This window comes from Pinus tabuliformis, chromosome 1_2 (assembly GCF_031772625.1).
Source record: "Pinus tabuliformis cultivar Carrire ecotype Pingquan chromosome 1_2, CPIR1, whole genome shotgun sequence".
Classification (NCBI taxonomy): Eukaryota; Viridiplantae; Streptophyta; class Pinopsida; order Pinales; family Pinaceae; genus Pinus; species Pinus tabuliformis.
The window spans coordinates 760,129,289-760,251,184 of record NC_142298.1 but is presented as its reverse complement, the minus strand read 5'-3'; the positions used below and the strand labels follow the sequence as shown (position 1 = coordinate 760,251,184).

The following is a 121,896-nucleotide window of genomic DNA, read 5'->3' as shown; positions in this document are numbered from 1 at the left end:
TTGAGATTTTGCACCCAAGGTGTGTGTGTGAAATCAAGAAAAGGAGTTATTGTTTATTCATTGTTGCAAGTGGTAACGTCCTCAAGGAGATAGATTGCTAAGGTTGGATGGTTGTCCATGAGATTTTGGACAACAATTTTTATATGCACTAGTTAGGGCTTCATCTTATGCAGAGAGCCATCCTATGGTCTATCCAAATCTCAGTGAAAGAATAGCCCAGATCTTTGATGAATGAAGAGAGTTGAGACCCTAGAAAGGAAGGTTGATGACTCTTTGTTCTGGGTAGAAGTTTGAGACAAAGGGAGAACGAGAAGGGTGATGTAGTAAAGGAAAAGTTAAGGCCTGTTCTAAGGTTTGAACAACAATTGTAATTAGACCTAAGAACAGGGATATAGAGTGCATCTTATCACTATTGGTGGGTTGTTTGAAGTAGCCCTAGATTTGGACAATTTAAGGAAACAAATTGCAAAAGAAAGCGCAGGCTTGGAAGCCCTAGATTAGTCATGGTGTTGACTGTGTATGGCTAATTTTGGAATCCCTTTAGAATGCATCTTATCATTGTTGGTGGCTTGTTTGCAATAACCCTAGATCTAGACAACTTAAGTACACAAATTGCAAGAAAGTTCAGCCTCGGAAGCCCCAGATTAGTCACGGCGTTGACTGTGTATGTGTAATTTTGGAAGCCCTGAGGGTTGAGCTTTGAAGGATGAAAGGGCAACTGGAGCATCCAGGAAGTTGACAAGTGGGTAGTCTAGAAGACCTCAAGTACAATGTTCATTAAGAGAATCAATGGGTTGTTACGAGGTAGAGTAATGGAGCCCTAGCTTAGCTTATGAAAGGAGCCATATGGTTGACAAGAGGGCATATCCAAAAGCCCCAAGGAGTAGACTTCTTAATGGCGCGAGAAGGCTGCTAGTGGGCAAATCCGTGAGCCAAAGTTCAGTGACAGAAAAGCAGTTCTGATCATTGATAGTGGCAATTCAAGATGCAAGTTCAGTGATCAGTAGATAGGGAGACAAGGTGAAAGGGCTATAGTGCATGTTGTCAACAAGTAAGTCAAGTGTAATTTGTTTAGGGTAGATTGGTGGTCATAGCAGATGACACCAAGCCCTAGTTGTGTCCTTATATCAAGGTTGTATGTAAGGGCCATGATCCCTAGTATGGGATCCCTAAGACTGTTGTATTAGAGTTTCTAACATAACAAGTAGAGGGTTTTAAAAGTTAAAAATTGTCATGTGCACTAGTTGATTCACTGACGTATGTTATTTTGTTGTGAATAGTAGAAGTGTTGTCGCATTTGAGTGTGTTTGTGTTCGAGATATTAGACTCAAACCAGATTCTTGAGTGTCGTGGAAAAATCAACCAGCTTACGCTTGAATTAAGCGCACACAAACCTGCCCTCCGTTGGCTAAAATTATAAAAGCAACAGTCATGAAAAATAAGCACTAAAGATGTGAACCTAAGTATAAATTTTCTATTACATATCAAAGTTTTAGGAAAAACTCTTTAATCTTACACACTCGAGTAAAATCATACTATAGTATGAAACCATTACAAAAGAAAAAATCGTGGTGCAAAAACCAAATATTCAAGTGTATTATAGGACAACAATATTTTGTAGAATAAAAGTATGGCTCATCGATTCTTTGTGGCAAGATTGAAGAATTTCTATTGTATCTTCAACACTTGACCTTTGTATATTATACATTGCACCATCCTAGACACTGCAACTATAGTCACAAACTAATATAATATACGAGATCACAAATAAACCACGAGAGAAAATGACTAACAAATATAGAAAGCGATAAATTAATCATACACACACTTGTTCGCCCTTGGCTAATGTTATAGCAGCAACAACCATGAGCAATAAGCCCTGAAATTGTGAACCTCAATATAATGTTTCCCTTTATTCTGCATCAAAGCTATTGGAAAATTTCAAACCACACACTCATTAACAAGATCATACTACCCTGAATCCATGACAAAACGATAAATCGATTTGCAAAAAAACAAATATTTCAGTCGATTAAAGGACAATATTATTCTGTAGGAAAAAAATATGGCTCACCAATCGTCCAATTTAAGTTAGTATAATGTCTAGGGTATCTTCACCTTGACCTTCATAGACTATAAAATTGTGGTTGGTCACTACACAAAGTGAGATCGATATATTTGAGTGTGAGACCACATATAAAACATATAATAAATTGAAAATCAAACAAATGCATTCACAGATGAGCGAAAGATAATTGTGAGTAAAATGCATTGCATTGCATATAGTTAAGGTGATTCACCTTCATTTATGAATGATAACCTCCATCTTATATCTTTGAATTTCTCTCCTTGCTGCCTTCCTTTCCTATTGCACATGCAATAAACAAAACCATGACCAACTACAAGAAATGAGAGAAAAATGTAAAAGAAAGCTAAACGAGTACAACAAAAAGCATGACCATGCTAAAAATCAACAAAAACAAAACATGTTGCCAATAACAAACTAAAAATTGCAAACTTCCCCTTTGCACATTATCTCTACTACAATGTCCTCTCCTCAGCTGAAAGGGAAAAAAAGTGGGGTGAATAACATTCAAATCCAAACATAGATAGTAATGGTAAGCATAATTCAAAACCAATAGTTATTCATAATAGCAAACGCACCTCCTCCGGGGTTCACTATATAACGATAAACACTCCATTTTGTATTCCACTTATTCGTGCTCAACCAAACAAGGCATCTACAACAAATACATAATAAGATATTAGAATCAATATACAATTTAAACTGGAGAACTGAATACAATAATTAATCAAAATATGAAACATACTTGTCTTTGAGTTTTGTTATACAAAGGGGGGCAATCCATTTTGTATTTCATGTATCCATAATTTTGATGGATTGAACTAAATATAACTTACTACACACTAACAAATGCGCTTTAATTGCTTCAGTCAAAATTTACACTAGAACACATCAAATTCATGTAATTATTTTAGTAAGAATTTAGACCATAACGCATTGAATTGCCATGGTGGGAGCCCTTTCTCAAGAGTGGGCTTTTGAAATAGAAAATCGAGCAAACTTACTCTAAGAACTTGTGACAAGGGTTAGCTAAGATAGCCTTGAAGCTATCTACATATCAAATTGTTTAGAGTAATTCAATACAATCATGTCATAGTAATTTGAATGAATAATCTTCTGCATACACGTGTGAAAACCAACATTTTGGCTGTTTGTTTCAGAGATTCATAGTGAGGAGACTATTTGTTATTGCAGAGCATGCCAAACACAATTCTATGACTATCGCTAATGCTTATGGTTTGGAGATGGTTTTTGATGCCTTCTAGGTGATTTCAGGGCTTCCTCAATTGCTCGACACTTGTAGGTGATTTCAAGGCTTCCTCAATTGCTCGATACTTCTTCGTGATCTCAAGGATTTTCAATTGCTTGTCATATGTCAAGAGGAAAGGGTTACTAGTTTCGAGCTAGAACTTCTAGGAAAAACATCTATTGTTTCTGCAACTTCTTATTTAGATAGTAGATTTCTGTACATAAGGTCGAGCTATGGAGCTTTATAACTTATTCAATTGCATCAGTAGTTAGTCGTTTCAAGCTCGCAAATATAAGTTTTCAAAAGATTTGGAAATATCGATCTTATAACGAACTTTTGTATTTTCAATGAAAGTCAAGCATAAGGTCAAGTTGTTCCCTATTTCGAAGCATTTAAAGAGGGTTTTTTCTAACAGTCCACAGTCATGAGCACACATCAACAAATCTACTAGGAATAAAGGAGATTTGGTCATATTTTATAGTACCCACAGGATTTTCTATAATTGTAGTCACAATGTTTTTCAGGTTCTTTTGGTCACAAAAGTGGTAATATTGTCTATATGTAAATTGCAGAAACATTTGGTCATTGAGTTTGATATAAATCCCATCGGCGATGATCCTATGTGGGTTAGATGGGCATATATTTAACTTTATATTTAACATGAGCAGAGGGAAATTATCTGATAACAAAGAAATTTCGCTAGGTATGAAGGCTATCAATCTTCGCAATTTTCGGTCTAGGAATTCAATGCATATTTTTGTAGTGCCACATAGGAGTGACAGGCTGACAGCTGCATACAATAGCTATGCCAATCATGGTAGCTTATGGTTTGTTGCGTTTGACAAAAACAAAAGGGCCATGGAGCATTGTGCAGGTTCGGTGGTGATTTAAACGATATTTGGAGCGTACAAAAGGATTAGGCCACCCATGCATGTGAGGAGAATCATTGTAGAAAACACTGGTCTCCTTATGTTTGTGGGCAATATAGCTCTCCTACACCTTGCTAGTTACCAAATCAGACAAAATGAATCTCATAATATAGGACTTTAGCGCATAGTTTTGGTCAACGAGTTGCCATACAAGAGAACTGCTATCTTCTTCACAAGTTTTTCCGGACGCTAATGTCGCTTATACAAACTATGAGTTGGTGATTATTTTTAGTTGGAAATTGTTTTTAGCTTAAAGAACTCCAATACAAAGGTGGCCTTCTCATAGCTATCGTGACTTCTTTCTCTGTTCGTTCCACGACTATAAAAATACTTCCGTTTTATATTTGTATGCAAACATTGATCTCCAATCTCTTCCATTCTGCTAGTAGGCATAAGCAATTGAATTAACAAATCAAACAAAATGAATCTCATAAAATAGGACTTTGACGCATAGATTTGGTCAATCAGTTTCCATTCAGGAAAACCGTTATCTTCTTCACATGCTTTTCCCGACGCTAATGTCGCTTATACAAACTCTGGGTTGGTGACTATTTTTTGTTGGAAATTGTTTTTTGGTTAAGGAACTCTGATACAAAGGTGGTCTTCTCATACCTATTGTCACTTCTTTCTATGTTCGTTCCACGACTATAGAAATCATTTTGTTTTATATTTGTATGCAAACATTGAGATCCAATCTCTTCCATTCTGCTAGTAGGCATAAGCGATTGAAACACCCAACAATGTATAAAGTCGCACAGTTGTTTGCCTACAACATCATGTTTACTTCTACACAACACAAAATTAAAGGGGTTGCGATGATATAGAAAAATGTTTTGGATTTACATCAAACACGATCTCAAAGAGTTTTTTGGAAGAAAGTTATCATTGAAGCTTCTCAGCATATCTCAAGATCGATTCCAGCAATGGAAGTGCAAATTTAAGTGAAATGTGCTTCTACAGGACTAGATCTCTACTGATGAAGGAATAATCACTCTCAGACCACCTGTGCTTGGGTTTGTGTGAGTTTGCGTCGAAATAGGTTTTACCCACAAAAGTCTCTATTGATGAAGGAGTCATCACTATTAGACCACCTATGCTTGGGTTTGTGTGAGTTTGCACCACGAAAGGGTTTTGCCCTTCTATGGACAAAGAACGCAAGCATTGAGATTTTGCACCCAAGGTGTGGGTGTGAAATCAAGAAAAGGAATTATTGTTTATTCATTGTTGCAAGTGGTAACATCCTCAAGGAGATAGATTGCTAAGGTTGGAGGGTTGTCCATGAGGTTTTGGACAACAATTTTGATTTGCACTAGTTAGGGCTTCATCTTATGCAAAGAGCCATCCTATGGTCTATCCAAATCTCAGTGAAAGAATAGCCCAGATCTTTGATGAATGAAGAGAGTTGAGACCCTAGAAAGGGAGGTTGATGACTCTTTGTTCTGGGTAGAAGTTTGAGACAAAAGGAGAACGAGAAGGGTGATGTAGTAAAGGAAAAGTTAAGGCCTGTTCTAAGGTTTGAACAACAATTGTAATTAGACCTAAGAACAGGGATATAGAGTGCATCTTATCACTATTGGTGGGTTGTTTGGAGTAGCCCTAGATTTGGACAATTTAAGGAAACAAATTGCAAAAGAAAGCGCAGGCTTGAAAGCCCTAGATTAGTCATGGTGTTGACTGTGTATGGCTAATTTTGGAATCCCTTTAGAATGCATCTTATCATTGTTGGTGGCTTGTTTGCAATAACCCTAGATCTGGACAATTTAAGTACACAAATTGCACAAGAAAGTTCAGCCTCGGAAGCCCCAAATTAGTCATGGTGTTGACTGTGTATGTGTAATTTTGGAAGCCCTGAGGGTTGAGCTTTGAAGGATGAAAGGGCAACTGGAGCATCCAGGAAGTTGACAAGTGGGTAGTCTAGAAGACTTCAAGTACAATGTTCATTAAGAGAATCAATGGGTTGTTACGAGGCAGAGTAATGGAGCCCTAGCTTAGCTTATGAAAGGAGCCATATGGTTGACAAGAGGCATATCCAAAAGTCCCAAGGAGTAGACTTCTTAATGGCGCTAGAACGCTGCCAGTGGGCAAATCCGTGAGCCAAAGTTCAGTTACACAAAAGCGGTTGTGATCATTGATAGTGGCAATTCAAGATTCAAGTTCAGTGATCAGTAGATTGGGAGACAAGGGGACCCGCCAGATGTGTTCAAGGTACATGGACTGAAAGGGCTATAGTGCATGTTGTCAACAAAAGTCAAGTGTAATTTGTTTAGGGTAGATTGGTGGTCATAGCAGATGACACCAAGCCCTAGTTGTGTCCTTATATCAAGGTTGTATGTAGGGGCCTTGATCCCTAGTATGGGAGCCCTAAGACTGTTGTATTACAGTTTGTAACATAACAAGTAGAGGGTTTTAAAAGTTAAAAATTGTCATGTGCACTAGTTGATTCACTGACGTATGTTATTTCGTTGTGAATAGTAGAAGTGTTGTCGCATTTGAGTGTGTTTGTGTTCGAGATTTTAGACTCACACCAGATTCTTAAGTGTCGTGGAAAAATCAACCAGCTTACACTTGAATTAAGCGCACACAAACCTGCCCTCCGTTGGCTAATATTATAAAAGCAACAATCATGAAAAATAAGCACTAAAGACGTGAACCTAAGTATAAATTTTCTATTACATATCAAAGTTTTAGGAAAATCTCTTGAATCTCACACACTTGAGTAAAATCATACTATAGTATGAAACCTCATGTACAAAGTTCATTAAAGGAATCAATGGGTTGTTACGAGGCAGAGTAATGGAGCCCAAGGTGTGGGTGTGAAATCAAGAAAAGGAATTAGTATTTATTCATTGAATTCCCCTGGTGGGAGCCCTCTCTCCAAAGAGAGATTTTGAAATAGAAAAACAAGCAGACTTATCCTAAGAACTTGTGACAAGGGTTAGCTAAGATAGCCTTGAAGTTATCCACATATCAAATTGTTTAGAGTAATTCAATATAGTCATGTCATAGTAATTTGAATGAATAATCTTCTGCGTACTCATGTGAGAGCCAACATTTTGGCTATTTGATTTAGAGATTCATAGTGAGGATACGATTTGTTATTGCAGTGCCTGCCAAACCCATTTCTATGACTATCGCTAATGCTTATGGTCTGCGGATGGTTCTTGATACCTTCTAGGTGATTTCAGGGCTTCTTCAATTGCTCGATAATTCTTGGTGATCTCGGGGATTTTCAATTGCCTGTGATATGTCAAGAGGAAAGGGTCACTAGTTTCAAGCTAGAACTTTTGGGAAAAGCATTTGTTGCTTCAACAACTTCGATAGCGGATTTGTGTACATAAGGTCAAGCTATGGAGATTTATAACTTATTAAATTGCATCATTAGCTAGTTATTTCAAGATCACATGTAGAAGTTTTGGAAAGATATGTAAATATCGATCTTATAATGAACTTTTGTACTTTAGATGAAAGTCAAGCATAAGGTCAAGTTGTTCCCTATTTTGGAACATTTAATGAGGGTTTTCTCTTACAGTCCACAATCATGAGCACACATCAACAAAGCTACTAGGCAAAAAGGAGATTTGGTCATATTTGATAATACCCACTAGATTTTCTATAATTGTAGTCACAATGTTCTTTAGGTTCTTTTAGCCACGGAAGGGGTGTTAAAATTGGCAAACAATGCCAATTTCACCTTAGGACAACTCATATGATGAAGATGATTATTGCGTTGTATTCATCTTTTCGAGAGGTCCAATTTTGATATAAAGATCATCTCATTCTGACAAGCAGAAATGGAATTTTGAATTTATTCTTTCTCATGGACAAATTGTCAAGGTCAGCCTCAGTCAAATGTAGGCTCATGAAGCCCAATAGATGTGTCTCCTCACCCTCAACGAAGTGTATAAATATAAGTGACCCCTCTCTCATTTGGACATCATATCAACTCATGACATCATCTTCTCTCTCCTCTCTTGATTGGTTCGTACAACTTGGAGGCTCTACTTCGCACGTGTGGAAGAAGATGAATTTCTTGATTGGTTTTGGAGGTTGAAATTTTGGAGATTAGGGCATGCGTTGACCAACGTGGACTTGGGGTATTTGTCCATGTGTTGACTTCATTTTTGTGGGCAGAATTCTGATTTCTGCATGCCACATTCATTGGCGTGAGTTTTGAGGTGTTTGGGGACTGTTTGACTATGTTGACTGTTGTGTTGACTTTCTGGTTTTACCACATAAATAAAAGCAAACTTTGACTAGGTTGACCGAGCTGATTTTGGGTTAACTTTGACTCCCTTGGCAAGTCGCATTCTTCTGCTGCTGATCGAGCTGCTTGGAGGACCTTTTGGGGCAGCTTTGACCATTCTTTATTTTCTGGTTAGGGCAACATTAACTGCTGATTGACTACTGATTTGGCAGAACTGTTTTGGGCATGTTATTCTGATATTTGTACTCTCTCTCTGTTGAACTATTGAAGAATAATAAGAAGATTTGATCAAAGGGTTTCCCCACATTGGGGTTTGTCCCTGGCATCTGCCATATCTTGTGTCCTCTTGTCTTGGCTTGTCTTTTGCACATGTTTTTATGTTCTATCTGCATTTACTATCAATGTGTTTAAGTTAATGTGCTTTCTACTAGATATAATTGGAAATTGTCGTTGGGTTGTTAAAGGAACATTGAAGTAAATTGTGCTTAACTATAGAACATACCATTGTTATCTAAAATCAACATGGTATCAGAGCTTAGGTGAAGACAATGCCCAAGCAAAAGTGAAGCAAAGAAATCACGAAGGGAAGTTGTTGGACAAGGACTTGGAACTAGTCCCAATGACAACTACATCTTTCTTCAAATCCAAGAACAAGCTTAAGGACAAATCTGACTATCATGCATGAAAGATGACTCTAGATTTGACTTTGGCAAAAAATGGTGCTATGGACTATGTCAAAGGAAGAATAGTAGAGCCTCCTTCAAATGCATTTGCTGCTGCACAAACCAAGTACAAGAAAGGTAAGGTTAACGCTAAGAACATTATTGTTGATTCTATTCATAAGCCTTTGGTTGCCTATATTTTTTATTTGGAAACATCTAAGAAGATGTATGACAAGCTAGTTGGGATGTTCAAAGTAAATAATGCAAATCAAGTTCTCTTTCTCAAGAACAATTTGAAAGACATCAAGATGGATAGAGGAGAATCCACTCAATCCTACTTCATGAGGATTACCGAGATCAATAATGATCTCCTAACTATTGGAGAAGTCATTGGTGACAGAGAGCTCACTCTTATTGCACTTGGAAGCCTTACAAGAGATTCTGATGTGTTTAACACTACCATCCTCAACAATGACAGGATTTCGGGATTTGATGAACTATTGGCTAGATGCACTCAAAAAGAAATACGGATGATGGAAAGAGACAAGCCCTCAAATGGAAACAATCCTACCGCCTCCGCCGCTCATTCTAAGAGAAGGAACAATGATGGTCCAAGGAATCAAGGATAAGGGTTCAAGTTGGGATTCAAAGAAGGAAGAAAAGGAAGATACTTCAATTGTAACAGGTTTGGCCACTTCACTAAAGAGTGTCCTCACAAGAAGGATACTCCAAGAGATGATGACAACAATAACAACAACTTCAAGGGAAATGGCAATCAAAGGAACAATAGGTTCAATAACAAAGGAAAGAGGAATGCTCCCGCTACTCAAAATGGAAATGATCGTCCTCCCAAGAAGTTGAGAAACTCCAGGTATGAAGAAGTTAATGTTGTAAAGCAAAAATAATTTTATCTTATTTCTGCCCTCACCACCGCCTCCCCTTCGAATACATTGGATCATTGGTTGATTGATAGTGGTGCCTCAAGGCACTTCACTGGGTACAAAGAAGCTCTCTCAAACTTGGTTGAAAAGAAGACGAATATGGAGATTATACTTGGGGATAATGCCACTTATCCCGTGAAAGGAATTGGGATTGTTACTCTTCACTTAAATCAAGGTCAAACCCTCCACTTACAAGAAGTGTTATATGTACCTAATATGAAAAAGAACTTGGTCTCTATTTCTGCGATGGAAGACAAAGGTTTTAAGGTGACATTCGTTGATGAGAAAGTTCGTGTTTGGCAAAGGAACCCAAGAGATGCATTCACTCTTGGATTCAGGGTTGAAGGTCTCTATCAAGTTGGAGGAAGTCCGTTGGGAGCAATGACTTGTGACACTTCTCTTCAATCCGAACTATGGCACCAGATATTTGCTCACCTTCATTTCAAAGCCTTACTTGATGTAAGGAAGATGGTCACAGGGATGCCTGAATTCAACTTGAATAATGAAGGTGTTTGTCAGGGATGTGAAGATGGAAAACATACAAGGGGACCATTCCCCTCAAGTGAAACTCAAACCACCGATATTCTTCAGTTGGTCCATTCTGATCTATCAGGTATGTTGCCCGTGACATTTCTGGGTGGATATTTGTACTATGATATTTTTGTGGATGACTTCTCTCGCAAAACATGGATCTATTTCTTAAAGAAGGATGAAGTGTTCAAATGGTTCCGCTCTTTCAAAGCCGTGGTCAAGAATCAAACAGGGAAGAAGATCAATTATTGAGGATTGATAATGGGACCGAATATGAGTCAAATGAATTCAAATACTATTGTAGAGAAGCCACTCGTGTGAAAGGAAAGACTTATGCACATGAGATGTGGATAGCCTTGACCAGTCTTTACCAGAGCTCAAATGAAAACAGAAAAATGGTCCTAAAGGAGAAACTGAAGGCCATTAAAATGGCTAAGACTGACAGTGCTACCACATACCTCACAAAGATCACTTCAGTGAGAGATGAGTTGGCAATCATAGGTGAGATCATTGCACCCACTGAGTTGGTGAGGATTGCTTTGAATGGTCTTCCCAAGACTTGCGAGAATTTTGTGGATGCCATTGTTGCATGGGAAAACCTTCCCAATTGGGAGAGGTTGTGGGATGATTGCATTCAGAATGAGATCAGAAAGAACCATCTTGGGGCAGCCAAACAGGTGGAGGAGGATGACAACGTGGCATTGTTAGCAAGAGGCAAGAAGGGCAGAGCAAAGAAGCAAGCTTCCAACAGTGGAGGCAAAGGCAAAGGTAAAGGCAAGCAAAAGAACAAGGAGAAAGACTATTCCAAAGTCAAATGTTGGAATTGTCAAAAGTTGGGACGTTATGTTGTTGTGTGTCCGGAGAAGAAGAACAAAAAAGGGAGAGACAAACCCATGGCAGCTTCTGCAGAGATAGAGAGCTTCTCAGAGACCTTTGATCGGGAGTTTGGGTTCATAGCTTGTGAGGCCACTAGTGCAGGATCACCTGCCATATAGGTTCAGAGGGAGTGTGCACTCTCCACTACTAGCAGAGCATCTTATAGCATTTGGTATGTTGACAATGGCACTTCCCGCCACATGACAGTAGTCAGAGAGTACTTCTCATAGCTTTCAGAGGATGATATTGATATGGAGGTAGTACTTGGTGATGACAGCATGGTTAGAGCAGTCGGTGTGGGGACATTGGCATTTGATAGGGAACCCAAACCTCCCTTGAAAGTGTCAGATGTTCTATATGTGCCTGGAATGAAGAAGACCCTGATATCCATCTCAGGACTTGAGGACAGAGGGTATGATGTGTCGTTTAGGAGAGGGCAGGTGCTTATATATCCTAGGGGAACTCCAGCTTCTTCAGCTAGAGTGATTGGTGTGCACCATGCCAAGGTGTACAAGTTCTCATTCCAGCCCCTAATGGCATTGAGTAGTAGCACCCGAGAGAGGACCGACAACAGATCTAACAATTCAGAGTTGTGTGAGATTTGGCACCGCAGGATGGGGCACATGTATCATGGGGCCTTGAGTACATTGCGGGAGATCACCACTGGTGTGCCAGATTTCAGTTCTTATCACCTTGATGTATGCAAAGGATGTGTTGTGGGGAAGTCTCCCAGATCCCCTTTTCCCAGCAATGACAGCAGAGCAACCGGGATCCTTGACTTGATTCATACATGTGAGTGGTCGAATGTCTCATGTATCCTTGAGTGGCTATGAGTACTATGTTTTGTTCATTGATGACCACTCCAGGAAGACCTGAATTTATTTCTTGAAGACCAAGAGTGAGGTCCTCGATCGGTTTCAAGAGTTCAAAGCTCTTGTGGAGACCCAGACAGGTAGGAAGATCAAGGTCCTCAGGTTGGACAATGGAGGGGAGTATACCCTTGGTGAGTTTGTTGATTTTTGTGCTGAGGCAGGCATTAGAAGGGAGTTCACAATTCCTTACAACCCCCAGCAAAATGGGGTTGCGGAGAGGAAGAACAGATCCATTATAGGGGCTTCCAAAGCCATCCTTCATGATCCGGGGTTAGCTTTATTTTTGTGGGCAAAGGCCTACAACATTGTTGTGTACTTGCAGAACAGGAGTCCACATCATGCCTTGGGGAATGTGACTGCGAAGGAGGCTATTTCTAAGATGAAGCCTGATGTTGAGCACTTTCGTATCTTTGGGTGCCTTGCATATTCCTATGTCCCCAAGGAGAACAGGACCAAGCTAGAGCCCACTACAAACAAGGGCATCTTTGTGGGTTATAGCGAGGCCTCGAAAGCTTATCAGATTTATATTCCTACACAAAGGAAAGTGGTTGTTAGGCAGGATGTGAAGTTCGAGGAGGAGAGAACTTTTAGGAGGTCACGAGAGTTAGAGTATCCAGAGTCACCAGACCCTCAAGAGCAGTTGAGTTAGTCATAGGGATCCAGTGGTCAGGGATCAAGAGGTACATCGATTACAGTGTCAGGTCCATTAGTGAGTAGTGGCTCTCAGAGTCAGGTGGGTGGTTCTTCGGGCAGCATGCAGGGCAGTCCACAGAGCAGTTCACAAGGTAATCCACTAATGGATAATTCACATGATACTTCAGCATCTACAGGCACAGATTCAGGCATGAGGTTAGTTGGCAGGCCTTCAGGAGTTCAAGCTTCTGATGATGATGAGGATTCTTTCACTCCGATGGGAGAAGTATGCTCAGGGAAGAGGAAGCCCAAGTGGCTTTAAGATACGTTGTGCGAGGCCACATCAGTTGCTGGGCCAAAGAGACAGGTTAGAGAGAGTAAACCACCTGAGCAGTTCTATAGTTACATGGCATTGGTAACAAGCATTGTTGACTCCGAGCCTTCTAGTTATGAGGAGGCAACCAGCCAGCAGGTCTGGAGAGAGGCCATGATGGAGGAGTATTCTTCTATTATGAAGAACAATGTTTGGGAGGTAGTGTCGAGGCCTGAAGGTAAATCAGTTGTTACTTCCAGATGGCTCTACAAGATAAAGCATGCTGCAGATGGCAACATCGAGAAGTTCAAGGCTCGATTTGTGGCGAGAGGGTTCTCACAGGTAGAGGGAGTTGACTATGAGAAGACCTTCGCTCTCGTAGCTCGGTATACATCTATTTGCTCCATTATATCGATTGCGGCAGAGATGGGTTGGAAGATCCACCAGATGGATGTGAAGACCGCATTTCTCAATGGCTTCACTCAGGAGGAGGTTTATATTGAGCAGCCGCAGGGCTTTGAGGTGCTTGGGAAGGAGTCCCATGTATGCAGATTGAAAAAGGCACTCTATGGCCTGAAGCAAGCTCCTAGAGCTTAGTACTCAAGGATTGATACATACTTGCAACAGTTGGGTTTCACAAAGAGTGAGGCTGATCCGAACCTATACTTCATTGTGGTGGGTGATGAGCCTTTCATTCTGGTGTTGTATGTTGATGACTTGATCATCACTGGTGCAGAGAGACTCATTGAGGGTTGCAAGAGAGATCTTGCTTCAGAGTTTGAGATGAAGGATATCGGCTCGATGCATTATTTTCTAGGATTGGAGGTCTGGTAGGAGGAGGGGTATTTCTTCCTGGGACAAGGGAAGTACATTGTGGATATTTTTAGCAGATTTCACATGGAGGACTCCAAAACCATGTCTACACCTATGATCACTAACTGGAAGTAGCTTCACGCTTCTGATTCCGAGTTGGTGGATCATACTCTATACAGACAGCTAATTGGTAAATTGATGTATTTGGTCAACACTCGACCAGATATATGTTTTGCAGTTAACACTGTGAGTCAGTTCATGTGCGAGACCAGGAGAGTGCACTAGGTCGCTGCAAAGCACATTCTTCGGTACTTGCAGGGGACTATGGATTTTGCTCTGGATTATAGACAGGGTGATGGAGTGAGACTGGCAGGGTACACAGATTCAAATTGGGTAGGTTGTGCTTCAGATAGGAAGAGTACTTTTGAGTGTTGTTTTGGGTTGGGTTCAGCAATTGTGTCGTGGATCAGCCAAAAACAACAGTCAGTTGCATTGAGCTCAACTGAGGCAGAGTATATGGCTGCTAGTTTGGCTAGTCGTGAGGCCATATGGCTTCGCAAGATGTTGTTTGGTCTATTTGGTCAAGCATTGAGACCTTTAGTATTTTACTGTGATAATCAGAGTTGCATAAAACTCTCGAAGAATCTAGTTTTTCATGACAGGTCAAAGCATATTTAGATCAAGTATCACTTCATAAGAGAATATGTCCAAAAGAAAATTGTCAAGCTTGAGTACATTTCCACAAATCAGCAGGTAGCGGGCATTTTCACCAAAGCCTTACCACGGGGGAAGCATGTCTACTTCAGAGACAAGATGGGAGTGGTGAGGAACACTTTCCTCGGTAAGAGGGAGTGTTAAAATTTGGGTACCAGAGGACAAGTGGTTCCCTAAGGCTTTGATCTTTGGCCTAGGGAAAAGTGTCCAAATTTATTTGTACTTTTCTCCTAAAGTGACTTTATAAGTGGTAAAGTCAATTTAATTTAAAAGTGACTTTATAAGTGGTAAAGTCAATTTAATTTAAAAGTGACTTTATAAGTGGTAAAGTTACATTCTAATTTAAAGGTGACTTTATTAAAGTCAATGAAGAATTAGAAAGTGAAAAAGTGACTATGGAAATAAAAGGCTAAGTGGGTCTTTATTTAAGTGGGTGAGTTAAAAAATAGAAAGTGAGAATTAAATGCACATTTATTCTCATCCCTAGATCTAAATGAATCTCAACCATTAGATCTTAGGGTAACCCAAAAGGTCATTTAGAGAGTAAAAGGAGAAGAGAAGAGAAAAAGATCAATTCATTCTTTCATGAGCATTTTGAGAGAAAGAGGAGAGAGCAAGGAGAAAATTTCTGAGCAGTGAGGAAGTGAAAGAGAGTAGCAAGAAGACATTTCAACAAATCAGGGCAGTAGCATTTATTGGCACACATCCCAAGGCAAAACCATATAGCAAGAAAAAGGCACAGAAATCGAGGAAGAGGGATAGCAGCAAGAGCACAACTTTCGAGGCAGGTTTTGGGCATGATTTTTTAGGCATCTGTACTGTTGAAATCTGTGTGATCCATACAACAGGGTCCAGACACGGTTTTCGAGGCAGGTCGTACAACATTTAATGTTGTTTTATTGCTGGAAACATTTTCCGTTTTGGCAGTTTGCTGATTAGCACGATTTTCGAGGCAGATTTCAAGCACATAAATCAAGATAAGTTGTAATTTGTGGTTGCTGGAATTTTTACTGTGTATTTCAGTTTCTCTGTAAAAGCATTTCAGGAAATAAAGAAGAGCTCTCAAACTGCTTTTCCCCAAGAGTTGTAGGGGGGTTTTTCCAGGGTCACATTGACCAAAAATCACTATGTTATTTTCTGTGTATGGCTGTCATAATTTTGTTGTGTTTTATTTCAGCAGTTTCAATAGTTGTGAAATCTCTAAATTTGTGTTTTTAAAAAATATTGTCATTTCCAGATTTTAGAATTTTTATCATGCTTGGATTTAAAACTAAATGCATGGAGTGATAAGGACAACTGATAACCGGAGTGGGGGTTGAAATTATTCAGAGAGGATTGATAGCTATGTTATGAAGTTGGGATTTACAAGGAGCGATGTTGAACCAAACCTATACTTCAAAGTTGAAAGGGACAGAGTCTCATTCTAGCCCTTTATGTAGATGATCTCTTTCTGACAGGTGATGGCCCTCTCATTCATAAATGCAAGAGAGAGTTGGCTTCCGAGTTCGAGATGAAGAACCTAGGACTGATGCATTATTTCCTAGGGTTGGAGGTCTAGCAAAAGCCAGCTGTGATTTTCCTTTCTCAAGGAAAATACAATGTGAAGTAACTTGAGAGATGTGGGATGGTGGATTGCAAGTCCATGACTACTCCGATGGAACTCAACTTTAAGAAGCTATGTGGAAGTGTTGTTGGGCCCGGATTGGCGAACCCTTCTGAGTATCGTAAGCTTGTGGGGGCCCTTATGTTTTTGGTCAACTCCCGTCCTAACATATGCCTCGTTGTGAACGCGTTGAGTCAATATATGGTTGAGCCTCATCACATTCATTGGATTGTTGCTAAGAATCTCTTGAGATATCTCAGGGGCACAATCCACTATAGACTGAGATACACTATCGGGAATTTGAGGCTACATTGATATACAGAGGCTGACTGGGCTAGCAGTGTGGTCGATCGTAAGAACACATTTGGGTGTTGCTTCTCTTTGAGGTCTGCTTCTATTCTTGGATGAGGAGGAAGCATAAATAGGTTGCACTAAGCACCGCCGAGGCCGAATACATTGTTGCAAGTATGGCGTGTTGTGAAGCAGTTTGGTTGAGGAAGCTCTTCAATGAGCTATTTGAGCACATGATAGATACCACTGTGATCTTCTACAACAAATAGAGAGGGATTTGCCTATTAGAGAATCCTGTGTTCCACAACTGCTTAAAGCACATTGATATCACGTACCACTTTATCTGGGATATGGTACAACGGGGAGCAATAAGGCTCCAACACATAAGGACGAATGAGCAAGTCGCAGACATTCTCACTGAGCCCTTGGGGGCATGAGGTACTTCTCGGAGCTATGAGAGACCATAGGGTGAGTGGTTCACCTTTGTTAAAATTGGAAACTAGGGCCAAACTCCACCTTGGACAGCTCATATGATAGAGATGATATTTTTATTGGATTTCTCTTTCAGAGATGTGCAAGATTGATCTAAAGATCATCTCATTAAGACAAGTATAAATGGAATTATGAATTTATTTCTTCTATGGACAAATTGTCAAGGATGGCCAGAAGTCTAATGTAGGCTCATGAAGACCAACAGACATGTCTCTTCACCCTCAACGTTGTGTATAAATAGAAGAGTCATTTTCCTCATTTGGACACTCACCAACACACATCTTTCTCTCTCTTCATGTGATTGGGTCGTACAAAATAATAGGCAGCTTGTTCTTCTCCACACATGCAAAGGTTTGATTGGTTTCTTGTTCTCTACATTGACCGAGTTGCAGCCAGGTTTGACCAACGTTGACCGGGCAGCATTTGACTTTGTTTGAATGTGTTTTTTGTGGGAAATTCTTTGTTTGGGCAGGCCACATATTCTGGAACAAAAATTGAGATTTTTTGGGCAGGTTAACCAGCCTTGATTGGAGCAAGTTTGACCGTAGCGTTGAACTGTGTTGACCAACTTTTACTGAGAATTTATGGACTGTTTTGGGCTGATTTGGATTGTCCCTAAAGATCAAGTTGATTGGGTTTGACCAAGTTGATTTGGAGGAAACTTTCTGTTGGTTTGACCAACATTGACTTTCTGGTTAGGCATCTTGTTGACTGCAGTTTGACTGGACTGTTTTGACTGTGTTTAGGCAAGTGAATTTTGTATATTGTACTCTCTGCTGAACTTTTGAAGAATAATAAGAAGATTTGATCAAATGGTTTTCCCCACGTTGGGGTTTTTCCCTACCATCCGCCAAATATTGTGTCCTCTTGTCTTGGCTTGTCTTTTGCTTATTGTTTATGTTCTATCTGCATTTACTATCAATGTTAATGTGATTGCTAATCTAGAAATTGATATTAGGCTAATAAGAAAAGCTAAAGTAAATTTCTCTTAAGCATAGAATATACCATTACTATCTAAAATTAACATGGTATCAAAGCTGAGGTAAAGACAAAGCCCAAGGAAGAATGAGAAGAGCAATCACTTAGATTTGTTGGACAAGGATAAGATTCAATGGCCTCCTCATCTTACTTCAAACCTGATGACAAGCTCCATTATAAGTCTAATTATCGTGCATGGAAGATGTCTCTTGATTTGACTTTGGAAGAGCCTGATGTTATGGACTATGTTCAGGGAAAGATTATTGAACCTCCTTCAAATGCATTGGTTGTCGCTAAGACGAAGTACAAGAAAGGTGAAGTCAAAGAAAAGAAGATCATCAAGGATTCTATTCAAAAGCATTTAGTTGCTTACATCTCCGATTTGAATACATCTAAGGAGATATATGACAAGTCGGTTGGCATGTTCAAAGCCAGCAATGCAAACCAAGTCCTCTTTCTCAAGAACAAGTTGAAGGACATAAAGAATGGAAGAGGAGAAGATATCCAATCCTACTTCATGAGGATTACCAAAATAAAAAATGATCTTCTTTCAATTGGAGAAGTTATTGCTGACAAGGAGCTCACTCTCATTTCCCTTGGAGGTCTCCCTCGCGAATGGCATGTGTTCAACCACTACTATCCTCAACAATGATCGGATTCCAGGTTTTGCTGAATTGTTGACTAGATGCATTCAAGAAGAAACAAGAATGATAGAGAGAGACATGCCTTCAAATAGGAATGATCCTACTGCATTCTCTACTCATGCTAAAAGAAAGAACAATGCAGATTCAAAGAAGTAATGTCAAGGAAGATCAAGATTCAAAGATGGAAGAAAGGGTAGATGCTTCATTTGTAACAGGTTTGGCCACTATGCTAGAGTGTCCTAATAGAAGGGATACACCCCATGATGATGACAACAAAAACTGCAACAATTTCAGGGGCAACAACAATCAAAGGAATGGCAGATTCAACAACAAAGGAAAAAGGAAAGCTCCTGCTACTCAACATGGAAATGGTCGACCTCCCAAAAGATCAAGAAACTCCAAGTATGATGAATCTAATGTTGTAGATAACAAACAAAAAGAATTTTATCTTATATCTGCCCTCTCTACTGCCTCTCCTCCAAATACCTTGGGCAATTGGTTGATTGAAAGTGGTGCCTCAAGGCACTTAACTAGGTACAAGGAGGCTCTTTCAAATCTGATAGAAAAAGATACAAATTTGGAAATCATTCTTGGAGACAATGCCACCTATCCCATGAAAGGAGTTGGGAATATTACTCTTCAATTGAATCAAGGTAACATCATTCATCTACAAGAAGTGTTATATGTACCCGATCTAAAGAAGATCCTAGTATCTATCTCGACGATGGAGGACAAAGGATTCAAGGTGGCATTCATTGATGGAAAGGTATGTGTTTGGAAAAGGAATTTCAAAGAAGAATTTACTCTTGGATTCAGGGTTGATAGCCTATATCAAGTTGGAGGAAGTCCACTAGGAGCTATGCCTTGTGACACATCTCTTCCATCCGAATTATGGCACCGAACGTTAGCTCATCTACATTATAAATCCCTACCCGATGTAAGGAAGATGGTAACATGTATGCCCAAATTTAAAGTAGAACATGAAGATGCTTGTCAGGGATATGCCAAAGGAAAACATACAAGGGGACCATTCCGCTCAAGCGATAGCAAGACTACCAACATTTTGCAATTCGTTCATTCTAATCTATCTGGTATGTTGCCCGTAACATCCTTGGGAGGATATTTATATTATGTTATCTTTGTGGATGACTTATCTCGCAAAACTTGGATTTATTTCTTGAAGAAGAAGGATGAAGTGTTCTCATGGTTCCACGCTTTCAAAGCCTTGATTGAAATTCAAACAGGGAAGAAGATCAAAATATTGAGGACCAATAATGGAATCGAATATGAATCAAATGAGTTCAATGACTATTGTAGAGAAGCTGGCATTAAGAGGGAGACTACTACATACTCATAAGAAAAATGGTGTTGTTGAAAGGAAGAATCGTTCTATTATAGAAGCCACTCGTGCCATGCTTCATGATCAAGGCCTTTCGAAGTTCCTATGGGAAGACGCTGCCAACACTATCGTGTATGTTCAAAATAGATGCCCTCGTCAAGCATTTGACTCCAAAACTCCCGAAGAAGTTTTCACTGGTAAGAAACTTGATGTTTCTCACTTTAGAATTTTTGGTATCCCCATGTATTTTCATGTGCCAAAAGAAAAGAGAAGCAAATTGGATGTATCTGGGAAGAAAGGAACATTTGTGGGCTATAGTGAAACTTCAAAGGCATATAGAATCTATGTGCCTCGTCAAAGAGAAGTGGAGATAAGACATGATGCCACCTTCGATGAAGATGCTGCCCTTGGGAAGATTAGGAACCTTCCTATTCCAAGGAAGGACAAAGAAGCAGATACAAGAAAGCAGGAGAATGGCAGGATGAGCCGATGCCCGATGTTGAAGAACCAATGGATCCCATTGATCCACCTTCCCATGAGCCCTCCTAAAAAAGGAGACCCTCATGGCTTAGGGATAGTCTCAAAGATGCCGAAAGACATATTGCACCAAGGGGGATATTTTGTGAAAGTAACAAACCGAATAGGTACCAAGGGTACTTAGCTACCATGAGCACCATTGTTCAAACTAAGCCTTGCACATTCGAAGAAGTTGTGAAGCACCAAGTTTGGAAGGATGCTATGAATGAAGAATATGTGTCGATTATGAAGAATGATGTCTAGGATGTGGTCCCTAGACCCAAGGATAAATATGTTGTCACCTCGAAATGGCTCTACAAGATAAAGCATGGAGCTGATGGAAGTGCTAAAAAGTTCAAGGCCAGGTTTGTTGCTCGAGGCTTCTCTCAAAAGGAAGGTGTGGACTATGATGAGATATTTGCACTAGTTGCCCAATATACCACCATCTGCTCGATCATTACCCTTGTTGCCTCTCGAGGATGGAATTTACATCAAATGGATGTCAAGACTGCCTCTTGCATGGTTCACTTGAGGAACAACCCGAGGGGTTCAAAGTTCTAGATCGAAAGACACATGTATGCAGGTTGAAGAAAGCCCTATATGGGTTGAAGCAAGCTCCCTGGGCTTGGTATGAGAGGATCGACATATATCTAATGAAGTTGGGTTTTACAAGAAGTGAAGCTGATCTGAACCTTTACTTTAAGGTTGAAAATGATAGACCTCTCATCTTGGTACTTTACGTGGACGATCTCTTTGTGATTGGTGCAGAACCTCTTATTTATCAATGCAAGAGGGAGTTGGCTTCTGAATTCAAGATGAAGGACCTAGGATTGATGCAATACTTCTTAGGCTTGGAAGTCTGGCAAAAGCAAGGTGAGGTTTTCCTTTCCAAGGAAAATATATTGTGAAGTTACTTGAAATATTTGGGATGGTGGATTGCAAGTCTGTGACTACTCCGATGGAACTTAACTTCAAGAAGTTATGGGGAAGTGTTGTTTGGCCCAAATTGGGAAATCCTTCTGAGTATCGTCAACTCGTGGGGGCCCTGATGTTCTTGGTGAACTCCCATCCGGACATATGCTTTGCAGTGAATACATTTGAGTCAATTTATGATTGAGCCTCATCACATACATTGGATTGTTGCCAAGAATCTCTTGAGATATCTCCGGGGGCACAACCACCTATGGACTAAGATACACTGTCGAGAATTTGAGGCTCCATGGTTATTTTGATGCTGACTGGGCTAGCAGTGTGGTGGATTGTAAGAGCACATCTAGATGTTGCTTTTCACTAGGTTTTGCTTCGATATCCTAGATGAGCAGGAAGTAGAAATCGGTTGCTTTAAGCACCGTCGAGGCTGAATATATTGTTGCTAGTATGGCCTCCTGTGAAGCTGTTTGGTTGAGGAAGCTCTTTAGTGAGTTGTTTGGGCATGTGCTAGATACCACCGTGATTTACTGTGACAACCAAAGTGGGATTCGTCTTTCTGAGAATCCTATGTTTCATGACATCTCCAAGCATATTGATATCAGGTACCACTTTATCTGGGATATGGTACATCGGGGAGCAATAAGGCTCCATCACATTGGGATTGATGATCAGGTCACATATATTCTTACAAAGCCCCTAGGGAAGGTCAAATTCTTAACCTTCTATGAACGACTTGGAGTCGTGGAGAGAACCTCTTATGAGGGTCCCGTTTGAGTTGGATATTGAACTCTGGGAGCTCTGGGGGGCTTGGGGGTACTTCTTGAAGCTATGAGCGACCATAGGGTGAGTGGTTCACCTTCCCTTAGTGGTGCGCTATGTAAAGTGGTTCACCTTCCGCTGTGATACCCCATGATGGTTGATATATGCATAGAATGAATGGTTCACCTTCTCCTATGGCATATGAGTAGGATGAGTGGTTCACCTTCTCCTGTCGATACATCCTATCCATGCAGTCTAGGACTCATGGGAAGTACCTCTTATCTGGCCAATGAGAAAGGAAATAAGGATAGGGACCATAGTACTATCGATGGATGCATTGTGTACTACCGTACTTCCTATGCTAGGATGTTTGATATTGATCTAGGATCGATGGAGACTGACTTCGGGCCAGCGGAGATTGGTATGATACACTCTCGATCATTTCTTCTTCATTATTTCTTCATGGTTCAGCAAAGCAAAGCAAGGATGACAGAGATGGTATAGAATGACAGAAGGTTTGGCAGGTGGAGTTCTCTCTAGTTGAGAGGGAGTGTTAAAATTGGCAACTAGGGCCAAACTCTACCTTGGACGGCTCATATGATGGAGATGATATTTTTATTGGATTCCTCTTTCCGAGAGGTGCAAGATTGATCTAAAGATCATCTCATTTTGACAAGTATAAATGGAATTATGAATTTATTTCTTTTATGGACAAATTGTCAAGGTCGGCCAGAAGTCTAATGTAGGCTCATGAAGCCCAACAGACGTGTCTCTTCACCCTCAACGTTGTGTATAAATAGAAGAGACATTTTCCTCATTTGGACACTCACCAGCACACATCTTTATCCCTCTTCATCTGATTGGGTCATACAAAATATAGGCAACATGTTCTTCTCCACACGTGCGAAGGTTTGATTGAGATTTTTGTTCTCTGCGTTGACCGAGTTGCAGCCAACTTTGACCAACGTTGATCGAGCAGTGTTTGACTACCTTTTTTGTGGGAAATTTTCTGTTTGGGAAGGCCACATATTATGGCACAAAAATCGAGATTTTCTGGGCAAGTTGACTAGCATTGATTGCAGCAAGTTTGACCACAGTGTTGACCTGCGTCGACCAACTTTGACTGATAATTTCTGGACTGTTTTGGGCTGATTTGGATTGTCATTGAAGGCCAATTTGACTGGGTTTGACCAAGCTGATTTGGAGGAGACTTTCTGGTGGTTGACCAACACTGACTTTCTAGTTAGTGCATCTTGTTGATTGCAGTTTGACTGGACTATTTTGACAGTGTTTGGGCAAGTGAATTTTGTATATTATACTCCCTCTCTCTGCCGAACTTTTCAAGAATAATAAGAAGATTTGAGCAAAGGGTTTTCCACACGTTCAATTTTTTCCCTAGCATCCACCAAATATTGTGTCCTCTTGTCTTGGCTTGTCTTCTGCTTATTATTTATGCTCTATCTACATTTACTATCAATGTTAATGTGATTGCTAATATGGAAAATAATATTGAGCTAATAAGAAAAATTGAAGTAAATTGCTCTTAAGTATAGAACATACCATTGTTATCTAAAATTAACAACCTTCCCCTAGTGGTGCGCTTGATACAGGGTGAGTGGTTCACCTTCTCCTGTGATACCCCTTTATGGTTGACATGTGTGTAGGGTGAGTGGTTCACCTTCCCCTACCCGGACACTTGCATGTAGGGTGAGTGGTTCACCTTCCCCTACGATTGACATATGCATAGGATGAGTGGTTCACCTTCTCCTATGGCATATGAGCAGGATGACAGGTTCACCTTCTCCTGTTGATGCCCTGGCATACATCCTACCCATAAAGTCTAGGACTCATGGGAAGTACCTCTCATCTGGACAATGAGTTGGGAAAAGATGGTTAGGGACCATAGCACTACCAATGGACGCATCATGTATTGTCGTACTCTCTATGACTAGAATGCATGGTGTTCAACAACTTGATCTGGGATCAAGGACTAACTTCTGTCAGTAGAGAGTGGTATGATGTTATGACTCACTGTCGATCACTTCTTCATTATTACTTCATGGTTTAGCAGAGCAGTGCAGAGCAGAGCAGGGTTGTTATGACAGAGATGGTCCGGGATGACAGGATGGCATGATGACAGATGGATTGGCAGGTGGAATTCTCCCTAGTTGAGAGGGAGTGTTAAAATTGTAAACTACGGCCAAATTATCTGATAAGAAGGAAATTTCGTTGGGTATGAAATCTATCAGTCTTCGCAATTTTCGGTCTAGGAATTCAACACATATTTTTGCAATTTCACATAGGAGTGACAGGGTGACAACTATATATAATAGCTTTGTTAATCATGGTGGCTTACAGTTTGTTGTGTCTAAAAAAATAAAATAGCCATGGAGAAGTGTGCAAGCTAGGTGGTGATTTCAACGATATTTGGAGCCTACAACAAGATTAGGTCACCCATGCATGTGATTTGGAGCCTACAACAATGGTTTCTTTATGTTTGTGGGCAATATAGCTCTCGTACACCTTGCTAAACTTGCTAGTTACCAAATCAAACAAAATGAATCTCATAAAATAGAACTTTGACGCATAGTTTTGGTCAACGAGTTGCCATACAAGAAAATTGTTAACTTCTTCACAAGTTTTTCCCAATGCTAGCGTCGCTTATACAAACTCTGGGTTGATGATTATTTTTTGTTGGAGATTGTCTTTAGCTTAAAGAACTCCAATACAAAGGTGGTCTTCTCATGCCTATTGTGACTTCTTTCTTTGTTCGTTCCACGACTATAAATATCATTCCAGTTTACATTTGTATGTAAACACTGACCTCCAATCTCTTCCATTCTGCTAGCAGGCATAAGCAATTGAAACACCCAACAATTTATAAATCCGCACAGTTGTTTGGCTACAATATCATGTTTACGTCTACACAACACAAAATTAAAGGGGTTGCGGTGATATAGAAAAATGTTTTGGATTTACATCAAAAACGATCTCAAAGAGTTATTTGGGAGAAAAGTATAATTGAAAGCGTCTCAGCATATCTCAGTTTGATTCTAGCGATGGAAGTGAAAAGTTAAGTGAAAAGTGCTTCTACAGGACTAGATCTCTACTGATGAAGGAGGCATCAATGTCAGACCACCTATGCTTGGGTTTGTCTGAGTTTGCACCACAAAAATGTTTTTCCTTTTGTAGGAACAAAACTCAATCATTGGGATTTTGTACCCAAGGTGTGGGTGTGAAATCAAGAAAAGGAATTATTATTTATTCATTGTTGCATGTGGAGAACCCTTAGAGGAGAAAGGGTGACATAAGGCTATGATGAAGGGTCTTGATCCAATGAAGAAATTAATTTTCCTTAAGTTAAATGGGGTTTGTCTTGGGACTTAGTACACAAGTTGTGGGTGTGAAATCAAGAAAAGGAATTATTATTTATTCATTGCTGCAAGTGGAAAACCCTTAGAGGAGCAAGGGTGACCTAAGGCTACGATCAAGGGTCTTGATCAAATGAAGAAATGAATTTTCATCAACTTATTTGGGATTTTTCTAGAAACTTCAAGTCGGCCAAGGCTTGGAAAGACACCTTTCGAGGGAAAACTCTACCCTCATGAGAAAACTATAAGAAGGGAAGTTGTGAAACTCATTTGATTATACAACAAGTGCAATTCTTCTCGAGTGAGGACTGATCCAAGGAAGTTGCATACCTCAAGAAGCCAAGCTAGATAAAGAGCAAGAAGAAGGGTTTCGTGTTTGTCCTTTTGTCTCATGCTCTAGTTCAGGTTCAAGGAGGATGCTCTTTGAGTTTGGTGAGGGTTTCAGTGGGCAAGTCAGTGCATCCAAGTAGTGGAAGAGACTTGTGGAAAAGGGTTGAAAGTCCTGGGTCAATAGCAGTGGTACTTCTGTGATCTAGCCGCAAACTCTTGTACCTTAATAGAGGGACAAAACACCTAGAATAAGCTTGTTTTGGTATGTTGTGAGGATTGGAGGAAAGTTGGAGTAACGTCGCATGCCTTAGAGGACCAATGCAACAAGTACATGTCTAGAAGAAGGGTACCGCAGGTCTGAGGTAACCCTAGATTTGGGTCGCAAAGATCTATAGCAAGGTCTAGGATATCAGTCAAGAAATGGATCAAAACGGTGGATAATTGGAGTCTAAGTGGTAGCGTCCTCAAGCAGGTAGATTGCTAAAGTTGGGGGGTTGTCCATGAGCTTTTGGACAAGAGTTTTGATATGCACTAGTTAGGGATTCTTCCTATGCATAGAGTCATCATATGGTCTGTCCAAATCTCAGTGAAAATAGAGCCCAAATCTTTGATGAATGAAGAGGGTCGAGACTCTAGAAAGGGAGGCAAATGACTCTTTCCTGTGGGTAGATGTTTGAGATGGAAGGACAACGAGAAGGGTGATGTAGTAAAGTAAAAATTAAGGTTTGTTCAAAGGTTTGAACAACAGTTATAATTAACCCTAAGAACAAGGATATAAAACGCATATTATCACTGTAAGTGGGTTGTTTCGAATAGCCCTAGATCTGGACAATTTAAGGAGACAAATTGCAAAGGAAAGGGCATCCTTGGAAGCCCTAGATTAGTCATGGTGTTGACTATGTATGGGTAATTTTGGAATCCCTTAGAATGCATCTTATCATTGTTGGTGGGTTGTTTGCAATAGCCCTAGACTTGGACAATTTAAGGAGACAAATTGCAAAAGAAAGGGCAGTCTCAGAAGCCTAGATTAGTCATGGTGTTGACTGTGTATGGCTAAATTTGGAAGCCCCAAGGGTTGAGCTTTGAAGGATGAAAGGGAAACGAAGAAGGCTAGATGTGGTGTGACTTAGGAGCAGCATTTTGGAGTATCCATTATGTTGAAAAGTGGGCAGTCTAGATGACCTCAAGTACAGTGTTTATAAAATGAATCAATGGGCTCTTAGGAGGCACAGTAAGGATCCCTAGTTCAGCTTATGAAAGGAGTCATATGGTTGAAAAGAGGGCATATCCAGAAGACCCAAGGGGCAAACTTCTTAATGGAGCTAGAAGGTTGCTAGTGGGCACATATGTGAGCCAAAGTTTTTTGGCACAAAAGGAGTTTTGATCATTGATACTGGCAGTTGAAGATGCAAGTGCAGTGATCAGCAAATTGGGAGGCAAGAGGACCCGCCAGATGCGTTCAAGGTACATGGACTAAAAGGGCTATAATGCTTGTTGTCAACAAGTAAGTCAAGTGTACTTTGTTTAGGGTAGATTGGTGATCATAGCCGTTGACACCAAGCCCTAGTTGTATCCTTACATCAAGGTTATATGCAAGGGTAGTGATCCCTAGTATGGAATCCCTAAGAAAATTGTGTTATAGTTTGTAATATAAGTAGAGGGTTTAAAACATTAAAAATTGTCATGAGCATTAGTTGACTCACTGATGTATGTTATTTCGTTGTGCAAAGTAGAAGTGTTGTCGCATTTGAGTGTGTTTGTGTTCGTGATTTTAGACTCTAACCAGATTCTTGAGTGCTGTGGAAAAATCAACAAGCTTACACTTCAATTAACCATACGCATACCTGCCCACCCTCAACTAATATTATAGTAGCAGCAATCATGAAAAATAAGCACTAAAGATGTGAACGTAAGTATAACTTTTCTATTTCTTTCATATCAAAGTTTTAGGAAAAATTCTTGAATCTCAAACACATGAACAAGATCATACTACCTCGAAACCATTACAAAAGGATAAATCGTTGTGAAAAAAGCAAATATTTCAATTGTATTAAAGGACAATAGTATTTTGTAGGAGAAATGTATGGCTCACCTATCCTTTGTGCCAAGTTTGTATAATTTCTAGTGTATCTTCATTACTTCACCTTTGTAGATTATACAATTGTAGTCATTCACTACATAGAGAAGATCATTATAATTGATTATGAGAGCATATATAGCACATAATAAATTGAATAAAAAAAAAGTAGAGTCACAAATTAGCAAAAGATACTTTTAAATGAAATGCACCGCATATAGGTATGTTAACTCACCTTCATTTATGAACAATAACCTCCATGTTCTTTGTTTGCTTCCTTAATTTATTTCTCTATCTGCTTCATTCATTTCCTTTTCCACACCCAACAAATGAAACCAAGACCAAACTACAAAAAACGTGAAAAAAAGGAAAACAAAGGAAAACGAGTAAAACACACCCTACAAATGAAACCAAGACCAAACTACAAAAAATGAGAAAAAACAAAAAAAGGAAAATAAGTACAACTCAAAGCATGGCCATGCTCAAACTCAGAAAACAAACCATGCAAAGAAGAACAAAGAAAAATTGCAAATATCCCCTTTGCACATCATTTCTCCTACAATGTGCTCTCCTTTGCTGAAAAGAAAAAAAGTGGGTTGAATAATGTTAAAATAAACAAACAATTAAGAATGGTAAGCATATTTCAAAACCAATAATTATTCATAATAGAAAACTCACCTCCACTAGAGTTTGTTTTATAACAATGGGCATTCTCTTTTGTATTCCACTTGTTCGTGCTCATCAAAACAAGCCATCTACAATAAATACAAAATAAGATATCAGAATCGTTATATAAGTTAAATTAAAGAGTCGAACGCAATAATTAACCGTAATAAGAAACACACATTTTTTTAACACTGTTATATAAAGGGGACATCCCATTTTGTATTTCAAGTATTCATGCACAATGGAATAAGCCATTTTCACTAGATAAAGGAAAAATATTAGATTTCTAATGGAATTTAAACTAGAGAGTTTGAAGGTATGAACTTGTCATGCAACTTAGTTCGATTCCAGTTATATTTTGTGCTATATCTCAAAAAAATATAAATTTTATAAACTAGTTGTACTTCTACTACGAGTAATGCAAACAATGTTTTCATAAGATGTAATTTTTTGCGGAAAAGGAATCTAAGCATATCTAAACATGTAGAACACACAAAATACCAGGGTCCACAAGGCAGTAGTGTTGTATGTTAGCACGTCGGTTGATTGGTCGAACAGTCATTATGCTTGTCTGCTCGACCTTACCCATCTCCTCTACAAGGCACGTTGTGTGGGGGTGTGCATGTGATGTGGGGCAAGAAAACATGCGTTGCACCATTCCTAGACACTACAAGGCACGTTGTGTGGGGGTGTGCATGTGATGTGGGGCAAGAAAACATGCGTTGCACCATTCCTAGACACTGCATCTATAGTCACTCACTGCATAAAGTAATATTATATATGAGATCACAAATAAACCATGAAAGAAAATTAATAACAAATATACAGAGCAATAAATTAACCATACACATACCTGTTTGCCCTTGGCTAATGTTATAGCAGCAACAACCATGAACCATAAGCCCTAAAATTGTGAACCTCGATATAACATTCTCCTTTATTATGTATCAAAGTAACTGGAAAATATCAAACCTCACATTCATTAACAAGATCATACTACCTTGAAGCCATGACAAAAGGATAAATCGATTCGCAAAAAACAAATATTGCAATCGGTTAAAGGACAATATTCTTATGTAGGAAAAAAATATGGCTCACCAATCGTCCAAGTTCCGCATTTGTAGAATGCCTAGGGTATCTTCACCTTGACCTTCATAGACTATACAATTGTGGTTCGTCACTACACAAATCAGATCGATATAGTTGAGTGTGAGACCACATATAATAAATTGAAAAGTAAGCAAATGGATTCACAAATGAGTAAAAGATAATTGTGAGTGAAACGCATTGCATATAGTTAAGGTGATTCACCTTCATTTATGAATGATAACTTCCATCTTATCTCTTTGATTTTCTCTCCTTGTTGCCTTCATTTCCTGTTCCACATCTAAAAAAGAAAACCAAAACCAAATTACAAGAAATGAGAAAAAAATGTAAAACAAACCTAAACGAGTACAACAAAAAGCATGACCATGCTAAAACTCAACAAAAACAAAACATGTAGCCAATAACAAACAAGAAATTGCAAACTTCCCCTTTGCACATTATCTCTACTACAGAGTCCTCTCCTCAACTGAAAGGAAAAAAAAGGGGTGAATAACATTAAAATCCAAGCATAAATAGTAATGGTAAGCATAATTCAAAACCAATATTTATTCATAATAGCAAACACACCTCCTCTAGAGCTTGTTATATAACGATAAACACTCCATTTTGTATTCCACTTGCTCATGCTCACCACAATAAGACATCTACAACACATACGTAATAAGATATTAAAATCAATATACAATTTAAATTGGAGAATTTAATGCAATAATTAATCATAACATGAAACATACTTGTCTTTGAATTTTTTTATATAAAGGGGGATAATCCATTTTGTATTTCATGTATCCATAATTTTGATGGATTGTAGTAAATATAACTTACTACACACCAACAAATGTTCTTTAATTATAGTCAGTATTTAGACCAGAACACATTTAATTCAACAAATGCCTTTAATTATTTTGGTCAAAATTTAGACCATAACACATTAAATTCCCATGGTGGGAGCCCTCTCGAGAGAGAGAGGGCTTTTGAAATAGAACATCAAGCAGACTTACTCTAAGAACTTGTGACAAAGGTTACATAAGATAGCCTTGAAGCTATCAACATATCAAATTGTTTAAAGTGATTCAATATAGTCATGTCATAGTAATTTGAATGAATAATCTTATGCATACTCATGTGAAAGCCAACATTTTGGTTGTTTGTTTCAGAGATTCATAGTGAGGAGACGATTTGTTATTGCAGTGCCTTCCAAACCCAATTCAATGACTATGCTAATACTTATGGTTTGCATATGGTTCTTGATACCTTCTACTTGATTTCAGGGCTTCTTCAATTGCTCAATACTTAAGGTGATCTCAGGGATTTTCAATTGAATGTCATATGTCAAGGGGAAAGGGTTACTAGTTTCAAGCTAGAACTTCAGGGAAAAACATTTCTTGCTTCAACAACTTCTTATTTAGATAGCATATTTGTTTAAATAAGTTCGAGCTATGGAGATTTATAATTTATTAAATTGCATCAGTAGCTAGGTGTTTCAAGCTCACATGTAGAAGTTTTGGAAAGATATGTAAATATCGATCTTATAACGAACTTTTGTATTTTAGGTGAAGGTCAAGCATAAGTTCAAGTTGTTCCCTTTTTTGGAGCATTTAAAGAGGGTTTTCTCTTAGAGTCTGCAGTCATGAGCACGCATCAACAAAGCTACTAGGAAAAGAGAAGATTTGGTCATATTTGATAGTACCCACTAAATTTTCTATAATTCTAGTCACAATGTTCTTCAGGTTATTTTGGCCACAGAAGGGGTAATATTGTCTATCTGGAAATTGGAGAAATATTTGGTCATTGAGTTTGATATAAATCCCATTGGTGATGATCCTATGTGGATTGGATGGGCATATATTTAACTTTATATTTAATATGAGTAGACGGAAGTTATCTGATAAGAAATCAATTTTGTTCGGTATGAAAGCTATCAGTGTTTGCACTTTTCGTTCTAGGAATTGAACGCATATTTTTTCAATGTCACATAGGAGTGACAGACCGACAACTATATACAATAGCTTTGCCAATCATGGTAGCTTACAGTTTGTTGTGTCTGAGGAAATGAAAAGGGATATGTAGTAGGGCGCAAGTTGGGTGGTGATTTTAATGATATTTGGAGCCTACAACGAGATTAGGCCACCCATGCATGTGAGGAGAATCACTGCGGAAAACATTGGTTTCCTCATGTTTGTGGGCAATATAGCTCCTGTACACCTTGTAAAACTTGCTAGTTACCAAATCAGACGAAATGAAACTCATAAAATAGGAATTTGGCACATAGTTTTGGTCAATGAGTTGCAATACAAGAAAATTGTTTTCTTCACATGTTTTTCTTGACGCTAATGTCGCTTATACAAACTTTGGGTTGGTGTTTCTAGCTTAAAGAACTCCAATACAAAGGTGGTGTTCTCTTAACTATTGTGACTTATTTCTCTATTCTTTCCACGACTATAAAAATCATTTTGTTTTATATTTGTATGCAGTTATTGACCTCCAGAGTCCAATCTCTTCCACTGCAAGTAGGCATAAGAGATTGAAACACCCAACGATGTATAAAGTCGCACAGTTGTTTGGATACAACATCATGTTTACGTATACACGACACAAAATTAAAGGGATTGCAGTGATATAGACAAATGTTTTGGATTTACATCAGAGACAATCTCAAAGAGTTCTTTGGGAGAAAATTATCAATGAAAGCTTCTCAGCATATCTCAAATCGATTCCAGCAATGGAAGTGCAAAGTTAAGTGAAATGTGCTTCTATAGGACTGGATCTCTATTGATGAAGGGGTCATCCCTGCACACCACCCATGCTTGGATTTGTTTGAGTTTGCACCACAAAAGGGTTTTCCCCTTTGTGGGAAAACAACCCAAGCATTGGGATTTTGTACCCAATGCGTGGTTTTGAAATCAAGAAAAGTAATTATTATTTATTCATTGTTGCAAGTGGAGAACCCTTAGAGGAGCAAGCGTGACCTAAGGCTACGATGAAGGACCTTGTTCAAAAGAAGAAATTATTTTCCTTCAGTTAGTTGGGATTTGTCTTGGGATTTTGTACCCAAGGTGTGGGTGCGAAATCAAGAAAAGGAATTATTATTTATTCATTGTTGCAAGTGGGAAACCCTTAGAGGAGTAAGGGTAACCTAAGGAGACGATGAAGGGTCTTGATCAAATGAAGAAATTAATTTTCCTTAAGTTAGTTGGGGTTTGTCTAGAAACTTCAAGTCGGCCTAGGCTTGGAAAGACACCATTAGAGGGAAAAGTCTACCCTCATGAGAAAACTATAAGAAGAGAATTTGTGAAACTCATTTAATTATCCAACAATGCAATTGTTCTCAAGTGAGGGTTGATCCAAGGAAGCCACATACCTCAACAAGCTGAGCTAGATAAAGAGCGAGAGGAAGGGTTTCACGTTTGTCTTTTTGTCTCATGATCTGGTTCAGGTTCAAGGAGGATGTTGATTGAGTTTTGTGAGGGTTTTAGTGGGCAAGTCTGTGCATCCAAGTAGTAGAAGAGAATTGTGGAAAAGGGCCGAAAGTTCTGGGCCAAAAGCAATGGTACTTTTGTGATCTAGTCACGGACTCCTATACCTTATTAGAGGGCCAAAACACCTACAATAAGGATGTTTTGGTATGTCGTGAGGACTGGAGGAAAGTTGGAGTAACACCGCATGCCTTAGTGGAGCAATGCAACAAGTACAAGGTTGGAAGAAGGGTACCGCAGGTCTGAGGTAACCCTAGATTTGGGGCCGCAGAGATCTGTAGCAAGGCCTAGGATATCAGTCAAGAAATTGACCAAAACGGTGGTTGCTTGGAGACTAAGCGGTAGCAATCTCAACGAGATAGATTACTAAGGTTGGAGGGTTGTCCACAAGGTTTTGGACAACAATTTTGATATGCTCTAGTTAGGGCTTCTTCCTATGCAGAGAGCCATCCTATGGTCTGTCCAAATCTCAGTGAAAGAATAGCCCAAATCTTTGATGAATGAAGAGTGTTGAGACCCTATAAAGGGAGGCAGATGACTCTTTGTTGTGGGTAGAAGTTTGAGATGGAAGGACAACAAGAAGGGTGATGTAGTAAAGGAAAAGTTAAGGATTGTTCAAAGGCTTTAACAACAGTTGTAATTAACCCTCAGAATATAGATATATAACGCATCTTATCACTGTTGGTGGGTTGTTTGGAATAACCCTAGATCTGGACAATTTAAGGAGACATTGTAGAAGCAAGGGCAACCTTGGAAGCCCTAGATTATTCATGGTGTTGACTGTGTATGGGTAATTTTGGAATCCCTTTAGAATGCATCTTATCATTGCTGATGGGTTGTTTGGAATAGCCCTAGACCTGGACAATTTAAGGAGACAAATTGCAGAAGAAAGGGCAGTCTTGGAAGCCCTAGATTAGTCATGGTGTTGACTGTGTATGCGTAATTTTGGAAGCCCTAAGGGTCGAACTTTGAAGGATGAAAGGGCAACCAAGAGGGCTAGATGTGGTGTGACTTAGGAATAGCATTTTGGAGCATCTAGAACGTTGAAAAGTGGGTAGTCTAAAAGACCTCAAGTATAGTGTTCACGAAATGAATCAATGGGCTGTTAGGATGCAGAGTCATGAAGCCCCAGTTCAACTTATGAAAGGAGCCACATGGTTGACAAAAGGGCATATACAGAAGATCCAAGGAGCAGAGTTCTTGATGGAGCTAGAAGGCTGCTAGTGGGAAAATCTGTGAGCCAAAGTTTAGTGACAGAAAAGGAGTTGCGATCATTGATAGTGGCAGCTAAAGATGCAAGTGCATTGATCAGCAGATTGGGAGGCAAGAGGACCCGCCAGATGCGTTCAAGGTACATGGACTGAAATGGTTATAGTGCGTGTTGTCAACAAGTAAGTCTAGTGTACTTTGTTTAGGGTAGATTGGTGATCATAGAAGTTGACACCAAGCCCTAGTTGTGTCCTTATATCAGGGCTATATGTAAGGGTCGTGATACCTAGTACAAAAGCCCTAAGACAATTGTATTATAGTTTGTAATATAACAAGTAGAGGGTTTAAAACGTTAAAAATTGTCATGTGCATTTGTTGACTCACTAATGTATGTTTGTGCAAACTAGAAGTGTTGTCGCATTTGAGTGTGTTTGTGTTCGTGATTTTAGACTCAAACTAGATTCTTGGGTATCATGGAAAAATCAACAAGTTTACACTTGAATTAATGATATGCGTACACGCCCTCTCTTCACTAATATTGTAGTAGCAGCAATCATGAAAAATATGTACTCAAGATGTGAACCTAAGTATAACTTCTCTGTTTCTTTCATAATAAAGTTTTACGAAAAAATTCTTGAATCTCACACACATGAACAAGATCATACTACCTCGAAACCATTACGAAAGGATAAATTGTTGTGCAAAAAGCAAATATTTCAATGTATTAAAGAACAATAGTGTTTTGTAAGAGAAAAATATGGCTCGCCCATCTTTTGTGCCAAGTTTGTAGAATTTCTAATGTATCTTCACCACTTCACCTTTGTAGATTATACAATTGTATTCGTTCACTACATAAAGAAGATCATTTTAGTTGATTATGAGAGCATAGATAAAACATAATAAATTGAATAACAAACAAGCGGAGCCACAAATTAACAAAAGATACTTTTAAGTGAAATTCATTGCATATCAATATGTTAACTCACCTTCATTTATGAAAAATAACCTCCATTTTCTTTGTTTGCTTCCTTCATTTCTTTCTTTGTCCACTTCCTTCATTTCCTTTTCCACACCCAACAAATGAAACCAAGACCAAACTAAAAAAAACATGAAAGAAAGGAAAACAAACAAAAACGAGTACAAAACACCCAACAAATGAAACCAAGACCAAACTATAAAAAAACATGAAAAAAAAGGAAAACAAACGAAAACGAGTACAACACACCCAACAAATGAAACCAAGACCAAACTACAAAAAATGAGAACAAAAAAAAAACAACAAAAACTCAAAGCATGGCCATGCTCACAATGATAAAACAAAACATGCAGACAAGAACAAATAAAAATTGCAAATATCCCCTTTGCACATCATCTCTCCTATAATGTGCTCTCCTCAGCTGAAAGGAAAAAAAAGTGGGTTGAATAATGTTAAAATATACACACAATTAGTAATAGTAAGCATATTTCATAACCAATAGTTATTAATAATAGAAAACGCACCTACACTAGAGTTTGTTTTATAATGATGGGCACTCTCTTTTGTATTCCACTTGTTCGTGCTCATCAAAACCAGCCATCTACAACATACACAAATAAGATATTAGAATCGTTATATAAGTTAAACTAAAGAGTCGAACGCAATAATTAATCGTAATAAGAGACACACCTTTCTTTAAGACTGTTATATAAAAGGGGAGAGTCCATTTTATATTTCATGTATTCATGCTCATTGGAACAAGCCATTTGCACTAGATATACAGTAACATATTAGATTTCTATTCCAGTTCGATTCCAGTTATATTTTGTGCTATATCTCAAAAAAATATAAATTTTATAAACTAGATGTATTTATACTACGAGTAATACAAACAATGTTTTCAAAAGATGTAAATTTTTCGGAAAAGGAATCTAAGCATATCTAAACATATTGAACACACAAAATCCCAAGGTTTTACAAGGCAGTAGTGTTGTATGTAAGCACGATGGTTGATTGGTTGAAGGGTCAATATGCTTATCTGCTCAATCTTACCCACCTCTTGTACAAGGCACGTTGTGGGGGGGTGTGCATGTGATGTGGAGCAAGAAAACATACGTTGCACCATCCTAGACACTACAACTATAGTCACTCACTACACAAAGTAATATTATATATTAGATCACAAATAAACCACAAGAGAAAATGAATAATAAATGTACAGAGCGATAAATTAATCATACGCATACTTGTTCACCCTTGGCTAATGTTATAGCAACAACAACCATGAGAAATAACCCCTGAAATTGTGAACCTCAATATAACATTTACCTTTATTCTCTATCAAGATCATACTAACTTGAATCCATGACAAAAGGATAAATTGATTCGCGAAAAACAAATATTTCATCTGATTAAGGAAACTATTCTTATGTAGGAAAAAGATATGGCTCACCAATCGTCCAAGTTGCGTTGATAGAATGTCTAGGGTATCTTCACCTTGACCTTCATAGACTATACAATTGTGGTTTCTCACTACACTAAGCAGATTTAAATGAGTGTGAGACCACATATAAAACATATAATAAATTGAGAAGCAAGCAAATGGATTCATAAATGAGCAAAAGATAATTGTGAGTGAAATGCATTGCATATAGTTAAGGTGATTCACCTTCATTGAATGACAACCTCCATCTTATCTCTTTGATTTTCTCTCCTTGCTTGTTTCCTTTCCTATTACACATCCAATAAATAAAACCAAGACCAAACTAAAAGAAATGAGAAAAAAATGTAAAACAGAGCTAAACGAGTACAACAAAAAGCATGACCATGCTAAAACTCAACAAAAACAAAACATGTAGCCAATAACAAACAAAAAATTGCAAACTTCCCCTTTGCACATGATCTCTACTATAGTGTCCTGTCCTCAGCTGGAAGGAAAAAAATGTGGGGTGAATAACATTCAAATCCAAACATAGAAAGTAATCATAAGCATAGTTCAAAACCAATAATTATTCATAATAGAAAGCACACCTCCTCTAGATTTTGTTATATAACGATAAACACTCCATTTTGTATTCCACTTACTCGTGTTCACCACAACAAGACATCTACAACAAATACATAATAAGGTATTAAAATCAATATACAATTTAAACTGGAGAATTGAATGCAATAATTAATCATAATATGAAACATACTTGTCTTTGAGTTTTGTTATATAAAGGGGGATAATCCATTTTGTATTTCATGTATCCATAATTGATGGACTGTAGTAAATATAACTTACTACACACAAACAAATGTGCTTTAATTGTTTTAGTCAATATTTAGACTAGGACATTATGAATTCAACAAATGCCTTAAATTATTTTAGTCAGAATTTAGACCATAACACATTGAATTCCCATGGTGGGAGCCCTCACTCCAGAGAGAGCTTTTGAAATAGAAAATCAAGCAGACTTACTCTAAGAACTTGTGACAAGGGTTAGCTAAGATAGCCTTGAAGCTATCCACATATGAAATTGTTTAGAGAAATTCAATATAGTCATGTAATAGTAATTTGAATGAATAATATTTTGCGTACTTGTGTGAAGGCCAACATTTTGGCTATTTTTTTAGAGATTCATAGTAAGAAGACGATTTGTTATTGCAGTGCCTGCCAAACCCAATTCTATGATTATCACTATTTCTTATGGTTTGTGGACGGTTCTTGATACCTTCTAGGTGAGCTCAAGGCTTCATCAATTAATCGATACTTCTAGGTGATCTCAGGGATTTTCAATTGCTTGTCATATGTCACGGGGAAAGGATTACTAGTTTTAAGCTAGAGTTTTTGGGAAAAAATTTGTTGCTTCAACAAGTTCTTATTTAGATAGTCGTTTCAAGCTCACATGTAGAAATTTTGGAAAGATACGTAAATATCGATCTTATAATGAACTTCTGTATTTTAGATGTAATTCAAGCATAAGGTCAAGTTGTTCCCTGTTTTGGAGCATTTAAAGAGGGTTTTCCCTTATAGTCCGCAGTCAAGAGCATGCATCAACAAAGCTACTGGGAAAAAAGGAGATTTGGTCATATTTTATAGTACCCACTAGATTTTCTATAATTGTAGTCACAATGTTCTTCAAGTTTTTTTGGCCACATAAGAGGTAATATAGTGTATCTGGAAATTGGAGAAACATTTGGTCATTGAGTTTGATATAAATCCCATTGGTGATGATGCTATGTGGATTGGATAGGCATATATTTAATAAGACAAGAGGAAAATTATCTTATAAGAACAAAAATCCATTGGGTATGAAAGCTATCAGTCTTCGCATTTTTCAGTCTAAGAATTCAACACATATTTTGCAGTGTCAAATAGGAGTGACAGGTTCACAACTATATACAATAGCTTTGCCAATCATGGTAGCTTACAGTTTGTTGTGTCTGATGAAAACAAAAGGACCATGGAGCATGCTAAGTGGTGATTTCAACCATATTTGGAGCCTACCACCCATGCATGTGAGGAGCATCACTGCAAAAATTATTGGTTTCCTTATGTTTGTAGGCAATGTAGCTCTCATACACTTTGCTAACCTTGCTAGTTACCAAATCAGACAAAATGAATCTCATAAAATAAGACTTTGGCGCATAGTTTTGGTCAATGAGTTGCCATACAAGAAGTGTTTCCCGACGCTAATGTCCCTTATACAAACTTTGGGTTGGTGATTATTTTTCATTGGAGATTGTTTTTAGCTTAAGAAAATCCAATACAAAGGTGGTCTTCTCATACCTATTGTGACTTCTTTCTCTGTTTGTTCCACGACTATAAAAATCATTCTGTTTTATATTTGTATGTAGGCATTGACCTCCAATCTCTTCCATTTTTCTAGCAAACATAAGTGATTGAAACAACCAACAATGTATAAAGTCGCACAATTGTTTGGCTACAACATCATGCTTACGTCTAAGCAACACAAAATTAAGGTGTTGTGGTGATATAGGAAAATGTTTTGGATTTACATCAGAGATGATCTCAAAAAGTTCTTTGCAAGAAAAATATCATTGAAAGCTTCTCAACATATCTCAGATCGATTCTAACAATGGAAGTGCAAAGTTAAGTGAAATGTGCTTCAACATGACTAGATCTCTACTAGTGAAGGAGTCATCACTGTCAAACCGCTTGTGCTTGGGTTTGTGTGAGTTTCCACCACAAAAGGGTTTGCCCACAAAAGTCTCTACTGTTGAAGGAGTCATCATTGTCAAACCACCTGTGCTTGGGTTTGTGTGATTTTGCACCACAAAAGGGTTTGCCCTTTTGTGGGCAAAGAACCAAGGCATTGGCATTTTCTACCCAAGGTGTGGGTGTGAAATCAAGAAAAGGAATTATCATTTATTCATTGTTGCAAGTGGAGAACCCTTAGAGTAGCAAGGGTAACCCAAGAATACGATGAAGTGTCTTGATCAAATGAAGAAATTAATTTTCTTCAAGTTAAATGGGTTTTGTCTTGGGATTTTGTACCCATTGTGTGGGTGTGAAATCAAGAAAAGGAATTATTATATATTCATTGTTGCAAGTGGAAAACCCTTAGAGGAGCAACGGTGACCTAAGTCTACAATAAAGTGTCTTGTTCAAATCAAGAAATTAATTTTCCTTAAGTTAGTTGGGATTTGTCTAGAAACTTCAAGTTGGCCTAGGCTTGGAAAGACACCCTTTGAGGGCAAAGTCTACCCTCATGAGAAAACTATAAGAAGGGAAATGTGAAACTCATTTGATTATCCAACAAGTGCAATTATTCTCGAGTGAGGATTGATCCAAGGAGGCCACATACCTCAAGAAGTCGAGCTACATAAGGAGCAACAAGGGTTTCGTGTTTGTCTTTTGTCTCATGCTCTGGTTGAGGTTCAAGGAGGATGTTGGTTGAGTTTGGTGAGGGTTTCAGTGGGTAAGTGTGTGAATCCAAGTAGTGGAAGAGACTTGGGGAAAAGTGTCGAAAGTTTTGGGCCAATAGCAGTGGTACTTTTGTGATCTAGCCGTAGACTTCTATACCTTATTTGAGGGCCAAAACACCTAGAATAAGGTTGTTTTGGTATGCAATGAGGATTGGAGGAAAGTTGGAGTAACGTCGCATTCCTTAAAGGACCAATGCAACAATTACAAGGCTTAAAGAAGGGTACCACAGGTTTGAGGTAACCCTAGATTTGGTGTCGCAGAGATCTATATAGCAAGGCCTACGATATCAGTAAAGAAAATGAACAGAACAGTGGTTGTTGGGACGCTAAGTGGTAGCGTCCGAAAGGGGATAGATTGCTAATGTTGGAGCGTTGTCCATGAGGTTTTGGATAACAATTTTGATATGCACTAGTTAGGGTTTCTTCCTACGCAGAAAGCCATCCTATGGTCTGTCCAAATCTCAATGAAAGAATAGCCCAGATCTTTGATGAATGAAGAGGGTCGAGACCCTAGAAAGGGTGGCTGATGACTCTTTGTTGTGGGTAGAAATTTGAAATGGAAGGACAACAAGAAGGGTGATTTAGCAAAGGAAAAGTTAAGGTTTGTTCAAAGGTTTGAACAACAGTTGTAATTAGCCCTAAGAACAGGGATATAAAACATATCCTATCACTATTGGTGGACAGTCTTGGAATCCCTAGATTAGTCATGGTGTTGACTGTGTATGGGTAATTTTGGAATCCCTTTAGAATGCATCTTATCACTGTTGGTGGGTTGTTTGGAATAGCCCTAAATTTGGACAATTTAAGGAGACAAATTGCAGAAGAAAGGGCATTCTCGGAAACGTTAGATTAGTCATGGTGTTGACAGTGTATGGGTAATTTTGGAAGCCCTAAGTGTTGAGCTTTGAAGGATGAAAGGGCAACTGAGAGGGCTACATCTAGTGTGACCTAGTAGTAGCATTCTCGAGCATCCAGGACATTGACAAGTGGGTAGTCTAGAAGACCTCAAAGTACAGTGTTCATGAAAGGAATCAATGCGTAATGGAGCCCTAGATCAACTTATTAAAAGAGCCATATGGTTGACAAGAGGGCATATCTAGAAGACCCAAGGAGAAGACTTCTTAATGGAGCTAGAAGGCTGCTTGTGGGAAAATCCGTGAGCCAATGTTTACTGAGAGAAAAGGAGTTGTGATCATTGATAGTGGCAAGTGAAGATGCATGCTCAGCGATAAGTATATTGGGAGGCAAGAGGACCCGCCAAGTGTGTTCAAGGTACATGGACTGAAAGAGCTATAGTGTGTGTTGTCAACAAGTAGGCCAAGTGTACTTTGTTTAGGGTTGATTGGTGGTCATAGCAGTTGACACCAAGCCCTAGTTGTGTCCTTATATTAAGGTTGTATATAAGGGCCATGATCCCTAGTACAGGAGCCCTAAGACTGTTGTATTACAATTTGTAATATATCAAGTAGAGGGTTTAAAAAGTTAAAAATTGTCATGTGCACTAGTCCATTCACTAATGTATGGTATTTCGTTGTGCAAAGTAGATGTGATGTCGCATTTGAGTGTGTTTGTGTTCGTGATTTTAGACTCAAACCAGATTCTCGAGTGTTGTGTAAAAATCAACAATCTTATGCTTGAATTAACCATACACATACCTGCCCTGCATTGGCTAATATTATAGTAGCAGCAATCATTAAAAATAAGCACTAAACATGTGAACCTAAGTATAACCTTTCTATTATTTTCATATCAAAGTTTTAGGAAAATCTCTTGAGTCTCACACACTTGAGTAAGATCATACTACCTTGAAACCATTACAAAAGGACAAATCGTTGTGCAAAATGCAAATATTTAAGTGTATTAAAAGACAATAGTATTTTGTAGAAGAAAAGTATGGCTCACCCATCCTTGGTGCCAAGTTTGCAAAAATTTTTGTGTATCTTCACCACTTGACCTTTGTAGATTATACAATTGTAGTCATTCACTACATAAAGAAGATCATTATAGTTGATTATGAAAGCATGGATAAAACATAATAAATTGAATAACAAACAAGTGGAGACACAAATTAGCAAAAGATACTTTTAAGTGAAATGCACTGCATATAAGTATGTTAACTCACCTTCATTTACGAACAATAACCTCCATTTTCTTTGTCTTCTTCCTTCATTTCTTTCTCTGTCTACTTCCTTCATTTTCTTTTCCACACCCAACAAATGAAACCAAGACCAAACTACAAAAAACGTGAAAAAAAGGAAAACAAGTACAACACACCCAACAAATGAAACCAAGACCAAACTACAAAAAATGAGCAAAATAGAACAAAGGAAAATAAGTACAACTCAAAGCATGGCCATACTCAAACTCAGAAAACAAAACATGCAGACAAGAACAAAGAAAAATTGCAATATCCTCTTTGCACATCATCTCTCCTACAATGTGCTCTCGTCTGCTGAAAGGAAAAAAAAAATGGGTTGAATAAGGTTAAAATATACACACAATTACTAATGGTAAGCATATTTCAAAACCAATAATTATTCATAATAGAAAACGCACCTCCCCTAGAGTTTGTTTTATAATGATGGACACTCTCTTTTGTATTCCACTTGTTCGTGCTCATCAAAACAAGCCATCTACAACAGATACAAAATAAGATATTAGAATTGTTATATAAGTTAAACTAAAGAGCAGAATGCAATAATTAATCATAATAAGAAACACACCATTCTTTAAGACTATTATATAAAAGGAGAGAGCGCATTTTGTATCTCATGTATTCATGCTCAATGGAACAAGCCATTTGCACTAGATATACAATAAAATATTAGAGTTATAATAGAATTTAAACTAGAGAGTTTGAAGATATAAACTCATCATGCAACTTAGTTTGAGTCCAATTATATTTTGCGCTATATCTCAAAAAAATATAAATTTTATAAACTAGATGTACTTCTACTACGGGTAATACAAATAATGTTTTCATAAGATGTAAATATTTCAGAAAAGGAATCTAAGCATATCTAAACATATTGAACACCCAAAATACCAGGGTCCACAAGGTAGTAGAGTTGTATGTTAGCACGATGGTTGAAAATAGCAGTGATATTTTCTTCTGCGGCTTATTTGTGAAGGTTGCAGTGTGATTTTTTTAGTATTTATCATAACAAATAAATTGTTAAATTAATTAACAATTAGAAAAATAAATTCCAAATGCTGCAATAGGATTTCAGTTTTTGAAATTTTCACACTGCCAAGACTTTGATAGCGGATGGAAGAAATGGAAGAACGAAGCAAAGTGTGTGACATGAGTTGAGTCAGAAATTGTACTAGATGAAATCTGAGCTTGTAGATCAACAATTTTGAAGTATGCAGCTTACACAAAACCAAGAATTTAACGAGAAGATTACCTCAATAAGAGGAGGAGTTTATGGAGTCAAGTTTTCATTTGCTTCTAACGGGAGCTAAAGGACTCGTATCAGAGGGGATCATATGTAGAAAGAGTTGCCTCCGTAACAGAGGGAATAGTCAGCGAGCCCTGTTTTAGCTTCAAAGGGAGTTGATCTTTGAGTCTAAGATGATGGACTATCTTTGACATTGTCAGACTAGATAGCTGGTATGTTGAAAGACAACAATGGCAAAGGGAGCAACTTGAGTAGGATATGCCTCAATCTGAGAGGGAGCACTCGATTAGGGTGACCAAAAAGTATTTGTGATCTAGTGTAGGGAGCAAAACAATGTAGTTTACAAATTTTGGCCCCAAAGTCCAACCCCTATTACATTCTAAATGATAATATTTATAAGAAATTACAAAGCTACAAGCTGTTACAAGCTTTAGGAATAAAATCTAACAAACTTAAAATAGACAAATCTCTGATTTGGTGCATAAAATCAGGAACTGAAAAGAGTTGATTGCCTTCAAATGTGGAAAAAAATACACAGTTGTTGAGTATTCTGCCAGTCGTGTCCTTTGAATGCTTTAAACCTGCGTGAAGATACTCATTGAATTTCTAGAAATAATCCTCAACCTACTGATCCTTCTCCTTGAAATCTGAGATATATGTTCCACTGTTGCCATAAAATCTGGAGATGATCTTCAAAGTCCAAGATATGCATTGCCATCTAGTTTGACCAGTTGTTATACAATATATCATTGAGCATTGTGTTTGACTTAATAATAATAATCTCCTAATGAGACATATTACCAGACTTGCTAGACCTCATTAAAATAATTTACCACTGGGATTAAACGAATTACAGAGAATAATTGTAAAAATAGTGGAAGCACTATTTACTTCATTGTCTCCCTCTGATCTTTCATATTTTCATGCAAATGGTTGACCTTATGAGAAGTGTGGCGCTAAGTACACTAATTCTATCTTAAAACTCTCATCTCCACTTGTGGAATAACCTGAGATTTGGCTTGAACATCTTGGAAATACACAGGGATGACTCCTCTTAAATCAATAGTGCTTTATAATGAATTAACAATGGCATATGGACGAAGAACTTTGCTAGTTTTTTTATTTCATTTATTTATTTTTAACTAGGTTGTTCAAAAGTCAAATAACAATGGTGTAACCAGGCAACTCAAATTCTTTATTGTATGATCTTAAGTTACTAAATTGAAGGAGTTTGAGTTCCCAAGCAATGTCCTGTGTGAGTTTGAGTTCCCAAGTAATGTCCTGTGTAATTAACCGAACAGTCTCTGCACTCTTGTATACATTTTCTGCGTTGATGACAACCTGTGCATATGCATTGCCTCTGGTGTATTCCTGATTTTCATAGGAGTTTCATCTCACATGCTTTCATAAAAGTTGATGAATCGATCAAAATCATTAACACGAAGCATGATTTGACAAAGTGGCTCTGTTGTTGGATCAATTTGAACAAGCTCAAACTGTAACCATCTAGATTCTTCACAAAAGCTATCACTGTGCTCTCCCATTTAACATGACCTGGTTCTCTTGTGACATTACCTCTTTTCGTTTGAATATTTTCAATCAGATTGGAAATATTTCCAATGCAATTTCAAAGTGTCCAAACCTTGTTTCAATATTGTAACTTTTGACTTCAGAATTACATGCCAACTTTTAAACAAAATGAGAGTCCTCTGGTTCATATCCAAGGAAATCGTTTGAGTATTTCTCCTTGGGAATGTCTCTTTGTCTTAACAGCTTCATTCCTAAGCATGAAACATCCATTATAGAATTTTAATGTTTCTCTCTAAATTGCTAACTCCATATCTGAAGGCTTTATTGCTGTCACTGCCACATCTGGATTTACAAAAACAGTCTGCATTATAGACTCTAGGGCCATGAACTGTTGAAGGAGTAAAAATTGAGAGCCACAAACATTTGGAGGATATTTGTTGATGGAGGAATGCGGACAGGAAGGACACACACTGATAAATTACATACACCATGACTGGAACTGTATTAAATACCAAACCTGCTCCATATGAGTTGTAAAATGCAAGGACACTCACTGCTAATTACATATACCATGACTGGAACTGTATTAAATATAGACCTGCTCCATATGAGTTGTAAAATGCAAAAGCTAGGTCCACATAATAGGAAATCAGTACCGAGTACCATTTGAGGGGAGGGAAAATGGGAGGTATTACTCCAACAGAAATTGCTGCAAAACTAACATTACTAGCAGCTGCTACCTAAAATGGAATTCTGTGTTTCATAAATATCTCCTCTTGCCTTTGTTCCTTCACTGTTTTTGCATTATCATTAACTTGAACATTATTAATGAGAGGAATGCATTTCATTTAGTATACTGGGTATAAATTTCCTTACTAGTGATGCTTATTATCTTGACAAGGTTGTACAACCCATGGGCCATCACACAGAATATGAGAAATAGCTACAAACACCTTATGCCCATACAGGCCTTTGAAGTCATTGCTATGAAGGTTTGCTAGCTACCAGTCACCTGCACGTTTGCTGATAAGATGCTACAAGCAACCCCAGAACATTATTGCCCCAAGCAAAACTGAACAGTTGACATTGTGAGGGCAGATAAGGCCACATCCATTGTCGGTTGGACTAAAGTCAGAATAGAATGTGTTCTTGTATGCTTCCAGCCTTTCTTGCAATTCAACACCTTTCAGATTATGAAAACTATTAATCAACAAATATTAAAGAAGGATTTTTAATGTCTTTGACCCTATTTCCTAGATAGTCAGCTTCAATTAACTTATATGTTTTTTGGTCCATGGCAATCATTTATGTCCCAAAACCACCTGCACACCAACCAGCAGGAGCAAATTAACATTGCCTTTCATAGCTTCCTGTTCATTCACCCAGGATCTGCAATAAATATCTAACCTAATGGCTTCTTCAATCTCAGGCCCTTATTACTATGGATTTGAGTGTTGGAAATTTTGAGAGGGGGTGGAATCATTATTCTCAGCAATTAGTAACTTATTAATCTTTTCATAGCATTAGTTAATCTTAAGTAGTATTTAAAAACCATAAATAAATAGTAGATAGTGAACACAAAGATTTTTAGGTGGAAAACCCCCTCCAGGTCAAAAACCTCCGAACGCTTTTCTAATAAGTTGTTTTAATCTTGAGCTCCAACTAAAAAGAAAGCCCCAACTTCTTAGAACTCTAGAAAAACATTCTTCTCCAGCTCCCACTGGAAGGATGCCCTAATGCCCTGGTTTTTTCAGCAGTCAGTTGAAAGGATGCTCCAACACCCTAGCAAGCTGCAACTTGCTCTAGCACCACCCTACTACCCTGAAATGACAAAAATTTAATACAATAGTGAGGGCTCTCGTACCAGGGATAATGGTCCACTTATAATGATATATAATGACTTCACTTCAACTGACAAAAACCCTAAGACCTAAACTCTTGTCCCAACAACAAACACCTAGACTAAATGACTCCCACAACTCCCGGTAAAAAAAAATGTTTTAACAACTTTTACAAGACTTTAAATTTACAACTGTACAATGTAAAATGTCTCTGAATTGCCGATGATGAATCCTTGAGGGCCTTACTGTTGTAGTAGATGATGAAACTGCTCTGCCATCTCTGCCCTTGTATTGAAAAGATGCTTAATATAGATTGCTGCTTTAGTGACACTGCAAAAGCCACCCCTGGAGTTATTTCTGAAGAAATGTTTTCAACTCCACATGCAATCCTTTCATATTGTACTTGATGCCACTGCTATCAATAGTGAAGCTCTTGTAGATGCCTTGTCCTAGGATGGGTACCCAAGGGACAACTACCAGACCAAATGACAACGATGGGACAAAGGCCCATTGTCACCACAACCTAAGTCCCTTTCTTAGATTTTCACCGACAGGAGGAGTCCCAATATTCCTCACTTGTGACAGATGTCTCTATGATAGGGTTGAAGTGTGGCAGGGTGGCTCATTCAATGGAAAGGCTCAACAAAAGTGCAAGCTTTGGGAGAAGCTAGTAAGGCTTTCCACGAAAATTCCCTTTAAATAGATGGTTACACGAGACCTAGGGTTGAGATATGTAATAAGATAAAGGTACATCCAAGGTCAAGGTAAACAAGAGAAAAGGCTATGAAAAATATACTTTAACAAGTACTAAATCTCAACTAAGTTGAAGGATTAACTTCTAGGGTTCCCTCTTGGTGTACTAGCCAGGGTATCAATTATATTGAAATTCCATTGTCGAAATTGGCTCAAAACTTGTGGATTCCTAGGAGAGATACTAAGTAAGAATCTTGCCTGCACGAAATTCAAAATTTCCTCCCTAAAATTTCGCGCCAAGCCCTAGATGGTCTCCTTATCATTAAAGGGACAAAGAAAAGAGGAAAAAAGAAGGAAAATTTATGGATCATGACCACCAAGGGACTTGACTAGTGCCTAGACCATTGGGAGTATCGAGTTATGGGTGCTTATAGTAGGTTAAATTGACCTTCAAGGAAGCTAAAAGGGGAAGCCCTAACTACCCCTTTCAACAATTAGCTCTATTACCATTAGTTAGTGGAGTTTCATGGATAAATTATGACAATTTTCCACTAGGAACATTCATTTCATACCATCAATGAGTAACACATGCAAAACTTCCCAAAATCTCAATTTCGCACCATATCAAGTAAATTAGGGCATAAATCTTCACTATGAGAAAGCATTCCATGCATTAGACATTTACATAGAGATATTTAACAAGAAAAAAGAGGCACGCACTAGAAATATGAAATATATCCATCTATCGATAACGCATTTAGAAGCTCCAAAAAGATAGCAATACGTCCATACATCAAACTGCATCTCAAAAACATCCAAATACTCTCCAAAATTGCTGGTTTGGATCCTCTAATTAGGCTAGAGAAAATCCTATGTGTGATGATTTAAGAGAGTGTAGCTCTCTCTTATTTATAGGGCTTTGACCATGTTTAGGGAGACCATGCAATCTTGTATAAGATACAATCTGTCTCCTATAGATCATCTGCAAGGGCTCTAATGATGGTGTAGGGGATGCCATATTGTCTTACAAGTCTTGGGTCAGCTGCCAAGTGCATGGTATGTTTGTGGGGTCGATTGGGCAAAGGTGAACCCAGTGCATCTCCCTCGTCGAATGAGAGCATCTCAAGCATCTCTGACCATCCTCAGGGGTCCATATAGTGTTGTCTACTGCTGTGGAGGCCCATGGCTCTCAACACACACCATACATGTGCCAATGTAGCCCTCTGGAGGATTAGGAACTCGTATAGGGAGACCAAACCCAAGATGGAGACCATCTGCAATCCTGGATAAGATCCAATGCATCCCCTAGCCTTCCAGTACAACACGTCATTAGAGAAATTGAGTAAATGGTCTTACTAATCATGGACCACAGGTGGGGACTTCATAATGGCCTGCCCTTCCATAATGGGCTTTGGGATGTGCCAATGTCTCCTAAACTCCAAATGGGGTTAACCAAGTATCCTGTTGGGTGGTTTCTACTTCTAAAGGTGATAATATATTCAAGGTACATCCTTCAAAAGGTGGCAGCATGTGACAGATAGGTTAATGAAGTAGGGGATGAGAAGGGGAAACCTTGGGCCACACGTTGGGGTACAAGGGTAGCTAATAAAAGGGAACCCCACACTTGGGCTTATAATGTATAGGGGGGAGCAATCGTGGTACATGAGGTGCCTTGACCTTGATTTTTCCTCCCTTCTTTATATGCCTTTTTCTTTTTTATGGTTTTTTTGATTAACTGCTCAGGGCTCAAGGGGTAAGAGCATGATGCATAATATATAGCAGTGAATACCCCCTTTTAAGGTAGGGCGGTTCATTGCCCACCAGGGGTTGGGAGTCGGAACAATCATGGGTTCCTATATGATGAAGGAGGTTCGTAGAACCTATAGGAACCAAGGTGATGGCCATGATGATGGGGTAGAACTCATTTATTGGCTTTTGCCCACGTGCTAATTGTGTTTGTCTTGACCATCTTTTGCATTTTGTAGTACATTTTCTTGTTGAATGTGGCCAATTTTGCTTTTGCTTTTCTTTTTGGCTGCATCAACCTCCGGGGCATCATTCCAAGCTTGACCCAAGGTGTGGGCAAGGGGAAGGAGAGAGCTAGCTCTATGTGGACCCAATGGAGGAATGTGGACCTAGGTGGGAGAAATGATGAATGGGGTAATAATGAGTGGAAAGGGGATAATATATGCAGATGAAGGAGCAAGACCACACAACCAAAATCAGGGTTTCCCGCAAAATACCATCCCTAAAGCCAAATGGTCAGTAAAAGAGATCCCATTGGACTAGAATCCAAGGTTAATATCCAAAAGGGGTCTAGGGGACAAGAACATAGACCTATCCCATTCTTTCCGCCAAATCCCCCATTAATCCATGCGCATAAGTGTTTGTGGTAAGCAAACTACAATACTCAATTACCAAAAGACGAGGCATACCTTTAGGTTCGGGAGGCCCACCTTCAAACATACGATCACGGCAGATGGGTGAGGGACCACATGGATGGCTCAGGTGGCAGAGAAATGGCACAATGAGCTAATTGGTGGTTGCAAGGGGTTACTGGCTGCTAGCTGAGGACCATCTTGGGGAAAAAATTCTCCAAGGGATATCACCCACAAAATGGTGGGTAATACACCTCAAATACTTGAGGTAGCTCAATATACACCTCCTCAATGACTCCATTGAGGAAGGCTATTCTCACATCAATTTGAGAATAACAATCCTGATAGATGCATATTTGAAGTAATGGGAATAACAATCCTGATAGATGCATATCTGGTGACAGGGGCAAAATGTCTCCTTGTAGTCTACTCCCTCCTTCTAGGGGAACCCTCTCGCCGTATTCCTTGCTTATACTCCTTGACTTTGCCATCAACAACATGTTTGATCTTATACATCCCTTGAGAAGTGACCATTGATTTCCCCTCAAGCCTTGACGCAATTTCCCAATCATCATTTTTCATTATGGAGTTGTATTCCTCCACCATGGCATCCCTATATATTTCTTGGGATGTTGCCTTCTAAAAAATGGAAGGCTTTGAGCCACTGATGCTGCTCATCAAGGCCATATAGCTAGAAAATCTCCGTGGTGGTCTACTCTCCTTGAGGGTGTTGCTAGGAGCCTCTACATCTCCTCAACATCTCTCAAGGTTTGCTTGGCCCATCTTAGTGTACTCTTGACAGAGCTTGAAGGAACCTCGCACTCCTTTGACTAATTAGAAGACTAAGTCCTTGTTGTTGGTGTTGTCGGCCCTTCCTCATCCTTAGGAGCCTATTGCTCCTGATCCTCTGCCATTGCTAGATTTGTACCATGTGACCTTCTAAAGGTCCTACCCTCCTCGAATCTGACATCCCTGCTTACGATTGTCTTCCTTTGTGTTGGAATGTAGACCGTGTAGGCTTTTGAAGTCTTATTTTATCCAACAAATATGCCCATATTCACCGAGGGCTCCAACTTAGTCCTCCTTTCTAGATGTATGTGGACAAAAACTAGACTATCGAAGATGTAAAAGTGGCTCATCTGCGGTTTCACTCTTGTGAAAGCCTCCTTAAGAGTCTTGTCCTCCAAAATCTTGTGCAAATTTTTGCAAATAGACATTCATGTTGCATGCCTTTGTCTACAAAAATATAGACAAATCTTGATCATGGATCATAACCCTTGTTGCCTTGATGATGGCCCTATTTTTCCTCTCTGCCACCTGAGGAGTCTTGTCCTAAAGAATCTTGTGCAATTTTTTTGCAAATAGACATTTGTGTTGCACACCTTTGTCCATAAAATTATAGACAAATCTTGATCATGGATCATAACCCTTGCTGCCTTGAGATCGCCCTATTTTTCCTCTTTGTCACTCCATTCTATTGTGGATTATATGGCATTGTCAGCTCCTTCTCAATCCCTACCTCCTTGCAGAAATTATTGAAATGGTTGGAGTTCTACTCGTCCCCATTATCCAACCTTAGGATCCTAATCTTATTCTCTGTCTAGTTTTCAACAAGAGCCTTAAATTCCTGAAATCCACTGAAGACCTCATCCTTGGTTTTCAAGAAGTATATCTAAGTCCTCTTGGAGAAATTTTCTATGAATATCACATAATACCAATAGCCAATCACAAACTCCACTGACATAGGACCACTCACATCTTAATGTATTAGATCCAACACACCCTTGGACCTTCTCTTGTTGCTGGGAAAAGTAGCCTTGGTATACTTTCCAAGTGTGCATCCCTTGCAGACTCCATCCTACTCTACACTGAACTTCGGAAGGCCAATGACCATCTCACGTAACAATGGTAAAACTCTAGTGCAAGTGACCCATCCTCCTCTACTATAGCTTGCACATTTTTTCACTGTCATGCACTAGGTTGTGTACTGGTTGCCCTCTAAATAAGTACAAGTTACCCTCTTTCCCTCCAATCACTCTCTTCGATCTAAGGTTAGATCCCCTCGACTTGACAAGTACCTTTCTATTAATTTTTGTAGCATCAAAGGTGTTCTAGCCTCAAAACTTTGTGGAGAGGCTAAAACACAAGAGTTCTCCATAACCTAGAAATCGTTTTTGGAAATTCCATCTAGAAGTGGTTCAATTAGATTATTAGCATTTTTAAAATATTTCCTAAGTTTAAACTTAGGAAATCTAGTTAATTAATCCGAATTAATTGAGATAAGGTCTGAATCATTTTTTAATATTTCCTAAGTCTAAACTTAGGAAATCTGGTTAATTAATCAGAATTAATTGAGATAAGGTGTGAATCATCTACAAACTCACACGGATTTAATCTTGGTCGTTGGAGGTCCAACAAAAGATTATAAGAAGTCAATGGGTAGATGGAGAACACACATAGATAGATCGATTTCCTTGGAAAGTTTGATTTTCCAGAGAGCAATAGCAGTTGTCGGAAGAGTTTGAGCTAGAGAAAGAAGCAGAGACAAAGAGGGGCAGGGACAGTGAAGTCGAAGGACGATTTTTCTAGATCCAGTGAGTACTTTCCAGAGAGGTCGAGATTTTGTCGAGGAGGCTCCTGCGTGGAGGCAGCACAAACCCTCAAAGGGCAGTTCAATTTTTGCTGAGGAGAAGATGTCTTTAGTACCAGAGGCCGAGAAGGGGTTCCAGAGTGTCAAAGAAGTGTTTTCCTAGTTAGCAGCAGGCAAGACGACTAGATTGGCAGTCGATTCAGGCAGCATGTGTGATAGGCATCTTCAGTGTGACGCAGAGCCTGCGTAGGCCAAGTTGGACGACTAGCTTTTAAGTGGCAGTCAAGTGCCGGGATTGCTCGGAGTGAGGGTAATTTCCCTCAAGGAATTTTTGCCAGTATTTTCTTTGCAGGATTTCCAGTTTTCGATATCCATATTGTACTAAGATTATTTCACTATTGCTTAATAATTAAAGCCCTCAGCTGTTGCACCGGTTTTCCCAAGTTGGGTTTTTCCGGGGACTTTTGTTCAAAAATAATTGTGTCAATTTTTATTTGTGTGTGTTAGCATATTTCTTAGTTTTTAGCGCTATTATTTTTTGCAGTTTCATTTGTGAAGATTGCAATGTGATTTATTCGATATTTGCCGTAGCAAATAAATTGTAAAATAATTAACAATTAAAAGAATTAATTCTAGTTGCTGCAATAGGATTTCAGACTTGAAATTTTTACACTTTCCACCCGTAATGTTAACCTCAAAACCCTCATTCTCCATAGTTGATACAGAGAGTAAATTCTTATCAATCCATGCTACATACATCACCTCATTCACCTCCACTGGACTCTGAAAATCCATCTGAAACTGTAATGTCCCTACTCCCTCTACTGCATACTTGTCGTTGTCACCAAGCTCTATGTCTAGATCTATGTTCTACTTTGCCATATTGGTGAAGAGATCTCGAGATTTCGTCATGTGACGAGATTCTCCATGTTGATTTGGTGTAGCATCGGATGTGCTCTAGGCCTCAAATGTTGCAGGGAGGCTTGTGCACACGCATTCCAAAGAACCCAGAAACCGTTTTGGGAAATTCCACCCAGAGACGATTGTATTAAAATAATTAATATTTTTAATGTAGTTCCTAAGTCTAAACTTAGGAAAATTAAAATATTAATGGGTATTAATCTAATTGTGGGTGTAACTTCTAGAAAAAGAGGGAGATCAACTCAAAACGATCTGAGCCTTTGATTAGGAGTTAATCTAGGCCGTTGGTTTTTCATCAGGAAGATACAAGAAAGGGCTTGAGGGTCATTTGTAATACACACCAAGAGAGATCAAGAAATCGATTTTCTGAAGTGAGAAGTTCTTAGGAGGAAAATTCGATTGAAGAGATTTCTTGCAGTAGAGGGGCAGGGATAGCTTCTGGAGAGAGAGAATGATTTTCTCAGTCGAAGAATCATCAGTAGAGAGAGGCGGGGAGTAATCTAGCAATCGCAGTGTTGAGCTAGAGGGGTCGACGCAGAGCCATGTAGAGGCAGTGCAAAAGCCAGTGAGGAGTTTGAAATTTGCGGAATTCAAGTTTCAGAAGTCTGGAGCCGGGGTGTGAGACCGGGAGGCAGAAATCAAATCTCCTAGGCAGCAAATCGACCAGTCAGAGGAGTGACGCAGTCCCCAGAGAGCTTGACATTGGGTTGACGCAGACACTGCGTAGAGGCAGCCAGAAAAGCCAAGGGGCAATCAGTCTGGGGCTGGATCAACCAGGATTTCCAGTGATAGTGTGAGGTAACCTCAAAATTCTTTCTGCCAGTATTTCTATCTATAACTAAATAACCCTATGAGGTATCTAGAGATGTATTCAGATTTACTACTGCTTAATAATAATAAACCCTCAGAGCTACTGCACCGATTTTCCTGCATTGGGTTTTTCCAGGGACATTTGTCCAAAAATAACGATTTCCTATGTGTTTGTATTTCCTTGCTCAGTTTCTATGTTTCAAAATCATATTTAATTTGGTGTAGGCCGGTTCAGTAATTTACTTCAATATTTCAAGAAGAAATCTGAAATAAGTTTGTAATATAATTTACAATCTAGGTGAAGTAGATTCAGCTAGTTGCAGTAGGATTTCGGAGATTGTTAGATCTAGGAATTTTCACACTCCATTGTCCACCAACAACACCACTTGTGTAATGGTTCCAATGAGAAATCCTTCTCAAACTTGGTGGCCAATTCATCCATCTATGCAAGGTGCAACAATAGGTGCCTTTCCTTTGTCCCTTCTTCTTGTTAAACATTGATCTGCAAGGTGGCCAAACTTGTGATATGCAAAGTATTTCGCTTTCCTCATGTCCTTCTTATCATCTTGTGAAGTAGTTCTTCCACTTGGGTTTTGTTTGGCCTTTTGCCTTGCCCTTCCTTACCTAACTGGCAAGTGCAAGGTTCTCCTCATCCCCACTCTTATATTGTTCACTAGACAATGACTCTACCCAAATTTCCTTTTGTGTGAAGTCATTCCATAGTCCACTAATTAGGAATTTTTTCTTGTGGTAGAACACTTGTCACAAAGATAATCCATTGTTTTGTGAATCTGCTCAAGGTTGTCATTACAAGTTTTGTTGGGCTCACGATTGCCAGAGTTAACAGATCCTTGAGAGATTGTTAGGCACATGTTGTGAAATATGCGGGGAGTGTTGACTTTCATTTGTCCAACAATCTTCGCCCGACATGACCCAGGTGTGCTTTGGCTCTAATACCACATGTTGGACTCACGATTGCCATCACACCAAAACCAATAGGTGTTAGTAAACAAAGGCATCCCTAGAGTTAACAAATTCTCGAGAGGCTATTTGGTACATATGTGGAAACATGCGAGTGATGACTTTCATTCATCCAATAAGTTCCTCATTTGACGTGGCTTCCCCAATATTGCAAGCTCATCTCAAACTTGTTGAATCCTAGTCATATATGATGCCACTTTGTTTGATCTAGTCATCTTGGTGTTTCTTTTTCTTAACACTATTTTCTAGTTTTGGTTATCACTCTGGTATAAATTGTTTAGAGTTGTCCATATCTCATTGCCATTCCTCTTTCCTGATATGTGAATGATCACATGATCCTTCACTACATCCAAGGTAATATGTTTGGATTTCACATCCTTCAATTTATGGGCAACTAGTGTTGTAGCATATATAGGAGATGTAACGTGAATTAAAACAAACTCCCATAGATTGTTCTTCATGGGAATACGTGTTATTCTCTCCTTCCATGGAGTAAAAATGGATGACCCTTCCAGTCGGTCTTCATACCTCAACTTGCTAGAATTCATTCTTCTTGATCAAACCCTCAATCACAAAACCCTTTAGCTGAAAAATAAAAATTTGTTGTTGTAAACTCTTTGCTACTGATTTCCCTCTTCATAGAGCTTAAAGTAGCTTTGATACCATCTCAACTTTTAAATAGCAAATCTGATCTATTTCAGACAACAATTATTTTATATCTATTTTTTTTTAACTAGTAAATTATTTTTTCCGAATTTTTCAAAATAAATAAACTTAGTATTTTTAACTCTTCACAATAATTTTGTAGGGGAAAATACTTAGAAAAACCAGTCACAAATAGCACATAAATCTTCCCCAATCAAATTTTCATTCACATTAATTTTCTAGAAATTTTAGGGCCTTAATCCACAAAGAAATACACAGAAATTACATTAATAATTAAACCTAAAAATGGCTCTTTGGATTTTCAGCCTAAGGAAAATGTAGTCTCAGGAAATTCCCTGACAAAGTCTCGACCTCCCCTTGTAAATCTTGGCCCTCCTAGCTTTATGGCTGCACCTTGGAAGTCTCGGCCTAGTAGCTGAAACCCAACTTCCAAGTCTCGACCCTCTAGCAAACTTGGCCTTCACACGAACTAGCTAGGAAAAACTCGGCCTCTACCTATAGTCTTGGCATGAACATGAATCTTGGGCTCTCTCCAAATCTTGGTTTTTCTCTTTCCTCAATCTTGGCCTCTACAAGTTTTCCTTTTGGAAAACCATTGTTGCACACTAATGTAGCCTCAATAAATTCCCTGACAAAGTCTTGACCTCCCCTTGTAAATCTTGGCCCTCTTAGCTTTATGGCTGCACCTTGGAAGTCTCGGCCTAGTAGCTGAAAGTCAACCTCCAAGTCTCGACCCTCTAGTGAACTTGGCCTTCACACGAACTAGCTGGAAAATCTCGGCCTCTACCTACAGTCTCAGCATGAACATGAATCTTGGGCTCCCTCCAAATCTTGGCTTTTCTCTTTCCTCAATCTTGGCCTCTACAAGTTTTCCTTTTGGAAAACCCTTGTTGCACACTTTCTTCTTCTCACTCCTTGAGAAAATTGTTTCCTCAGTTGCAATGTTTGTCTTCATCCTCTCCCTTAGGTTTCCTTTATGATTTCTTATTGAGCCAAATCCCTAATCTCCAAAGTGATTGAGGGCTAGGATTAAATCCTAATGCAATTCGATCAATAGTGGAGTCTAGATCTAATTAATTTAATTATCCTTTGAAACTTTAGCTCAATAGCCAACATTATTCATTAAATTAATTAATGTAATTTTCCTAAGGTAAAACTTAGGAAAGAAATCGTAATACTTGCTTCGCTCAAACCTAAAGAGGACCCTCTCTTGCTTGCTAGACACTTAGCTTATGTAGAAGACCTTTTGACCCTACAAACATCAACACCATTCTCCTTGTGACTCATTCAAGGCAAACACCAAGGGATTCCTTCTTGGGTAATCATATCAGAAGGGCAAAGTCATTAGACACTCTTACTTAGGACGAGGTCTATTTCTTTTCTATCCGTGATTTCCTCTAGGCTGATGATCCTCAATGTATTGATGTCTAGGAGGGAAATTTTGTTGTTTATCCCTTTCTCTTTCTAAGATATTTACCTTATTCAAGATATTGGCTTAGGTTTACATCATATTGGTTTTCACTTGCTCAAACATTTGAGCTAGAGTGAATGCAGGATCTTGGGTAGGATCAACATTGTTCATAACCCTAGGCTTAGTCTTATCCTTAGGATGAGGCGCACTATAAGTGTCTACTTTGGAGGCTAACATTTTCTCTTCGATATTACTAGCCTTCTCTTGAGCTTCCTCAAATGTATCTAGAAACTTATCTCTCAGCATGAAAATGAATTTCCCATCAAAGTGTTGGTATATTGCTTCTTCATCAAAGTTCTCTTCAAGTGCTTCTTCCTCCAAAGAATCGTGAGGTGGTTCTCTCTCTAGCATGGGGACATATGGGAGAACTCTTCATGATGAAGCTCATGATCTTCAATGTCATCTTGATCAATGTGAGGAGGATAGAGAAGGGCTTCTTATTGTAAAACTATTAAGTCCCGATAGGTATCTTCATACCTTTGAAATCTCGGACCCCAACACTCGAGAAATTCTTTAATGAAAACTGCAATAGAAGTTATAGTCTTTTGGTTTGCAAGAATATACACACCAATTCCTTTGTGACTTTAGAGAGTAAACATAAGCCTTATCATCACATCTTCATGTACCACATAGAGTTTTAGAACATACTTCAAAATGTTTAGCTTGTGAGAGATGGCCAGTGATTGGTTATCATCAAAGTTCGCATAATCTTCCCTTCCGATAAATCTGCTGACATCGACTAGGGTACCTAGGGATATTCTTGACATCAACAACCTTATATATTTCATGAAATTTTGAAGGGGCCATCCTTTATCACATCTAGTTTCCCAAAATAAAAGTTCAAATTGTTGATTTTTAAGGCATCCTCTAGAATGGTAATTACTTATGATATTTATTAGTTTAATCTTTTCCTTGTGATCTTTTCCATCATAAAGCATTTACATAGAGGAGCTCAACAATAAAACAAAAATACCATAAGGATCATAAAGAGACAACCACACAAAAAACAAGAGTTTAACTTGGAAAAGCCCACAGGGGTAAAACCCAACAAATCTTTCCTTGGAAAATCAATTCAACAAGAGGCATCAAAGTCAAGACAAATTGACTAGTATGATAGCAAGATAGGCCAACAAGCGTCAAGTCGACCCTCCACAAGATTGAAGAAATTACAACAAATCTTTTTCTGAAAACACAAATTTAGAGATTTCACAACTGCTGAAATTGCAGAAATAAAACACGCAAAATTATGACAGCCACACACAGAAAATAACACAGTGGTTTTTGGTCAATGTGATTGTGGAAAACCCCCCTACAACTCTTGTGGAAAACCAGTCTGAGAGCTCTTCTTTATTTCTGAAAATGCTTTTACAAAGAAATTGAAATACACAGTAAAAAATCCAGCAACCACAAATTACAACTTATCTCAATTTCCGTGCTTGCACTCTGCCTCGAAAATTGTGCCAATAAGCAAACAGCGAAAACATAAAATTTCCAACAATAAAACATCATTAAATGTTGTATGACTTGCCTCGAAAAATGTGCCCAAAAGTTGTTGTACAGACTGTACGAATTTCAGTAGTACGACTGCCTCGAAATTCATGCCCAAATCTGCCTCGAAATTCGTGCACTTGCTACTGCCCCTCTTCCTCGATTTTTGTGCTATCCCTCTTCCTCGATTTCTGTGCCTTTCTCTTGTTGTATGGTTTTGCCTTGGGATGCGTGCCAATAAATGCTGCTGCCCAGATTTGTTGAAATGTCTTCTTGCTGCTCTCCTTCACTTCTTCACTGCTCAGAAGATTTCTCCTTGCTCTCTCTTCTCTTTCTCTCAAATGTTCATGAAAGAATGAATTGATCTTTTCCTCTTCTCTTCTCCTTTTAATCCCTAAATGACCTTTTGGGTTACCCTAAGATCTAATGGCTAAGATTCATTTAAATCTAGGGATGAGAATAAATGTGCATTTAATTCTCACTTTCTATTTTTTAGCTCACCCACTTAAATAAAGACCCACTTAGCGTTTAATTTCCCTAGTCAATTTTTCACTTTCTAATTCTTCATTGACTTTAATAAAGTCACCTTTAAATTAGAATGTAACTTTACCACTTATAAAGTCACTTTTAAATTAGAATGTAACTTTACCACTTATAGAGTCACTTTAGGAGAAAAGTAAAAAATAAATTTGGACACGTTTCCCTAGGCCAAAGATCAAAGCCTTAGGGAACCATTTGTCCTCTGGTACCCAAATTTTAATACTCCCTCTTACTGAGGAAAGTGTTCCTCACCACTCCCATCTCGTCTCTGAAGTAGACATGCTTGCTCTATGCGGCTTTGGTGAGAATGTCCGCTACCTGCTGATTTGTGGAAATGTACTCAAGCTTGACAACTCCCTTTTGGACATAGTCTCTAATGAAGTGATACTTGATCTCGATATGCTTTGACCTGTCATGAAAAACTGGATTCTCCGTGAGTTTTATGCAACTCTGATTATCACAGTAAATTACTGAAGGTCTCAATGCCTGACCAAATAGACCAAACAACATCTTGCGAAGCCATATGGCCTCAAAATTGGCCAAAATAGCAGCCATATACTCTGCCTCAACTGAGCTCAATGCAACTGACTGTTGTTTATGGCTGATCCACGACACAATTGCCGAACCCAACCCAAAACAACACCCGGAAGTACTCTTCCTATCTAAAGCCCAACCTGCCCAATCTGAATCCGTGTACCCTGTCAGTGTCACTCCATCACCCTGTCTATAATCCAGACAAAAATCCATAGTCCCCTGCAAGTAATGAAGAATGTGTTTTGCAGCCACCCAGTGCACTCTCCTGGGCTCACACATGAGCTGACTCATAGTGTTAACTGCAAAACATATATCTGGTCGAGTGTTGACCAAATACAGCAATTTACCAATTAGTTGTCTGTATAGAGTAGGATCAACCAACTCGGGATCAGAAGCGTGAAGCTTCTTCAAGTTAGTGATCATAGGTGTAGACATGGGTTTGGAGTCCTCAATGTGAAATCTGCTAAGAATATCCACAATGTACTTCCCTTGTCCTGAGAAGAAATGCCCCTCCTCCTGCCACACCTCTAATCCCAGAAAATAATGCATCAAGCCGATATCCTTCATCTCAAACTCTGAAGCAAGATCTCTCTTGTAGCCCTCAATGAGTCTCTCTGCACCAGTGATGATCAAGTCATCAACATACAACACCAGAATGAGAGGCTCCTCACCCACCACAAGGAAGTATAGGTTCGGATCAACCTCACTCTTTGTGAAATCCAACTGCTGCAAGTATGTATCAATCCTCGAGTACCAAGCTCTAGGAGCTTGCTTCAGGCCATAGAGTGCCTTTTTCAATCTGCATACATGTGACTCCTTCCCATGCACCTCAAAGCCCTGCGGTTGCTCAATATAAACCTCCTCCTGAATGAAGGCATTGAGAAATGCGGTCTTCACATCCATCTGGTGGATCTTCCAACCCCATCTCTGCTGCAATTGATATAATGGAGCAAATAAATGTATACCGAGCTACGGGAGCAAAGGTCTCCTCATAGTCAACTCCCTCTACCTGTGAGAACCCTCTCACCACAAATCGAGCCTTGAACTTCTTGATGCTGCCATCTGCAGCATGCTTTATCTTGTAGAGCCATCTGGAAGTAACAACTGATTTACTTTCAGGCCTCGGCAGTACCTCCCAAACATTGTTCTTCATAATAGAAGAATACTCCTCCATCATGGCCTCTCTCGAGACTTGCTAGCTGGCTGCCTCCTCATAACTAGAAGGCTTGGAGTCAACAATGCTTGTTACCAATGCCATGTAACTACAAAACTGCTCAGGTGGTTTACTCTCTCTAACCTGTCTCTTTGGCCCAACAACTGATGTGGCCTCACGCAAGGTATCTTGAAGCCACTTAGGCTTCCTCTTCCCTGAGCATACTTCTCCCACCGGAGTGAAATAATCCTCATCATCATCAGAAACCTGAACTCCTGAAGGCCTGCTAACTGACCTCATGCCTGAATCTGTGCCTGTAGATGCTGAAGTATCGTGTGAACTGTCCATTAGTGGACTACCCTGTGAACTGCTTTGTGGATTTCCTTGCATGCTGCTCAAAGAACCACCCACCTGACTCTGAGAGCCACTGCTCACTGATGGACCTGACACTGTAATCGATGTACCTCCTGATTCCTGACCACTGGATCCCTATGACTGAGTCAGCTGCTCTTGAGGGTCTGGTGACTCTAGATACTCTAACTCTCGTGACCCCCTGAAAGCTCTCTCCTCCTCGAACTTCACATCACGTCTGACAACCACTTTCCTCTGTGCAGGAATATAAATTCAATAAGCTTTCGAGGTCTCGCCATAACCCACAAAGATGCCCTTGTATGCAGTGGCTCTAGCTTGGTCGTGTTCTCCTTGGGGACATAGGAAAATGTAAGGCACCCAAAGATACGAAGTGCCCAACATCAGGCTTCTTCCCAGAAAAAGCCTTCTCTGGAGTCACATTCCCTAAGGCACGATGTGGACACTTGTTTTGCAAGTACACAACAGTGTTGTAGGACTCAGCCTACAAAAATAAAGGTAACCCCTGATCATGAAGCATGGCTTTGGTAGCCCTTGCAATGGATCTGTTCTTCCTCTCCGTAACCCCATTCTACTGGGGGTGGTAAGGAACTATGAACTCCCTTCTAATGCCTGCCTCAACACAAAAATCAACAAACTCACCAAGGGTATACTCCCCTCCATTGTTCGACCTGAGGACCTTGATCTTCCTACCTGTCTGGGTCTCCACAAGAGCTTTGAAGTCTTGAAATCGCTCGAAGACCTCACTCTTGGTCTTCAAGAAATAAATTCAGGTCTTCCTGGAGTGGTCATCAATGAATAAAACATAGTACTCATAGCCACTCAAGGATACATGAGACATCCGACCACTCACATCAGTATGAATCAAGTCAAGGATCCCGATCGCTTTGCTGTCATTGCTGGGAAAAGGGGATCTGGAAGACTTCCCCATAGCACATCCTCTACATACATCAAGGTGATCAAAACTGAAATCCGGCACACCAGTGGTGATCTCCCGCAATGTACTTAAGGCCCCATGATACATGTGCCCCATCCTGCGGTGCCAAATCTCACACAACTCTGAATTGCTAGATCTGCTGTCGGTCCTGTCTCGGGTGCTGCTACTCAATGCCATCAGGGGTTGGAATGAGAACTTGTACACCTTGGCATGGCGCACACCAATTTCTCTAGCTTAAGAAGCTGGAGTTCCCCTAAGATATATAAGCACCTGCCCTCTCCTGAACAACACATCATACCCTCTGTCCTCAAGTGCTGAGACGGATATCAGGTTCTTCTTCATTCCAAGCACATATAGAACATCTGACACTTTCAAAGGTGGTTTGGGTCCCCTATCAAATGTCAATGTCCCCACACCGACTACTCTAACAATGCTTTCATCACCAAGTACTACCTCCATATCAATATCACCTCTGAAAGCTCTGAGAAGTACTCTCTGACTCTTGTCATGTGGTGGGAAGCACCACTGTCAACATACCAAATGCTAGAAGATGCTCTGCTAGTAGCGGGGAATGCACACTCCCTCTGAACCTATATGGCAAGTGATCCTGCACTAGTGGCCTCACAAGTTATGAACCCAAACTCCCGATCAAAGCTCTCTGAGAAGCTCTCTATCTCTGCAAAAGCTGCCATGGGTTTGTCTTTCCCTTTCTTGTTCTTCTTCTTTGGACACACAACAACATAGTGTCCCAACTTTTGACAATTCCAACATTTGACTTTGAAATAGTCCTTCTCCTTGTTCTTCTGCTTTCCTTTACTTTTGCCCTTGCCTCCACTGTTGGAAGCTTGCTTCTTTGCTCTGCCCTTCTTGCCTCTTGCTAACAATGCCACATCGTCATCCTCCTCCACCTATCTGGCTGCCCCAAGATGGTTCTTTTTGATCTCATTCTGAATGCAATCATCCCACAACCTCTCCCAATCGGGAAGGTTTTCCCGTGCAACACTGGCATCCACAAAATTCTCCCAAGTCTTGGGAAGACCATTCAAAGTAATCCTCACCAACTCAGTGGGTGTAATGATCTCACCTACGATTGCCAATTCATCTCTCACTGAAGTGATCTTTGTGAGGTATGTGGTAGCACTGTCAGTCTTAGCCATTTTAATGGCCTTCAGTTTCTCTTTTAGGACCATTTTTCTATTTTCATTTGAGCTCTGGTAAACACTGGTCAAGGCTGTCCACATCTCATGTGCATAAGTCTTTCCTCTCACATGAGGAATGACAAGTCGTAGTACAAAGTTGTAGCAGATCTTGTTTAAGAGAATCAAAGACCACGCTATCCTTCTGAAGCCACTGCGCTACTGCATTGTGCCTCCCTGCACTGCTGCAACTCTGCACTACGTTGCTCAGACTTGGTGTTCTAGCCACTGCATTTGTTGCTCCAACACTTCTCTGCACCAACTAACACTGGTCCATCCTGCTACTTCTGATCTGGGCTCCTGTAGCAAGGAATTGATCTGGGAGGTGGGCTCCTCAAGGATCATGCCCATTTGTAGCTCTTTCGAACTCTAGCTCTAAATCAGCCCACCTCCCTCCTGGAGGTATCTTGGCTGTCATGGCAAACTCCTCCTCCTCGATCTTCGTGGGTGCAGCCTTCAGATCGTGCTTCTCATTTTTATCCTTCTTCTTGAGAGGAAATTGTGTTGCGTAGTGACCGATTTCACCACACCTGAAGCATTTGATCTTCAAGACATCCTTCTTCCGCCTCTGTTGCTCCTGCTACCCTTTGGATGCAAGGGTTGCATTCTCTTCCTCCTCCTTGGGCTTCGATCCATTGCTACTACTTCCGTCAAGCTTACACTTGACTAGATCTCTCCTCAGCTCTTCGTGCTTGAGAGTTGCCCACATGTTATCCCAGTCTAGCAAAGCAGCCTTGCCCAGGATGCTCTGGACAAAGACTTTCCACTCTTCTGAGACTGAATTTAGGGCCAGTCTCACCATCTCGGAATCTGGAGGTGTAGGCCCCACAATTGCTAACTCATCCTAGGTCTCCTGAAGCTTCGTGAGGAACAAATCAATGTGCTCCCCCCTCTGCATTTGTGCAGATCTCAATTTCTGCTCTAAGTACATCTTTCGTTGCTCAGAAGATCCCTAATACAGCATAGACAATGCATCCCACATCTCCTTAATAGTCCTTCTGCTAGCGATGTGACAGACCACATGATCCTTCACTCCATCGAGGATCATTCTCTTTGCCTTCACCATTTCTCCCTTGTACTTCTTGAGGAGATTTGGATCCGTGGGCTTAGCCACCACGCTGTTGACATAAGCCTTGAGAAAATGCTCATCTAGAAGGCACGACATCCTTGCCTTCCAGATCAAATAGTTGGATGCCCCATCCAACCTGTCCTGATCTCTCAGTCTACTGGCTGCCATCTCTGCCAAATAGAAAGTCGAATGACCTCCTCTCTCCTCTGCGCTACTGTTGGGCTAGCCTACACACTCCATGCTGGAGTCAGTAGATCTGTTGCCCCTTGTTGCTGATCAACTTGTGAGAATTCAGACTTCTTGGCTAGAAGTCCTCTAAAGAAGAATTCCCTCACTGTGCTTCTTTTGTCTTTTCTAACGTTTTTTTGCTCAGCAAACTGCCTGCAAAAACTGTCCTACTAGCTCTTTCCTCACGTCGAGGCTCTGCGCCGCTCCCTCTGGCTTGGCAAGGTTTCGATCTGGAAGTCTTTCCTCTCTGTCGAGTCACTTAGAGAGAAACTTTCCTCGAAAATTTAGCCTTCCTAGCCTGGATTGTGCAATCCCTCTGGGGATTCGAACTACTGTCTCATGCAGCTATTCGACCTCATTCTCTACTCAACGTTGGGTTCTTTGGCATTGCTCTTCTTGTTTCACCTGCACTGCTTTGATACCATGTGAAATTTCCTAAATCGGAATCCTTACTGCAGCAACTGATGATATTTCTCCTATATGTTAAATTCCTTTAAACAAATTACTTGCAGTTTCCTACGACAAATATTGAAATACATACACTGCAGGCTTCACTTAATTTAATATAACGCATAAACAAGAAACTGAGCAAGAAAGAAAATACAACACAAATGACAATTATTTTTGGAAAAATGTCCCTAAAAAAACCCAATGCGGGAAAATCGGTGCAGCAAATCTGAGGGATTTTTATTATTATTAAGCAAAAGTTATTTATGAATACAACCTTTGGATGCCTTGCTAGCAATCTAGTACAAAGAATATCACTCGACAAAAGAAATTGGTGAGATTACCTCACTCTACACTGCAAGTCCTGGCTGATCTGGCAGCTGAACCAATGAGTCCCTAGCTACTTTTGCGCTGCCCCTATGCAGTCACTGTGTGGGCTTGCATCACAGCCTCTAAGGCCATGCGTCACCTCTTTGCTGGATCGATTTGCTCTCAGGAGCTGACTCCATCCCTCGCGGCTCAGAACGCCAAACCCCCAACAAATCTCAGACTTCTGTGTGAAGACTTTGCGCTGCTCTGCATGAGCCCTTCCTGGCTTTGCGTCACCCTCTCTGGGCACTGCGCTGCCTCCTCTGTGTCTCTCTGCCTCTCTGTTGAGTATTCTTGGCTCCAGAGAAGATACTCCAACCAAAACTCTCTATACCGTTCTCTCTGTGATCACTACGAAATTACTGTGCTGCTCTAGCTTCAACAATTTTATCTGACTAATCAACTCTCTCTGTGGTTTCCAAATGACCCTCAAGTCTCCGTAAATAATCTTCTCGTGGACATTCAACGACCCATATTAGAAGCTAATCAATGGCTAAGATCATTTTTACTTGATCCTCGTCTTCTTCTAGAAGTTACACTCACAATTTAGATTAATACCCATTAATTATTTTAATTTCCTAAGTTTAGACTTAGGGACCCGTTAAAAATAATTAATTATTTTAATAAAACTGTCTCTGGGTGGAATTTTCCAAAACGCTTTCTGGGTTCTTTGGAATACATGTGCCCAAGTCTCCCTGCAAAATTTGAGACTTAGAGCACATCTGATGCTACCAGAAATCAACACGGCCAAATTTCGGCCTCTTTCTCTGCCACAGGAAGCTCACACTTCACCTCAGAAAATCAACAGAAACTCGGACTAATCTTGGCCTCTTGTACTTACTTGAGTGATAAAAATAATGAATTCTTCTTTTTGGCCTCCTTATCTTCTTGTCTTCCTTCGCTAGTGAATAGAGATATACTTGGAATTCTTGTGATTTGAAGTGCCTCTTGGATGGAGATCGAATGAGCTACTTATAGGCTTCTTGAAGGACAAATGGGTGTCTCCTTGGGTAGGCCGAGATGATCATAGGAGGGCTGACTTAGAAAACTTGTGGAGCCATAAATAATCAACAATAAAATTCAATTTTTTTCTTTTCATAAGGGCACGAAGAACATGAAGAACGCGAAGAACATGCCTTCTATATTTGAAAAATATATGAGCATGAAGAACATGCCTAACAAATAATAATTTTATTATTTCAAGTACCTCAATGATAAAAATAGAATTTATGAAGACCGACCATAGCTACAAAATTCAACACTCTTAGCTACAGAGGTATTCATAATGACTATAAAGATGATATCAAGTTGAAAAATTCTCTAAGGAAAGATCAAGATTAAGATATGCATCATCATCAATATCATAATCACTGACATCAACATAGTCACGGTTCACCATCAAACAATTATAAACATAGTCTAGGTGAAACACTGGAGGCCTCATCAATGATAAACAGACTCACTCTAGAAAGAGATCCAAGCATGATGTAGGGAGACTCATGCTCAACTGAGAGGCCTTTAGGAATATTCTCTAACCAAGATCAAACTGACATAGGGAGAATATGCTCTGCTGGACCATTCTTGAAACCAAGGTCAAAATGACACAAGGAGAATGTCTTCTACTGGACCATTCTCCAACCAAGGTCAAAGTCACACAGGAAGAATGTTAGTCCACTGGACCATTCTTCAACCAAGGTCATGAAGAAACAGGAATAATGTTAGTGCATGATGCTATCTAATATGTCAAACCATTATCCAACTAAGGTCAGGTCATAATGACACAGGAAGAATATCGAACCATTCTCCAACCAAGGTTGTGAAGACACAGGGAGAATGTCCATTCATAATGGTGTTTCATCAGCTCTCCCTCTGAATAAGAGAGATATTCTCCATGAGCCCAAGCTTGTTCTGGAAGTACACAAACTTCCCTCTAGAAAGAGGCATCATTAGATAATCAACTATCTGCTCATTAGTGGAGACATACTGGAGCTTCACAACTCACTTCAACATCATAACTGTAATGAAGTGGTACTCAAACCCAATGTGTTTTGACCTGTCATCATGGTCATCACCAACATTTGATCAAGATAATCCCGCAATTGACCTTTGAAGTCATACTGCTTCTCAACTTGCCAATCCACCTGCAATATACTTGGCCTTTGCCATACTAAGTGTGATAGATGACTGCTTCATGCTCATCCAAGACATTATAACAAAGCCCAAACTGAAGCAACATCTTGATGAATTCTTTTTGTCTTTAACATTCTCTGCCCAAACTAAATTTACAGTTGTACTTCTCAAATCAACCATGACCAACTGTACCATGTTGGTACTCCAACACATGTTGAGCAACACATCTTGGCTCAACCATAAATTTGATGACTTTCTTTTTTAGAAGTTTGAATCAAAGGATTCCTACCACAGTTTATGGTAGTATGTTATCTTCTGTTAGTGTGATTTCTTTGTATTTTCCATAATTTGTTCATCTAGACACTGAGATTGTGTGGAACATAGGAGAGGCAAAGCTAAGAATCAGCTTCACTCATTTCCCTTGGTGATGTTATGTTCAACACTGAGATTATAATACTGGTGGATCATCAGTATTATCTCTCTGCACTTATAGATTGTCACCCTGATTCTATATGGTTGAGATGTGTACTATTGTTGAGCTATTAAAGGATCTTCTTTACGCATTCTAGTCCTATCAGGTGATTTATATGTTCAGATTGAATATAGATGTTGTTTGATATCTACTTAAGTCTTCCATTCTCATCTTTCAAGTTATTATTCTATCATGGTTGAATGCTGGCATTTTGGTTAAACCTTTAGAGAGATAGGTCTCTGCCTTAAAGCAATGAGTTTAACCCATTAGTGAACACCTATCAACAAACCTCCACATGCAAATATGACCACTGTGCTTAAAATGTTATTGTTCAATGACGGTGATCAGTAAATAAGCCTCATAATATTTGAGGGAGCCCCCTCTGGTTCAAGGGCCAGCATGGGCCTAAAGAAGGTTTGTCGTTTCCTTGGAACAGTTTCCCAACCAGAAACTGTCTTCAAGGAGAGATACAACAACTAGTTCAAACACATAGAGATAAAGTACCACTTCATCACAAAAAGGGACCAGAGAGGTGTTGTGAGGTTACAATACATTATACATATCCACGGATGAGCAAGTGGCAAAAATTCTCACCAATTCCCTAGTGAAAGAGAAGTTTGTGTTCAACAGGCATAAGCTGGGAGTGGTGGAAAATCCCTTCTCTGATAGGAGAGAGTATTGATGTCTATAACATCAGAAGGTCTTCTACAGAGGCTGTGTTTAACATGCAAGAGAGTCTTCTTTAGGTTTTCGTTTGAGAGGAGCAAGTTTTACCTTGGGAAAAGCACACATTAATTAATTTATTGATAAATGTTGTCTACTTGACTAAAGTTTCTAAGGATAAATAATTTAATTATTTAAGTGACTTAGATTAGATCTAATCTCCACCGTTGATCTAATAGGATTGGGATTTAATCCTAGCCCTCTATCACTTTGGAGATTAGGTATTTGACTCAATAAGAAATTATAAAGGGAATGTAACAGAGAGGTTGAAAACACAAATCACAATTGAGGAAGTGATTTTCCCCAAGACCGAGAAGTTCAATTGACTAAAGAGAAGAAAGTGTGCAAGAAGGGTTTTCCAGAAGGAAAATTTGTAGAGGTCGAGATTGAGGACCTCCTCTAATAGCTTACGGTTATAGGAGAGGCACTACTTGGAAACTTGGATTGAAGTAGCATGTCCATAACCACTCCATACTTACCACTCTTCATAATTCCCTGTTGATTTTTAATGTACCTTGGACAAGTGGTTTCCCATGGGTTAGTCTCTACCTAGGGAAAATTGTCCAAAATAATTATTTTCGTAAGTGTGACTTTATAAAGTGAAAGTGACTTTATAAGTGGTAAAGTCAATGTTAAGTTATAAAGTGAAAAGTGATTTTAGACATAAAATACAATGTGGGTACTTTATTTAATGGGTGAGTTAAAAAATAGAAAGTGAGAATTAAATGCACATTTATTCTCATCCCTTGATCTAAATGAATCTGAGCCATTAGATATTAGAGTTGCCCAAAAGTTATTTAGGGAAACAAAAGGGGGAAAAGAGAAGGGAGACTGCATTCATTCTTCATAAGTTGAATTGGAGAAAGGAGGCTGAAAGCTGGAGAAAAGTTCTGAAGGAAAAATTTGTTGCAGCAAGCTAAAGGAGTGATTTCTGGGTATGGAAATCAAGGCATAGAAGACAGCGGAAGGTACAGTACGAACAACATTTAATGTTGTGAACTACACGTTGTTCGAGAGAAGTTTTTGAGGAAAAAATTTGAAAAATCCATACAATCCGTGCAGCAGTACAAACGTTCGCACGGAATACGTACAATACAGTCCATATCTGTACAATACATATTTTCAGCTTCAAGTGAGCATGGAAATTGAGGCAAAGTGGGCATAGTTTTCAAGGAGTTTTGGGCTAAAGAGATAAGTTGTATTTTGTCGTTTTGTTTTGTCTGCAAATGTATTTTTCTTGAACTTGAAAGATAAATAAATTTGAAGAGCTCTCTAACAGGTTTTCTCCAGAGAAGATTGAAGGGGTTTTGACTGGGTCTAAGTTGACCAAAAATCTGTGTATTTGTGTGTGTGTTGTTGCTCTGTTTATAACCATATTTATTTTTAGCATGTGTTGATAGTCCCATGTGTTCTAATCTAAAAATTTCATTTCAAGAATTCTATATGTTGAATGTATGTTTATGGGAAGGGCATTTAACTGAATGGGAGTGATAAGGTGAAATTAAAATCGGGTTGGGATTGCAAGAAACTTTTTAGTCATCAAATTTCAACATTCCCCTAATTTCACATCCATGCTTCAAGGTTTATTGCCATTCATTCATTGGGATTGACCCTCGAGAACCTATGAATTGGGATCTGTAAACTACTTTGGGAAACACAAGCTATTAGAAAATGTGAGACTACCATGTTGAAGATATGACATGATGAATACACCATGGCCAAAAAACGCATATAGACTCCATAAGAGTCTACGAGAACCATGTGGGGAACAAATAGGTGCATCAGGGTTAAAGGGAAATGAGGGGAAAAGTACAATAAGCAAGCACCTTTACAACACCAGACATTGAGTGTTCCAATAAACCATGAGTCTTAATGGGTCCACCTCTATAATAACTCTATCACCACTAAACATAAGAATGTCCATCAAGGCAAGGAGTTACCACCCACCAAAACCAAGTACCATGAACGAGGCCAAGAGGATCGACCATGACCATCCACCATCAGGGATATTAGACACACTCTCACATAGTCATCATCCCATAGGGATTTACAGAGTTTTAGACTTGCATTCCTTGGGCTTAAAATGTTGTTGCCAAAAAAATGATCATGCATATGCACCCCTTCTGAAATGAGGGATAACAGTTCCAACAATGATCACACATCATCATCTCTCCTTGTGTGGCCATGCCAACATCACCCCACTCCTTGTCTCGTGGTTCTTCCTCATATTTTGTCATTTCTCTCTTTCACCTTATCTACCCTCTCCTATTTAAGAAGTGGACATTAAAGCCTCCTATCTTTTATGCTTCGGGAATTTGCACATTTTCTATGCATAATCTTTGGAATGCTTAGTTGCAAATTCACCTTGATGTGGCCAGCACATGGCCAATGTGAAGGAAACATATTTTTCCCTCATGATGTGTATAATTGAATGTAGGTATCACACCCTTTACCTCTTGCTGCTAGTTCACAATTTTCTCACTTAGTTTTTGGTTTTTCTACTAATGACATTTAGTAGTTAGATTTGTTTTTTGCTTTCGTAGGCTAGTTATATTTACCATTGATGTCTAGTGGTCATCTCATGGTTGAGGGCCAACTTTATATATCTTTTGGTAATGTTGTTTTCTTAGTTGTTTGATAGACTTAACTTGTTATTGCTCATATTGGAATTGATTTGGAATCACTTTGCAAGTAATCTACCAAAACAACCTTGCGTCGGAGCATGGTGGGAGGCTCAATGATTGCAAGTGTTCAATAGGTGTTACCAATCCTACCTTTCTCAAGTAGCTTCTCAACCATGCCCTCTCCTTCCCTTTGTTTTGATTCATTGAGTTTTTGTCTACATCACATAGTATAATTGGGTGGAAATTTTTTTGACTTATCTAATTGTTATTTCATTTACCTAGATGTATTAGGCTTGAATTTTTTCGTAGATAATATTAAACACATTTTTTGACAAGTGTCTTCCTTCCTTTCCTTCACTTGGCTCTTGTTTGCTTGAATAACTAAACGATAAGTTTACTCCCTTCCTCCTCTCTTTTTGTAGTTAGGTCATGTTGCAGCAAAATCTAGCAGGTCTTGAAGAGGGGCACCCAATAAGACAAACACTAGACCAAGTGACAACAATCGGGTAAAGGTCCCCTGTCTCCACAGCTAATACCCCCTGTTCTTTATGGATTTTCACCAATGGAGGAGTCCTAGTATATAGGTCACCTAAGGGCTATTCTAAGCTTAGAGGTGCAAGGCAACACAATAGGCTTCCCAAAGGATGGCTCCACTTAGGAACATGGCACAAACAATGGTGATAAGGCAATTCACATCCTCTAGAGAAGCCTAATTAGGGCACGCTAGACCTAGGGCTTGAGTGATAACATATGAAATGGAATGGCCCAAGGTCAAGGTGCTAAGAAAAGGTTTCCAACAATGAATAATATCAAGGCAAAGATGCATGAAACCTTCAAGAACCCTCAAGTTGAAGCCTAGCCAAACTAGGGTTTTTCCTATGGCAAAATAGCTAGGGCAAAAGAAATTATGGAGAAAAATGGAGAGATTAGCCACAAAGAAGAATGATTTTAAGGCAACCACTTTCACTCGATGTTGAATCCTTCCAATGCCAAAATTTCCCTTCCTAGAACAATTCGTACTAAGCCCTAGTTGAGGCCGCTTATCCTAAAGAGGGTCAAATTTAAGAAGAGAGAGAAGACGAAATTCAATTAGTGGATAAAATTTAAGTTGATCATCAACTAGATAAGGCTAGTGCCTAGTGCTTAGGTTGATGGAAAGACTATGGATGCTTAAGATTAGCTAGATCTTGCAAAGGAATAAGGATATTTTGATGCCCTAGCAACAAAATCCTAACTATTATCCTTATGAGGGATCAAAGGCACTTGGGAAAGCTACAACAAAAGTTCACCGAGGGGATTACCATTCACATTCCATATATGAGTAATGCATGCAAAGAGGCTATCTAGATTTTATGCAATTTATCTTCAATAATCAATGGTGCAATATAAAAACCCTAGATAGCCATTAAATGCCATACATTAGACATTAAATGAAATATTCTTCAACAACAAAGCTTACTTACAGGATGAAATGCATGAGTAATCTATCATTGATCCAAGATAACTTCTCCAAAGACAAGAAAATTAGAAAATAGCTCCAATACACAAAGTACTCTATAGATCACATCTTGCCAAGATACAAAGAGGTCGAAATTCTCCAAGAGAAGTTCAATTAGTCCAAGTGATGATGATTGAAATGAAAGTACTCTCTTCTATTTATATGAGGATGAATCATAATATTAGCCTAAAAGCCCGTACTAACAAGTTAAATCACAAGAAACCCTTGGATTACAAGCCAATGCACTAGCTTTTGATAAAAAGTGCAAAAACAAGCCCACACATGTGAGTTGTTAGCCTTCTAGGGCTGAATTCATGCATAGAAAGGTCACCAAATGCCATGTGCTAGTGTTCGGAGGTGCCAATTGTCATGTAGAAGCATGTAAAAATAATGGTTTAAGGGTTGGCCCTCAAATCCACCCCAATGGCTCCCTGTAGTACCAAAATCCAGCTAGGGCACCACAAAATGATCTCAATGGGTCTCCAACAGTCAAAAGTGTCCATCTATGCTCTAACGTAGAGGGATTTGTAGGTGCTACTAGCCCTCCAAAATCTCTGAAGGTGAGAGCATCCTCATCTAGGCCCTGAATCAACTACCATCCCTCATAAGGTGCCAAGTCTGACCTGGGGGCATGTTAGGTCCAAGTGTGACATCCTAAATAAACATCAAATCCAATGCAAAGTGGCATAGCATACATGAGTGAAATGTTGGTATTGTTGGGAGGTCGGGGAGTCTCAATGCTTCACTTGATAGTGCCAATATGCCTCTTTAATAGCATGGGTACCTATGGGTAAGGTTCCTAGGACTATTGAGAAATCAAGGGCAGAGAGATGAGGCAAAAATTTTAATTTGATTTCTCCATATTATTGACATTTACTTGTGAAATATTAGAGTTACATTATTATCATTATCATATTCTTCTTCATCATCAAATAAATGCCAAACAGAAGATCATGATGCAAACATAGGAACACCAAAAATAGGCTCCAAGCCGGGGCAAAACCCCAAGAGGGGAAAACCCAGAAAATATCTCTTCTTATAGAATTTGTCCAATGAAAAACTTCCAAAACCAATACAAGACCAAACCCTAAAGGATAAGCCAACGAGAACCTTAAGCAAATCTCTACAACATAATCACTGAGGAAACCGTAGTTCCTCCAAGTAACTCACACAAGTGAACAACCAGAACATGTTGAAATTTGTAACTAGGTTCGATCTTCATAAATGTATTTGAGATGTACTTATCAAAAGAATGAAGGAAATATTATTATTATTATTATGACTTATTAAAGCATGTATTTCATGCTCGGTCATCATGTTTAAGGTCAAAGTCCCCATTGAGGACTTCTAGGATTTAGTCTGAGTCATTGGAGTCATTGTACATTTAAAGAGAACTTCCTTGGGCTTTCGGATCATGTAAAAAGAAATATTTTTTAGTCAAAAAAGAATTTAGTCTCCTCCACAGCAAGTTAGCCTCAAGAGAAGTAATTCGACCTCACAAAAAGGATATAAATACAAGGAGTTTGAATTCATTTGGAGTATCTCATTCTCTCTCACATAGTTCGATCTTTGAAGCTGGAAGCTATAAAAGTGTGAAATTGTCTAAGGGATGAAAAAGAAGCTGGGACAAGTCTTACTCAATTTTGAAATGTATCAAGGGAGATCGAAGTTCTCCAAGTCTGGTCGAAGTTGTTGTTGCTACATCTGCTGGGCCGAAGTTGTTACTAGGTTGAAGCTGGTGTTGATGCTGCTAGGTTGAAGTTGCTTTGGAAGGATTGTCATCTGCAAGAAGGATTGAGGGTTAACTTGGTGTGGAGGGAATCTCTATCTAGGTCTAGAGTCTTGGATTATCTCGAGAAACTATTGAAGGAAGAAACTGGGTTTTCCCCTAGATAGGGGCTTTGCCCTGGCTGTCTGCCTACATCTGTTGTCCTTGTGTTTATTGTTTTGGTAATTACTTGATGAACTAAAAGATAAAGAAGAACATAAAGATAAAAGAATCACAAGTAATTATCTATATAAGAAAAGCTTTTTGTCTTTATGATTTTTTAACATGGTATCAAAGCTAAGGTGAAGGAGGAAAAAGGTTGTCTTGAGTATCTACTAGAAGGATCTAAAGGATTGATCTAGGGATCATATAAGGAGCTCCTATAAGAGAAGAGGCTCTCTATCTTCAAGGACAATGTCTAACACATTAAAAAGTGAGAACAAGTTGGAAGGAGCATCAAACTATAGATCTTGGAAGAAGAGGATTGACCTCATTCTTGAAAAGAACAAGGTCTTGGATGTGGTCAGAGGGAAGGTGAAGAAACCTACTAAAGAATCTAGTGATGCAGACAAGGTGAAGTATAGAGAATTGGAAATATTGGTTGACTTTGATGGTAGAAAGCATTACGGACAAACAATCTTGTCCCATACATTTCCAATATAGACCATGCTCAAGAAATGTATGAAGCATTGAAAAAATTATTCACTATCAAGAACATAGGTCAAGTAGCAAGCTTAAAGAAGGAGTTAAGGACTGCAAAGATGACTAAAGATGATATTGTAGCTTCCTTATTTGTAAGGATACCAAGGATTAGAGATGAACTTCAAGCCATAGATAAAATAGTGCCAGAGAAGGAGTTAGTAATCACTGCATTGTTGAGATTACCACCTACTTGGAGCTCTTTTGCTTCAGGTCTCAATAGTTGGAAAGAAGCTCCCACCTCTGAACAACTGTGGAAAGCCTACACCCAAGAGGAAATGAGGATTTATTTAGTATCCAACAATGAAGAAGTAATGGTATCAAATGTTTACTATGCCTCTCACAAGAAAAGTCACTCCAAGAAGTCAAGAGGGAAAAGAAAGAAGGTTGATATGTCAAAAATAGAATGCTACCAATGCCACAAGATGGGTCACTATAGAAGTGACTGCCCCGATAATCCAAAGAACAAGAAGAGAAGTAGGGATCAAGCCAATGTATCTCAGCTAAAGAAGGATCCCCAAAGAAGACTAAGTCCGAAGAATTGGATTTAAGAGACTTACACTACTAAAGTCTTTTGATCTAAGTTTTTGTTATTTCTTTTTTATTTCTAGTCTTGTAGGTTTAACATTATGGAAAAACAATTTTATTTGTTCTTAAGGTTATAGGTATCCCTCAAGATTTGAGGGAGCCCTCATCAACCTCCATAGATAAGTATCCTATTACCATTTTCATTTTTAGTTTTCCTTACTTATCTGGTTTTGTTTGCATAAAATACTAATCACATTTCTCCTCTTATTTCCTTGTCTAGGAAAACTTGTTAAAGACTCAAGGAAGAAGGTCTCACAGAACAAAGCATTAGAAGTACAAGGTTTGTTAAGAGATAAGAGGTATGTTTTGAATTACAAGTTTTGCTCTCTCCATATCCATTCTTCATAAGCTATTACTAACATCTTTGTGTCTAGCTTTCCTTAACCTTAAAATATTCTTGATTGGGTGATTCATCATTACATAAATTTAGCCTCCTCATATCTTTGATTGCTTTTGTGGAACCCTAGAAAGGTTCATTGTGAAAACCCTAACTTAAGGGCATGTCGATGATTATGTGTAAAACCCTAATCTGGTTCGGATTATTGTTGAATAGAAAATGTTTGATGTTTTGATCAAGTCATGTTTGGGTTATTGGTGTGGTTATGGAAACCCTAACAAGTTAGGGTTGAATGGTAATGTTTGAAATCTCGAGCCTTTGAATTATTAGTAATTTAGGGTTTGTTATGTCTTGTATTGAAACCCTAAATCATTAGGGTTTGGTAGAATGTGTAAGCAAGACCCTTATAATGTCTTAGAAATGAAATCCTTGGCATGTGTGTGTTGGTCTGATCAAACCCTAGTCTAATCAAGTTTGTTATACGCCCAACTCTTATTGATAATGGTGTAGTTGGGTTTGACTAACACATGTTATGATATGCTTGTGCATGATGATGGAATCCTAGATGTATGAGTTGACCTAATTGTCGATGGTCATGAGTCCTAGGGTTTGGAACTAAGCCCTAGTCAAAGTTTGTTTCTCTAGGATGATAGTATTTGTGAATTATAGGGTTTTGGAGTTAAGCCTTAGTAGAAGTGAAAATCTCTTATATATGATGACAATATGATAATTTGGGATTTATGTAAGATTGTTGAAATCTGAGTTTCAGTTGTGATTGATGTTTGATTGAGAAAATCTAGGGTTTGCAACAAACCCTAGTGGAAGCTAGTCATGTTATTGATTGAGTTGTGATTGGTCTTGATTGTTGAGGCTCATATATGAAATCTAGGGTTTGTATGGAATCCTAGTAGGAAGTCTAACATATGAATTTTGAAAGTTGTTAGATACAGTGTAGATCTATATTTGTTTGGATTGTTTCTAGGGTTTGCTCTATGTTATAGTAGGGTATGTCATACCTTTGGAAGAAACATTGAAACCCTAGATGTAATGAAAGTTGTTATAAAATGCTAGAAGTCTTGATGACATAGTCTAGGTTTTATGACAAAAACCCTAGCAAGAAGTTGAAAAATGTGTATCTCTTGTTTGTAATTAAGTCTAGGCATTTGATATATAAAATTGAATGCTTCCGTGATTTTGATATGGTTAACTTCATGCTTCTATAAATTTGGTTGTACTTGTTACCTAAGTTGTGCAGGTACGTGATCTTCAAGATAGTGAAGATGTTTGTAAATAAAATTTGATGTGATAAACATGATGTGAATAACTTTGATAAGAAAGATGGAAGCCATGAAAGATTCTTCAATGTCGTAAAGAAGAAGTATAATTCTCTAAGTTAAGAGGGAATCTCCCTAGGTTAAAAGTGAGCTTGATTGAAAGAAATATCCCTAGATTAAGAGGGAACTTAAATGAATGAAATCTCCCTAGATTGAGAGGGAGCTCAGATGAAAGGAATATCTCCCTAGTTGAGAGGGAGGTCATATCATAGTCATGATTGACACCTTGATAGAAGAAATTGGAGAATGTATTTTTGAAGGACAGCTGAGGTAAGAAAAGCCAGATCGATTTATGGAATATGTTGCTCCATGACAAGTAGGAAAGGAAGTTGCATGGTTGAAGGAATCTTCTGTCAAGATTGATTGGAAAAGCTCTAAGTCCTACTATGAAAAGTTGAGAAACAACATCAACTTGTTTGGAAGACCACGGAGGTTTAATCTATGTACATTTGAAATTTTGTTACTGATTGGGGTTGTGTTTGTACAAGTAAATCTATCAGAAATTTGATAACATGTCTTTATATGTTTAAAGTTGATCATCAATTTGATTGGAGAGATTTGTTTGATCGGACCTGGGAGGACATATGGCCGACACTTTGTGTTTATGACTAGTTCCCAAAGTAGGGAGGGTGGCGTTGGTTATGGAGCTCTGACCTCGGATACGCACCTAGGTCCCTAGGTTGATGGTTAGTAAGTAAGCATGATGGTACCTAGAGAGGCTGAAAGCTTCAGTTCATCTTAGTCCCACTTGGATAGATTGGCCTAGTCAGGAATCTAGTCCATGGCATTGCAGTGCCTAAAGTTCTTAATGGTTCATATGTTCTGAGATCTTCCTTGTACTTGTACTGATGAATATCTCTCTAGTTAAGAGGGAGTGTTGAAATTTGTTACTAGGTTCGGTCCTTATAAATGTATTTGAGATGTACTTATCAAAAGAATGAAGGAAATATTTATTATTATTATTATTATGACTTATTAAAGAATGGGTTTCATGCTTGGGTCATCCTGTTTTAGGCCAGAGTTCCCATTGAGGACTTCTAGGATTTAATCTGAGTCATTAGAGTCATTGTACATTTAAAGAGACCCTTCTTGGGGTTTCAGATCATGTAAAAAGAATTATTTTTTAGTAAAAAAATGAATTTAGTCCCTTCCACACCAAGTCGGCCTCAAGACAAGTAATTCGACCTCACATAAGGGCTATAAATACAAGGAGTTCGAATTCATTTAGAATATCACATTCTCTCTCACATAGTTTGATCTTTGACGTTGGAAGCTAGAAAAATGCGAAATTGTCTAAGGGCTTAAAAAGAAGTTGGAAAGAAGTGTGAGTTTCTAAAGGAAGATAGAAGGGCTAAATATCGAAATTTTGGGACATGTCTTACTCAATTTCGAGGTGTATCAAGGGAGATCGAAGTTCTCCAAGTCTGGTCGAAGTTGTTGCTGCTACATTTGCTGGTCGAAGCTGCTACTGGGTCAAAGTTGGTGTTGATGTTGCTAAGTCGAAGTTGCTTTGGAAGGGTTGTCATCTGCAAGAAGGATTGAGGGTTGACTTAGTGTGGAGGGAATCTTTGTCTGGGTCTAGAGTCGTGGATTATCTCGAGAAACTATTGAAGGAAGAATTGTTGACTAGGTTTTCCCCTAGATAAGGGTTTTGCCCTGGCTGCCTACCTACATATGTTGTCCTTGGGTTATTGTTTTGGTAATTACTTAATGAACTAAAAGATAAAGAAGAACATAAAGATAAAAGAATCATAAGTAATTATCTATATAAGAAATCTTTATGCCTTTCTGATTTTCTAACAGAATAGAGATATGTTTTCTTCCTTAATCTCCACAGAAATTCGCTCTTCTTGCTTGCTACTTCACTGGATCAGACAACCTTCTCTTTTTCAAATGAAGCATATATGTCTTCTTCAAGTGTGTATCCAAATGAGGTAAGGCTCTTCTTTAAATAGCCTTTTCATGAGAGCGTATTTGCCTTCCTTGAGCCGACATGAGGAGAATTGGCCAACTTATCCTTAGAGACTTCTAGACACATGTTTTACAATATTAAACTTTCTCTTTGATACATGAGCCCTCCCAGGGCTAGTACATCATGACTTTGACCTTTTGACTTGACAATAAGAGCCCTAGAGCACTCAAAGGATGCATTGACCTAGGATCACAACATAATGGGCAAGAAACCCATTTCAATAGTAATTATATTTTTTTTCTTTTACAAATAAATTTTCCATTTCCTTTTCTTTTGACAAGTACATCAATAATTACATCATCTTTTGTGAAGTACAATATTAAGTCATGACTCAAGTACAATAAATGAAGACCGAACCTAGTTACCTCTTCAACAAGGACATGAGTTGAACCACCTAAGAAACGCAACAAAGAGTCTAGTGAAAGCAGCTAGTCATCGGAGACAATGATCATTATTGCATCTAAGTGAACCAAGCTTGAGTGTCATGGGCTATTTAGTATTTAATATAAAGATACCCTTCCAAAATCAGGGCTTTGAACTTGCAATGGTGTTTTCTCAGTCGATAGGAGTGCGTGCCTAAAGAACGTCTTTATTAAGTGTTTCCAGCCCCTAAATGGAAGTAATGTTTCCTCAGTCCACCCTTCAATTGATAGGTATTAGTGAGAAGTGACATAACTTCATGGTCAAGTGCCATGGTTAAAGGGATCGACTAATGGAGAATCCACATCCTAAGTGTATAGATTTGAGGAGGGAGCAATCGCGGATGCATGAGTTGCCAACCCCTCTTGCGTGCCTTTTACTTTTTCATGACTTTTCTTTGTATTATTTCTCATAGCTCAAGGGTTAGAGCTTGCTTTGAATGATATAGTGATGGCATTACCCCTACCTAGGTATGTGGATGTATGGGATGTCAAATCCCAAAGAAGCAATGATTAGTTGAACCCGAAGAATGGAGGTGTGATAAGAGCTTGTAATGTATGATCGAAAGTGACATGTATGGCATAAAGATAGATGGATGAAGGGGCTTCCCAAGTAGTGCCCCTTCTATACCCATTGGGCCATTAAGGGAGGTCCCACTGAACTAGGATTGAAAATTAACCCCCCGTTTAAGGTGAGAGAACAAAATCACGATCAAAACCCTTCCTTCTTCCACGATCAAAACCCTTCCTTCTTCCAGATCACCCAATAATCCATATCAAATTCCCAAAAACAAACAAGCATAAGCACCCAATTGCAAAATGATTGAAGTACCTTTTGAGAGGAAGCCCACTTTCATCCATGTGCTCTTGTTGGATGGGTGAGAAACATAGGGTTGATACAAGCGGTTGGGATATAATGCCATGTCATCAAATAGGGGTGGTTATCAGAGGATGTTAGGTGGTCAGTTGTCTCTCAAGAATAAGAGAAAAGTTTTCTACTAGTGGTTACCCATTTTGGTGGGTAACGGGCCACTTATGCTTCCCCTTCCTTAATCTATAGAAGGTTTCTAATATTCTATTCTAAAGGTTGCAAGGTTTGGATTTTAAACACAATCGCCCCACCCCCCTACTAAACACTATGCAAATATGGTTTGAAATTTCTTTTACATTATTATATGGATAGTATGCTTTTTCAGGAATGTATCAAAGTTGTGAGTTTGAATTAAGAGCAAAGAGGTAAAAAACAAAAAATATGGCTCCAATTAAGTGACATGCCATGGAGCAATCTTTTTAGATGTCCTATACTCCTCCATTATAGACCTATCTTTTATTGTACCTATTTGATCTTCTTAGCCTTGCTTTGCAAGGTGGATCACTCCTTTAATATATAGGTCATGTGTGTTAATGTTAAGCTTAAATGGACAATTGAGCAATTACCTACCCTTAACATTATGCGTATTTGAGTTTGGTTAGAATGGGTATGACAAATGTCTATCCTATTGACATTACTTTTCAAGATTTTAATGAATAAGAAGGAAACTTGGTCAACACGTTAACTCTTGATATATCTTTTAAGCTTAATGATAGATCCTCTTACCCATGAGGTGTAGTGTAACACACCCTCTAAAAAATTTTTTTTCTGAATTCTTAAATGTCAATTTAATATAATCATGCATCACAAAATCAAGTGGATATGTTGCAACCCTACCAATCCTAAAATCCTAAAACTGTCAAGTCTAATGAATTTCAATAAGCGCAACACTGCCATAGTCTGCCTATGTTATCAACATACTCAGAGAATGCACCTTTGCTACTTCATCTTCAAACCAACAAAATTTACCTGTCAAGCCAGTGAAATATATATATATATATTGTTTTATAATAAAAGCTATAACAATGCTTAAACCAACTAACAAAGTTTGTTACTGTAGTTGATCATTCTTCAGAGCAGCCCACCCTGCACACTTCCAGTCACTAAAGCAGACTGAATCACTACACTTGACTCAAGAGCCAAAATATGAGCAAGCAATTAATACACCACGACTGGAGGTCCAATTGGCAACCCAGAACAAATTTGGGAAGACAATGCATGAATGGCACCAAGACGCTAGGTACCCGATTGCAATTGACATCAATCTTTGGTTAAAGTAGCCAAGGGCACACAAACCAGTGCAGAAGAAAGGATATTCCCACAACACTTAATAGTTTCATTAGAGCAGCATTCAAGGAACCCAACTAAGCTCCAGGAACATTCTTGGAGTCAGGGAAACCACAATACCTATAGAATTATCCATGGGCTGCTTGCCAAAACCCACACAAGAATCCACTGCAAGAGAGGCCCTCTAAATGCAAGAACTCAATGCTAGACATAATTATGGAGGAGCCAACTTCACTAAGAGCAAGAGCATTCATGCCAGTAAATCAAACTAAAATGTGTTGTTATAACTTAAGTCAAAGCCTCCTTAGATGTCATGTTAGCATAACCATAGCAAATCCATTCATGCTAGCAAAACAAACTAAAATGCACAAATACTTTGTAGATGTCATGTTAACATAACGACATCAAGTTAGGCCTCCACTGCGTTTGATTACATATTTAACCTTTTCTACTCAAATTATGAAAGTAGAAATCACTTGAAGAGGAATATTTTAATCATTTATGACATTTGCACTCATATTGTGTAAATGGCGATATGTACATTGGCTTCTCATAAAGATTCAAAACACCATTTTAGCTGAATGGCACAAATAATATACCCATCCAGAAAGCACTCGAGTTAACACTAAATAGTTGGATAAAACTTTAAATCAGATTTAGATAAACTTCCAAAACTTTTTCTAAGGTTCAGGAAATATGTGATTCTTTTGTCCTTGTTCCTACAAGTCACGTTCATATAGCTAGAAGAAATTGCAGACTCACCGACCAAATAAAAGAGGGCTAAATAATCACAAATCACCTTGGAATTGAAAAGCACATTCCAAATGTTGGTGCAGATCCTAGACTTTCAATAATAACAAATCATATGCTTCACATGAGATGCTCTCACAACAGCTTCACAAACATGATGAGATGAGCAATGGTAACAACGGCATCCTATGTTCCACTCCTAGCGTATCAAGGTATCACGCCAAGCGTCAGTAAAAGTTGCATGAGGGACTGTGTTGGATGTGGCGATCTACGATTCTACACAGGAGGCTTATGGGTGCCCTGCCATGTGGCTGAATGGTAGAAAATCCCAATGGCCACGGCTAGGTTATTGGTTTCGTTCCTATCATATCTAGTTTTCAACTAGGTATATATGAATGCGGTAAAGAAGAAAATGTAAACATAGAAATTATACCACATTGGCACCCATCTACCCTTGCCCCATAGGCTCGAACAAGAAACTCGGGGCGTCTCTACCATCTTGGCTTACCAAGCACCAATAAGCAAGCACTAGTGTTAGGTGATCTAAAAATATGCAGCGGTAGAGTAGTATCAAGTTGCCATTCTTGGACATCTCCACAAATTTCACATAATTTGATGATGAAGCAAGATGAGAAGAAAGAGGTTCAAACGTCGTTGTGAGGGTATGTGATCACATGGCCCTTAGGAAAAACATGAGTATTGTTGACTCTAAACGACCTTCATTTGCCTGCTCTTAAGGGTGGAAGAAGAAGAAGCGAAGGGAAAAGAGATTTGATATCGTTGCTCCTTACTCTGCCATGATATGCTTGCCCAGGGGAATCCACATTAAGCATTCCATCTTTAAATGTGAATGCTAATGGCCACTGTTCATTCAAATCAAATAGCCCTATCATTTTGAATTTTGCCTATCGGTCAATGTTTGGTTTCTCTGGAAACGCAGCTCCTTCCACGGTTCGTTGGTTAAAAATCAATAACGAAATTTGTGAGGAAACAAACCATAAGATTGCAGAGTCCTATATGATAAGAATTTTAGTTGACAGCCACAGGAAATTATCCTGTGTAACATAGGGACGGGTGTTCTAGACAGTTGTGTGTTCGAATTTCTAAGTCTAACTATTAGAAACCCTTTATGTACTTTCTGATTTATTCCTTCCTACTTGATCTGATTAATTAACAAGTTATTTACTAAGTAAATACTGAAAATAAACCAAGCACATGTTCAACACATTACAGATCATCAACCGAAGGAAACAAAAACAAGCACACAAATGACACCGTTATTTTTGGACTAATGTCCCCAGAAAAACCCAATGCGGGACAATCGGTGCAGCTATCTGAGGTTTTGATTTATTAAACAGTTTCAGAATACAATCTGGGTGCCAAATCTGGCTCACCCAATAGAGAAAAATCTCGGAAATAGCACCTCTCAATCTGATACAGATGTTCTAGCTGAAACTCCAAATAAACACTCTGGCAGCTCCTCAACTCCAATCTTCCCCACGAAAAACCCCAGCATTAGCCTCTAGGGACTGAGTCAGCCTCTTCTGCCCTCTGCGTCAGCTTTCCCGGCAGTTCTGGTTGTTCCTGGCAGTTCCGACTTTTCCCGGCAATTCCGGCTTTTGCCCTTTACGTCATCTTTCTCGACAATTCCGGTAGTTCCGGCTTCTGCCCTCTGCGTCAGCTTTCTTAGTTGTTCCGGCAATTCCGGATTCTACCCTCTGCGTCAGCTTCCCTGGCAGTTCCGGCTTCTGCCCTCTGCATCAGCTTTCCTGGCTGTTCCGGCAGTTCCTGACAATTCCGATTGTTCCCGGCAATTCCGGCTTCTGCCCTTTGCGTCAGCTTTCCTGGCTGTCCCAACAGTTCCGGCTGTTCCCGACAGTTCAGGCTTTTGCCCTCTGCCTCAGCTTTCCTGGTTGTGCCGGCAGTTCCCAACAATTCCGGCTTTTGCCCTCTGCGTCAGCTTTCCCGGCTATTCCGCTGATCCTCCCAGCACTATCTCTGCTTCTGTATTCACTGCCCCTCAACTGCAACTCTAATCACTCTCTCAACTTTCTCAGCGAACCCAGCCCCAGAAAGTCGAAATCTTGATCTCTTGGTGTGTTCTCCAAGTGACCCCCAAGCCTCCTCTTATACTTTTCTCATTGACAAATCAACGGCCGAGATTAAGTCCCTAATCAACGGCTAAGATTAGATCTGGCTTGATCCATGTCTTTTGGACCATTCTAACACAATTTTATATTAATTCACATTAATATTTTATTTTCCCTAAGTTAGACTTAGGGACTCCATTAAAAATATTAATTATTTTAATATCTCCCAAACTGTTTAGAATCTGCCCAAACCCTTTCTGGGTATTGGAGATCTCATGTGCCTTGGTCTCTCCACCAATTTTCATGGCTAGAGCACATTCGATGCTACCCCAAATCAACATTGTGCGCATGATGCATATTCAATCAAAAGGGTAACAATCGAAGTGGACGCACGATCAATAAAAGTAAGTGAATGTGGATCACGTAGAGAACAAAATTTACAATGCAATGATAGAGATCAGTTTCCTCTAACTTTAACAAGTGCATGAGGTTGCAGACAACATATTTTTACTAACTGGAAACTTACACATTTGATGCACTGCAGAGAATACCTAGATATACAATTGTAACAAAACAAAGGGATACTTATCTCAATACAAAAATGGTAGTTGAAGTCGGGACTAAGCTTTTCCTCCCAAACATAGGCGGCTGCAACCCAACCATCACCCCCAAGCTTGATTCCCGGGCTTGTGAGGACTACTCAAGGGCAAAGACTAAGCAGTCGAATTCCAGAGTTTTGGTAATTCGAGTTTCTTCTTTCTTGATTGAAACTCCCTCCCCTTCTTTATGTCTTCTCTTCCCTGGGCTCTCCTCAACCCGTCTCCCTTTTTTTATTTGTCTTTTTGTCATCCTTTTTGGTTGGTTTTTGCCTTGTTGGCCCAGAAATTTTTCCACCAATCATATGAAGCCAGATTATAGTTTAGTTTTAGATTTTCTTTTAAGGTTGTTAGCCTTGTCATCATTGACTGGCCTACCTAATCTTGTAAGCCAATCATCATCATAAAACCTGCCATGTGTCAATATTCATGGCTTGATAGAAGAAATCAATTATTCCCCTAGTATCCCCCAACCCTGGAATCAGTGTCCCTTGCCTCGGCCCTTATGCCCATATTTTAACTTTCAAATTTTACAAACTTATATGGTGAAAAAAAATAATTTGGGGTTGTCACAAGCCCCTCCCCCTTGGGGGAACACCGTCCTCGGTGTTCAAAGGCCATATATAAAGGACTTGTTTAGAAAAAACAATATAGTTAATATGGAGCTTTATATATATTGCTCATTTTAGCTTTACATCACATGTTACATGCATCGTGGCTCACCCAGCCACTCGGTAATCATTTTATAAATTCAGCCATATTTCCAATGGCCCCATTTTATGCTTCAATTCATCTTGTATTTGTTCCTTCAACGAACAGTTCCTGGCTCATTGTTTCCGGGTACACTTCCAATGTGCTTCTAATCCCATCCAGTTATGCTCATTACCAAAACCAAATTATTTTTCGTCGTTCCCTTCTTTGCTTTGGGCAATCCAGTCACCCCTCCTTCCGTGCTTCCTCAGATCGGGGGATCTAAACACTAAGGCATATCCCTATCTCAATACCATCAACAAATCATCGAATGCCTATGGAAATCAGTTGGAACCATTGGTGCTAGTGTCCCACAGTGGCCTTGTTCCTAAAACCTTTGGCTTTTGCATGTTGTGATTCCATCTAGTCTGGGCAATTTCCCATACTTTCCTGTAACATGGCATACAACCTCTCATGAGATTCATCATAGGAAATCGCCAAATTTTAGATTATACCTTTTTGTCTAATCCATCAATCTATCAAGATAGTCTAGAGGTGTCCCACCTCCACCTTCTAACAAAACAAGAAAATCCAGAGGCTTTCACCTCCACCCCGGATCAGTCATCCGAATCAGCAATAAGTGAATCCAGAGGTTGACACCTCCACCCTCAAATCAGCAACAAGGGAATCCAAAGGTCAACATCTCCACCCTCAAGGGAATCCAGAGACTTATGTCTCCACCTTGAAATCAATAAGGGAATCCAAAGGTTGACACCTCCGGCCTCAAATCAGCAACAAGGGCATCCAGGGGACGACACCTCCACCCTCAAGGGAATCCAGAGACTTATGTCTCCACCTTGAAATCAACAAGAGGGGAATCTAAAGGTTGACACCTCCACCCTCGAATCAACAACAAGGGAATCCAAAGGTTGACACCTCCACCCTCAAGGGAGTCCAAAGACTTATGTCTCAACCCTGAAATCAACAAGAAGGGAATCCAAAGGTTAACACCTCCACCCTCAAATCAACAACAAGGGCATCCAAGGGTCGACACCTCCACCCTCAAGGGAATCTAGATACTTATGCCTCCACCTTGAAATCAACAAGAAGGGAATCCAAATATTTATGTCTCCACCTTGAAATCAACAAGAAGGGAAGGGAATCCAGAGGTTGACACCTCCACCCTCAAGGGAATCCAAAGACGACACCCTAAAATCAACAAGAAGGGAATCTAGAGGTTGACACCTCCACCCTCAAATCAACAACAAGGGAATCCATAGGTCAACACCTCCACCCTCAAGGGAATCTAGAGACTTATGTCTCCACCCTGAAATCAGCAATAAAGGAATTCAGAGGCTCACCTCCACCCTCAAATCAGCAACAAGGGAATCCAAAGGTCGACACCTCCACCCTCAAGGGAATCCAGAGACTTATGTCTCCACCCTGAAAGCCCATTCGCAACTATGGGCACTACCAAACCAGGTAGTCACTACCAAACTAGGTGGTGTTTTGTTGACGAAAATATTGGGGATCCAAAGGCAATCCCACCACCACCCAAAAACAATATATATTTTACGAGCCCGGACAAGTAAAAAACACGTATTCAAATACGTGTGACACTAAACCACATACACATAACATGATGCCACTTACACAGCGCAAACACACGTATGACTCGTATACACATTTGCACAGGTATGACACATGCACGCACACACAAAGGATAAGGGCATCTAGAGGTGTATACGTCCACACCCCCAAATCGATACTAGACTCAGGAACTTTGTTTAAGCTTCACCTGATGCACGACAAGAGTCTAGAGCACTTGCTCCACCTATGTGCCTTTTCCTCATTGTACCACATGTCTCCATCATTCTACCACAAGAATGACTCCTAACAAACCATTTTTGTTGTCCATCATTTCTATGGACTCAATTAGCCTGCTGGGATGTCATATCATATTCCATTTACTTTTTTTTTAATCAACAAACCATTGTGAAAATGCATTCTGCCTGTTAATGAAATAAGGGCTGCTAATAATTAAGGACAACCCATCTCCAACAGAATTCTATGCCCAGCATTAGAATTATGCGTGACTTCATGCTCAATACAAGGACAACACAACCGAATGCATATCATCATGAAGTAACAACATATTAAGATGAGACAGCGTTTGAGTTTACATGTCCACAGTGTGTGGTAATTCAGTGTAATGAAATAATAAGTGCCAAATACCCAAATTCCATGGTGAGATGGCACATGGCCTTAAGCACTCACACATAGGTTATGCATTATGACAGTGCAACATTAAGGGAAGCTATGCTGTCACAATTTCCTCTTATTATCCCAATAAGAAGCGAAAATATATTTATTGTAATTTGTAACTAATTCAGTATGAGCTTCTTCTTTCCAACAGTCACACAGTGGTTAGAGAGGGCATAACTTACTGGAATGAAATAAGGGAATACCAGGGGCAGAGCTATACTAACCACTGTAATAACATATGTCAATGGAGCTTAAGCAAGGAAATTTGCCCAGAACAGAGTCATAGTAAACCAGAACCAATTTAATATCTCATAAACAAGCAGAGTCACTCTAGCTAGACATTCTTCTTGTCACTCATAGATTGCATTGAGGCACTAAGGGAATTTTCCCCCATGATATCATGAGGTCTCTTACAGTAATAGGTTTTTCACAGCACCTGGTGGCCTAATCTTGATAAGACTTAACACCCTTTTTTTTTTAAACATGTAATATAAATCCTAGTTCACCAAAACACCAAACCAAGGTGTTCATAAAATGATAAGACAATAAATCTCACTTAGATTAGATCCAACCACGATCAAAAGAGCATTAATTCACGTGTTTCCAATAAAATGACATGACAACTTTTGTTGTCTCCTAAGAAGGCACCCTATAACTTCTCTTGGAACATGGCCATTTTCAAATCACACCACAAACGACGACTCTACAGTTTTGATTTTGTTGCCCTCATTTCATATATATATATATATTGCACCTGCACTGTTATTGTACATAAATCTACTTGAGATAGGATATGAGCTCCGCTTGTTCTGTTGCGCCTTCGCTATTGATCAAAGTTTACCTCCTTTTTTTAAAAGAATATTAAATTAATCTTTATAAAAGACCAAAATAGGACAACTTAGACAATTGGACTGTGAAAGCATGGCCATTGAACCTTTGCCAAAACAGCGAAAAGGGTAAAACCCTTGCTTGAAATTCGATACTACAGATAAAAACCCACATTTGCTTCACCATCCAAGTGCCCTCTTTGGAGAAGATCATGGGTGTAATTTTTGGTTGTGCACAAATAAAGTTTATTTTTAGACTTCCCATTATTAGAAGTGATATGCACAGACAGGGTTGTAGAATGATGGAAAAGAAAACCTAGTAATTTCAAATGATTTCGAGAAAGTGTAAAATCGGGTCAAAATTAGGTCTTCACACCTAAAAATAGCAACAAGAAGGCACCCATATACCCATTAAGTGCTCTTTTATGACAAAAGCACTTCTATTTTGGGTATTTAGAGATTGCTTGACCACCAAGCAAGTTTCTATTATTGACCAGTTGGGGCACCTAGCATGAGGAAACTATTTACATTAATTTCCCTCTTTTCTTGTTGCCATCTTTGAACAGGGAGGGCACCCTACTAGAGGAGGTATTTGTGAATAGCAACATCTCATCTGTTGTACTTTTTAAAGACCTTATCCTGGGTGCTTTCTTCAAAAATTAGCCAGTTTTTTTTTGATAGGTAGACTAGATAGAGAGGGGCATCAAATGAGAGAGTGGACCATATGCACCTGATACCACTTGTTACAAGACACGCATGTGGGGATTGTTGTCCAATAGTTCAAGGGACATCCAAGATGTGGAAGCTTGAGATGGCACCTTTACAAGAGTTATGAGACATTTCATGTGCAAATGTTGTCCAGTGATGCTAAGAGACTATCCCTTTCAGAGGAATAGGGAGCAGCTTGAAGGAGCCCTACTGGTTCAAGAATTATTTTCAAAGAAGAAGCATCTAAAGACTGTTTGGTTCTGTTCTTTTTTCAAAGAACTAAAATCCATCAATCACTAAAAAGGATCCTTCCTCTCCCTAGTGATATAAGAATAGATCATGTGACTGTTGCCAAGTAGAGATGATGTTGGTGGACAAATTGTTGGACCAAGATCTAGCATCCCCTTCTAAGGATTACACCAAAAATGCATAAAAAAACATCTTCATGCTTGATGACAAGATTGTAGATGAAATCTTGTAATGTGATATGTAACTCAATTGTACATAACCCATTACTACTGAATTTTGAAAGGACTTTTAGAAACCCATCATGGAAGGGATGAAGTATCTTAGGCAAGACTAGGACCACTATCTTGTTGTCGATGATGGACTGATGAAACTAGTTTATTTGGTTTAATATAAGTAATGCAACGTAACCTTTTGATTGTACATAAGACTCCTGGAGATTTTCCCACTGTTTTTTTTAATCCTTCTCTCCATAATCCAAATAAAGCCTTAATGACTAAGAAACCCACCTTTTCTGATGAAAAAGGAAAAAGGAAGATAGTAGAGTATAAATATTTGTAATTGGATACATTAGAGACAATTTTCTTCAGTTCTCCCAAAAACATAAGGTCGGAGTAATGCTCTAGGGAGTAACTAACAGATTGAAAATAATAATAAATGGAATAAAAGAGGGAGAATATGAATCAGTTCCTCTACATATGAAGGCCATTAAAAAGGAGAGAAATATAATTATAGTTGTGCAATATGCTAAAAGTAGTAAGAAGAAAGAATATCTAGAACCTGCTGCTATTGGTAATTTGGTTGTCAAAATTATCCTCAAACTCCACTAGAGACCACTATAAATTCCCTTCTGATGCTTTTCAGATAACTGACCTTGATTGCAGAAGTCACCAAGAAATCAAGAAAACCTTGAATGCATGGGAAGGCTGGGTAAAGAGCCAAAACTCAACAAGCTTCATCTCATGATAGATTATCAATACAAGAGGAAATTCTGAGATTCACTAATGAATTTGTTGCCCATGGTCTTACCCAACCAACTGGTGGTTTAAGTTAGGAGATTTGAGTAGATTATTTATATTAACCAATTCACATCCTCTTAGGGATTTGATCAATGCAGTTAGCGGTGAATTCTACAGAATATTAAATGATAATAAATCACATGCTCTGAACATGTTTCTTATTCGGTCATTATGCAATTTGCAATTCAAAGACAAATGCATAATAAAAAAATTGTTGTATGAAATTCAAAATCCTTCTGACTCAATGTATATTAGATATCTGAGATCTTGGCCCTACCGTATTCTGGATCTCATGGAAGCAAGGTTGTAACAAAAAGGCCTTGACATTGGTAGTATGTCTCTTGCTATTGATACATCTAAAAATTTAAGCATTTTTGCTAGCAATGCATAAAGATCATTGATTACAGAAAGTCTTGAAAAAGCAAAATAAATGGTTTACCCCTACTCCCTATCATATTATGTCAGAATCCTATAACTATGGTTTCTATTCACATCCCAAGCCCTAAAAGAAGAAAGGTTATAAAGATTGCCATTGTTATAAGACTTTCCAGGAACAAAGATCATTTTCTAAAAGAAATTATGGCTTCTTTCAAAAGAGATTTTCTCCACACAAGAAGAGTTGTTGTTTTATTTGTACAAAATTTTGGGTATCAGGTATAAAAATGTCCAAATGAGAAGTCAGCCCAAAACCATGCATCTGGTGGATCAATTTGTCAAAGCCATGATCCAAGAGGAATGTATAGAACCTACATTTTGGGATTTCATTCTAGAATCTAATGATCGTAATGATATTAATATTGATAGTGATTCCCCTGTAGATTCTAACGTATAGATCAAGGAACTAGATTTCATTTCATCCTTTGAGATTAGTGACCATTCTGATTCTTCCACTGACCTCTCTACCCTCAATAATTTCCTTCATCTTCCCACGCTTGGCCATTCTCCTGACCAATTCATCCAAAACCTTGAACAACAGCGTTGCATATTCTTGGAATTTCCATCCTAGATGAATGTTAAAATAATGATAACTAAGGAAAAGAACAAATCATGGTTTGCAAGATAAACAGTTCTTACGGATAGGAGAAATGGGAAAGTTTAATGCAAGACCCTAACCTAAGGAGGGTTAAAAGTGTCTAGATTCACCTAAAATGCAACTGTAACTAGGGCATTTTCCCATGTTTCTTAGTAAATTGGCAGTGGGAATTTTCTTTTTCCTTCTTTTGTCTACATGACAACAATTTTAAATCAAATATGGTTTGGCAGCAAGAAAGCTTGAACAAGCTAGACCCATACCTGACAATGGCAATGAATGCAACTTGGGTTATGAAACTTCAAGATATCATCGGTATTGGTCATCTCTTTTCGCAATGGAGCCCATTAGCTCCGAGTGTTGAACCTGAGAGCTCTGATACCACTTGTAATACACCCTCTTGAAATTTTTTATATTTTTTTTATATTCTTAAATGTCAGTTTTATACAATCATGCATCACAGAATCAAGCGGAAATGTTGCAACCCTACCAATCCTGAAATCCTAAAATTGTTAAGTCTAATGGAGTTCAATAAGTGCAACACTCTCATAGTCTGCCTATGTCATCAACATACTCAGAGAATGCACCTTTGCTACTTGATATTCAAACCAACAAAATTTCCCTGTCAAGCCAATGAAATATATATATATATATATATATATAATGTTTTAGAATAAAAGCTATAACAATGCTTAAACCAACTAATGGAGTTTGCTACTGCAATTGATCATTCTTCAGAGCAGCCCACCCCTGCACACTTCCAAACACTAAAGCAAATTGAATCAATGCAATTGACTCAAGAGCCAAAATATGAGCAGGCAATTAATACACTACGACTGGAGGTCCAATTGGCAACCCAGAACAAATTTGGGAAGACAATGCATGAATGGCACCAAGACACCAGGTACCCAATTGCAATTGACATCAACCTTTGGATAAAGTAGCCAAGGGCACACAAACCAGTGCAAAAGAAAGGATATTCCCACAACATTTAATAGTTTCATTAGAGTAGCATTCAAGGAACCCAGCTAAGCTCCAAGATCAAAGTTGCATGTTGGTAATCCTATGGCTATCTTCTAAAGAATCTTCAATGCCCCTTGAGGCAAGCGTCCCATGCGCTTGTGCCAAAGTGCTCCAACATCTCTACACTTGTCACCACCTACCTTGTTGCTCAAGGTTGCGCAAGTCTCTACCTGCAACTTGTTGAGATTCTTCATCCTCACACCTATCTGCTTCATTGATCCAGAAACTAAGTGCTTGAGGTATGCTTACCTCTGTTGAAGATGACATCATAGCCCTTGTCCTCAAGGGTAGCCACTGAGACAAGGTTCTTCTTCAACCCTAGAACATAGAGGACCTCCCTAAGATGGAGAGGGCTAGCAAACTATCTCTAAAAGCTAACAGTACCAATTCCCCTAGATTCGTACTTTCCATCATCTCTCCTAACTCGATCTAAAACTACATGTCCCTCTCCTTCACATGGCTAAATAACTCGTTGTTCTCGATCATGTGGAAGGATACTCCATAATCAATATACCATGTGTTTCTCCTTACTGAGCTTACCATGCAAGATATCAATGAGAAATTCTTCTCAAACTAAGCTACCTCAGTTGATGCAGCAACATGATCCTTCGTTCTTCCAATTAGGACACTTAGTAGTATAGTGCCCAAACTCGTGGCAATGGAAGCACTTGATCTTGTTCGGATCTTTTTTCTTCTTTTTTCCCTTTTGACTGGGCTCGACCTTCCCTTTGCCTTTCTTGCCCTTGGCTTTGCCTACCAGGGCTAAGTTCTCCTCACCCTCTATCTTTGTTGATCTACCATCTATGGTCCCTCATTGAATCTCTTCCTAAACACAGTCAATCCATAACCTTTCCCAACTAGGAAAGTTTTCTCTCCCACTCACTGCATCTTGGAAACCATACCAAGATTTATGAAGTCCTAGTAGAGCAAAGCTCACAAGGTCACTCTCTGATACAGTGACACCCACACCACCTAACTCTTCTCAAACCTGAGTGAACTTCGAAAGATATGTGACGATGGGTTCCCCTTGTCTCATCCAGATACTCCTTAGCTTCTCCTTAAGAGCAAGCTTCCTGACATCAATGGTACCTTGAAATAATTGTAAGATGGCTTGAAACATCTCCTATGTTGTCTTCTTCTCAAAGAGATGAGGAATGATATGATCTTTGACACCCTCTAGAATAATCCTCTTTGACTTGATACCATTCTTAATATGTTGGGACAACTATTGGGGACCATGTGGTAGCAGAATAGCGTTCTTGACAAACTCTCCCACCCCATTATTTGTCAACACTATTGTGATCCTCTCCTTCCATGAGGAGAAGTTAGAGGCTCCCTCTAAATGGTGATCTTCTCTCAGTTCTTGGTACGCCATCGTCCTCGTCAAGGGAACTGCTCTTCACAATTGACCTTTGTTCTTCACAAATCTAATCTTCTTGGTGCTAGCCTTTATTTTAATCTCTACTCTGATATCATGTAGATTTTCCATGAAATTCTACAACTGTTATGATGAACAATATGAAACTAACTTTGTTTCACCAAGACAAAGAATTTCTCTCCTCTAGATAAGCAGCAGAATAGAAACAAAGATAAAAAACACAATAACATAATGACTTTTCTTGGGAAAACCCTTTACTTGTTGTAGAATTTATTGACAGAAATTGAGCAATTAGATCTCTTTACAAGGCGATATTGTTTCACTAGAAAACAAACTTGTTCTCACTACTTAGACTAGGCTTGAAACACCTTGCAAATAACCGTGAACCAGCTCCTCCTTACTTGCAGAGTTTCTGCGCTTTCCTAGACTCCTATTCTTTAGAGATTTCCTCCTAAATCCTAGCAAAAACCTGCAAGGAATTCTCTCTCTCAAATCAGTGTATAGGCTCCTCCTCGATACACTCTCCTAGCAAGAATCTCTCCTTGCACAAACTCATGCAAACAATAATGAATACAATTGTGCCTTTGTCCTCCTTTTAAGCAATTCGATCATGCTATATCTAGCAAGTACAATTTTAGAACACAAGTTGAGTTCGACTTGTTAACTAAGTCAACTCCTAGTGTAACACGTCCTTGCTTTAATCAAGACTGGAGCTCTCCAACTCGTTCCCTTCTAAAGTTGGACTCGCACTTGGAGAACCACATAACTGAGCCTCCAACTCTACACATGAACAAACTAACTCGTCCATCTCCAAGAAATACTTGATAAAAGGAAAACAACTCGTGGTCTCCCTTAACTAAGGCACAAGTCAAGAAGAGCTTCCACGCTAGCATTTTCAACACCGATCACTTTGCAAGGGTGTAGATATTGTGCTGATTATTCCAGTCATTGTACACTCATGTACATAGTGTAAACGTTGTCTTGGTTACCTTGCACTTGTAAGGACATTGTAAATACTTTCTTGGTTACTTTACAATAATGTAAATACTAAATACATGTTGAAAGTGATAAATATACCTATGCTTTTTTTGGTCACCTTGCAGTGGTGTAAATACTGTAAACAGATTAGGGAGTAAACCTTTATTGGTCTTGTATGTATATATACATATATATATATATTGTAAATGTGTAATTACTGTTTTGGAGGTAATACATATATATGTGCATATGTGATTACATGAGCATTGGCACATGGGCTGAGAAGAATTTTCTGCATAGATAATTCTAGAACAAGCCTTGGAAGTTGACAGATGGTAGGCAAGGGGGCAAAAGGTCCAAATGGAATGAAGTTGATTGGCCTTCAAGACAGATCAGTGATGAGAGGGCCAGGTGGGACATTTTTGGTTGGTCCAAAGGGGCTAGGCTCTAACTAACCAGAGGCAGCATTCGGATAGTAGTAGAAAAGAGGTAGAATCGAACTAGGAAATATAGGAATGAAAAAAATGAAGAAAAGCAGAGAAAGCAAGACAGAGCGAGGCAGAAGGCAGTGGAGAGGGATAAGGTGTTGGAAAAACAAGACCAGGAACATGTTTGCAGCAAAGGGATAAACGCAAAAGTCACCAGATTGTGTGCCCTGCACTACAAGGAACTCCAGCTCATAACTCTCGGTGAAAGTCCAACTGATTGAGGTTCGTCATGTTTTCCCTTAGTAACTGTGCTCAGTTTGAAACCTCTGGACTTGCTTGCATAACTTACAGTAAATTTTGAGTCCCCTGTGTTCATTAAGTAGAGCCCTTAGTAAATTGTGCTTAGTTTGGCTTAAAACATCTGGACTTACTTGCATAACTTATAGTAAATTTTGAATCCCTTGTGGTCATTAAGTAGGGCTACTGTGCCAATAAATTGGGTTGAAAACAGATCTTTGAAGTGCTCATTGGGACAATCTAGAGTCCCTTAGTGGCTAGTGGGTGTAGGTAGCAGACCTCTGGCTGCCCTGGACTAGCCTCCTTAATGGTGTACTCAAACAGCAGTAGACTCTAAACTCCTTACACTAGGTGGAGCTATTGAAGCAACAAACACAGGGTGGAGGAAAACCTCTGGAGTCCTTGAACTGAGTGAGGGTGGAGGCTCTCACCTCTGGAGTCCTTCACTGGCTGGTGTGTGGAGGTGGCTTACCTCTGGAGTCCCTGGACCAGCTTGTAATTGTGTTCCTTTATGCCAGAAGGGTGGAGGTAGATTAGACCTTTGGAATCCCTGATATATCTGGCAGTTTGGTCATTGGGACAGTACCTAAAAGCTCGAGGGTGAAAGCTGCATGAAGAATCTGAATGCAGCCTATCTGTGGTTGGGAGGTGAGTTATTATCCCTGTCCCAGTACCCATTCTCTTGAAAATCACACAGTGACCTCTACAGGTATGTTGAGTACCTTATTAACTATGATACCCAAGGAACCACATAACTGGACTGTTTAGTATACCTCTTGGGACTGTTTTTTTAATGCATCTATCTAATTACCGTGAATGAATACTAATTTACAGTGTAAAATGATGTGTATTCTCGTCACAGTGTGTAATTTCTAGTCTGCAGATAAAATCATGTGTCTTGTCTGTTATGCATGATGTAATTTATGAAACAGTTTATGAAAATATTTCAGTATTGCCTAGAATATTACAGACTAGGCTGTGGGAATGTTCCAGAAGGGCTTATCTTGTTTATAAGCTTCACCTTTCGAAAGACTTTCTCGTTATGTAGTTTTGAAGTCTTATAATGATTTTCTGTATTTCATGGTGTAAGTGAACCGTTCATCAACTAAATTTTGTGTAATCTATGTGAATGGATTAATATGCATTGCCCATTATGTAGTTTCTGTGGGATTGGATATTAGTACTGAATCGTAAAACAACAAGGAAATAGGTACTAAAACCTACAGGCTGTCAGTAACCACAAAAAGCTTAATTCGATAGATTCAAATTGCTCATTGGTGTGTGTTAACTCTTAGCTTTTTTCTTAATTTGAGTTTGGCAACCTTGTATCACCCATAACCCAACGAAGTCTCCAATTCTGGAAATTTTCTTCGACATAGGGAGGCATGAATTGTTCCTCATCTCTTCCATCACTAGGAAGGCACAAGGCAAGTCCTCAGCCACTGGGAGGACAAATGGCGTGAAGCAAATAAGCAAGTGTCCTGTTGAGCAATGGAAGAGGATAGATCAATTTTATCAACTCTCGCATTTGGTAGAATGAATTATGAACTCTATGACAAGACCCGTTTCTCTTGCATTTTTAAACAGTTTTCAGATTGTTGGTTGTTGTAGGAAGATCCACAGATTTGAGGATTTCGGTTGATGTTTCAGAGCCACCATCCAGGTCCATCTTCAGGTTTCGGATCATCATATCACCTCTGCCATTGATGAATATGCATGCTGAATCGTAACTTGGACCTTTTGCTTTTCCAGGATCTGGAAGTTAACCTAGTGAAAGCATGCTAGGCCCCGTGATAAGTAGCTTTCTGCCGAAAGAACTGCTCCCCACTCCCATTCTAGGTGTGTGATAACATAGGTTTGTCTAGTTTGAAAGGTTCTCCCCGCTCCCACTCTAGGTGTCTGATAATATAGGTTTGTCTAGTTTGAAAGGTTCTTGAATAAAACCTATTTGTTATGACTGAACAATTCATTCAGCCATGCTTTGGATATTGTTGGCATTTTTTTTGTCTAGTGCCTTGTAGGAGACATTAAGCAAGGTGATGGACCTTTCACCTCAAACTGCGTCATATGTTCCTTTTGTAAAACTTTTGATCATCCCTACGTTAGTTAGTTCTAGACATTCTGTTTAAAGAGCATTTTGGTACTCGTTTATATATTATCAGCAACCACAGGCCATAAAAGCAAATCAAATTCTCAACACAGTCCATCCAGCCCTGGGGTTTGCCTTTGGCTATTCATTGGAGGACTTGAACGGTTCATCTCTATCTAAGGGGTGAAACAAAAAAGGCATACGTGGAAACTTTAACTAGCACAACGCAGAGGATGAGCTCCAGCATTTTAAACTGTTGAGGTGAAGATCCAGTGGAAATGAATCTAAAAATTTCCTTGAAAAGAAAGACATACGTGGAAACTTTAAGTAGCACAACGCACAGGATGAGCTCCCGCATTTTAAACAGTTGAGGCGAAGACTCTGCGTCCTCTGCATCCAAGTCTAGTCCAACCAACTCTGCATCCCAGCAGACCCCAATTTAGGTAGCACAGGCATGCCTGCAATGACCAACCAAGATAACAAAATCCGCATACTCAACATTCATTCCAAATCATATTTCCTAAAACACACAAAGCACAAAAAAAGATACCCAATACACCATATACACCTATGTATCATTCCTCCTTACACTCTCACTGTGATTAATTGGTCACGCACGGACTGAATATATCAGGCAGGGATCATACTTACGAGCTAAAGCCTCAACACGATGGACACTAATTCGGCATCCTCTACTTTAAGTCCCGACAGACTCCAATGTAACATGCGATGCATCTTAGCCGGGACCAGCAACTGCGGAGACGAAGGAAATTTGCTTTGATCAAATGGCAAAGGCGGCTAGAGCACAGGCATAGGAGGTAGCACAGGCAGGCCTGCAATGACAAACCGGCATACTCAACATTAATTCCTAAAATACACAAAGCACAAAAAACATACCCAATACAACATATACTGCCATGTATCATCTCATTACAGACTCCTCACCTCCATTCCAAATCATATTCCCCAAAATACACAAAGCACAAAAAAAAAATAGCCAATAGATCATATACTGCTATGTATCATTTTTCATTACAGAGACAAAAAAACTCCTCACCTCCATGGGTTCCAATTGCTATTATGTTTTTCCATAGATATTTTTGGCTCCAATTGCTGTTATATTTTTCCATGGACATTCTTCCTGTGTGAGTCTCTAACCCTTTGAAGCTCTACTGATATTTGAACTTTGAAACTTCACTGATATTTGAACATCAGAATCCTCAAATACCTCTTTCAAACTCTCATCCAGTAAAACATCCCACAATATTTTCTGTAAAAAACTTTCTGCAGCGTACCGGACGGAACTTAGCCAAACTTCCTTAAATTCCTATTGCTTCAGACTGCGTTCTCTAATCTCCTTTGACAGCAAACTTCTGTGCAAACTGTGGTGCTTCCACAGCAAGCTCCTGCAGAAAAACCACAAAATAACATATGCCTGCGTTCTCTAATCTCCTTTGACAGCAAACTTCTGTGCAAACGGTGGTGCTTCCACAGCAGGCTCCTGCAGAGAAACCACAAAATAACATATGATAAAAGCAGCCAACTAACATATGTCTTAAATCCACGACCCCTAAACAGCCTACTCTCCAGCTCTAATTTTTTAACCTAGCCAGAACGAAATCAGTCCACGCCCTCCCAGAATTTCTCGGAACTCTCTTTTTGAATCCCCGACGCCGCGTCCCGAATCATCCCGCGGGCCCTGTCGCCGTTCTTTGAGGTGAGTCCACGCCCTCCCAGAATTTCTCGGAATTCTCGTTTTAAATCCACGATCCACGACGCCGCGCCCCGAATGGATTGTATTTAAAGAGACTTTTTAAAGCTTTTTTTAGTAGTTTTTTCCGGTCAAAATTTGGCAGCAATTTATTGAAATTGCAAGTTTGATAGCTAATTTCTGCACAATCAAAGAGTCCCAAAGGTTTTTCAAGGTGCTGAATCCAAATATGCAGTTAAAAAACCATTTTAAATAATATAAATCAAGATTTAATTTCAATTTTTTCCGCAGAATGCCATCACTGAAATCATCCTGCGAACCTGTCGCCGTTCTGGCATTACAATAAAACTTTTTCTTAATTTTTTAAAGATTGATAACAAACCATGTACACGTATTATGTTAAATTTAATAAAAAATTATTAAATAATATAAAAATTAAAAATAAAATATTTACTAAAATATATATATATATATAATTAATTTTGCTTATTAAAACGAGTTATTAATACTGGTTATCTATAACTTATATAATAATTAATAATTACAGTCTTAGAAATGTCTATTTAAATTTATATCTAATATTCTAAATTTGACATAATATTCTCACTTATCTAATTTTTTTCTTTTATTAAAATGTCTTTATTAATACTTTTTAAATTTAATGAAAACTATTTATTAGAACCAATGTATACGTCAGCCAAATGAAGAATATTCATTGTTGATCCAAAGTTTAAGTTTTGAAGAATATTACCACTATGGAAAAATATAAGTATTATGCCAAATTTAATAGAAATTTAAAAAATATATATATATATAACAATTAATTTCGCTTTGCTTATTAAAATGTGTTATTAATAGGGGTTATCTATTAATAAATAAGTTGTAATCTAATCTATGATTGTCTTACTATTTTTCTTTCTTATTGTTTTTCTCTCCCTAGAAATTGGTGTGGTATTGACTAATTTAATTTCTAATAAATTTTAATAATATTTTTTTTTATGAAAATTGGTGTGGTTTTGACTAATTTAATTTCTAATAAATTTTAATATTATTTTTTTATGAAAATTGGTGTGGTTTTGACTAATTTAATTTCTAATAAATTTTAATAATATTTTTTTATGTCAATCTAATCCATGGGTTAAGAATGTTTATTTAAATTTCCATCCAATATTTTAATTTTGGCATAATATTATCACTTACAAACTCTTTCTTTTATGAAATATGTTAATTTTGGCATAATATTATCACTTATAAACTCTTTCTTTTATTAAAACGTGGTTATTAATATTTTTTAAATTTAATGAAAACGATTGATAACGACCAATATACACGTCAGTGAAATGAAAACGACGTGTAACTGATTAATGATTAACTTTTTAAATTTAAGAAAACGATTGTTAACCACCAGTGTACACGTCAGCGAAATGAAAACGATGGGTAACTTATTCTCAGCTCATCGCATTGGATCCAACTTTTCAGTTTTAAAGAATATTCTCACTGTTTTTTGCGTTGATAATTTGAATATTCTCACTGTTTTTTGAGTTGATAATTTTTAATAATAATGTGAGAAAAGATGAATCTTAAATAAATAAATAGTAATGACCACACTTCAAAAAATTTCATAGTCATGGCTTTTTTATAGCCGTAGTCTTTAACGCAACTTTTTGAAAGCTTTTCCGGCGATTTTTTCCGGTGAAAATCCGGCAGTAATTTATTGAAATCCAAGTTTGATAACTAGTTTCTGCACAATGAAAGCGTCCCAGGGGTTTTTGAGGGTGCTGAATCCGAATATGCAGTTAAAAAACCATTTTAACTGCAACAAATCATGATTTCATCTCAATTTCTTCCACCGGATTCCGTCACCGGAATCTCAAAAAGTCGCATTATAGACAACTCCTTTTTATTATCTCCCATCGTCAGACAAACAAGTGACCAATGTAAAGAATGGCGTGAACAGCCGATATTTGAAAGATTTTAGTTATTTAATCCATTGTTCAAATCAACGATTTTCACAATAATATATACAAATATTTTTTTAAGGAAAAATGTGGTTTTTTCATGCATTTTTTTTAAGTAGAATCTTGTTGTACTTCATGTATTTTACTTAAAAACTAAATATTTTTAGTTGAATACGTTTTCCAATATTGTTGAATGTGTTTGGTTATAAAATTCATACATTTATAAAGTATATATATGATTGAGGAAAATTAAAAATAATTAATTAATAATAAATATTTATATATATAAATATAAATTTAATTTTATAAATTAAATTAATAATATATATTAAAGGCAACACACTTTATCTTATTTTTTATAGAAGTGGGTTTTTCCCCTATTAAAAGCCTAGCTATGATTAGGCTTCTATTGTACAAGCACAAACTCAATAATATAGGAGACCATAGACTTCCTAAGCTAGCTTAAATTCCAGCCAAAACCACCTAAGGCTCAAATGAGCTTGGTATAAAGACACCAGGGCCTGGTTAAACCATTGGGAGATCCACAAGAATGTTGCATTGCAAAACATTAATAACATTAAAAATATTGTTACTTCTAAGTTCAAAGAAAAAATGTGGTGTGAGAAAGATTTAGCGACTAAAAGAAAATTAAGATATTATAAGGAGGTCATCAACCCCACCCTAGAAGATCAAAAGTATATCTCTGTTTTAACTAGCTCAAAGAAGAAAATTAATATAGCCAAGATTAGAACGAACTCTCATGAGCTCCATAGTGAAACGAGTCGTTGGGCAGTTCCTAAAACACCATGGATGGAAAGGTTCTGCCATCTCTGTGAGAATATGAACATCGAGGATGAAAATCACTTACTCTTAGAGTGCCCCTATTACAACCACATTAGATCTCAGTTTCAAAATCTTTGTTGCAATACTAACCTTCCTAGCCTTTTACATTGTCAAAAGTACAGTGAGCTCGGGAGGCTTCTCTCTAAGCTTTTTGAGCATAGGAATAAAATCTTAAATCAAACTAGATAATTCGTTTCTTTAAGTCCGATAGACCAAAGTTTGGTCTCAGTTAACCACCACCATAATCATCATCATAAATAAACATTAAGTTATGATAAAAATTAAAATTTTGATTTCATGATAAATTTAACATTGTCAAAATTAAGAAAATCATAACACATGGTGGTAGGGATTGAAGCTTTATAAAATATTGTAGAATATTCATAGTAGTATACATAAATCAAAATTGTAATTTATTTTCAAGGTAATTATATTATTTTTTTCATTTTAATTAATTAAATGTCATATGAACAAGTGTCATATGAAGTGAATTGTCGCTTTTTTTGGCAAGTGGTATCGATAAGTCATGGTGTTGGCCCATAGCATTGTAACGAAGCCTATTTGTAGATTAAGAATCTTGATGTACTTTTTTCTATGGAAAAAATGATGTACTCAATTACACATTTATCGTGACTCTCTATTTTCAAGTGATTTAAAACATGTATGACAACGAGAATGGATGGTTTTAGTAAAAAAAAAGAGAATGGAAGAAAAAAAAATGTTTAAATATTAATATTTATGTAATTTGCTAAAAAAAAAATATTGAAAGACTTAGTTTCGTAAATTTATGGAATATTTTTACAACTCAATCATTTCAAAATATTATGCCAAAGTATGATGCCAAATTCAATTGAAACTTTTTAAATAATATATATATATATATATATATATATATATATAAGTTTATATTAAAAAAAAAAAAAAAAGTATGTGGTTCATGGGGTCTTAGATAAATGGTGATTCGGTGCTTTGTTAAGGCACTTCTTGATGTGAAGTCACTAGTTCAATTCCCTCTCTATATTAGACATGATGAAGATGTAGTCTTGCTAAGGTTATAAAAAAGAGAGTATAAAAGTGGGAAATTAAATTATTAAATATTTTATTTAAAAAAAATTAAAGCAAAAATAAATTTATAAAAAATAAAATAAAATTGAAATTAATTCTTTATTAAGTAAAAACATGCATTAGAATTTTACATTAATGGCAAATAAGAGTATTGTTATTAAGATTTTATTTGTAATAATCTATTGTTGTGGAAAGAAAAAATTAGAAATCAAAATAAATTAAAAATGTATATAATATAAAATAGAGTTGTTGGTTTATTTTCCTATTTTATATATTTATTATTATTATGGTTGTTTTTTAATGTTTTATTTTTCTAAATTATATTATAATATTTATTTTTTATTTTATTTTACTTTATTATCATTATATTGTATGATATATCATTTATTTTAATTTATTATCATTATATTGTATGATATATCATTTTTCTAGTTGCAATGAATATTATGTAATGGATTTAATGGATGCAGTGAACATTATGTAATGAATAAAAGATTTTTTTAATGAAAATTGTTGTTTATTAGTCTTGTATGGAGGGATGGATTTAATTGCTTATGTTAATTACTTTTTAAATCTCACTTATATGTTTATTATTTTTATGGTTTTTTCTCAATTCTTTTCTCGTGTTTTTTATGGTATATTAATTTAGAAATAAATTTTAAATGATTAAAAAAATATGAATTAAAATAGAGTTATGTTAGTTTAATTTTCTATTTTGTATATTTATTATAATTATGGTTGTCTTTTTAATTTTATTTTCCTAAATTGTATTACAAAGTTTATTTTTTATTTTAATTTAATATATTACCATTATATTATATGACATATCATTTCTCTGAATGCAATGTATATTATACAAGATAAGTTTTTTTCATGAATATTCTTGTTTGTTATCTTTGCCTAAAGTAATGGATTTAGTTGTCGATGTTGATCACTCTTAAGTCTCATTTTACATGGTTATTACTATCATATTCCTTTCATTATGTCCCCAAGAGTAAACTCAACCTTTATGAAGAAAATGGGCCTTGTTCATTATCGTGTATTCGAACTTGTATAATAATGTTGTTGGCATATATGATTTTTTTCCTCTATGTGCATCACTAAGACTCACGTGTAAAATCCATCATGTAGTGGATTTGTTAATCTAGCTAACTTTCCCATCGCTCTTTAATTCTTTTTCCCACGGTACTAAATTTTTGCGTGGTCTTTGGGTTGTAATGTGCATTTTGGGCCTACCGTGTGGCAACCTCTAATTGAATGTTGAGCCCACTCCTTTAGGGTAAGTCTTAATCATCATCACAACAAGTGTCTTCCAAATTTTGGATCACAAATATAACCAATGAAAGAAATTTGTGAGTCATAAGATCCGCTCCATACTAATGTGCAACTTTATAACCTACACCAATAAAGACATTCCATGTGTCTCCTTTAACATGAATAAAAATGGTTAAGTCAAGATCTCATGCTCTACTCCCTTCTATTAATCTTAGCCAAATCAATATTCTACAATTCCCCTCCTTTGTAACAACCATGAGTTAAAAGTTCATGTAATAAACTTAATAAAGGAAAAATAAGACCAAGGTCATGAGACATGTATTCCAAGTTGAATGTTGGGCAAAACATCCTAGTGGGCATCACTTGTTGTTTATTATGGCTAAAGGAAATTGGCAAAGGTTTTGGAAAGGCAAAAGGCATTTATTGGCATTTATTTATTAAAATAAAGGAAAATAAGAGAAAAGGGAGATGAAAGGCCACAAGTTTGCATGAGAGGAAAATTGAAGAGAAAATAGAGGAAAATGAAGAAATTAGAGGCCTTAATAATAAAAAGGCTTATGAGGATCAGTTCATAGCTTTTGTCAACTTTTTTTTCATTTTTGCTTTGGAATTGGTTTCATAGAGGAGAAGGCAAGCAAGCAAGTAAAGGAAGGACAAGGAAAGCAAGGGAAGGAAAAGAGTGAGCAAAGGAAAGCAGAGGACAAGCAAGGAAGGTTGGATCAAGCAACTTTAGTAGGAATGTTTGTAGGTAACAGGTTGCGTGTGTGATTTCATAACTGGTTTGTGAATGCATGACACATGCATTTGTGTATTTGGTTCTTTGGTTGTCATTGGCATGGGTTTTGCCTAGTGTGACAGTGGATTCAACCTTGCCTTGCCATTCAGAGATAGTCATGGTGTGATGGGGTTCTCTTTTCGGTTGAGCTTTGGATTTCCACAAGATTTTGGAACTGGATGAGGTGGTCTCATGAAAATTCCCATAGGGCCTAGGAATCCCTTTACCAGTTTTGGCAGGATTGTGGTAAAGCCTTGAGGGTGGAGGTGGTTTAATATTCGGGAAGCCCTCAATAGGTGGGTGGAGACAGGAAAATTTCTTAAGGTAATGGTGATGAAATTTTGAGGCATCCAAGCTTGTTTTGGGCCTAGTGATCCCTTGACCAGTTTTGACTAGATTGCGGTAAAGCGTGACCCTCCTCCCACATTTACCTAAGTTAATCGTTCCATCAAATTAAAGATGTGATTAGAGGATACTATGATGTGATTCACCTCCCCATGTACAGTTAAGGAAGTGGAAACCACAAAACAAAACATTTCTGACATTCCATGCATGATACAGAACCTTAAGGAGCCAACCAACACCTGCAGGTGACCAGCCCCTGAGACAACTTGACATTTCACTGCCCTAAAGCCTTAATCGCTCCCATGACAAGGCATGCATACGACTAGGACCCTCTAGTCACTCCCACAACAAGGCATCCATGTGACTATGGACTTTTTCAGCTAGTTCTGAGCCAACGATCCCGGATTTTGTGCCACTTTTTTAGGGCTAGGTCTCAAGCCACTACCTAGAACTTCATGAAACTTTCAGAAATGATAAACAACATAGAAACAAGGGTATTCATGCAAACATTTTATCAATGACTTGAATGTACCCCTACTAGCCATGATAGGCATTTCATCAACATCACAAATATTTAATCTACAGGTCATAACAACAAAACTGAGCATAGGGGTCTTATCACAATAGTTGCATTATCACCTATTAGTTCATGTATTCATTGTTCATTCAATTGCTAATCAAAACTTGCTGAGAGCCATACATCAAGAATATCATAAAACATCCTCATAATCAAATGGAAACAACAAAGATATAACAATCATAAAAACCATATGTGAACAAGTATATTTACCCATCAAATACAAGAGGAAAGGAGCTCTTATTAACATATGAAAAATGCAACCATGTCTCGAACTTCCACATACCACCTGACCATATATTGACTGAACCAAATCTCTCTTTCAATCAATCACCCTCGTGCCATATTCCAAGCATGAATGTGGGATCTCATGGAACAAATCCAACAAAACCAAAACAGGGCTTCTAAAGGACAAACCACCTCAACCCTCAACCAGTGATTCCACCTCATGGTCGGATATCACTAACGATCTCCATATTGGTTTCTACCCAAGTTGTCCAAGGATCTAGAGCGTTTGTTCCAACCAGGGCTTCCAAGATTAGTAATTCAACCCACAGTTGTTGTCAGGCTTCCAGAGCATTTGTCCAACCAAGGCTTCCAGGACTAATAGCTGAACCCACCAAGGGATTCCAAAGATTTTGTCCAACCAAGGCTTCCAAGAACTAGTAACTCAACCCACAACCACAAGGAACATGAGAACAAACTAGAAAACAACAGGAAAGATGCCCACAACACCATCGATATCTAGGAAATGGCAAGGCTAGGAAAATCCATAGTCAATCTAGGAAATCCTCCATGCCAATTATAGATCATGACCAATAAACCACATGCATGTGCCATGCATGCCAAAACTAGCAATGAAATCATACATGCAACTCAGTACGTGCAAGCAAAACTCGTTGCAGTTATTGATCCCGATGTCCTCTTGTGCTTTCTTGCTCTTCCTTTACCTTCTTTCTCTAAATCCCAAGTATCCCGTATTCCTCCAAGAGTGCTCCAAGAAAACTCTAAGTGTCCAAGAGTATGAGAGAGAGAGAGTAGAATTGATGCAGGAGCATTGGGATTAGCCAGCAATGTGAAAACTTGTTCACAAGTTGTGGCTAAACAGGTTGAAATTCATTGACTGTTGGGTCAAAACTAGTTTTTACTGAGAGGGTTGGATCTCTCAAACAATTTGTTATAATTCATTAATTGTAATAAGTTAGAGACTATCTTATTTTATATCTAGAGATAGAGTTATTAGCATAGGTGTGAAGGGGAGCTAAGAAATAGAAGATTCATTGTTAGATCTCTTAAGAATAGAAGATTGTTGTTAGATATTGTTAGAAGAATTATTTGAATAATAAAAGGAGAAAATGTAATAAGCGAGAGATTAGAGAGGGCTTGGAGTGGAGCAAGAGCGTAGAACGGGTGTGGACTGCATTTCCTTTGTAGACAGAGGTCTTTATTGTAATAACAGGCGAAGGCCAAGACTCTATTCTTTATTTTTATTGTGAATGAAATAGTGTTGTGTGCTTTATCATTTGAGTAGCCCGTGGAGGCTTTAAATGTTGACTTCCTTTCTCTGTGTTTAAACACTTCAATGTTGGCCTGTGGTTTCATAGTTCATAGTGGAAATCCCTACGTTTAAGACAAATTTGGTGTAGTTTGGGTCCGCAAGCAGAAATCCCATTTACACAGGAAATCACGCTAAAACACTTAGCGGATTCGAAAGGCGGATTTGAAAGGTTATGTAATCGGTTGTTGAATGTTATCAGGTCTAGTAATTCCTATATTTATCGCATCGCTCAAACCGTTTAGCGAGTGGCGAGTCCTGCCCCCGAACCTTGGCGATATGCGATTCCCAACATATCGCATCGGTGTTTCAGAGCGGAGGTGATATATATTAAAGCGGCCTTTGTAAACTGCCGATAAAGATAGCGATATCGCATCGGACAAAGGGAGAGTGTCGATAGCGGAAACCTTGTGCCTGCTAACCATCGATACAATAATTTGATTTGAACCATTGGATTAGTCAGATCCAGATCTGCGGTGGTAATTCACATATGGGCTTATAAAGGCGGAAAAGTGTTCTTTAAGCCTTTTTGCAAAGGTTTGGGTCCCGAAAGGGATTAAAGCGTCGATTTAATATTTGAAGTTGTTTTAGTCCCGAGAAAGGGGAAAGCATTGTTTTAAAGAGATTTGGTCCCAATAGTGAGTAGGGGTGATTGTGGGTTTAAAGATCCAATTGGGTTTTATTTAAAACCATTGTTTCCACTGCATCAAGAATAAAGAGCTCCAAGCTTAACAACAACAACAAAAAATTGATTCTCATAAGCCTTTTGATTAATGAAGCCTCTATTTTCTTCAATTTTCCTTCATTTTCCTCCTAAATGCAACCTGTGACTTTTCACCTCCCTTTTCTCCTAATTTCCATTATTTTCATAAATAAAATGCCAATAATGTCACTTTTCCTTTCCAAATCTGTTTCCAATTTCCATAGCCGTTATAAACCAAATGAACAGCCACACTGAGATGTTTTGCTTAACATTCAGTTTGGAATATGTGTCCCATGATCAGTGTTATTATTTTTCCATTATTAACTTTATTACATGGATTTTTTACTAGGGTTGCTATAGTGGAGGTGGTTTAATCTCCGGGAAGCTTTGGTTGTTTATGTGCTTGTTTGGGGCCTAGTGATCCCTTTACCAGTTTTGGCAGTATTTCGATAAAGCATGAGGGTGGAGGTGGTTTTAAATCTTCAAAAAGCCCTAGTTTTTCATGTCTTGTGATCCCACATTCATGCTTGGAATATGGAATGGGGGTGATTAGCTAAAAGAAAAACTTGGTTTAGCCCAATCTATGGTCAAATAGTACGTGGAAGTCCTTGACTTGGTTGGCTTTTGCATATGTTAATAAGATCTACTTTTCCTATGGTAATCTATGAGCACTTGTACTTGTTATTGTGGTGATTTGATGGTTGTTATGTCATGGTTAATATTCTGGTTATATGTTATTTATAAGCATGGATCTATTATGTGGTCTAGTTATGCTTTTTCATGAATTGATAAGTATTTGATGGTCGATGAATGCATTATAATTTCTTGGTGATTCACAGATAAGTTTCAGACTCCTATGTTTAGATATGCATTCATGACCTGTAGATTACAAGTTTACCTTGTGTTTGACAAAATGAGTGTCATGGTTAGGCCTGGTTAGGTAAAGTCCTTGATCAAGTTTTGTATGAACGGCTTTGTCTTGATGCTATTTATCACTCTGGAAAGTCTCATTAAGTTATGGGTAGTGGTATGGATACTAGCCCTAAAAAGGTGGCACTAATTCTGAGATCACATGCTCATACTAGGTAGTTTTGGCCATAGTCAAACCTTTGCAGGCTTATGCATGTGGTTGTATGGTCATAACAACACCTTTGAGGGTATGTGCACGTAGTTGTGGACCCAGGTCACTTAAAAAGCAGTTTATTTCAGGGTTTGCGCACCTAGAGTGGTGGTCTAGCTCCTAGGGGTTATGTAGCTTCTGATTAAGGTTAGTAAAGTTTCAGTTTGTCGACTCCACTTCCTTCACTGGAATTAGGAGGTCAAGTCATATCATAGTAGCCCTAAGCTGATTTTTACCCTAGAAGGCCAGTTAAATGTGGGTAAAAGTGGGAGGAGTGGGTTACAAGGTGGTATCAGAGCCAGGTTCCACTCTCTTTGGGTAATATCTAATACCACTAGGTGGTACCAGAGTATGGTTCAAATACTTGGATTGTATGGGCTAGATGCATGTCATGGTTTTAGTTATCATGCATGAGGTCATTGTATGCAGATAGTGTTCTCATGCATGATGTCAACATGTTGATATGATTATGTGTATATATGTATCGTGCTAATCTGGACTGATTTTGCATATGAGATGGCCCCCCTTGAACTTCACTTAGGTATGTTGATTATGTTTATATTTGGTTTTCTAACATGGTATGTTTGCAGGAGATAGAAGATTAGAGATGACTAGCATAATGGTGGATTATAGTTCACGAGATTCTCCTTATAGATCAAATGAGTAGCCAAGAGATGAGTACTCTCTTGACATAGCAGATACCTTGATAATTTTAAAGGAAAAATATAGAAGTTGCAAGGTAGATAATGATAGGATCATTTAGTCACATGAAAGACTTTTCGGGGCACAGGAAAAACAAGCAGAGGCTAATGCAATGATCCTTCAACCTCAACCCTAATGCATCAGTGAATGAAACCTTAAGCTCAAAGTAGCAATATGAGGGAACTAGTAATCTCCAAAAGCCAACCCATAGGAGTATGTAGATTTATAGGGTAAAAGTGGTAGTTTAGGATTTACCAATCTAGGACTTGGATCCACATATGGAGGAGGATAAGCTCTAGGGATAAGAGATAAGACCTATAGGATAGGAATTTGAGATATCTATACAAGGTAAATAGTTAAAACCACCTCAGAAGCTTATGGAAGGAGAAGATTCAAAATTTTATTTTTCCCGCAATTATAGAATCATAGAACCTATAGAGTAGAGCAACCTGCGCTAGTCAATGTAGGTGCTCAGTTATGAAACTTGTAACCATTGCAGATGGACTGAAGTATGGGGTGTAATGGGGCCAAAAACATAATTTTTTAGTTGATTGACCTAGAAACTCTGAATTTTTGGAGAGATAATGTTCAAGGCTTTGCAAAGGGATGATGGCAAAGTGTCAAGGATGTTGATTGATCTAGTTTTTAGGTCATTTGATTGGATGCGACAAAATGGACAGTAACAAATTCCCCCTAAAGTACAAAGTTAAAAGTAGTGGCTGAGAACTAAAGTGCTTTACCTTATGACAAGTCTAGATCAAGAATAGATTGGTTGAGATAATCATCTTTTACAATACATATTATCATCGTGAGAGGCATACCCATACTCAACATATAAGCCTAAAAATAAACAAGAATAAAAGAGAGCCTTTGTCATTGGAACATGCAAAACAAGATCCACCCAGTAAATCCACACAAGAGGATGTAGAAATGGAAGAATATTCACGATGAACTAGGGCCCTCAAATCCAGAAGACCCAAGGGACGTGGAGTTACACAACATTAATCTTCAAACCCTAGTAGAAGAATAGACAAAAAAAAATCAAATGACTATTCCAAACGAGCAAGTCCAAATTATTACTCAAGCTTATCTTAAGCACCAATGCCTAACCTCACACCATGTTGAGCACGCAAGTAACATCCCCTCCAAATCTTTTGTTCTTTCTTCTTATGGAATAAAAAGAAACGTTCACAAAGACAAACTAAGTCGTCCAAAGGAGCCAGAAAAGAGAGGCAGGGAAAACAATAGTTAATTATTAGAAGATATGGGAGATTATTTGGTAAACACACGAAGGGTCTTGCCCATGAATGTAATATTCACCCCTCTTCTCAATGCTCACCATGACAGTCATATCATGGAACGCATTGTGTCTCGATGGAAAATCAAAGAAAAGCCTCCTTAAAAATAAGTTGCTATAGGAAAATCTAGACATATTACTATTATAGGAAACAACATGTTCCTCAGAATCTCTAAAAAAATATTTAAATCGATTTGGAAAACAATGACCACATAGCTCAAGATGCTCATGGAGCATCCAGAGGACTAGCTATCATATGGAATCGCTCATCAATCTCTCTACGAGACCATTTCTCTTTTCCAAAATTTATAATAGTTATTTTTCAACCAATAGGTTCAACGAAAATAGGTTTCATCTCAAATGTATATGGGCCCAACATCCTTATCGACAAGAAGCTCTTCATCTAGAACCTCCATAAAGTCTCTAATCTTATAGGGGCAAGCTTCTAGATTTTAGGAGGAGACTTCAACTTTATAAAAAAATCACCATGAAAAGAAAGGTATCATTAGAAGACTTGAGAAGAAAGCTCATTGCTTGCTAATTCTATCAATGCTTCCAATCTCATTGACCTTGACGCTCGCTATGGTCTCTTCACTTTCAACAACTAACGAGGGGGACCTTCGCAAGTTTCTTCACGACTTGATAATTTTCTAATTACGAAAGCATTGTTTTTTCTCGAATCTCGCTTGAAGGATCCATTCTCCCTTATCATGGCTTATATCATTGGTTTATCATCCTCACTTTGGATTGGATCAATAGCCACAAAAATAGGCCTTTCCATTTTGAAGCGCTCTGGTTAAGAAATCCAAAGTTCCTTACAAATGTTGAAAAGTGGTGGGAGGAATTTGTTGGGATTCAGGGCATGCTAATGTTTTGTTTCCAACAAACACTCAAGCTCCTGAAGCAGTGCCTAAAAGAATGGAACATTTTTGGTAGTCTTTCAAGGAAAAAATTAAATTGAAAGTGGAAATGACTGAAATACAACAATCCATAATATTTTAATGTTGCTCAAGTGATATAAGTCAACAATAATATTTCATTCAATCACTGTTAGAAGCAATATTATGGAAACATAAGTATCCATTTAATGGTTAAAAGAAGGTGAGAGGAATACAAATTTCTTCCATAATTATTTGATCAACCACAAATTAAGCAACAAAATCCTCAACATCAAAAAATCCAACAATAAAAAACTAGAGAATCATAATGACATCATGAAGCAGTCACAAATTACTTACAATCCATTTTCATAGAAATAATGTAGCAACCCTTTTTCTAATTGTCTCGTAAATGTCCTTATGAATTGTAATTTATGTAATAATACAGAAAATGTAAGATATGGATGAGATGGATTAATGGACATGGATTTAGAGATTGAGGAGGAGGAATTGCTTGTGCGGTGCTTTAAACCCAAACACAACCTACTTCATTTATTTACCTACCCAGCTCCCTGGAAAATTAAATGATTTGTTGGCGTAGACATTGAAGTTGAGTGTGGGAATCCTACAACAAAGGGCATTCCCATACTATCCTTAATATTATGGGACATGTCGAGGAAGTGAATACACAAGAGAGCTACATGAAGAAGGGGGAGAAGGGAAGGGGTGGATGGCAGTTATTAGCAAAAAAAGGAAACATGCTAGTATGGGAGGGGGGCATTTGGGTAGAAGGAGAACCAATGATTGTTTAGTTTTCCTCACAACATGAGGGGAAGTTGGGCCATTGCTTGAGGAATCCCAGTGGAGAAAAGTGAAGCTTATGCATAGAAGTAGGAGGTTTCAGAAGGAGCACATTATAGAAAACCTTTGCTTAGAGAATGGGACATTGCTCCATGTTATTCTGGTGATACCCTATCTTCCTACTAGTGTTAATATGACCAAGGGATCTCATGGAAATATTGATTCACTTGGGTTCTTTCCTTGGGGATGAGAAAACACCCTCTAGAGTGAGATCAGGTTCTTGGAATGAGAGAACCATCCCTGAATCTTGGTTGGGTTTTGTGATTGTTTTCCTTAGAGATACTCCACTATGGTATTTATTGCTTGGGAGTAGTGAATAAACCACCTGAGAAGTCGACTCCTCCTATTGGCTACTTGTTTGAATAATTAATGGTGTGAATACCCTTGAGCGCTTACCTCCTCGAACTTTGAATTTGGCATGGGGGTGGTTAGTTGTTGATTTGGGGTAGCATCAGATGTGCTCTAGCCATGAAAATTGGTGGAGAGACTAAAGCACATGAGACCTCCAAGACCCAGAAAAGGTTTGGACAGATTGTACCCGGTTTGTAATATATTAAAATAATTAATATTTTTAATAGAGTTCCTAAGTATAAACTTGGGAAAAATAAAATATTAATGGGTATTAATATAAAACTGGGCTAGAAGGTTCCAAAAGTCATGGATCAAGCCAAATCTAATTTTAGTCGTTGATTAGAGATTTAATCTCGGCCGTTGAAGGACCAATAGGAAAATTATAAGAGGAGGCTTGAGGCTCAGTTGGAGAACACAACGGAGAGATGAGTCATTAATTTTGCTAGAGCGGGGTTGCTAAGAAAAAGTGAATCAATGATCAGTAGCGAGGGGTAGTGAGTACTGGTCAGAAGCAGAGACAATGCCAAGAGACCAACGCAAAAGTAGAAAGCGAGAGCAACAGCCAAAGCAGGCCACGTAGAGCCCAACAGAGACAACACAGAGCCTAGAGGGACTGTGTCATCCACGCAGAAGGCAGAAGGAGTGACGCAGAGGGTCCCAGAGGCTACAAAGTGCCTTAGAGGGATGATGTAGAGGGTCTTGTGGCTGACAAAGTGTAGCAGGAGGCTGACGCAAAGGCCAAAAGAGGCAACGCTGAGCTTCAGAGTCGTTAGAGAGGGTATCGTAGGATAGGTTTTCTAAATACCTGTTTTCGAATAGACAGGTATTGCTGCTGTGTATTTTTTATTTGTCGGGTGAGCTTGTTAGGCACCTAGTTATACTCAAGGAAATAATGCATAATAATAAACCCTCATAATAGCTACATCAGTTTTCACACATTGGGTTTTTCCGGGGACATTTGTCCAAAAATAATGGTGTCACTTGTGAGCTTTTTTTCTTTCAATTGATGATCTATAGATGTTGTGACTATATTGTGTTTATTTCGGTATTTAAATGTTTTAAATAACTTGTTCAGAATTTACAAGTAGAAGAAATAAACCAACAGAATACATATTAATTTTCTAACGGATAGACTTAGAAAATTCAACTTGGTATTAGAGGGTGGTTGCGGATCACAAGAGAACTGAAGGCATCAGCTAAGCAGAGCATTTGCAGTAGAATCAGTTGTCCTGAGTGACAGTAGTTGATCCTTGCAGAAGCAACAGAGGAAGGGTTGACGCAGAGGGACTACGTCATCAATCTGGGTAAGAGAGAGGCTAATGCATAGGCTGAGGGCAGAGAGAGGCTCACGCAGAGCCACACAGAGGCCAGGAGGGTTGACGCTATGGCTGAGGGAGCTATTTTTGCTGTAACCGGGATTACGTAGAGCCCAGAGGCTTAGTCCTTCAGTTGCTGGGACAAAGGAAGTTGTGGGTAGTTTGTGGGAGCGACGGTGGTGGGGTATTGTGGTCAAAACAATACCTAAAAGGGCAAGACCAAGGTAGAGGGAGTTGTTGTTGAGGTGGATTTCTAGCCAAGGAATCCAGACCAATGTTATAGTTGCATAGACGATCAGAGAGGGGCAACTTGACGGTTGGCAAAAGGATTTCCAGGAGGGAAATCGGGACTCAGAGGGAATCTAGAAGAGAACTTCCAGAAGGGAAGTAAGGAGACTCAGAGGAGTCGAACAGAGAACTTCCAGATGGGAAGTAGAGAGACTCAACAGGAGTCGAACCGAGAACTTCCAGGCAGAAAGTAGAGAGACTCAGAGGAGTCTAAAAAGAAGAGCAGAGAGATGGTCGTGAATGGGCTAAGGGATTGGGATAGGTTGGACAAAGCGTCCAACTTTGTGGTCTGAAAGGCCAGGATCCTGTCCATTCTAGACATACATTGCGTCAAGGGCTTCGCCTTGAGAGTAATGGTTATCCCAGTTGACCTAGTAGCTGATGAAAGGTACGAGGAGGTAATGGCCAAGGCAAAGTGCATCATCCTTGATGGGGTCAAGGATCATGTGGTACAACATATTGTCGAGAAGGTAATGACAAAGGAGATGTGGGACACCTTGAAGACATTGTACCAACATACTTTCGTGCAGAGGAATATGTCACTGGAGAATCAGCTAAGGTCATACCAGATGTAGAAGGGAGAGCAGATAGATCTCTTCCTCGGTCGATTGAAGGAGACTCGTGACCAACTGACTTCCATAGGGGCCATTCCGGATCAGGAGTTAATGGTGAGGATCGCACTTAACACAGTCTCCGAGGAGTGGGAGACATTTGTCCAGAGCATACTAGGTAGGGCGAGTCTTCTAGATTGGGAAGAACTATGGGCAGCTCTTCATCAAGAAGAGATCAGACAGCTGACCAAGATAGGAAGTAGTAGCAAAGGGGTTAGGATCAAGAAGGAAGAGGAAGATGATGCAGCTCTGGCATCTACGGGAAAGCAAGAGAAGAGGAAGAAGAAGGACCTCTCTTAGGTTAAGTGCTTCCATTGTGGGGAATTGGGTCACTATGTGAACCAATGTCAGAGGAAGAAGAGTAAGGGAGAGGCATCTGTCTCTAAGGCAGTGCCAGCGAAGGTGGAGAAGGAAGTCGAGGAGGATGACAATTGTTCCATGAGTGCTCATGTACCTCTAGAGAAGAGTTGGGGAGACATCGAGTTGTATTCAGGAGGACTACAGGCGATGAGGGGTAGGATCATTAAGGTACCCAAACTCTTGGATTATACCATGCTACGGGAGCTCCGAAGAGAGAGTAGCAAGACTGGTGGATGTGGGTAGAGACGGATGCGGATGAAGCGGCAGAGAGTGTTACAGTGCATGAGTCCCTGAGAAGCGCGAGGTTAGTAGGCTGCAACACTGCGAGAGGCACAGAGTGTTGCAACAGTGCAGGATGGCACAGAGAGGTGTGCAACGGTGTGAGATGCAGGGAGTTGTTGCAACAACACAAAGGTCAGTAGAGGGAGCACTTGTTAACGATAGAGGGAGCTTCAGTGTCGGGAGTGTTTCTAGCCTGACAGGGATGTCAGAAGATGGGTGGATCAGTTACTTCTCAGTAACAGAGTTGTAGTGCAGTAGCACGATGCAGCATGATGAGAGGGGGATGCGGTGCAGATGCAGTGTTGGGAGGATGGACCAACAATAGCACAGATGCAGTAATGGTAGTGGCAGAGCCATGGGCAATAGTACAAGATGTAGCAGTGGCAGTGGCAGAGCCATGGGCAGCAATACATGATGCAGCAGTGCAGAGGATGTTGGGCGGAGAGGCCCAGCATCAGTACAGGTATCGGTGTCGGATAATCAGAGTAATGCTCAATGAGGAGTATTACTAGAGCACAATCCTCACTAAGAGGGAGTGTTGATTTGGGGTAGCATCGGATGTGCTCTAGCCATGAAAATTGGTGGAGAGGCTAAAGCACATGAGACCTCCAAGACCCATAAAAGGTTTGAATAGATTGTACCTGATTTGGAAGATATTAAAATAATTAATATTTTTAATGGGGTTCCTAAGTCTAAACTTAAGAAAAATAAAATATTAATGTGTATTAATATAAAACTGGGTTAGAAGGTTCCAAAAGTCATGGATCAAGCCAAATCTAATTTTAGCCGTTGATTAGAGATTTAATCTTGATCATTGAAGGACCAAAAGGAAAAGTATAAGAGGAGGCTTGAGGCTCAGTATACACCAGAGTGATCAGTCATTCATTTTGCTAGAGTGGGGTTTCCAAGCAAAAGTGAATCTGTGATCAGCAGTGAGTATTGGGCAGAGAGGCAAAGGCAATGCCAAGAGACCAACGTAGAAGTAGAGAGTGAGAGCAACAGCCAGAGCAGGCCACGCAGAGCCCAACAAAGACAACACAGGGCCCAGAGGGACTGTGTCATCCATACAGAAGGTAGAGGGAGTGACACAAAGGGTCCCAAAGGCTGTGCAGTGCCTCATAAGGCTAATGCAAAGGGTCCTAGGGTTGACACAGTGTAGCAGGAGGCTGACGTGGAGGCCAAAAGGGCTAGCACTGAGCTTCAAATTCGCCAGAGAGGGTTTCGTGGGATAGGTTTTCTGAATACCTGTTTCCGAGTAGAGAGGTATTGCTGTAGTGTATATTTTCTTTGTCGAGTGAGCTAGTTAGGCACCCAGTTGTACTCAAGGAAATACTGCATAATAAGAGACCCTCAGAATAGCTGCATCAGCTTTCCCGCATTGGGTTTTTCCAGGTACATTTGTCCAAAAATAACGGTGTCACTTGTGTGCTTGTTTTGTTTCAGTTGATGATCTGTAGATGTTGTGACTATATTGTGTTTATTTTGGTATTTAAATGTTTTATATAACTTGTTCAGAATTTACAAGTAGAAGAAATAAACCAACAGAATACAGATTAATTTTCTAACGGATAGACTTAGAAAATTCAACATTAGCTACAAGAAATATTATTTAAACAACTGGCCTATAGTTGGGTGCCCTCCTCTAGTTGCAATCCATTTGAAAATTGATCAAATAAGTGTTTAATATTGTATATATTTGTAGCATGGATGACTAATGAGTATTCCTATAATATCTAAGTAATAATGTTTGGTTTATTATATATCCATGGTTGACCAACTATTTAGCGTATTTATGGTGAATATAAGTTGCCTGAGCTATGTCGTTGTAGCCTTATTAATTCATTAGGAGGTATGATGTGTTTATGCCTAGTGGCCTTAAAGCAACTAGAAACTCTCATTATTTTATGCACTTTAAGTCATCTCCTGTTGTTATGAGATTGGGAAACTACCTATTATAACCATGCTTGTGTGTTGTCTCTTAAGTGGTCCAACTTATATGTTGTGTGAGTGGACTTGCTCCAATGAAATAAATGTTGATATATGTAACACCCCACTCCATATTTACCCACTTTCTCCTACTTTCCAGGTTAAATATGAGTTAAGAGTTAATATGCATGACCCGACTTCCAAGATGCAATTATGGTGTCCACATGTCCAAAACTCACTGTAAACACTTAGAGAAACATGATCACACAACCATAAGAGTATCTTTACTTACTAATCAGTTTCCTTGAGTCTATACCACTTCTTGACCCAAATTTAACTCTTAGCCGCATGCATGCAAACCTATGAGTGCGGCCAGTGGCTTTGCCTTACATACAACCCATCCTCAATGAGACTATGGCTAAAATTTCCCAGTTCAGACAGTGTGGCCAGGGGCTTTGTCCTGAAGATTTATGGCCAACCTTCAAGCCAACTCACTAGAACTGTCCAAAACTTTGTCAACAAGACTCTTGAGTCTTCATGCTCTGTTTCCAAGCTCTAATATTGTTGACGCTTGCCTGCTACAAGTTATTAATTTTTACAAACATATTTTCATCAAGATGCATGTAGGTTTGGATTCATAGTTTGTTCACTATTTCATTAGTTTCATCAGATGATCATCAAGAAGGCATGTTGCCCTCTCATACTAGCTATAGTAACTTGCAAGTTAGCACATGCATCCATATAAAATATCCATAAGCATGTCAACCATGAGCAAGATCAATAACAAAATCACTTCATATAACAAGAAATATACCATGTTTGTATCATCCACTTAACCAAAATGAAGCCATGACAAACCAGTCACATAATCAACACATTGAACCAAAACTTGTGATTATTTATCTTCATAAAATAGTGACACATAATAACATATGCATAATACCAACCAAGTCAGGGACTTCCACGTACCATCCAACCATAGACTGGGTTGAACCAATATATATATGTGTGTGTGTGTCTTATTTTTTATTTTTATTTTTCAAGCATTCACCCATGTGCCATATTCCAAGCCTTAATGTGGTATTAAACTGGATAAACCAAAACATAACCAAATGGGGAGTTTAGAGGAAAATCACCTCCATCCTCAAGCCACAATGATTTCACCTAAAGCGGTCTAGAAATCACCAAAACCGATACAAGCTAGGAGGCCTCGGGATTTCTTCACCATACCCAGAGGAATTTTCTTGTCTCTACCCTCCTATCAAGGGCTCACCCATTGAAAACCATCTCCACCCTCATTCATTGGGATTTTCCTGAAACCACCTCAACCAGGATCCAAAATCTATCGATAATCCAAAGCTCAACCAAATAGGGAACCCACTACATCATGGCTATCCAGGAAATGGCATAAGGCAAGGTTGTACATGATTGTCAATCCGGGAAAATCTCCATGCCAATGACAACAAAATGACAATGCATGGACCATACATCCAAAACCCAAAATGAAAATCAAACATGCACACTGTTACCTGCAAAATCCTCCTGCTAGCTGCCCCTTTTCTCTGTTCTTTTCTGCCCTTGCTTACTGTTGTTCAAGTCTTCTTCTTGGCTGCCACTTGATCTCCTCTTCGACTGATTTCTTTCTTTTTTTGTTCCTTGCTTGTGTCCAAGTGTTATTGTGCTCTCTCTTGCTGCAATGTTCTCTTTTGCTGTAGTGTTCTCTCTCCCATTTTCCCTCTCTTTTCACCAAAGAGAGAATGCTAAAATGTTCTCTCTCCAATTTTGTTTTTCTTCATTTTCTTTGCATGCATATTATTTTACTATTGT

General features: G+C 38.6%; 4 long non-coding RNA genes and 1 pseudogene across 4 annotated transcripts; all 5 read right to left on the bottom strand.

The window, feature by feature from the left end:
* Positions 1 to 2,663: 2,663 nt before the first annotated feature.
* Positions 2,664 to 28,910, bottom strand: LOC149208022 (uncharacterized). The gene is made up of 4 exons (XR_016252059.1): positions 28,832 to 28,910; positions 28,389 to 28,729; positions 28,169 to 28,250; positions 2,664 to 2,741 (listed from the first exon to the last, which is right to left on the bottom strand). It is a non-coding gene; the product is annotated as an uncharacterized LOC149208022 (long non-coding RNA).
* Positions 28,911 to 29,672: 762 nt separating this feature from the next.
* On the bottom strand, positions 29,673 to 37,121 carry LOC149208021 (uncharacterized). Its single transcript, XR_016252058.1, has 7 exons — positions 37,041 to 37,121; positions 36,112 to 36,188; positions 35,598 to 36,008; positions 30,494 to 30,570; positions 30,131 to 30,392; positions 29,918 to 29,999; positions 29,673 to 29,775 (listed from the first exon to the last, which is right to left on the bottom strand). It is a non-coding gene; the product is annotated as an uncharacterized LOC149208021 (long non-coding RNA).
* A 141-nt stretch (positions 37,122 to 37,262) lies between these two features.
* On the bottom strand, positions 37,263 to 42,967 carry LOC149208020 (uncharacterized). The gene is made up of 4 exons (XR_016252057.1): positions 42,645 to 42,967; positions 42,425 to 42,506; positions 37,619 to 37,695; positions 37,263 to 37,515 (listed from the first exon to the last, which is right to left on the bottom strand). It is a non-coding gene; the product is annotated as an uncharacterized LOC149208020 (long non-coding RNA).
* A 111-nt stretch (positions 42,968 to 43,078) lies between these two features.
* On the bottom strand, positions 43,079 to 100,950 carry LOC149208018 (uncharacterized). Its single transcript, XR_016252056.1, has 4 exons — positions 100,328 to 100,950; positions 99,922 to 100,103; positions 99,585 to 99,728; positions 43,079 to 43,155 (listed from the first exon to the last, which is right to left on the bottom strand). It is a non-coding gene; the product is annotated as an uncharacterized LOC149208018 (long non-coding RNA).
* On the bottom strand, positions 45,082 to 45,723 carry LOC149208019 (putative lactoylglutathione lyase pseudogene; annotated as a pseudogene).
* Positions 100,951 to 121,896: the final 20,946 nt, after the last annotated feature.